The sequence below is a fragment of the Nomascus leucogenys genome, chromosome 14 (assembly GCF_006542625.1).
Source record: "Nomascus leucogenys isolate Asia chromosome 14, Asia_NLE_v1, whole genome shotgun sequence".
Taxonomy (NCBI): domain Eukaryota; kingdom Metazoa; phylum Chordata; class Mammalia; order Primates; family Hylobatidae; genus Nomascus; species Nomascus leucogenys.
In genome coordinates this window covers 38,317,078-38,438,973 of record NC_044394.1, presented here as the reverse complement: position 1 = coordinate 38,438,973, position 121,896 = coordinate 38,317,078, and the positions used below count along the sequence as shown (strand labels likewise).

Here is a 121,896-nt window from a genome sequence, read left to right as displayed (position 1 = left end):
GGGTCATTATAGAAAAAAAACAGAAAGCAAGTTTTGGTGAGAATGTGGAGAAATTGGAACTATTGTACATTGCTGATGGGAACGTAAAATGGTACAACCACTATAGAAAATAGTATATGAGATCTTTAACAAATATAGAATTATGATATGCTGCAGGGACTCAAACAGATATTTGTACGCCAGTGTTCATAGCAGCATTATTCACAATAGTCAAAAGGTAGAATCAACCCAAATGTCCATTTTGTAAATGGATAAACAAAATGTGGTATACTTACAATGGAATATTACTCAACCTTAAAAAGAAATGAAATTCTGATATATGCTATAGCATGGATGAACCTTAAAAACATCGTGCTAGGGCTGGTGGTGCTGTGGTTCTTGCCTATAATCTCAGCACTTTGGGAGATGGAGGCAGGAGGATCCCTTGAGCTCAGGAGTCTGAGCCAGCCTGGGCAAAATGGCGAGACCCTGTCTCTACAAAAAATTTTAAAATTAGCCAGGTATGGTGGCACATGCTTGTGGTCCCAGCTACTCAGGAGGCTGAGGTGGGAAGATCACTTGTGCCTGGGAGATTGAGGCTGCAGTAAGCCATGTTTGTGCCACTGCGCTCCAGCCAGGGTAACAGAGCAAGACCCTGTTTTCCCCTAAAAAGAAAACATTGTGCTAAGGAAAATAAGCCATATGCAGGCCTATTATACAAGGATACTTGTACAAGTATGCAAGGACACATATTGTATGATTACACTTCTGTGAGGTACCCAGAATAGTCAAAATCATAAAGTATAGAGGTTATTAGGGGATTGAAAGAGGGCAAGAGGGGAATTATTGTTTATGGGTACAATTTCTGTTTGGGATGATGAAAACGATCTAAAAGTGAATGATATTGACGGTTGCAGAACATTGTGAATGTACTTAATGTCACTGAATTGTGCACCTTAATGGTTAAAATAGTAAGTTTTATTTATCTATTTTATTTCAATAATAAAAATGCCTCACTTGGATCACAAACATCTACAAAATTCTACAGATAACATATTAGTCAAAAGAAGCTGCATGCCTTCCTGCTAATATTAGGAACAAAGCAAGGATGTCCCCTCTCACCACTCATTTTCAACATCGTAACTGAGGTTTTAGCTAATGTAATAAGACAAATAAAGGAAATGTATACATATTAGGAAGAAAGAAATTAAGCTGCCTTTGTTCACAGATAACATGATTATCAAGGTAGAACATCCCAAATAATCAACAAAAAAGATTTCTGGAACTAATAAGTGATTATAGCATGGTATCTGGATGAAAGTTATTATACAAAGTCGATTATTTTACTATACAATAGCAATGAACACTTTGGATTTGAAATTAAAATTAAAAACACCACTTACATTAGCACCAAAAAGGGGGGGTAATACTTAGATATAAATCTAAATATATACAAGATCTATATGAGGAAAACTACAAAATTCTGATGTAAGAAACCAAAGGAGATGTAAATAAATGAAGAGACAGTCCATGTTCACGGAAATGAAGAGTTGAAATTGAAAAGATGCCAGTTCTTCTCAACTTGATACATGGATTCAACACTCTCAATCAAAATCTAGCAGTTTATTTTGTAGATATTGACAAACTTGATTCTAAAGATGACATGGAAAAGCAAACACCCAGAATAGCCAACACAATGTTGAAGAACAAAGTTGGTAGACTGACACTACCAACTATAGGATTTACCATAAAGGTAGAGTAAACACAATAATGTGGCATTGATGACTGAATAGACAAATCAATAGAACAGAATACAAAACTGAAAATGGATTCACACTAATACAGTCAACTAAGGTTTGACAAAGAAACAAAAGCAATTCAGTGGAGAAAGGACAGCCTATTTGACAAATGGTACTGAAACAACTAGATATCCACATGCCAAAAAACAAAACAAAACCAAAACCTAGAGAAAGATCTTATATCTTTCTTTTCTTCCTGACATGCATCACTATAAAACTCCTAGGATAACATAGGAGAACATCTAGATGGCCTTGGGTTTGGCAATGACTTTTTAGATACAAAACCAAAAGCACAATTCATGAAAGAAAAAATTCATAAAATGGACTTCATTAAAACTTAAAACTTGCTCTGTAAAAAAACACTGTTAATAGAATGAAAAGACAAGCCAAGGATTATGAGAAAATCTTTGTAAAAACATATCTTATATATAAAAGACTATTTATCTAAAATATACAAATAACTCTTTAAACTCAACAATAAAAAGCAACCCAATTAAAAATGGTCTAAACAGACACCTCACCGAAGAATCTGTACAGATGGCAAATAAAGATGTGTAAAGATACTCAACACTATGTGTCATCAGGGAATTGGCAATAAAACAATGAGATACCACCACACACCTATGAGAATGGCTAAAATCCAAAGCACTTATGCCACCAAATGCTGGCAAGGATGTGGCACAGCAGGAACTCTCATATATTGGTAGGAATGCATGATGAATGGTACAGCCACTTTGGAAGAGTTTTGCAGTTTCTTACAAAGCTAAGCATAGGTCTCCAATAAGCACATACCAGCTATTTACCCAAATGAGTTGAAAACTTACATCCACATGTTTTATGTATTTTTTGTATCTTTTATGTATATTTTACCATTTTAATCATTTTAAGTGAACAATTCAGTGGCATTAAGTACATTCACAATGTTGTGCAATCATCGCCACTATTTACCTCCAGAACTTTTTCATCATTCCAAATTGAAATTCTGTCCCCATCAAGCGGTAGCTCTGTTACCACAACCGCTTCCCTTGTCCCCTGCTCCAGCCCTTAGTAACCACTGTTCTACTTTCTGTTTCTATGAATTTGACTATTCTATCATGTAAATGGAATCATTTGTCTCCTTTTCATTTTATGTAATTTTGTCAAACTTCTCTTTTTGTATCTCTTACCTTTTGTTCTCATGCAACTTTAATCTTTATTAAGGTGTGCTTTTCTCTTCTCTTTCTTTCCTGAGTTTCAATCCGAGTTTGCCCTCTCCTGTTTTCTTATAATCTATTCTTTAATCCCTCACAGACTTCCTTTGGGCTAACGCCTCCGCCCCCACCCCCAAAGATCATGTGTCACTGTCTTAAGAGATTGTGAGAACTACACATCAGAATGCTTCATCTTTTGTAAAAGTCTGTATCTCCTTTTTCCTTAGAGTTATATGCATGTGTGCATGTGTGTAGTGTCTATGGTCCCATGTTTGTTCTTTTCGATTACTGATCTGTGGACACAAACATTTATATTGGCATTTGCTGAAGAAGAGTGTGTTGAAAGTTAGGAAAGGTGTCCAAGGCAGTCTGAGGCTTCAATTCAGGTCTGTTGTCTTAAACACCTTTCATAAAATCTGCTATTCCCAGCTGTGGAAATACGTGCAAATAGTCAATACACATGAAAAGATACCCACCATGATTAGTCACTAGGGAAATGCAAGTTAACATCACAAGGAGATATCACTACATGCTGGGTGCAGTGGCTCACACCTGTAACCCCAGCACTTTGGGAGGCCAAGGTGGGCGGATCACCTGAGCTCAGGAGTTCGAGACCAGCCTGGGCAACATGGCAAAACCCTGTCTCTACTAAAAATTAAAAATTAGCCAGGCATGGGGACACGCACCTGTAATGCGAGCAACTAGGGAGGCTAAAGTGAGAGGATCACTTGAGCCCAGGAAGCAGAGGTTGCTGTGAGCTGAGATCATACCACTGCACTCGTTTTTTTTTTGAGACAGTCTCAAAAAAAAAAAAAAAAAAAAAAGAGAGAGAGAGACAGATCACTACGCATCCACCAGAATGGGTAATTTTTTTTTTAAATCAAGTTTTAGAAAGGAGCTGCTAGACTGTGGTGGGGGATATAAATTGGTATAAAAACAATGAAAAATTATTTGGCCTCTAAAGTTAAACATGTATTTACTTTCACCCAGAAATTCTATAGTGGTGATTGGGTAGGGGCCTAAGAGGAATGCTGGTAATGTTCTGGGTCATAGATACAGGTAGATAAACTCTGTCATAATTTACTGTAGGCACTGTTTTGTATTTATGTAGTATCCAACGAAAATGTAATGAAATTTGGGCCAGAAGGCAGAAAGAACTCCTGGGTACACACTCACTACCTTAGTCCCCCTGAGGTTTAAATGATTAAAAGTGTCTGTTTCATCCTTGCCTTTAAGAAAACTCTCTCTGCTGACAACTGAGCAGATCAAAGATCTAAAGGTTGTGGTGGAGAAGGGTCATGGAGTAGATAACCCACAATAAAAACAAAAACAAAAACTTGTTTTTTTTTTTTTAGCTGAAAAAGGAGGATGGAAAAGTATAGTGGGCAGGTATAGTAAAATCACTACAGTCTACTGCATTTCTGAAAGGAGTAGCTTGTGAGGACTCACCCCTTACCCCTATATCCTGCTGTGGTGATTTCATTACCCATAGCTACTTAAATCAATGAGTATATCATATTCAAAAGCTGAAGGGAGAATGTTTCAGCTTGGGAGTGTAGTAAAAGAATTCCCAGTCCTCTGTTTGGTTCCATAAATATATCACCTTGTTCTATTAAAGCACTTGGATGTGATTTTTAAATATGCCCAACAAAATGCCATCAGTTGATTTCTCTAACTAATAAAGAAAATGTTCAAGAGTTGGTAGTAAACTCTTGGTGATTATGCCATTAGAATCAGAGTACATCGTTTGTAAGAAATCCTCAGCCGGGCACGGTGGCTCATGCCTGTAATCCCAGCACTTTGGGAGGCTGAGGCGGCGGATCATGAGGTCAGGAGTTTGAGACCAGCCTGACCAACATGGTGAAACCCTGTCTCTACTGAAAATACAAAAATTAGCTGGGCATGGTGGCACGTGCCTGTAATCCACCTACTCAGGAGGCTGAGACAGAAGAATTGCTTGAACCTGGGAGGTGGAGGTTGCAGTGAGCTAAGATTGCACCACTGCACTTCAGCCTGGGCGACAGAGCAAGACTCTGCCTCAAAAAAAAAAAAGAAAGAAAGAAATCCTCACATCTTATCCTCAGCAAAAGCAGCAACTCTTTGCTACTCAGCAATTAATCTGCCCTAGGTGAAACTGATTCCTGTTCTAATTCCACACTGGAATTCTGTTCATGGCGGAAGCATGATTCATATCTCAATTTACCTAGTTCCTTACACAATATTTATTAGCTCAGCATGTAGAACTGGTTACTCTTTCGGATCAGATAAACAAAGATTATTGGGTACACTCTGTGGCGGCCTTTGAACTGATTTAAATATTGTCACTACATGGTTCTAGATACTGATATTAGTGGGTTGGCTTCCTATGCACAAGCACTTCTCAGTTACTTACATAATTGAATTAAACATTTTGTGTATGTTGGAGATACCTGCTTTTCTTTGTTATATAAGCCTGCTTGCCTTCTCACCCACTGTCTCCCAACTTTAACTATGGTATTTCCACATGGGCTGGATTTTTTTGTTTTTGTCCAAAGCAGGCAAGCAAGAAGTAGAAGTGAAGAAGAGTTTGATGGTCTTGCCAATTTCCTTGCTTCATCATGAATCTCCTTAAGCTTCAAATTACAGGCTGTTGAGAAAGCCACAAAAGTAGACAGTGCCAAGACACTAAGATTAGAGTATGTGAGAGTGTACCATTCATTCATTCATTCAATAAATACTTACTGAGCACCTACTATGGGCCACATTCTATTCAAGGTACTAACACTACAGTGAACATGAATGACAAAGACCCTGACTTTACAAGACATTCCAGTGAGGAAAACACATTGAAAACAACAAACAAACAGATACATTTATATTAAGAAAAATAAAACACGGTCAGGGACAGAAAGTAGCAGAGACTGGTATTTTAGACATGGTGGTCAGGGAAGGCTTCTTTAGGGAGGTAATATTGAAGCAGCAATTGAATTAAGTGAGAATGACAGCTGGACACTACAGGCAAAGGAAACAGAATGAATGCAAAAGCCCTGGGCTGGGAACGTGTTTAGAGTGCTCAGTAGTGTACAGCAAGGGAGCCACTCTGGCTGGAACTCACTAAGTGGGAGAATCCTACAAAAAGAGGTTGAAGATGTAGTCAGGGGCCAAGGGCATTTAAGGCTTGTAGAATAAGTGTAGAAAAATTCACATTTTGAATTTTATTCTAAACGTGAGGGGAGGCTGTTGGAAAGTTTTAAGCAGTGAATTAACATGATCAGGGTACCTTCAGACACCAACAGCTAGGTGGAGAACAGGCTACAGCAAAGTGTTATCAGAGTCCAGTCATGAAAGATAAACTATCTAGTTATTTCATGCAGAGGGAATTTTAAGAGTAATAGATGTCAAAAAGAATAATGGGGTGACATCATAGATAAAAAAAACTGCTAAAAACAGCCTTAGCTGGAACCAATGGAACTGCACCAACTTCTGTGCCATTTGGAGACACTATCACTTTTATCCTCTGTCTACTAGACAGATGCCACCTTGACCATGGAAGGAATTCGTAGAGTAAAGCATAATCCCTCCTCCACTTTCACTATAGAAATGGCCAGCAACTGCCACACGATTGAATTCAGAAGCAGTAAGTTACTCTCCACCTCCTGCCTTCTGATTTCCTTGTAGTGCCCCCTACTGGCAGAAGCCAGCTGGCATGAGAGCCTGGGAAATGTGGTTCACACACTCTAGGCCCCTGCAGTACACTATAAAAGGGCAAGTGTAGAACAGAGAAATAACAATCTCTAGAGTCAAGAGTAGAAGCAGGGTGCCGGTGAGGTGGCTCACATCTGTAATCCCAGCACTTCGGGAGGCCGAGAGAGGCGGATCACTTGAGCCCAGGAGTCGGAGACCAGTCTGGGCAACATAGCAAGCCCCCATCTCTACAAAAAATACAAAAAAATGTAGCCAGGCATGGTGACACATACCTGTAGTCGCAGCTACTTGGGAGGTGGAGGTGGGAGGATCACTTGAGCCTGGGAGCTGGAGGCTGCAGTGAGCCATGATCATGGACACTGCACTCCAGCCTGGGTGACAAGAGTGACACCTTGTCTCAAAAAAAAAAAAAAAAAAAAAACCCAAAAGAAGCAGGGAAACCATCAGGATGCTCGGCCTGTTTTTTCTTTTTCCTTTTTTCCGCTCAGCTGTGGTAATTTAGCCAATTCAAAGGCCTTGTTCTCCATAATTTCAACTTTCCTTCAGATTTGACCAAGTCAGGTAGAGCTGGTCAAACCCAATGGGAAAAAGACCAAAACAACAACAACAGAAACAAACAAACAGTTAAGCAAAAGAAACGATCGCACAATTTGTATTATTGAGCGCTCTGATGGTAAGGAGAAATTAAGTCCAGCTGGTTGTTAATCTTAACTTTAGTCACTAAGGAGAGTTTCCAAGACAAAACTCCAATTCAGTTGCTTATCTAGGAATAGGGTCGAGGCTCAAGACTGCTCTTTACCATTTTAGAAGGAGGAAAAAAACTCAGACCTACCTTCCCTGCTGGAAGCCAGATGAAATTCCAGAAAGGAGTTGCCTCCTCTCTATCTTCATGGAAGCAGGAAAACTCGCCTTCTTTGTTGGGAGTACGAAAAACTGCAGAATAAGAGGTGTACAGCAAAATAAACTTTAGAGCTCAACCAAATTTTGGGAGATCAGGGATTCTCTGGAGTGGGGAGCTCCCAGGCCTCAGCAAATTGTCCTGTTTGAGCAATAAAAATAGCCCAAGCTGGGACCAAGCACTGATAGATTTGTCAAAGGTCAGGTCCACCTCCACTCAGAGTCACTTCCTTTGGCTGCCAGTTTGTAAACCAAAACCAGCTCTCAATTTGGAAGTTTATTTTGCCAAGGTTAAGGACATGCTTGGGAGGGAGGTCTGTGCCTTTATCTAAAGATAATTTTGAGGGCTGCAATATTTAAAAGGGAGGAGAGGGCTGGAGGGGAAAGAGGGAGAATATGATCATTACTGAATCCACACATTGCACAAATAGAAAAAGGAACAGGCAAGGGAATAGTCAATTATGTATTTGCCTCCTGCTCTGTAAATCAGTACTTAAGTAAGATAATGAGAGGTGACAGCGTGCGCCCTCGCTCGCTCTGGGCGCCTCCTTGGCCTTGGCGCCCACTCTGGCCGCGCTTGAGGAAGCCCTTCAGCCCACCGCTGCACTGTGGGAGCCCCTTTCTGGGCTGGCCAAGGCCAGAGCCGGCTCCTTCAGCTTGCAGGGGGGTGTGGAGGGAGAAGCGCGAGCAGGAACCGGGGCTGCGCGCGGCCCTTGCCGGCCAGCTGGAGTTCCGCGTGGGCGTGGGCTTGGCGGGCCCTGCACTCGCAGCCGCCGGCCGGCCCTGCCGGCATCGGGCAATGAGGGGCTTAGCACCCGGGCCAGCGGCTGCAGAGGGTGTGCTGGGTCCCCCAGCAGTGCCGGCCCACTGGCGCGGCACTTGATTTCTCACCGGGCCTTAGCTGCCTCCCCGCGGGGCAGGGCTCGCGATCCGCAGCCCGCCATGCCTGAGCCTCCCCCTCCTCCGTGGGCTCCTGTGCGGCAGGAGCCTCCCGGACGAGCGCCGCCGCCTGCTCCACGGTGCCCAGTCCCATCGACCATCCAAGGGCTGAGGAGTGCAGGCACACGGCATGGGACTGGCAGGCAGCTCCACCTGTGGCCCCCGTGCGGGATCCACTGGGTGAAGCTAGCTGGGCTCCTGACTCTGGTGCTCCTGACTCTGGTGCTCCTGACTCTGGTGCTCCTGACTCTGGTGGGGACTTTATGTCTACCTAAGGGATTGTAAATACACCAATCAGCACTCTGTATCTAGCTCAAGGTTTGTAAACACACCAATCAGCACCCTGTGTCTAGCTCACAGTTTGTGAATGCACCAATCGACACTCTGTATCTAGCTACTCTGGTGGGGACGTGGAGAACCTTTGTGTCTAGCTCAGGGATTGTAAACTCACCAATCAGCGCCCTGTCAAAACAGACCATTCCTATCTCTGTAAAATGGACCAATCAGCAGGATGCGGGTGGGGCCAGATAAGGGAATAAAAGCAGGCTGCCGAGCCAGCAGTGGCAACCCGCTCGGGTCCCCTTCCACACTGTGGAAGCTTTGTTCTTTCACTCTTCGCAATAAATCTTACTGTTGCTCAGCTCACTCTTTGGGTTCCCACTGCCTTTATGAGCTGCAACACTCACCGCGAAGGTCTGCAGCTTCACTCCTGAAGCCAGCGAGACCACGAGACCACGAACCCACCGGGAGGAACTAACAACTCCAGACGCGCCGCCTTAAGAGCTGTAACACTCACCGCAAAGGTCTGTAGCTTCACTCCTGAGGCAGCGAGACCGCGAACCCGCCAGCGAGACCGTGAACCCACCAGAAGGAAGAAACTCTGAACACATCCGAACATCAGAAGGAACAAACTCCGGACACGCCGCCTTTAAGAACGGTAACACTCACCGCGAGGGTCCGCGGCTTCATTCTCGAAGTCAGTGAGACCAAGAACCCACCAATTCCGGACACCATAAGGTGAGGACAGAGCAGCTACCTGTGGGGACATTTAACCTTTTATCTGTAGCTATCTGCTTAGGAACATAGAGAAAGGCAATTTCTTGCATAATTCAGCTTTCTGCTTGATTTTTTCCTTTTGGCATAGTGAATTGGGCTGCCATGGTTTTTGTTGTTTTGTATATAAGTGGAGAGTTCATTTGGGCCAGGGTCTTGAGTTGTTTTCTTTTCACAAATATACCCTTTGGAGTTCAGAGGACAGGGTAGGATTAGAGCCTGCTGTGAGCACCATTCATGGGATTACATGAGGGAGTGGCGGTGAAAACAGGACTCCGGACTAAGCCCTGGACATCTGAACACCTAAGACGTCAGGAAGGGGAGAAAAATCCAGCAAAGGAAAACCCAGAGGACTCGGCCAGCGATCCAAGAAGAAAAGTGCAGAAGAGTGCAGGGAAGTGGTAAAGAAAAGAAAGCTTTCCACAAGACAGGACAGATCAGCTGAGCCAACTGCTGCTGAGTAGAGAGAGCTGAAGTCTCTCCCCCGAAAAGGCAATAAGGTGGGAGGGGGTAAACCTGAGGGCAGCGGGTTCTCTCTTCGGAGCGGGAACACGGAACGATGGGCAGCGAGGCAAGTGCAGCCTGGGGAGAAGCTTTGAGTAACGGACGTGCAAGGATGATGCTTGTGCAAGAAGGAAATGACCACTGTCCCGGCTTCGCGAGAGACTAACCCTGGCTTCCCGCCCTCAGGGACTAGCTCTCCAGGGAACTGGGACGGTCAGTGCTGGTCAAGTCGAGGCAGCTCCTCGCTGAAGGAAGGAGCAGGGGACAGGGAAGCGGAATGGGGAGCGCTAGGCCTCCAACTCCGTCCATCTGGCCATGTTTGAAGAGCCACAAAATGGAGGAGGGAACTCCTCAGAGCGTGCCAGAGCGGAGACAGCTCTCCGTGGCAGTCGGGGCGCTTCCGGCCAGGCGCTCACTCCCAGCTGAGCTCCCTCCCCCTGCTCCTCCAGGATTCCTCTTCGCCTTTTCTGGGGCCGCCCCGGGGTGCTCTCAGCAGGATGGCCAACACCTTCCCTCCATCCCTACACCCCGCCGCCCCCGGCCCGTGGCCGCGCTCCGCTCCGGCACTGCTCACTCCACCGCCTACATCCCAGCCCGCTGCCAGATCCCGGGAGGGGGCGGGGGGCGCGTGGGCGAGGCCGTGGATGGCGGCTGTCACCTGGGCCGCCCGGGCCAATAGGCGTGAGGGTTTGGGTCGAGCTCAGTCCTCCCCCGGCGACTCGGACTGGCAGTGGGACTAGGCGGGCGTGGAGGTCGCAGCTGAGCGAGCGAGCCCTGGGCGAGTGAGTTGTGGCTGTGGGTTGACGGTGGGGGACACACCCCAGAGGGAGGCGGAGGGAAGGGAGGGAGGCCTGCACCTGCATGCTTCCCGCCTCCCACGCCCCAGCGTCCCCCGACTGTGCAGTTCTCTGCAGGACCGGGCCATGGAGCGCGAAGTCCGGCGGGTCCGACAGGCATTCCTGTCCAGCCGGTCGCGACCTCTGCGGTTTCGGCTGCAGCAGCTGGAGGCGCTGCGGAGGATGGTGCAGGAGCGCGAGAAGGATATCCTGGCGGCCATCGCCGCCGACCTGTGCAAGGTACGCACGCGTGCGGCGGGGTGTGGGGAAGCTGGCCCCCGCCGCGCACTTGTGGACTGGAGCTTCCGCTGGGTTTTGTTTTCGCTTTTACATTTCGGATTACTCCAGCACTGGGAGTATGATCTCCAGCAATACAGATAAAGCCAAAGTTCCCGCAGACTTTCCCGGTCCTCTAGCACTCAGAAGGGCATATGTTACCTAGCCTCTGTGGTTCCCTTTCGGCCTTTTCTATTCTTGTCCATTTTTCTGTTACATTTGTAGTTCTTTTCCTTATGATGTGTAGGAACTCTTTGTATATTCTGGATTTCAGTAATTTGTCAGTTTACCGTATTGTGGATACTTTCTTTGGGTTTCTTTCTTTTTTTTTTTTAAAGCCAAATTTAGCAGTGGGAGAGTTGCATATCAACTTGAGTAACAGTAATATTAATAAGTTCTGAATAACCCATTACCATCAGACTAGCCTCTGGGTCTATTTCTTGTCTTTTAGCTTTGTTTATGGTTTCTTTGTTAGACAGAGTTTTGTTTTTAAGTTATAGTTGCATTCAAATTTTTCTTCATAACTTTGTGTATTATTAGGCCAGTTCTCCTCAAATTTTAATGCACTAACAGTTACCTGGGGATCTTGTTAAAATGCAGATTATGGTTCAGTACGTCGGGGGCGGGATCTGAGATTCCAAGTTTCTAACAAGGTCCCCAGTGGTATCATATGCCTCTTTTGGAAGCACGCTTTGTGTAGCAAAGTTTTTATTGTTTTGATTTGTGTGTGTGGTTTTTTTTGTTTGTTTGCTTGTTGTTTTGTTTTGCTTTTAAGATGGAGTCTCACCGTGTCTCCCAGGCCCGAGTGCAGTGGTGTGATCTCGGCTCACTGCAACCTCCACCTCTTGGGTTCAAGCGATTCTCTTGCCTCAGCCTCCTCAGTAGCTGGGATTACAGGCGTGCACCACCATGCCCAGCTAATTTTTGTATTTTTAGTAGAGATGGAGTTTCACCATGTTGACCAAGCTGGTCCTGAACTCCTGGCCTCAAGTGATCGGCCTGCCTGGGCCTCCCAAAGTGCTGGGATTACAGGTGTGAGCCACCACCCCTGGCCTGTGGTAGCAAAGTTTTAAGTAGTGTTTTAGGGTCTAAGTATATTCTTCTATGTTTTCTGATAATATTGTTACTTTTTTTTTTTTTTTAAAGAGACAGGGTCTCCTTTTGTTACCCAGGCTGAAGTGCAGTGACTGAATCATAACTCACTGCAGCCTCCAAATCCTAGGCTCAAGCAGTCCTCGTGCCCCAACCTCCCAGATACTAGGACTACAGGCATGAGGCTATCATCTTGTTTTTTTTTTTTTTTTTTGAGGCGGAGTCTTGCTCTTTCGCCCAGGCCGGACTGCAGTGGCGCTCTCTTGGCTCACTGCAAGCTCCGCCTCCCGGGTTCACACCATTCACCTGCTTCAGCCTCCCAAGTAGCTGGGACTACAGGCGCCCGCCACTGCGCCCAGCTAATTTTTTGTATTTTTAGTAGAGACGGGTTTCACCGTGTTAGCCAGGATGGTCTCCATCTCCTGATCTCGTGATTTGCCCGCGTCAGCCTCCCAAAGTGCTGGGATTATAGGCATGAGCCACCGTGCCTGGGCTATCATCTTGTTTTTACTTTTTATCTGCATTACATGTGTAGCAAGGCTTTGCTCTGGGTTTGTGATTTTTCCCTTCCCCACAATCTCCTCAATCAAAGATTATTTTAATAAGTCGTAATAGTGGTAGTACTAGTAGCAACTATAAAATTTCTTTTAGAGTACTTTTGGTGGAAAGGGGCTGTGATATTAAATAAACAAGATGGAGTAATTAAGATTCCAAAAAGTCTGTGTCATTTAATCATACTTGAAGAACTAAATGTTTGTGTGAGTATGTGTGTATATAGGATGACTCAAGAAATACAATAAGTTCCCTGTCCTTAAGAGTTTTAAACTTGGTTGGGAAACAGAACATACACAGATGAAATGTGAGTGATAGTTATAAACCAGTGTGTTAAGGATGAATATTAAGATGCAGGTCAAAAGCATGATTGCTGTAATATAGAAAGTGTGATCAGAGCAGACCTTTATTACTCAAGGAAATCTTCCTGTAAGAGGTAATATTTAAGCCTGGCTTTTAAAGGGTGTGGATTACTAAAGAAGGATTAACTAGTGGTGTTCTACTAGTGTTACTACTGCCTGAAATAATCTTTGACTTTTTTAAAAGAAATATATTAAAGAATTAGCAAGCCCTTATCAGGGGCGTGAAGGGTGCAAAAGGAGTCTGAATGGCAAACAGCTAGTCTGATAATGCCAGTTGTTGTCACCGCAGGTGTACCTGGCTTGAGTGTTTTGACATTCAGGGCCAAGTGTATCATACTTACTCTGCAAGATTAACTGTGATTCTCTTATAACAGAGTGAATTCAATGTGTACAGTCAGGAAGTCATTACTGTCCTTGGGGAAATTGATTTTATGCTTGAGAATCTTCCTGAATGGGTTACTGCTAAACCAGTTAAGAAGAACGTGCTCACCATGCTGGATGAGGCCTATATTCAGCCACAGCCTCTGGGAGTGGTGCTGATAATCGGAGCTTGGAATTACCCCTTTGTTCTCACCATTCAGCCACTGATAGGAGCCATCGCTGCAGGTCTGGTGCCAGCTTGTGTCTATATACCTTTTTAGGGAGGCTTATTTTCTCATATTAATTGGAAATTAAGGATAGTGGCTAATTAAATACATTTACTTTGGTGATTTGCCTTTGTTTACACCACCAGTGTACTGAGAATTCATACATACCATACATATTTTTAAATGGGCTGCTGAGGAGATTTGTGTGGCTATGTTTTGAAGCACCTGGGGAATGAACCTATGGGAGTGTAAAGGTGTCTGAGTCAACAGGCCCAGGAGTTTGGAGTCAGGCATCCACGTTCTAATATGGTTTCAGTTGCTGGCTCTGGCTTCGGATGAACCATTTGATTCTGTCTGACCAGTTTCTTCATTCAAATAAAGACTATGAGAGTAATGCTAGCTTGGGTATATAGCAAATGCCTGGAGATTAATTTCTCACTTTGCAGGATCCAGATAGAGAGATGTATGTTGAAATGGCTCACTTGCCCAATAATTCCAGGGCAGAGAGGACAATCTAAGGACAGAAGTGGGAGAAAAGCGATAGAAAGCTGGAGGAGTGGGAAAGGCTGATGGAACCCATTGTCAGTGACCTGAAGATGATGACAGCTAAGGAGTTAGCCTTAGAAGAGAAAGTGAGATGAGCTCTTATGCTAATTATGAGGATATGCAGCATTGAGAGCTGCAGAAATAATTGGGAGTACCTAGCCTGTACTTCCCACTGAACATCATTTTGGTAGCTATTAAAGTTAAATATAAGATGATACTGTTCTACTTTTTACTTTGTTTAGGAAATGCTGTGATTATCAAGCCTTCTGAACTGAGTGAAAATACAGCCAAGATCTTGGCGAAGCTTCTCCCTCAGTATTTAGACCAGGTAAGAATTTCTTGACCCATCTCCAATATACGTGTTTGCTGTGGAAAACACACATTTGATTTTCTTGCTATTACATGTTATTGCTGGCCAGGGACCCAATTGCAGTCTCTTTAAGCCTTCAACAGTTGGTTTAGCAAAAGAAGTTTGGTGGCAAAATACACGGAGTGTATTTTGTGTGGAGTCACCCAGCTCTTAGGGTTACACAATATATGTAGGCCCATGGCTTCATGCCAAACAGATTCTGTCTGTTTGGGATTTTGGGTTAATTTTTGAGCTAAGATGATTTTAGGTGTTTTCATTTAATGGATTATTTAATGAGGGACTGGTACTGTGCTGGGTGCTGACATATTTCTGTTACTAACAATCTCTTTTGTTCTAACAAAATGTACTTTTCTGTGATTATATAAGAGTACTTTTTTTTTTGAGATGGAATCTTGCTCTGTCACCCAGGCTGTAGTGCTGTGGTGTGAGCTCGGCTCACTTCAAACTTTGCCTCCTGGGTGCAAGCGATTCTTCTGCCTCAGCCTCCCAAGTAGCTGGGATTACAGATGTGTGCCACCACGCCCAGCTAGTTTTTGTATTTTTGGTAGCAATGGGGTTTCACCATGTTGGCCAGGCTGGTCTCGAGCTCCTGACCTCAGGTGATCCATCCACCTTGGCCTCCCAAAGTGCTGGGATTACAGGTGTGAGCCACTATGCCCATGTGTCTGGAATTGGTGGGTTCTTAGTCTCACTGACTTCAAGAATGAAGCCGCGGACCCTCACGGTGAGTGTTACAGTTCTTAAAGATGGTATGTCCGGAGTTTGTTCCTTCTGATGTTCGGATGTGTTTGGAGTTTCTTCCTTCTGGTGGGTTCATGGTCTCACTGGCTTCAGGAGTGAAGCTGCAGACCTTCGTGGTGAGTGTTACAGCTCTTAAGGCTGCACGTCTGGAGTTGTTCGTTCCTCCTGTCTGGAGTTGTTCATTCCTCCCAGTGGGTTCGTGGTCTCGCTGGCCTCAGGAGTGAAGCTGCAGACCTTCGCAGTGAGTGTTACAGCTCATAAAGGCAGTGTGGACCCAGAGTGAGCAGCAGCAGCAAGATTTATTGCAAAGAGTGAAAGAACAAAGCTTCTACAGTGTGGAAGGGGACCCGAGCGGGTTGCCACTGCTGGCTCGGCAGCCTGCTTTTATTCCGTTATCTGGCCCTACCCTCATCCTGTTGATTGGTCCATTTTACAGAGAGCTGATTGGTCCATTTTGACAGGGTGCTGATTGGTGTGTTTACAATCCCTGAGTTAGACATAGAGTGCTGATTGGTGCATTTACAATCTTCTAGCTAGACATTAAAGTTCTCCAAGTTCCCACTAGATTAGCTAGACACAGAGCACTGATTGGTGCATTTACAAACCTTGAGCTAGACACACAGTGCTGATTGGCGCTTTTACAATCCTCTAGCTAGACATAAAAGTTCTCTGAGTCCCCACCAGATTAGCTAGATACAGAGTGCTGATTGGTGCATCCACAAACTCTGAGCTAGACACAGAGTGCTGATTGGTGCATATACATAAAAGTTCTCCAAGTCCCTACCCGACTCAGAAGCCCAGCTGGCTTTGCCTAGTGGATCCCGTGCCAGGGCTGCGGGTGGAGCTGCCCATCGGTCCCGCGCTGCATGCCTGCACTCCTCAGCCCTTGGGTGGTCAATGGGACTGGGCGCTGTGGAGCGGGGGGCGGTGCCCATCGGGGAGCTCGGGCAGCATAGGAGCCCACCAGGAGCGGGGTGGGGGGCTTGGGCATGGTGGGCTGCAGGTCCTGGGGATGGCGGGCTGCAAGTCCTGAGCCCTGCCCCACAGGGAGGCAGCTGAGGCCAGGCAAGAATTCGAGTGTGGCGTTGGTGGGCCAACACTGCTGGGGGACCCGGGACGCCCTCCGCAGCAGCCGGCCCAGGTGCTAAGCCCCTTATTGCCCAGGGCTGGTGGTGGCAGACGGCTGCTCCGAGTGTGGGGCCCGCTGAGCCCGCGCCCACCCGGAACTCGCTCTGGCCTGAGCGCCACGCGCAGCCCCGGTTCCCACCCGCGCCTCTCCCTCCACACCTTCCCACAAGCAGAAGGAGGCAGCTCTGGCCTCGGCCAGCCCAGAGAGGGGCTCCCACAGTGCAGCCGTGGGCTGAAGGGCTCCTCAAGCGCGGCCAGAGTGGGTGCCAAGGCCGAGGAGGTGCTGAGAGCGAGTGAGGGTTGCCAGCACGCTGTCACCTCTCACCCAGCCTATAAGAGTACTTCTGCTTTCAAAAAAGACATGTCTGTGGCATGAAAACATGCCACACATACACAAAATGCCCTCCTGAACTAGAGGGCGGATCCTCACACTGACTTAACACACTGGCATTTAAGAATATCAAGAACTGAATAAAGAAAACGATCTGCTCAACTGCGGGGTAGTTCATCTGTCTGAGTCAGAGGTTCTTATGCCTTCCTGGGGAGGGTTATGATGCCACGAAGAAATTGGCACTGCTGGGTTCTACATGCAGTTGCTACAGGGAGGAGTCTTCATTTAGCTTTAAGCTAAATACAGCTTAAAAATATCTTACCTGTATTCTGTACATCAACTTGTAATGGCTTGAGGCCAGTTCTGGTTCTTGGAATGATATTGTTCTCTTTGTTAGAACCATTTTGTTCTAATAGCTGTGATGATCCAATCAAGAAAGATGAAATGGAAGACAGTGAGATGTCAAGGATTGAATAGGACATAGAACCAGAAGATAGAGGTTGAAGGTACTGCTTTGCCCCTGACCAGGGGTAAATTCTTCAATAACTGACTCTGTCCAGATAAGGAGGATAATAATGCCCTACCAGCTTCAGTTACTGTGTTAGGGGATCAATAATATATGCTATGGAGATTAAGCCATGGAAAAGTTAAAGCTTGAAACATTTGTTGGGCAGCTGAACCATGAAGTGAATGAAACTAATTCGCCTTCAAGTGGAAACATGAGATCCACAAGCCAGCTTTTACTTCACACTTCCACCTTGGAGTCTTGAATACTTCTCTGTCTTCCTTGCTTGCCATCTGCCCTCTTACTTTTCATGCTGTTATTGTCCAAGATGTTCTCTCTTACAATAGCTGGTAATGATAGCACAATGCTTAGATGGACTCAGTCCACAGAAGCTACATGAATTCTCCCAGTAACAGATGAGGAAATTGAGGCTCAGAGATGTTCAGTAGTTTGCCTAAGGTTGCATAAGCTAGTGAGTGGAAAAGCCCAGATTCAAACCAAATACACTTCAAAAGCAAGCGCTCTCAGCTACTGTGCTGGGTATACCATTCATTCAGAATAGCGTGGGCTAAGACCACTCTGTGTTGTGAGACAGAGAACATTCAGACTAAGACATGCGTGACCTGTCCTGTGGGAGCCACTCTTCACCAGAGGCACTTCTGTACACACCCGCATCTCATGCATTTTCCCTGGTCAAATTCAACCATTTGTTCTCCTTAGTGTCTTTCTTGCTGAGCTCATGTAAAAAAACACTGGAGTCTCCAGGTTGGTTCTATGTGGGTTCATGCTTCCCAGATGCCAGCAGACTGTGTATTCTCCTCTTGTCCTTGGTCAGCTCCCTCTCCCATCCCTCACAGGGACTGGTCTTGACACTCTCTGGATTTTACTGAATGTTACATGTATATGTTGAAGAGATTGCTGATGTTAGATGTTAGGATTAATTTGGCAGTGCAAGAGTTTGTGTTTCTCTTTCTTTGAGGATCTCTATATTGTTATTAATGGTGGTGTTGAGGAAACCACGGAGCTCCTGAAGCAGCGATTTGACCACATTTTTTATACGGGAAACACTGCGGTTGGCAAAATTGTCATGGAAGCTGCTGCCAAGCATCTGACCCCTGTGACTCTTGAACTGGGAGGGAAAAGTCCATGTTATATTGATAAAGATAGTGACCTGGACATTGTTTGCAGGTGAGTCTGGCTCTCTGATTTTCTGAGGTTTTCCCAGCACAATGGAGACTTTTCCTGACAATGTTACTCTTTGTACTTGAACCCCATACCTTATGGCTCCAAGATACATTATTAAGTTTGGTGGTTGATGTCCTCAAGAGTAACAGGAGTCTTTAACTGTCTCTTGGTGCCACTGTCAAAAATGGTGAGCTGTAAGTCCTGACATCATGTGGTTGTCCTTAGGAATTTTAAAAAAGTTATATCTGTTCTCAAGATTACAGCTAGATCTAGCAAGAAATTTTAACGTTCTTCTGGCCAGTGATCTGTGAAGTACATAATCCAAAGTATTGTGTGTGCCTAATAAAATCTTTAAATGCCCATTTGAGAGGGTATTATGCTGATCTCTTAACTGAGAGCCTTTGTGGACAAAACAAGTGTTCCTCATTTTTTAACTGCGAATAACATCTTGCATCTGAAAGTTAGAAAATAAGAGGTTTCAGGTTCTCTCTGCTAAATCTGGTTTAGCTACTAAGAAGTGCCAAATCATAGAACTGACTGCTCTGGGTGGCATGGCTTTCTCTCCCCTTCATGACTCTGTGCTCTGGGTGGCATGGTTTTCTCTCCCCTTCATGACTCTGTGCTCTGGGTGGCATGGCTTTCTCTCCCCTTCAGAGATTCCAGGTCAGGGTTCCAGGTTGGCTTCCTAAGTAGAAATCCAGTTGTCAAAACCAGACACCCTCGGTTAGTGAATGTTTATGGCATGGGTTTCTGCCCATGCATAGGAAAGGTCTTCCCAAGTGGGGCAGGGCTCCATAAGGAGGAGGGTGGCCTTGGAGGCTGGCTGACCTCCTGCTTTATACCTGAACATCTTGCCGGCAGAGCCAAAAGCCACAACCAGGAGAGGCTGTACTGAACTCCTGTTGTCCAGGACTTTCCTTTGGCTGGACTGGGAGAGGGTAAAGGACATTGGGAGCCTGTTTCTCCTCTTTTCCTGCAGCAGGCAATGACTTCACTGTTTACCAAGTACTGTTTCCCATGAGCTGGCCTGAGAACTTCCCTGCTATGTAAAATATTCCACCTCATTTGGAAAATACTTTCTAAGTTCCAACCAACTGATTTAGAAATGAGTTTTTAACTTTTTAATAAAAATTGCCAGATAAATATATGAATCTATTTTAGTTGCAAGACATTCAAACAACACAATGTAACAAATTAATATTTGACTGAATTATATAGCTGTTCTGGATGTTTTCCCCTCAGACGCATAACCTGGGGAAAATACATGAATTGTGGCCAAACCTGCATTGCACCCGACTATATTCTCTGTGAAGCATCCCTCCAAAATCAAATCGTATGGAAGATTAAGGAAACAGTGAAGGTTTGTATTAAAAACATCTGATTCCACTGATTTTAATAAGATAAGGAGTCAAATTAACTATTCGCAGGCAGCATCCCCATTTGTTTCTCCCTTCAGGAAAATTTCAAAAGCATATGTGACTCAGTGAACTTATTGACTAATATGAAAATGCTATGTGTACCTTTCATAGAATGTATGCTGGGAGCAAGGTTGCATTGGTGTTAAATCTACTTAAGCTGTCTAGTTGATTTGTTGATGATTAGCTGTGGCATATACTTTTTTAAAAAAGGTTAAATAATCGTGTGTCCGTGGTTTTGAGGGAATGTTGCCAACCCTTTAGGTATAATCAGAGAGACCTTTTAGCATATTGGCCATTGCTGCTGAAGGTTATCAGTTTTTGTGTATGTAGAGGGCCTAGGGTGGCCAGTAGTTTGGAGGAGTCGCTTAATTAAATAACTACTTACAATGTACCCTTTATATAGTTAACAATCTTTCAGGGTGTTTAAAGTAATTATCTGCAGTGAGGGAACCAAGGAAAACTGCACAGTAGAGTCCTAAGCCAAGACTTGAAGAAATACAGGATTTAAGTTGGTAGAAAGGAATGGGGGCTGGGCACGGTGGCTCATGCCTGTAATCTCAGTACTTTGGGGGGCCTAGGGAGCAGATCACTTGAGGTCAGAAGTTCAAGACCAGCCTGGCCAATATGGTGAAACCCCATCTCTACTAAAAATACAAAAAAAATTAGCCGGGGGTGGTGGTGCATGTCTGTAATTCCAGCTACTCGGGAGGCTAAGGCACGAGATTTACTTGAAGCCTGGCAAGAATTGCTTGAATCCGGGAGGCAAAGGTTGCAGTGAGCCAAGATCATGCCACTGCACTCCAGCCTGGGCAACAGAGCAAGTATGTGTCTTAAAAAAAAAAAAAAAAAAAAGAAGAAGAATGGGATGACCAGATGACCAGTGTGACTGAGTTCAGCAGTGGGTGAGGATCATTAACCCCTCAGATGAAAGAAATTATTGGAGCAGTCACTGTTTACTCTACAGATGTTAATTGAGCACTAAAAGGAAGGATCAAAAACACCAAAGAGTAATGCATGTGATCTGAAAATGAAAATTGTTGGCCGGACATGGTGGCTCATGCCTGTAATCCCAGCACTTTGGGAGGCCAAGGCAGGTTGATCACTTGAGGTGAGGAGTTAGAGACCAGTTTGGCCAACATGGCAAAACCTATCTCCACTAAAAATACAAAAATTAGCCAGGCATGGTGGCACGCACCTATAATTCTAGCTACTTGGGAGGCTGAGGCACAAGAATTGCTTGAACCCGGGAGGTGGAGGTTGCAGTGAGCCAAGATCATGCTACCGCACTCCAGCCTGGGTAACGGAATGAGATTTTATCTCAAAAGAAAAAAAGAAATGAAAATTGTTGCCGGTTGTGGTGGCTCACTCCTGTAATCCGAGCACTTTGGGAGGCTAAGGCGGGAAGATTGCTTGAGCCCAGGAGTTCAAAACCAGCCTGGTCAACATAATGAGACCCTGTCTCTACAAAAGAAAGAAAGGTTAGCTGGGCATGGTGGCACATGTCTGTAGTCCCAGCTACTCAGGAGGCTGAAGCCAGAAGGATCACTTGAGCCCAGGAGTTCAAGGCTGCAATGAGCCATTATTGCATCACTGTGCTCCAGCCCGAGTGACAGCGTAAGACTCTGTCTCAAAAAAAAAAAAAAAAAGAGACAATTGGCTGGACACAGTGGCTCACTCCTGTAATCCCAGCAATTTGGAAGGCTGAGGCAAATAGATCACTTGAGGCCAGGAATTCAAGACCAGCTGAGCAACATAGCAAAATCTTGTCGCTATAATAAATACAAAAATTAGCCGGGTGTAGTGGCATGTACGTGTGGTCCCAGCTACTTGGCAGGCTGAGGTAGGAGGATCGCTTGATCCTCCTGGGAGGCGGAGGCTGCAGTGAGCCAAGAATGTGCCACTGGACTCCAGCCTGGGTGACAGAGTGAGACCCTGCCTCAAAAAAAAAAAAAAAAAGAGAAAATTATGTACCAGGAAGTTCAGGACAATAGTTCACTATGTGTTCCAGGCAGAGTAACTTGGGGGATGAGGTGCTAGGGTCTTGACATGGGAATTGGACTATCATTTTTAGTCATAGGACTAAAAATGGATCCAGATGAGCACATGAAGGGAGAGTTGCCCAGATTCGGGGTACATGGGAAGAGAGAGTGGTTAAAGATACTTGTGAGATTGAAAATATTTGGGAATTGGAGAATGCTTAGTTGAGTGTGGTGATGAATTTAATTTCAAAGGAATAAGGGCCTCTGCCTCCCTTTGAGGCATTTATACTCTTAACACAGTGGTTCTCAAGCTACATGTTACACTAGGGAGCCATTTAAAAACAAGTTTGCAAGCCTTACCCTCCAAAGATTCAGCTTGTCTGAGGCCTCCAGGTGATTCTGTGATGCACTCAGCATTGAAAACTACTGTTGGTGACTCTGGAGTCAGAGCCCAGGCACATGCATTTTAGCAAGCTGCACCAGTGATTCCAACCACCCAGACTTGAGAATTGCTCTTGGTAGAGGTTGGATGAACAATGTTCATTTTGATTTGAGATGAAATTGAGAACTCTCACAAGTCTTTGAAGTGATGCAGCAATTCCGTAATTTTGTTTGTTTTACAAAGTAAATATTGATTGTATGATTATTGACGTTCTTTTACCTTGGTAATTTACCAAAGCTGTATTTTGATCCTTCGGGTGGTTTCACCATCATGTGTAAGTGGTGGAAATACCAGTTCAAAGAAGACCAAAACAACAAGTGGAGCAAAGATTGGCAAATGTTTTCTGTAAAGGGCTAGATGGTAAATATTTCAGGCTTTGCAGATGTTAGGGTCTCTGCTGTAACTACCGAACTTACTGTAGGGGGAAAGCAGGCACAGCCAATTTGCGAACAAATAGGCAACTCTGATGCAGAACAAGACTTCTTTCCCTAGCCTGCTCCCACTGTCAGCCCCAGGAGGTGAAGGCCCGTGGGTGGACTTTAAGAGATCCATAAGAAACTTTGGAACTGTGGACAGTGACAGATCTCTGTGTGTGTGCACGCTTTATTTTCTGGTCCTTGACCTGCCAAAAAGCTGAAAATTGCTACTGTCATATTACTGTTAAATTACTTGAGGGGTGGGGTGTTAGATTCTGTGAGGATATAAAACCAGATTGATTTTGGGGCATGGCTGGATTTTATACTTACTGAAATTGAATTGTGGGTCTTTGTGACATTTGTATACTCCTGTTGTTTTACATAGGAATTTTATGGAGAAAATATAAAAGAGTCTCCTGATTATGAAAGGATCATCAATCTTCGTCATTTTAAGAGGATACTAAGTTTGCTTGAAGGACAAAAGATAGCTTTTGGTGGGGAGACTGATGAGGCCACACGCTACATAGGTAACGGAAGTTCTCCTTTTCCTATGGGAAGATGGCAATTTGGCAGTTTTTGCTGACATTACTTATTAACACTAAATAAACTATTAAATATATAGCATTTAATTGTTAAAGTACTAAATCCTGCTTTCTGGTATACTGTACCTGTAGCTTTTGTTATAAACTATTTAAAATGTCTATGTTTCTGTGTATTGAATGACACCACCAGCGTTGCTCCAGTTGTTCATATTTACACATAACTACTTTTTTCCTCCTAACAATCCTGAGAAGCAGAATAGAATTTGATGTAATTATCTGTAGTTTGTGGATGGGAAAACAGCACAAAGAAGCAAATAGCTTGGCCACTATTCCACAATTAACCAGTGACGGTACCATTCCAGAAATAATGTTTTGGTCCATCATGCTTGACCTTATTATTTGTGTACCTTCTTTGTGCTTTTTCTTCTTTGCCTTGAGTATGTATTAGTTTGAATGTTATGCACATTTTTCTAAAGTAACATATAAGTTGACAGAAAAATTAGACACATTTTGCTGGCAAAGAAGCTGCACCACCTAGCTTTACTTATCCCCTTTATCAGATAAGATGCTATAAGTTACCAAAAAAAAAATCAACTTTAAAAAAACAAAACTTAAAAATGAAATAATAAGCAGAAATTGATTCTCTTATAATTAGCAGTCCCAAGGTTCTCCTGAGGTAGATAATTCAATGGCCCTGTGGTATCATCAAAAAACCCTGATTCTTTGTACTAGGATGCAAAAGAAAACAATCCTTGTGCCTTCTGTCTCTCTTGGTGGCAGCCCAGATCGAATTGGGGAATACATCTGTAGAAGAAAGAGAAAACAGACTCTACTTGTTTCACCTCTCTGTTCTCCCATCCTTAGCATGTCCACATTGTCCATTTCTAGGCTAATGAATGGTAAGAGGAAGGGGCTATCCTGATTAGCTTATAGACTAATTAGGACTTTCCCCTGACTTCGAGCTGGGATCATCTTACCTGAGCATGGCTATGCAGAGGAAGTAGACACTCAGCCCAAATTGGTTCTCTGACCTGAGGAAGATGTGGGCAATGGATTTGGGGTGGCAGTTTATATACCTCTGGAAGTGGTGCTGCAAGAAGCTGTCCCCAGCCACATTGCCAAGATAACCTATTAGAAACTGGGGGTAAAGGAAAAGTGCCAACTTGTTATTGTCAGATGACTTCTCTTTTGGTTGACGAGCCAGTTTCTTATTTACAGAGTGTCTTTTGGAGTACTGCTAGTTGGTGACTTACATTGGCAGCAGATGCTGGGACACTTTGTCTAGCCTCCCCAGCATCTGTTTCACCCTCCTTTCTTGTGCCTCTTCCCCGTGGTAGATGGAACAGTGAACTAAGGCTTAGGGAATTTTGACCATTTAAGTCTGTTTTCTTAATCTGTCTAACATAGTTACAATAAAGGTTAATGAGATCATATATATGAAAGCACTCGAGTTAAGAAAAATAGTATTGATTTGATTCACAGAGGAGCTGTCTTTGCTCCTAGAAAGACCTGTCCATTCGAGACCAGCCTGATCCAACATGGAGAAACCTCATCTCTACTAAAAATACAAAATTAGCTGGGCGCGGTGGTGCATGCCTGTAATCCCAGCTACTCGGGAGGCTGAGACAGGAGAATCACTTGAACTCGAGAGGCGGAGGTTGCGGTGAGCCGAGATGGCACCATTGCACTCCAGCCTGGGCAACAAGGGGGAAACTCTGTCTCAAAAGAAAAAAAAACCTGTCCACAGAAAAATGTTAAGTATAATATATAGTTAAATATATGCATGGCTGTGAACAGGGTTCAATGTGAAAAAGATATATTTGAGTGTGTATCGTTCCCTTGGTTTGCACAAGTATCACAGGGTTGTGATTCACAGGCTTGGGAGACACTGAGTATTTGCACAGTTCATCCACGTGCTCAGGATTTTTCAATAGATATGACTTGGGTGGGAGAGGGAAAGGCATGGATAGGTGACCCAATGAAAGAGATGTAAGATGAGAGTTGTGCATTTTTGTCTAATAAGCATTTTCATTTTGTTTATTTTCTTTTTAGCCCCAACAGTACTTACTGATGTTGATCCTAAAACCAAGGTGATGCAAGAAGAAATTTTTGGACCAATTCTTCCAATAGTGCCTGTGAAAAATGTAGATGAGGCCATAAATTTCATAAATGAACGTGAAAAGCCTCTGGCTCTCTATGTATTTTCGCATAACCATAAGGTAAGCTTTAGAGAGAACAGCTCGTTAGCATAAGCGATATCAAAAGTCATGTTCCTTCTTTGCTGTAAAACAATGCAAAAAAACAATGTGAAACAATGATGGTTTATTCTGTGTCATATCAGAGTCCACTAAGTGAAGTTGTGTTCTGAGGTTGCTGTCTTGGTTAATGAGACTCTGGGGTTATCACAGCATCCATTCCCCTCCTCCCTTTGATCTGAGTCTGCAGGGTTGAGTGTCACAAGGTTTTTGATTCACAAACATCTCCTGTATAATTGGAAGACTTATATGTGCCAGCATTAAATGCTTTTCTGATGATAATCCACAGGGCATTGCTGAATAACAGCCTGCACAAAATGGCATTCACACCCACTGTGTGGGACGAAGACCCCGACACTGTCACATAAATGGTTGTGATATAATGGATTTTAGTTTCTCACATGATGCTAGCTTCTTGTTAGAGTGGTGGAACTGCATCACCTGGTTGAGCAGTTCTGCCACTTTCTGCATGGCTCATTCATTCATGTCACTAGGTGACCAGCCGCTACTGAGACAGTGGCCCAAATGTTTTCTGGAGAGCTTCTGATGGCAATGTATAGATAGTCATGTGACAGCTTTTGGAGCTTGTGAGGCTATTGAGATACAGATAGCTACAGGTATTTGAAGTGAGACCAAATGTGTGGGGCTCAGTAAAGACTGGGTTATTAACAAAACAATGGTTTGACATTTAAATCCATGGATAATGTGGGCAGGAAGGAACGTTGAAGCCGAAAGTCGGCTGGCCAGGGTATAAGTCAGGTGTGGAGCACTTCCCAGCAGTGGGTCGCCCAAGGTCACTACAGTCCAGACTTGACATTTGCCATGAAGAACTGTCAAGGGCTTGCTGGCATCCAAGGGAAATGACATTTACTAGTCAAGTGTTGTTGTGCTTTTCTGAGCCTTAGGCCAAACAACCATTTATTTCTTAAAAAATAGGATGCTAAATCTAAAGTCTTAAATATTTTTACATTTCATAAAGACTAAATAATAACTATTAATCATGTGTTATAATTTAGAGCAGAGATAAGAAAGAAATAATAACAGTTTTTAAAGCTGGAATATAGTCTAAGCTGTCCCCTTATAAAGAGCCTTTTGCTGCTGTGTTGGGGAGTACAACTCCAGGTTGTGGCTGAGCAGGCCCAGAGGTTTGGAGCTGCCTCCTTTTGTGCACTAGATGTGTGTCTGAGAAGTTGGGTATTAGTCACTTTGCTAAATTAACCACAGTTGAGATTGTTTGTCTATCTGGCATGGTGTCCCCAAACTCGAGAATTTTCACTGACACAAAGCCAGAATGGGCATGCTTTGAGCACATAACTGAGCACACAGCCCTCTGTGTGGTGGGGCCATGAGTGTTCCCTAAGGGGCAACTTCACTGACCTGGACACCTTTGGTCTGTCCTCAGCTCATCAAACGGATGATTGATGAGACATCCAGTGGAGGTGTCACAGGCAATGATGTCATTATGCACTTCACGCTCAACTCTTTCCCCTTTGGAGGAGTGGGTGAGTCTTATTTTCTCCTGCTTATAGTACATATTTCAAAAGCACTACCATTTCATGAGTGGATTGTGCGGGGCTGCTGAAATAGCCAGCTGTTGCGTACCCTGATTGTCCTCTCCTGAGGGATGCCTTTCCTGGTCACCCAGTTGACTGATTTTCCTGCTTCCCCACCCACCCCTCCAGCATAGGGCAAATGTCTTGTCACTCTCTTTCTGTCAGCAGCACTGACTGACCACAGCTGTAATCATTATTTTGTTCACTTCATTGATTTTGTTGTCCTGCGACATTTAGGAGATTTGGGAACCAAGAATCAGGTCTCAAATTAATTAAGAAGATCTCTCTTTGTGTGTGTGTGTGTGTGTGTGTGTGTGTGTGTGTGTGTGTTTTAATGAGGTAGCAAATGAAAGGTTCGGAATACCAGGAACAGACAGAAGGTAGAGGGATTTTCTAATGTGCCTTTGTTTTCTGCTCAGTTCTTACCTGCATTGTTCCCCAGCCCTTTGTTGGGAGGAGCAGCCTCTCCTTGAATTGTTTTGTGATTTGAGTAAAATGAGACTCCCCCTGTTTTAGAGAGGACGGGAAGAAAGAAATTCATTCCAAGTGAAGCTTTGTGGACATAGCCTGATCCTTGCTGTTCCCTTTAGAACATGACCTGCTTGCCTCTCCCACATGTGAGATGACTGACTCAGCTTTTTATTTCTCCTTTGGGACCTAGGCTAGGTGGGCTTTTCTACTATCTACTAGAGCTATTACAAAATAGCTGATATGTAAACATTCTCATAACAAAAACCCAACCAGAAAAGCCACTGTCTTAAAGCCCTGTTCTATCCTCTCCCTTTGTAATACCATAAGTCAGTTGCTCCATGGGATGCAATGGCCCAGGACCATCTGTTCCTGGTTAAGGAAACCTTGTCCTATGACCAAGGAGCCTTGACCTATATAGCCACAGGTCCTTGTCTAGGAGGTAAACATATTGCCAGCACCCAGCACAGTGACTGACACGAGTGAGGGACAGGCGGGAAGAGGCCAAATAGGTAGGTATTGCCAGGTCCAAATTGGAAATGGTGGTTGTAGAGGGTGGTAGCAGGGAAGATAGTGGAAAGGGAAGTGGGTATTTTTGGGATCAAGCAGCAAGATTGGCTGATGGAGTGAATGTTGGAGGAGGGGGTGGTCAATGAAAGAAGATGACTCCTGGGATTTTGGCTGGAGTAAGTAATAGTTTTGTAGCCCAAATGCTTAAAAGATTGGACTCCGTTGTTTCTAGTTCATCAGCTCACCGCATAGGATCCTGGCATCCACTGTGCTAGTGTAGTAATCAACTTGGTAATTGTTCCATATGGTGTCTCCACTGTCCTCTAATTGCAAATCTAAGTGACTTGGGTTCAGTCCCTGTCCAACTTGACAAGGTAGCCTGTGGCATCATTGACTATACCATCTTATTTAAAACAAAACAAGGCTGGGCGCAATGGCTCATGCCTGTAATCCCAGCAGTTTGGGAGGCCGAGGTGGGCGGATCACTTGAGGTCAGGAGTTCCAGACCAGCCAGGCCAACATGGTGAAACCCTGTCTCTACTAAAAATACAAAAGTTAGCTAGGCATGGTGGTGCGTGCCTGTAGTCCCAGCCACTAGGGAGGTTGAGGCAGGACAATTGCTTGAACCAGGGAGATGGAGGTTGCAGTGAGCTGAGATTGCGCCACTGCACTCAAACCTGGTGACAGAGCGAGACTCCGTCTCAAAATAAATAAATAAATAAATAAAAATAAATAATAAAACAAAACAAGCAACCTATTATATACCCACAAAAATTAAAAATACAAAAAGAAGATGCAAAAGAAAAAAATGGGTTTACTCTCTTAGCAAATTTCAGGCATATAATACATTATTATAGTGGCCATGCTGTAAAAAAAAAAAAACATAAAAATAAAACAAGCCTTGACCCCCAAATGTAAAAGGAATACAGCCTTTTTAAGAAAACTTGGAAAAGATAGAAGAGCCCAAAGAATAAACATTTATATTACCCATAACCCCACTATGTAAAGATAACTGGTGTATGTCTTGCACATATATGCACACACATATACACAGACATCTGAATATTCTATTCAAAAAGGTATCATACTATATATTGTTCTCTACCCTGTATGTGACAGGATAGTGTGACACTTTTCCATGTCAATATTCTTGCATGTCATAATTTTAGTAACTGCATACTTTTCCATCATATGAATGTGGCATATTTATGTAACCAATTCCCAGTATTAGATTTTTATAATTTCAATTTTTTTGGTATTACGATTCTTATATAATATATCTTTATGCAATCTCCGATTATTTCTTTAGGAAAAATGTCTACAAGTATAATTACTCTGTTAAAAGGGCTTATACAATTTTCCAAATTGAAAAAAAATGCTTTTTTCTTCTAATTCTCAAAGTAATATAGACACAGTGGCAAAAAGTCTAAACAGTTAAACTTTTGAATATTTTGGCATATAGTTTAGATTTTTCTTTTTTTTTTTTTTCTTTTTATTGAGACTGAGACTCCCTCTCTGTCACCTAAGCTGGAGTGCAGTGGTGTGATCTCAGCTCATTGCAACCTCCAACTCCTGGGTTCAAGCAATTCTCCTGGCTCAGCCTCCCAAGTAGCTGGAACTACAGGTGCATGCCACCAGGCCCAGCTAATTTTTATATTTTTAGTAGAGACAGGGTTTTGCCATGTTAGCCAGCCTAGTCTCAAACTCCTGGGCTCAAGAGATCCACTTGCCTTGGCCTCCCAAACTGCTGGGATTACAGGTGTGAGCCATCGCACCCAGCTTAGGTTTTTCTTTAGAAATGCTTATCTTTAAGACTTTTGATACATATTTCAAGTGTCTTTGCAGATTTCTGCCAATTTATATTCCCATGAACAGTATGTGAGTGTTTACTTCCTTATATCCCCAATTCTGGATTATTCCATTATTAAATTTCTAGACAAAAAGAAAAGGGTCTCATTTCAATTTGTACTCCTTTAATTATTAGTGAGTTTGAATTTTTTTTTTTTAGCATTCTCATGAATTTTCTATTTATGTTCTTTGATATTTTTGCTGTGTTCACGTCTTCCTTATTGGTATATAAATAGCCTTTTTTATAAGTAAGGAAATCTTCAGTCCTATCTGTAACACATATCCCTTTCCAGATTTTAATTTTTCTTTTAATTTTATCTATGATTTGAAGTGTTTATTTAGAGACAGAGTCTCACTCTGTCACCCAGGCTGGAGTGCAATGGCATGACCTCGGTTCAGTGCAACCTCTGCCTCCTGGCTTCAAGCGATTCTCCTGCCCCAACCTCCCAAGTAGCTGGGATTACAGGCACCCGAACCACTCCTACCTAATTTTTGTATTTTTAGTAGAGATGGGGTCTCACCATGTTGGCCAGGCTGGTCCCCAACTCCTGATCTCAGGTGATCCACCTGCCTTAGCCTCCCAAAGTGCTGGGATTACAGGCATGAGCCACCACATCTGGCCTAAGCCTGTGTGGCTTTTTGTTTTTTGGTTTCTGATTTGGAAAGTAGGCTTAGAAAAGCTTTCCCTATTTCATTATTATATAAATATCATCTGTAGGCTGGGTGCAGTGGCACACGCCTGTAATCCCAGCACTTTGGGAGGCCAAGGCATCTGGCTAACATGGTGAAACCCCGTCTCTACTAAAAATACAAAAATTTAGCAGGGTGTGGTGGCACCGCCTATAATCCCAGCTACTTAGGAGGCTGAGGCAGTAGAATCACTTGAACCCTGGAGGCGGAGGTTGCAGTGAGCAGAAATCGCACCACTGCACTCCAGCTTGGGCAACAGAGCGAGACTCTCTCAAAAAAATAAGAATAAAATAAATAAATAAATAATAAAATAAATATTATCTGTAGTTTCCCTCCCTCCCTCCCTCCTTTCCTTCTTTTCTTTTCTTTTCTTTCCATTTAACCATGGAGTTGGCCAAGCATGGTGGCTCACACCTGTAATCCCAGCACTTTGGGAGGCCAAGGCAGGTAGATCACCTGAGGTCAGAATCTTGAGACCAGCCTGGCCAACATGGTGAAAACCCATCTCCACAAAAAATACAAAAAAAAATTAGCTGGGCATTGTGGCATGCACATGTAGTCCCAGATACTTGGGAGGCTGAGGCAGGAGAATCGCTTGAACCTGGGAGGCGGAGGCTGCAGTGAGCCAAGATCATGCCATTGCACTCCAGCCTGGGCAACAGAGTGAGACCCCATTTCAAACAAACAAACAAACAAAAAAAACACCCTGGAGTTCACTTTAGAATGCCATATGCTGCATGATGTAATAATTTGCCTTTTTTTTTTCAAAGAGTAAACTATGCTGGCACCATTTTTTGAAATAATCATCATAACATCAGTACTCAATAAAAACACATTTGGGTCATTCTTAGGGTTTTCTCATTGGTTGCATTATCTTTCTGGTTTGTTTTTTCCGTGTGCCAGTACCAAAGTTTCAATTACGGTAGTTGTACAGTTAGCTTTATAAGTGACATTTAGTAAGTGCTTATATGCCAGGTACTGCGGTTGAATCCATGCCTTTTCTTTTCTTTTTTTTCTTGTTTGAGATAGGGTCTCACTCTGTCACCCAGGGCAGAGCACAGTGGTGCAATCACGGCTCACTGCAGCCTCAACCTCTTAGGCTCAAACAATCTTCCCACCTCAGCCTCCTGAGTAGCTGGGATTACAAGGGTGCACCACCATGCCTGGCTAATTAAAAAAATGTTTTTGTATAGAGGCAGGGTCTCACTATGTTGCCCAGGCTGGGTTGAATTCCTGGGCTCAAGCAATCCTCCCACCTCAGCTTCCCAACGTGCTGGGATTACAGGTGTGAGCCACCATGCCCAGCCAAATGCACGCATTTTAGAGACAGACAACTAATAAGCAATAAAGCCAAGAAATGAGCCAAAGTTGTCTAGCTCCAAAACCCACATATTCAACCAATCCAGTAGTTTGCTCTTTAGGACACAGTACTATTTCAATATCTAAAAGTAAAAGCTCCTCATTATTACTGTTTTTCCGTGTTTTCTTGCTTGTTCTTATCTAAATTTATTTTTCCAGATGATCTTTGGAATCACTACCTCCTCCTACTTAAAACAAACAAACAAAACCTTCTGAAATCCCCTCGGATTTTGATTAAAATTGATTTAAACAAATTATTTTGGGAAGAATTTATATCTTTAAAATGTGGAGCCTTAATGGGAATATGTTATATCATCTCTTCATTTATATAGCCCTTTTATATCTTTCAACAAAACTTTGTAATTTCCTTCATGTCGTCTTTTTGCTTTTTATTTTTTTATTTTTTGAGACAGGGTCTCACTCTGTTGACCAGGCTGGAATGCAGTGTGGCACAATCATAGCTCACTGCAACTTTGAACTCCTAGGCTCAAACAATCCTCCTGCATCAGCATCCCAAATTTTTCCCAGTTTCTTATTACCTTGGTTATGTCTTTGGCTCGCCCCTCCCTCATTCCTTTTTTTTTTTTTTTTTTTTTTTTTTGGGACAGAGTCTCGCTCTGTCGCCTAGGCTGGAGTGCAGTGGCGCGATCTCAGCTCACTGCAACATCCGCCTCCAGGTTCAAGCAATTCTCCTGCCTCAGCCTCCCAGGTAGCTGGGACTATAGGTGTGCACCACCATGTCCAACTAATTTTTGTATTTTTAGTAGTGACGGGATTTCACGATGTTGGCCAGGATGGTCTCAATCTCTTGACCTCGTGATCCACCCACCTTGGCCTCCCAATGTACTGGGATTACAGGCGTGAGCCACGGAGCCCGGCCCCCTCCCTCATTCTTTACCCTCCCTCAGTGTCAGGGTTTCCCATGGTCTTGTCATTGGGTCTCTTCTCACACCAGGCCTGCTTCATGAATGATTCCTTCCTGCAGCCTGGCCTTGGTAAACTGCTCCCTGGCCTCTGGTCACCTGTGTCTTACATACACATACCATTCCCTCTGCCCAGCTCACACTGCTCCCCTTTGTGCCTGTCAGTCTGTTGTACACACAATGAATTAGAGAAATGAAACTGTCACAGAGCATGGCTTTGTGGAGGGCAGAGATTTACACTTGCTTATTATCACCCAGCTGTGCAACCCTGTCGCCCTGTCTTACTTTCCACAGGCTTAGAGAAAGCAAGTGGGTGAGTGAGGCCATGGATGAATGAAGCCACATGGGATGGTGGGAAGAGAGCACATGTAGCATTTAGAGTCTGATCCAGGTTCGGGTTCTGGCTTTGCCGCTTACCAGCCGTGTGACCCTGGGCAGGTTAACTGACCCTGTAAGCTCCCTTTCCCTCTCTGGAAATGAGGCTGCCGATAATTCACCAAGTGGGATTGTGGTGAGAATTATCTTAAGAGAATGATTTAAACTCTTAGCACAGTCCCTGGCATAAATGAGAGCCACAGCTCTAGAAGAGGTACAAGTCCTTGTCTTGCTCATGGAAAGCATCCTGTTTGACAAGGACATTGACTATTCCAGGGAAGTTGGTAAGGACTTCCTGAAAAGAGATACTTCGGCTGGCAGAGAAGTTCAGTGGGGTTCCCAGGCAGCAGGGAGTGCATGTGAGCTTTCCTGGTTGTTGTTAGACAGAAGTAGCTTGCATCATCTACAGTGAAGCTTGTTTTGTCTGTTCCCTTTATTTCAGGTTCCAGTGGGATGGGAGCTTATCACGGAAAACATAGTTTTGATACTTTTTCTCATCAGCGTCCCTGTTTATTAAAAAGTTTAAAGAGAGAAGGTGCTAACAAACTCAGATATCCTCCCAACAGCCAGTCAAAAGTGGACTGGGGAAAATTTTTTCTCTTGAAACGGTTCAACAAAGAAAAACTTGGTCTCCTGTTGCTCACTTTCCTGGGTATTGTAGCCGCTGTGCTTGTCAAGGTGAGTCCCTATTACCCATGAGTGCCATTCTGTCTGGTCCTGGCCCGATGGCTGCCAGATGCATATTCTAGCAGGACTCTACATTAACTTGTAAAGTCTAAGACAGGGTCAGTGAACCACAGCCTGCTGGCCAGCTACCCGTTTTTGTCACTGAAGTTATTGGAACATAGCCACACCCACTTGTTTAATCATCCACAGCTGCTTTCATGGGATGGTGACAGAGCTGAGTAGTTGCAACAGAGGCTGAATGGCCCTCAAAGCCTAAATCATTACAGAAAAGTTTGCTGATCTCTGGTCTAAGAAGTTAAAACAGTGTAGAACTTGATTGCAGAATTCTGAGCTGTCTGATCAAAGGGTTAGCCCTTTGATCCTTTTGGTATTGGACTTTCCTTGTCACTTACAGCTTTGTTCTTGAATGTGCATAAAATCAGCTTGCCATGAAGAGGGGGGCAAGAACTCTGGTGCAACAGCTTTGGTGAGGGATATTTTATTAGACTTGAGTTTTTTTCCTCCAAAGTTCACTACCTGATAAAGTTTATCTTCGGTAATTAGTCATTATAGAGATAGGCTTTCAAAGAGGCCCTCATGATAGCTGCCTTCTCAAAGCAGTTTGCGTATTTTGAGATGAAAGAGGAAATCCGTAATTAAAGTTAAGATGGAATGAGGAAGGCAATTGTGTCTGTGGTGCCCTCAGCCGTTCAGCTGAGGATATAACATTGAAAATATTGACCATATCAGTGAAGAATGGGCTTGGAAAAGGCAGTGGTAATAGTTGTTTTTATATTTTGTTTAAAATTTGAAAGGGGTCTGGCACAGTGGCTCATGCCTGTAATCCTAGCACTTCAGGAGGCTGAGGCGGGTGAATCACGAGGTCAGGAGTTCAAGACCAGCCTAACCAATATGGTGAAACTCTGTCTCTACTAAAAATACAAAAAATTAGCCAGGCATGGTGGCGCGCACCTGCAGTCCCAGCTACTCGGGAGGCTGAGGGAGGAGAATCACTTGAACCCGGGAGGTGGAGGTTGCAGTGAGCCAAGATCGCGCCACTGCACTCCAGCCTGGGCAACAGTGCGAGACTCCATCTCAAAAAAAAAAAATTGAAAGGGGATTGGCTAATCTTAGAGTATCCCAGCCTTAGTGGAATTGGAGATACCAGTTGCATTTGAAATCATTTGGGTTTTCTCAGAAATACCAAGCTGTGCTGAGGAGAAAGGCCCTGTTGATTTTTCTGGTAGTTCACAGACTGCGTTGGTCCAGTAAGCAGAGATGAACACCAGATTTCAAAACCCAGCCCTGTCTGTTAAGAGTGAGGTAGGAACTTTTTGTTTCTTTCTATATGTAAGGTGGGCCAAGTTGGGGTATGTTTTCTAGGGTTTTTTGTTTGTTTGTTTTTGTTTTTTGTTTGTTTTGTTGCTACAGTTGGAGGCTTAAGGGTTATTGAAAAAAGAATGGGCCGGGCGCAGTGGCTCACACCTGTAATCCTAGCACTTTGGGAGGCAAAGGCAGGCGGATTGCCTGAGTTCAGGAGTTCGAGAACAGCCTGGCCAACATGGTGAAACCCCATCTCTATTAAAAATACAAACGTTAGCTGGGTGTGGTGGTACATGCCTGTAGTCCCAGCTACTAGGGAGGCTGAGGCAGGAGAATTGCTTTAACCTGGGAGGCGGAGGTTGCAGTGAGCCGAGATTGTGCCACTGCACTCCACCCTGGGCGACAGAGCGAGACTCTGTCTCCAAAAAAAAAGAAAGAAAAAAGAATGTTTAACTTACTTATCTCTAGACGTTTTAGACCTGGGCCCAGAGTATCAGGGTGTTAAAACTCCACATATCCACAATTTTAAAACGGTGAAGTGACTTGCTAGGAATCTAAGAGAAATGTGCAGAGGCAATGGCTTAGCTGCGTCCAGGTGAAGCATACATCATTTCTTGGAAAAGGGCAGCTGAGTGTGAGCCTCATTTCTCTTCCCCTTCTACTCAGCTCTCCTGGGGGAAGTGCCAGCTGACTAATTCAGACTTGTCACCATCTAGTCACTGAACTCTTTATGTCATAATTCAAGAATAATGTTTTTTAAATCACTAAGTAGTTTTGATTTGTTTTCATTTTTAAAAAAAGGTTTGACTTTGGAATTCATGGCAGCAAATGTCGTGAAATCAAGGTGTAGCATACAATTTAGGGGCTACTTTCTTCTCTGCCTTCCTGAGGCTGGAGGTGTGGTCGGAAGCTTACTTGGGTCTCTGGTCAATATCTGTCTCTTGTTCTTTTCCCAAGACCTCGGTTCTTCAGTTTGATGATGCGTCTTGTTTGGAATAGAATATTTTAGCCTCATGGAAAATATGGAGGCCCAGGCTGAGTCTGCATTCTCCAATCTTACCAAACCCTCAAGAAGCCTCCCTCAGGTGCAGTGCAGTGTGCCAAGCAGGTTCGAGTTCCCAAAGGGTTTGGCAGGCATGTTTCTCTGTGAGGGTCTAGAGAAGCAGCAATATATAAAACCTTTAGCAGAAACAAAAAAATGTGGTTTGATTCCTGGCTCAATGACCTTGGGCAAGGCCTTTTCTGAGCTCTTCCTTGGGCCTCAGCTTGCTCATCTACAGGATAAGGGAGTAGGTGTCAGTGATTCCCCAGGCCACTTTCAACCCTCCCGCTCAATTCTCATTACTAATAGTTGTTAATATTTCTTTGGATTCAATTTGGAACTAGGTAGAGATTTGGTTTTCTTTTCCACTTTGCTGCTTTTCTGCTCCTTTCTGAGCTTTTAATCCTCTTTTTATCAAATTACCTTTTATTTTAAATAAATGACTTTGAATCTGTACTGTATATTTACCTGAAGAGTCTATTTATTGTAATTACATTTTTCTGAAATGGCTTTTATGTACTTCATAGTTTCCTTATTTTGTTACACTCTTGGATTTTATTTTATTAATTACCTTACTAGAATTAGAAGGGATTTAGAGCATAAGTACTGCACACGAAGTAAAGTTCCAATAAAGCTTATAAGCTACAGAAGGCGTTGTGGGAGATGTGGGTTTTAAAAGGTTGAGAAACATAAGAGGTTAATGTTGATAAATTTCATTAGGCCTTTGACAACTAAATATGACATTTGAACCTTGAGATTGCAGCAGCCCTTCCTCAGTCTTCAATACGAAGGATTAAATTCAGTACTACTTTTGAATTTTAGAAACAAAATTGTTTACCAGTTTTTGAATTCCATGTAGAGACTTCAGCTTCCTACTGAAAATGCTAGGATAATAAGTTAGTACTCTCATCTTCTGTCTCTACTCTGACATTAGCTAATTGACAGTGGACAGAATATAGCCTCCATTATCACGTTGTCTCGCTCTTATTGTTATTGTTGTTTTTTGAGGAAGGGCATAATCCTTTAGCCTAAACTGTGCTTCCTAGGCTTCCTAGGGATATGTAGTCCTTTTTTGTACAATACATATAGAGTCTCTTCAGACAGGAGGTGTCTGAGTCCCAGTGCTGAGCTTGTGTTGCAAGGCTGGTTGTGGGTAGGTTTTTAAAGCAGCTGAGTAAACTGAATCCCTTTTTCCTCTCTCCAGGCTGAATATTACTGAAGAATGATCCCGTTCAACCTCCTAGTGCCTCTACTGAATTATTCCTCTTTTAAATGGTTAATGAACCAATAAATTTTAAATCATACCAAAAATAGTAAGAAAATATGTAAACACTCTGTGATCAAACCTAAAAGTCATTGCCATTTATCATTAATAAAACTTGCCATTTCAACCACATCCCAACATTCCTTAATAGGGTATTCAGGGAACCTATCTTAAATTGTGCTTATCTAAATCTTGGAGCTTTGAGCTAGGGGAGGAGAATGTATTAGACTAAATACAGACTTTGAGGGGTTGTAAGGGAGTCTCAGAACCTCAGTGAATCCTTCACTCCGGTTAATGGCACTGCCCGCCTCCTGTCCCTGCTGCCACCATCACTCTGTGGAGCTTTCAAGAGCTTGGTACTTCCCAGGGCTACCCGCAGTCCTCTGTAGTCCAGAGAGGTGAGGTTAGATCTTCTTGATTCCCTGTGAGGTTTCAGGCACTAAAACTCTATGTGGGGGAGGGAAGGGTTACTTCTCCAATGGGACTCAAGGACTTGACCTCCAGGAGTAGGCCCCTGGTCAGAAGTGCCATCTCACCAGTGGTCTTCATTCTTCCTCATTCATTCTCTATCATCCTGTGTTCTGTTTAGTTGCAACAATCTTTTGTGACTAATGTCACTCAAAGCATCTTGTAAATCCTAGGGCTTCCTGGAAGTTAGTTGCCAAAGTCATGCAAGCATCACCTGTCATTCTTGTGTTGGAGTTATAGAGTTCTACATCTTATAAAACCTAACTGGCATTTAAAAAATACATAGCTGGTCATGGTGGCTCATGCCTGTAATCCCAGCACTTTGGGAGGCCAAGGCAGGAGGATTGCTTGAGTCCAGGAATTTGAGACCAGCCTGGACAACATAGTGAGACCTCATCTCTATCAAAAAATAAAAATTAGCTAGATGTGGTGGCATGAGCCTGTGTTCCCAGCTGCTCAGGAGGCTGAAGTAGGAGGATCAATTGAGCCTGCGAGGCCAAGGCTGCAGCAGGCTGTGATTGCACCACTGCACTTCAGCGTGGGCAACAGAGCAAGACCCTGTCTCTGAAACAAAACATACTGTAATAAAAGTACTTATAAACATACTAATCCTCTCTCAGGACCCTAAAGTTGCAGGTTAGTAGGTCTTCAAGGACAAATCTGTAAGTTTCTTATTTCTGTAGTGCAAGTAAAATTTCACTTTTTGAAACTATAGAGAAATCCCTTTCTGATTAGCCTACAGAACTTAAAGTGAGGGAACCATTTCCTCTCACAGACAAAGAGGCCTTGGATATTAGGACTTTGGGGTTTGAGAGTGTCATGGAGCAGACAGATGGTGGACGGTCTGGACAAGAAGCGAGTAAGCCACTGCAGTTGGTCATACTGAAGGGAATGGATGGCAAGAGGATCCCCTGAGCAAGTCAGAAGTTACTCTCATCAGTCGTTCATGGTCACAACCTGAGGTACTCTGCTGAGTGGGCAAGGCTGAAGAAGAGGCCTGTGGAATGCAGCGTTACCTGCTGGACAGGGCAGGGCAGGGCAGGCAGTTCTATGCCTTGGAGCTCCTGACTGCAGGGACTCCATCCCCACACTCAAAAAGACTCAGCTCACTTAATGAGAGAATGTAATTTACTTTATAGAATGTATAATCAACTTTGTTGAATAATTTGTTCTATTAAGGCTGTCTAAAGTATGTGATGTCTTCATAGTATAAAGTGTTGAGAATTAATAACTAGCCTAGTTTAGGAAAAAGCTGCTTAAAACTGTTTCTCTAAGAGAGTAATCATAAAATACCTTAGATAAAATTGCACTATGGAATTTTCGTTGAGTATGTTTAAATTATTGGCTTGTCTACTAATACATATCTACTTCAAAATGAACATATTTCATAAAATTGGCATCAATTTTAATGACGCTCCTGGTGTGGAACCTCAGATATGCCCTATTGGAGGCAATCCTTTGATCATAAATTCTCCCCAACTATAAATCCTTTTATGTCTTTATCATAGATGGTATTTGTCAGCTTTTTTTTTTCTCATTTTAAAATTCTTAGCTGAGAAGATTTTCTCAAACTTTATGTTCTGCTGTGTGTGTTGGGGGTGGTGGTTAGTAGCTATAGTAAGTAGGTTTTTCCAGTGGCATCCTCCTACCCCCAGTTGCTGATCTAGAACAAGTGTTTCTGTAAGCATATTCGTAGAACACTAATCCCACAAGATTTTACACAAAAAAATGGTCCTGCCACCAGTCCTGTATACCACTGGCTTGTAAAGCATATCAGCAAACTAAAGGACCTAGGTTCTTTGGAACCTCTGAAGTGCTAGTGTGTGCAGCTCCCAGACTTCCTTGACCATGGAGCCGTTTACCTTAATACCTGTTAACCGTGGACCACACTTGGGCAAACAGTGGCATAGAGTCTGGAATTGCTTCCGTGATGACTTTGCTGTGCTGTGTTCCTACTTGTTTTGTGCCCTTATTTATATTGTGTCACTACTAGAAGAAAAAGTACAGTAAGAACAAGTATTTCTCAAAGTCTGTGATAAGTGAAAATGCTGATGGAATGAAAGAACTGGAGAAAAGGGGAAGAAGGGTATATGGACAGCCACCGCCCTGGTCAGGGTCTCACAGCACTTGTATCTGCCGGGAGCACACAGGGGTTGCCTGGACAGGGCCTACTGGTCCCCTTCTCAGAGCTTCACAGAGGGTTTATGACAGACTTTAGCAGCAGGCTGTGCCTAGGAAATGTGTAATCTTTAATGTAGCAGTGGTTTTTGTGATTTTATCTGCAGTCTCCCATTTGAAGCCATTTACATTAATAATAATAGTGGCAATCCCTGGACGCTGACTCATGCAGTTGGCTGATGTCTTCCGTAGAGCAGTCCAGGTCACAGAAGAAAACTCCAGCTTGACCAGAACAGAATTGTCAAGTCTGCTCTGTTCAGACCCCTCTGAGTGTCACCACAAGGAATCAGACAAAGTTCTTTTTTTGAGGAATGGTTCAAAGTGTCCACCTGCACTGGACCCCATTGGTGCTTTTGCAGGGCAGACCATGGTGTGTTTGTGTACAGGGGACAGCCACTCCTGGCTTTCTGTTTCCAAGCTTCTTTGCTAGTGCCTTGTGGCTAGGATCCTGACCGTGAGCCCCACCATCAGTGTGGCTGATGCCACCCCCAGAGCAGCCCCACGGCGGATGACCAGCTGTTTCACTGACAGTCTGCTGGTAGGAGCTGAAAGGGCATGGGCCTCCTCTGGAGTCCCGAAGAGGTCCACGTGGCACTCAGACCTTGAATACGTTGTCAAGGTAATGCCAGGGGAACTCCCTGTAGCCACTGAGGAAGCAAACAGGAGCAAACTCAGCAGGTCAGGGGTCAGAGGGAAAGTTTTGGCCTTGGAATCGGGAAACCTAGGTTAACCACCTGGCTGTGTTTATTACACCTCATAAGGGACGATCCCTATACAATAGAAAAATACCTGCTTTATCTACTTTACAAGCAAGATCAGAGGAGGAGATACGCAGGAAAGCGTCTTAAACTGAATTTCACATGCAGATAACGCTTACTACTAGGATCTAATGAGGAGTGTTCTTGTCAGTGCTTGGCCCTGTGACGATCTGTGGCTTCAAAAGCACATGGGAAACACAATCATGTCTTACCGTATTCTCTCATGACAACTTACGCTCCCAGAGTTTTAGCTGGCTCACTACTGTCCTGATCAAGGATTAGCCCAGGATGGATGAAGTCATGGAGACATCATCTGTATGAGCTTTGGGCCATTTGCACACATGCCTGGCACTCAGGACCAGCCCTGGGGCAGAGCTGGGGCCATCACTTCATGACATGGACATTTGCACAAACCAGAGAGATGTTTGTCTGCCTGATGGGGTGGAGAGAGGTAGATAGCAGGTACCCCCCAAAGCCAGAGTCAAGCCAGGTTGGCTGACTAACCAGGCTCCCCATAGGTTAAAAGTTGGCCTTCCGTCTTGAGCAGAGTTCAGTGGGGGAGATCGTGAGCTCTTGAATCTGACGGGTTGATGCTCAGATCTTATGTCTGGCCTTTACAAGTTGTGGGATGAGGGAGGAAATACTTAAGTTCTTTCAGCCTCACTTCCTCATCTGAAAATGGGCATACATCTAGTTGCCTCTCAAGGCCAAAGACTTGGTGTGGGGCCTGGTACTTGCGTGCCTGCTAGACAATAGATGTTGTTGTCTTCCTGGTGCTTAGGACATCGTTTTCATAATGGAAGAAAAATAGCTTGGGCTTGTACAATTTCCAATTGTATGAGGCACAGAGGGCAGATAGGAGCAACATGCTACTGACATTTATATGTGTACCAAAGTAGAAGCAGCCGTGACAGCATTACCTGAAGACAGGACTGCTTTCTCAGGCCCAGGTCTGGTTGCAGTGCTCTCTGCTCTCTGCCACTGCTGCTGGCCTGAGTGTTTCTTAGCCTAAAGGAGAAAGAACTCACTTGGGTCAACCTGCCAGCTCAACAGTTCACCCCTTCACTGCTAGCCTCGCATTCTGTTTTTAAAACATTGCAAGCTGAAGCAGCATATATGCATGTATTCATAGTCGTGGGGTTTTTAGAAAGTATCATTTTAAGGCTGGGCATGGTGGCTCACACCTGTAATCCCAGCACTTTGGGAGGCCGAGGCGGGTGGATCGCTTGAGCTCAGGAATTCAAGGCCAGTCTGGGCAATATAGTGAAACCGTCTCTACCAAAAATACTAAAAAATTAGCTGGGCATGGTGGCGCATGTCTGTAGTCCCAGCTACTCAGGAGGCTGAGGCAGGAGAACCTCTTGACCCCAGGAAGCAGAGGTTGCATTGAGCTGAGATTGCACCACTGCATTCCATCCTGGGCAACAGAGCGATACTCCATCTCAGATAAATAAATGTATCATTTTAAATATCTGTTTATCCAGCATCTTAAGTGTCAGGATGACTTTTTCTGTGTACAAAGGCAAAACCACACCCTGATAGGATTCAGGGTCTTTGAGAGAACACTGCTTCTGTGCTCTGCTTGCAGACTGAGTTGTGCCTTTGCTGTGTCTGAGATGCAAAGGGCTGCCCTGCCCTGTTTAAAAAGGACACCAAAGAGGATGGTGGGCAGGGTGATTTTATGACCCCTTCCAAAGTCAAGGCACACGCTCGGGGGTTCATCTGGGTTCAGACTAGTTTGAGTTCTTTGTGTGCGTTTGGTTTTTCACAGATGGGGCTGTCTAAGAAAGGTTTTTGGTTTTGTTTCTGTTTATAACTGCAGAGCATGCTTCTTATACTGGCCAATTACAGTGACAGGAACCACTGTTGAGGCTCAAGTGGCCCCTCTGTAATCCCCCACAAAACACCTGCAGCACGCCTGTAATCCCAGCACTTTGGGAGGCCGAGGTGGGCGGATCACGAGGTCAGAAGATCGAGACCATCCTGGCTAACACGGTGAAACCCCATCTCTACTAAAAATACAAAAAATTAGCCGGGCGTGGTGGCGGGTGCCTGTAGTCCCAGCTACTGGGGAGGCTGAGGCAGGAGAATGGCATGAACCCAGGAGGTGGAGCTTGCAGTGAGCTGAGATTGCGCCACTGCACTCCAGCCTGGGTGACAGAGCGAGACTCTGTCTCAAAAAAAAAACAAACAAAAAAAACCTGGAGCTTATACTACACTGCTGCCAAGTTCTCATGTGCTCTGGGTATTTCTGGCTGAGTAGTCACTCCACCTGCTGGGGTCAGGTGCAGGGTGTGTCTTGTGGCCAGGGTCAGCTGACCCATTTACCTCCTCTGCAGCAAGCTTCCAGTCCAGCCGGGCAGTATAAGCAACAAAGGCAGCAGTTGCCAGGAAGACACAGGCCAGCATGCCCAGCCAGAGGCCTGGAGGAGACAAGTGATGATGGGAACAATGTCCGACGACCACCCAGGCCTCTCCCGACTTCCTCACACCACATACCCATGATTCTCATTCTGACCACAAAGGTCAGAAGGATGCCCAGTGGTAGGCCGATGACGTAATATGTGATGGCATTCACAGCGGCACCAAAGGCCTGCTTCCCAGTTCCTCTCAGAACTCCACCGTAGACACACTAGGAGGGGAGACAGAAATGGGCAAGAGGGTCATGATGATGAGACTAAGAGCAGGTGTCATGCAGGAGGCACTGTGCTAAGCCATTCACATGGCATTACTTCACTGAGTTCTCACAGCACTGGATGGGTGCCCTTATCTCCCTTTCTTCCCTGAGGGTGGCTGTCCAAGACAGGTCAGATCACTTGTCCATGTTACACAGAAGTAACTGTGTTTTGAACACAACCCTACAGCACCCAGGCTTCACCGCCACACCATATGGCCTCCCTAGAAAGTAAAGGTAGAATTGGTGGCCAGCAACCAGTTGGTCTGGGAGATTGGACTAACTTCACATGATACAGAGGTGGTGTGTTGGTTTCCTGTGGCTACTGTAGCAAATTACTACAGTAATTTGGGTCGGGCATGGTGGCTCATGCCTGTAATCCCAGCACTTTAGGAGGCTGAGGAGGGCAGATCACTTGAGGTCAGGAGTTCAAATCAACCTGGCTAAAATGGTGAAACCCCATCTCTAAAAATACAAAAATTAGCCGGGCAAGGTGGCACTGTAATCCCAGCTACTTGGGAGGCTGAGGCACGAGAATTGCTTGAACCTAGGATGCACCACTGCACTCTAGCCTGGGCGACAGAGCGAGACTTGGTCACACACACACACACACACACACACACAAATTTATTATTTTATTTTATAGTTCTGGAGGTTAGAAGTTTGAATTGGGTCTCACTGTGCCAAAATCAAGAGCTTGTTCCTTCTGAAAGCCCTAGCTGAGAATATTCCTCTGCTTTTTCTAGCTTCTAGAATTCCTTCTGTATTCATTGGCTGGTGGCCCCACATCACTCCAACCTCTGCTTCCAGCCTCACATGTCCTCTGACTCTCCTGCCTCCCTCTTCTAAGGACCCTTGTATTTACACTGGGCCCGCTTGGGTGACCCAGGATAATCCCCCTATCTCCAGATTCTTAATCACACCTGCAAAGTCCCATTTGCCTTGAAACACTCACAGGTTCTGGGGATTATGATGTGGACGTTGAAACTTGGGGGCCATTATTTTGCCTACCATGCATGGCAAACAGTGGTTGTTAGCTTATTCCATATGAGACAAGCAGCCCTCACCCACTGCTGTCTGTGATTGTGTCTCACCTCAAAGATGAGAATTGCTCTGGAAAAAGTACTGTTTATTTCATTAGTCTCATTTTCCCAACATGATTCCAGATCTTCTGAACTATAGGCACAGCTCATCCTTGGTCAGGATTATTGGCCAATAGATATTTGGTTATTTTTATTTTGTTCCTGTGAGAGGTGGGGAGTATTTTGTGGTTTGTACACATTTGAACAAAGAGGTAATGCACTGGGGTTAGGAGATGTATGCCTCTTGAACTTTGTAATATGGTATGTATATTTCTGGTTATTATATGTCATGGCATGATTTTTTTTGGCTAAAAAAAGACTTCTCCCAAATTATGATTGATGTACCCTGGACCAGTGTTTCTCAAATGGAGATGACAAATTCTGGGATGTTTTTGTTGTGACAACTGCGGGGGTATGGTGGGGGAAAGTGTTATAGCATCTAGTGGGTATAGACCAAGGATGCTGCTAAACATCCAACAATCCTCAGGGGACCACCCTCCCCCCACCAAACAAAGAGTTATCTGGTCTAAAGTGCCAGTAGTTCTGAGGTTGAGGAACTCTGATTTAGAGTATTGTGAATTAAAGTGGCAATTTCAGTGGCAGGAAGGGCCAGTGGCTTTGCTAGCCTGAGGTTGTGGGCCTGTTTGGGAGAAGCCATCGACCAGTGGACTAGGTGGGGATTTAAGAGGGAGTTTGATGAGGTAAAACAGCCAAGGGATTGGGGAGGTACTGGTAAGTTCTCTACATATCCCATGCTGACCAGAGGCTGTGCATATGATGTAGCAGAGACCAAGCCTCCCACATGTTCCTGGACAATGGAGCCTGTCCACATGGGCTGAAGAGACCAGTAGTACCCAGAAGAAAGTAAAAGCCAGGACTCACTTGAAAACAGATGGAACTCTGAATATGTCTCTAGCCCACACATGGATCTGTCAGCAGAGAATGGAAGCCTTGCTAGCTATCAGAGGTGTTGAACACAGTCTCTGACCAGTAATTGGCTGAACACTAAGCTCTGCAGACATTTTTAAGCCTAGAAAGAACATTTTAAACTAGAAAGCTAGACTTAAAAATAAGAACAAGGGGGAAAAATACTGAGCAAGAGAGATCAGCAGCTGTACATTGTAGAGGAGACAGGAGTCACAGAATCAATCTAAGCAAGTTACTTAGCCAACACAATGACATTCCTTGGGTCTTACATGCAATATTCTCCAGGATAGACCTGCGTTAGGCCACAAAACAAATCTCAATAAACTAAACTTTAAAAAAAATTTTAAGAGATGGAGTCTTGCTATGTTACCCTGGCTGGTCTTGAACTCCTAGGCTCAAGCAGTGCTCTCATCTCAGTCTCCTGAGTACCTGGGACTACAGGCACATTCCATCATGCCTGGCAAATTTTGAAAGACTGAATTCATACAAGTATGTTCTCTGGCCACAACAGAATTAAATTAGAGATGCCTACCAGAAATAAAACCCCAAATATTTGGAAATTAAATGCACTTCTAAACCATAAGTCAAAGAATAAATCACAAGAGAAATTTAAAAATATTTCGAACTTGAAAATTTTGATGAACATCAAAATTTATTAGATGCAACTAAGGCAATGCTTAGAGAGAAATGTACAGCTTCAAATGCCTATATCAGAAAGAGAGAAAGGTCTCGAATCAATGACCTAATATTCTACCCTAAGAAGCTAGTAAAGAAGAACAAACTATACCTAAATAAAGTCAAAGGATAAGAATGTAAAAGATTAGTGTGGAGGCTGGGTGCGGTGGCTCACGCTTGTAATCCCAGCACTTTGGGAGGCTGAGGCAGGAGGATTGCTTGAGGCCAGGAGTTAGAGACCAGCTTGGGCAATACAGCAAGACACTGTCTCTACCAAAAAAAAAAAAAAAAAAAAAAAAAAAATTAAAAAAATATAAAAAGATAAAAGATTAGTGTGAAATCATTGAAATAAACAGCAGAAGACTAAAAGATGCATCTATTAAAAAAACTACTTTTCAAGACATAGTGTAAGATATAAATAGAAACAACAAAGTTAAGAAACAGCAGGGGATGAAGTTAAAGTTTTTCTTAATTTTCTCTGCTTGTTTTCTCAATCAGTATTTAGTTGTCATTAGTTTAAAAGTAATGGATTATTGGCCAGGCATGGTGGCTGATGTCTGTAATCCCAGCACTTTGGGAGGCAAAAGCAGGTGGCTCACCTGAGGTCAGGAGTTCAAGACCAGCCTGGCCAACATGGTGAAACCCTGTCTCTACTAATAATACAAAAATTAGCCGGGCGTGGAGGTGAGCATCTGTAATCCCAGCTACTCAGGAGGCTGAGGCAGGAGAATTGCTTGAACCCAGGAGGCGGAGGTTGCAGTGAGCCGAGATCATACCATTGCACTCCAGCCTGGGCTACAAGAGTGAGACCCTGTCTCAAATAAATAAATAACATTGCAAGCCTCATGGTAGCCTCAAATCAAAAACCTACGAAAGATACACAAAAAATAAAAAGTATACTACCAGAGAAAATCACCTTCACAAAAAGGAAGACAAGAAGGAAAGAAGATACCATCAAACCATAAAATAAATAACAAAATGGCAGGACTAGTCCTAACTTATCAATAATAACATTGAATGTAAATGAACTAAACTCTCTAGTCAAAAGACATAGAGTGGCTCAATGGATTAAAAAACAAAACTCAATTATCTGTTGCCTACAAGATGCACACTTCACCTACAAAGACACACATAGATTGAAAATAAAGAGATGGAAGAGGATATTGCATGCAAATTGAAACCAAAAGTGATCAGGAGTAGTTTATACTTAGACAAAACAGATTTCAAGACAAAAACTATAAAAAGAGACATGGTCATTGTATAACGATAAAGGGGGTCAATTCAGCAAGAGAATATAACATTTATAAATATATATATACCCAACACCAGAGCACCCAGATATATAAAGCAGATGTTATTAGAACTAAAGAGAGATATATTTCAATACAATAATAGCTAGAGATTTCAACATCCCACTTGCAGCACTGGACAGATTATCCAGGCAGAAAGTCAACAAAGAAACATTGGACTTAATCTGCCCTATAGACCAAATAGACCTAATAGATATTTACAAAAGATTTCATTCAGCGGCTGCAGAATTACACATTCTTCTCCTCAGCATATGGATGATTCTCAAGGACAGACCATATTTGAGTCAGAAAACAAGTCTTAAAAATTTCAGAAAAAATTGAAATCATATCAGGTATTTTCTCTGACCACAGTGAAATAAAACTGGAAATCAATAACAAGAGGAACTTTGGAAACTATACAAACACATGGAAATTAATATGCTCCTGAATGACCAGTGGGTCAATGAAGAAATTTAGGAAATTTTTAAAATTTCTTGAAACAAATGATAATGGAAACAACATATCAAAACCTATGTCATACAATGAAAGCAGTACTAAGAGAGTTTATAGGAATAAGCACCTACGTCAAAAAGTGGAAAAACATCTAATAAATAACCTAACGATGCATCTTAAAGAACTAGAAATGCAAGAGCAAATCAGACCCAAAATTAGTAGAAGAAAAGAAAGAACAAAGGTCAGAGCAGAAATAAGTTAAATGGAAACAGACCAAAAAAATACAAAAGATCAATGAAATGAAAAGTTGCTTTTTTGAAAAAATAAAATAGACAAACCTTTAGCCAGATGAAGAAAAAAAAAAAGAGAAAAGATCCAGATAAAATCAGAAGTGAAAGAGGTGACATGACTAATACCAAGAAATGCAAAGGATCATTAAACACTACTATGAGCAACTATATACCAGTAAATTGGAAAACCTAGAAGAACTGGATAAATTCCTAGACACATACAACCTACCAAAATGCAGCCATGAACAAATCTGAAACCTGAACAGACTAATAACAAATAATGAGATTGAAGCTGTAATAATAAGTCTCCTATCACTTCTTGGCCTTTAGGCTAAGATCAAGTGTAATCATAAGTCTCCTAGCAAACAAAAGCCCAGGACCCAAAGACTTCACTGCTGCATTTTACAAAACATTTAAACAACAAATACCAGTCCTATTCAGTCTGTTCAAAAAAATAAAGGAGGGAGGAATATTTCCAAACTCATTCTATAATGAGGCCAGTATTATCTTGATACCAAAACCAGACAAAGACACATAAAAAAAAAAAACAAACTACAGACCAGTATCCCTGGTAAACATTGATACAAAAATTCTCAACAAAAATACTAGCATACCAAATTTATCCTGACCAAGTAGGATTTATCTCTGGGATATAAGGATAGTTCATCATATGCAAACCAATCAGTATGATACATCATATCAAAAGAATGAAGGACAAAAACCATATGATTTCAATTGATGCTGAAAAGCATTTGATGAAATTCAACATCCCTTCATGATTAAAAAAAAAAAAACTCAAAAAAACTGGGTATAGGAGGAACATTAACGCAATAAAAGCCTTATACAAGAGACCCACAGCTAGTATCATACCAGACAGGGGAGAATTGGAAGCCTTCCCTCTAAGATCTAGAACAGGACAAGGATACCCACTTTCACCACTATTATTCAAAATAGTACTGGAAGTCCTAGCTAGAGCAGACAAGAGAAAGACAGTGCATCCAGATTGAAAAGGAAATCAAATTATCCTTGTTTGCAGTTGATATCATCTTTTTTGTTTGTTTTGTTTTGTTTTTGGAGATGGATTCTCGCTCTGTTGCCCAGGCTGGAGGGTTCAGGGACTTCTCCTCTGCCTCATCTTCCCAAGTAGCTGGGATTACACTACACTGCCTGCACTACAAAGCCTGGCTGATTTTTGTATTTTTTTTAGTAGAAACGGGGTTTCACCATGTTGGCCAGGCTAGTCTTGAACTCCTGACTTCAAATGATCTGCTCACCTCGGCCTCCCAAAATACTGGGATTAGAGGCGTGAGTCACTGTGTCCCGCTGGTGATATCTTTTTTTTTTTTTTTTTTTTTTAAAGAGAGAGGGTCTCGCTCTGTCATCCAGGCTGCAATGGTGCATTCAGAGCTTACTGCAGCCTTGACCTCTTGAGCTCAAGCAGTCCTCCCACCTCAGCCTCTCAAGCAGTTAGGACTACAGGCATGCACCACCATACCTGGTTACTTTTTTATTTTAGTAGAGATGTACCACCATACCTGGCTAACTTAAAAATCTTTTTGAAGAGATAGGGTCTCACCGTGTTGCCCAGGCTGGTCTCAAACTCCTGGCCTCAAGCAATCCTCCTGCCTCAGCCTCCCAAAATGCTGGGATTACAGTTGTGAGCCACCATGTCTGGCCCAGATGATAGGATCTTATATTTGGAAAAACCTAAAGACTCCCACCAAACAACTATTTGAACTGATAAATCCAATAAAGTTACAGTATACCAAATCAACATACAAAAATCAGTAGCATTTCTGTATGCCAACAGCGAACAATCTGAAAAATCAAGAGAGTATTCCCATTTACAATAGCTACAAGTAAAATACTTAGGAATAAACTTAATCAAAGAAATGAAAGATGGCCAGGCACGCTGGCTTATGCCTGTAATCCTAGCATTTTGGGAGTCCAAGGTGAGTGGGTCTTTTGAGACCAGGAGTTCAAGACCAGCCTGGGCAACATGGTGAAACCCTGTCTCTACAAAAAATACAAAAATTATCTGGGTGTGGTGGCATGCACCCATGGTCCCAGCTACTCAGGAGGCTGAAGTGAGAGGATCACCTGAGCTCAGGAGGTCAAGGCTGCAGTAAGCCATGATCATGCCACTGCACTCCAGCCTGAGTGACAGAGTGGGACCTTGTCTCAGAAAAAAAAAAGACAAAGGAATGATCCCTACAATGAAAACTCGAAAACATTGATGCAATAAATTGAAGAGGACACACAAAAAAATGGATATTCTATGTTCATGGATTGGAAGAATTAATATTGTTAAAATGTTCATACTACCCAAAGCATTCTACAGATTCAATGTAATCCCTATTAAGATACCATGACATTCCTCACAGAAATAGAAAAAAAATACTAAAATTTATACGGAACCACAAAAGACCCAGAATGGCTAAAGCCATCCTGAGCAAAAAGAACAAAACTGGAGGAACGACATTACCTAACTTCAAATTATACTACAGAGCTGTAGTAACCAAAACAGCATAGTACTGGCATAAAAACAGACACACAGACTAATGGAACGGAATAGAGAACCCAGAAGTAAATCCATGCATCTACAGTGAACTGATTTTTGACAAAGGTGCCAAGAACATACATGGGGGAAAGGACAGTCTCTTCAATAAATAATGCCAGGAAAACTGGATATTCATATGTAGAAGAATGAAGCTAGACCCCTATCTCTCACCATATACAAAAATCAATTCAAAATGGACTAAAGACTTGAACTGAAGACCTCAAACCATGAAACTACTAGAAGAAGAACTTTGGGAAAACTCTCCAGGAAATTGATCTGGGCAAAGATTTCTTGAATAATACCCCCAAAGCACAGGCAGCCAAGGCAAAAATGGATAAATGAGATCACATCAAATTAAAAAGCTTCTGTACAGCAAAGGAAACAATCAACAAAGTGAAGAGACCACCCACAGAATGGGAGAAGATATTTGCAAACTATCAATCTGATGAGAGATTAATAACCAGAATATATAAGGAGCTCAAACAACTCTATAGAAAAAAATCTAATCCAATTTAAAAATGGACAGAAATAGAAAAAAAATCCTAAAATATATAAGATCTGAATAGGCATTTCTCAAAAGAAGACATACAAATGGCAAACAGATATATGAAAATGTGCCCAACATCACTGATCGTTAGAGAAATGCACATCAAAACTACAATGAGATATCATCTCACCCCAGTTAAAATGGCTTCTATTCAAAAGGCAGGCACTAATGGATGCTAGGGAGGACATGAAGAAAAGGGAACCCCCCTTGGCCGGGCGCGGTGGCTCACGGCCTGTAATCCCAGCACTTTGGGAGGTCGAGGTGGGTGGATCACCTGAGGTTGGGAGTTCTAAACCAGCCTGACCAACATGGAGAAACCCCTTCTCTACTAAAAAAAATACAAAATTAGCTGGGCATGGTGGTGCATGCCTGTAATCCTAGCTACTCAGGAAGGCTGAGGCAGGAAAATTGCTTGAACCTGTGAGGCAGAGGTTGCAGTGAGCTGAGATTGCGCCATTGTACTCCAGCCTGGGCAACAAGAGCGAAACTCCGTCTAAAAAAAAAAGGGGGGGAACCCTTGTACACTGTTGGTGGGAATGTAAATTAGTACAGTCACTGTGGAGAACAGTATGGAAGTTCCTCACAAAACTACAAACTACCACGTGACCCAGCAATCCTGCTAGGTATATACTCAAAAGAAAGGAAATTAGTATAGCGAAGAGATACCTGCACTCCCATGTTTATTGCACTATTCACAATAGCCGAGATTTGCAAGCAACCTAAGTATCCATGAACAGATGAAAGGATGAAGAAAATGTGGCACGTATATACAATGGAGTACTAGTCAGCCATAAAAAGGAATAGGATCCTGTCACTTGCAACAACATGCATGGACCTGGAGGAAATTATGTTAGGTGAAATAAGCCAGGCACAGAAAGCCAGACTTTGTACATTCTCACTCGTTTGTAGGAGACATAAATTAAAACAATTGAACTCATGGAGATAGTGAATAGAATGATGGTTACTGGAGGCTGAGATGGATAGTGGGAGAGGGAATGGGGATGGTTAATGGGTACAAAAATATAGTTAGATAGAATGAATAAGATCTAGTATTTGACAGCACAACAGGGTAATTATAGGCAACAATAATTTATTATACATTTTTAAATAAAAGTATAATTGGATTGATTGTAGCACAAAGAAATGATTAATGCTTGAGGTGATGAAAACCCCATTTATCCTGATTATTAGGCATTGCATGCCTTATCAAAATATCTCATGTACCCCATAAATATATACATCTAATATGTACCTATTAAGATAAAGAAATAAACCACAGAAAATTAATAAAAACAAAAGTTAGTTCTTAAGATCCATAAAATCGGCCGGGCGCAGTGGTTCACGCCTGTAATCCCAGCACTTTGGGAGGCCTAGGCGGGCAGATCATAAGGTCAGGAGTTCGAGACCAGCCTGGCCAACATGGTGAAACCCCGTCTCTACCACAAATATAAAAATTAGCCAGGCGTGATGGTGGGCACCTGAAGTCCGAGCTACTCAGGAGGCTGACACAGGAGAATCGCTTGAACTCGGGAGGCGGAGTTTGCAGTGAGCCGAGATCGCGCCACTGCACTCCAGCCTGGGCAACAGAGCGAGACTCCATCTCAAAAAAAAAAAAAAAAGAAAAGAAAAAGAAAAGATCCATAAAATTGACCCACGCTTACCAAGGATCTGAGCTTGGTAAAATAAAACCAAAAAATAAAGAGAGTTAGACATAGATTACCAAAATCAGAAATGAAAATGAGAGCATCACTGCTGACCATAAAGAAGAAAATTAAAGGAAATATGGAGCAACTTCATGCAAAAGAATTAAACAAGGTGAAGTGAATAAATTCCTAGAAAGGCACAAATTACTGAAACTAACTTAACAAGAAATAGGAAATCTGAATAGACCTATATCAAGTAAATAGATTGAATTTATAATTTAAACTCTTCTGACAAAAGCCAAAGCCCGCATGACTTTACCGATGAATTGTATTCAATATTTAAACAAGAAATAATGCCAATTCTTCGCAAACTCTTTTAGAAAGTACTGGAGGAGAGAATACTTCCAAACTCATTCTGTAAAGCCAATGTTACCCTTACACAAAAGCCAGATCAAGATAACAAAAAATAAGAATTACAAATATTCCTCATGAACACAGACTCAGAATTTTTAACAAAATATTAGCAAACCAAATTTAGGAATATACAGAAAATATATACACCATGATCAAGAGAGGTTTATCTGGGCTGGGCGCGGTGGCTCACGCTTCTAATCCCAGCACTTTGGGAGGCTGAGGCAGGCGGATCACGAGGTCGGGAGATCAAGACCATCCTGGCCAACATGGTAAAATCCCGTCTCTACTAAAAGTACAAAAATTAGCCAGGTGTGGTGGTGCATGCCTGTAATCCCAGCTACTCGGGAGGCTGAGGCAGGAGAATTGCTTGAACCCAGGAGGCAGAGATTGCAGTGAGCTGAGATTATGCCACTGCACTCCAGCCTGGCGACGGAGTGAGACTCTATCTCAAAAAAAAAACAAAAAGGTTTATCCCAGAAATGCAAGGTATAACACCTGAAAATCAATTAATGCAAAACACCATATTAATAAAGAACAATTAATGCAAAACACCATATTAATAAAGAACAAAACCACATGATTATCTCAATAGAAGCAGAAAAAGCATTCCACAAAATCTAGCACCCAATCATGAGATGTCTCAATAAACTAGGATTAGAAGGGATCTTTCTCAACTTGAAAAAGGGCATTTAGGAAAATCCTACAGATAAAATTTAACACAGAAAGACTGAATACTTTGAATACTTTCCCCTTAATAGCGGAATCAAGGCTCAGATGTATGCTCTTTACACTTGGATTCAACATTGTACTGGAGAGCTGGGCACAGTGGCTTACACCTGTAAACCCAGCACTTTGGGAGGCCGAGGAGGGTGGATCACCTTAGGTCAGGAGTTGGAGACCACCCTGGCCAATGGTGAAACCCCGTCTCTACTAAAAAAAAAAAAATAATAAACAAATAAAAATTAGCCAGGCACAGAGTTGCGTGCCTGTAGTCCCAGCTACTTGGGAGGCTGAGGCAGGAGACTCGCTTGAACTTGGGAGGCAGAGGTTGCAGTGAGCCAAGATCGTACCATTGCTCTCTAGCCTGGGTGACAGAGCGAGACTCCTTCTCAGAACAAAACAAAACAACATTGTACTAGAGGTCCTCCCCAGTTTGGAAAGCAGAAGTAAAACTGTCTATTCACAGATGACATGTAGAAAATCTTAAGGAGCTCAGACACACAAACTATTAGAACAAGGTCACAGGATAAAGGATCAATAATCAAAAAATCAATTGATTTTTTATAAACATGAACAATCTAAAATGAAATTAAGCAAACATTTTCATTCACAGTAGCATCCAAAGAATAAAATTCTTTGGGGTAAATTTAACAAAAGAAGTATAAGATTTGTCCATTGAAGACTATAAAACATTGCTGAGATAAAAAAGTTCTAAATAACTAGAGACATTCTGTGCCCATGGATTGGAGGCCTCAATATTGTTAAGATGACACTTCTTTCCAAACTGATCTATAGATTCAACACAATTCTTTTCAAAATCCCAGCATGCTTTTTAGTAGGAATTGATAAGCTGATTCTAAAATACATACAAAAATGCAAAGGACCTAAAAGAGTCAAAGGAGTTTGGGGACAGAAAAGAACAGTTGGTATATTAATAGTACCTGATTACAAAACTCCCTGTAAAGCTACAGTAATTAAGACTGTCACAATGGCATAGCATAGACATAAATCAATGGAATGGAATTGTGAATTCAGAAGTAAACCACTACATTTATGGTCAGTTGATTTTCAACTGTGTTTCCAAGAAAATTTACTGGAGAAATGAGTCTTTCATGTGCTAACAAATGGTGCCAGGACAATTGTATATCCATATGTAAAAAGTGAATTTAAACCCTTACCTCATTATACACAAAAATGAACTAAAAATGGATCAGAGGCCAGGCACAGTGGCTCACACCTGTAATCCCAGCACTTTGGGAAGCCAAGGTGGGTGGATCACGAGGTCAGGAATTCGAAACCAGCCTGGCCAACATGGTGAAACCCCATCTCTACTAAAAATACAAAAATTAGCCGGGCGAGGTGGCGCACACCTGTAGTCCCAGCTACTCAGGAGGCTGAGGCAGAAGAATCGCTTGAACCCTGGAGGCAGAGGTTGCAGTGAGCCCAGATTGTGCCACTGCACTCCAGCCTGGGCAAAAGAGCAAGACTCCATCTCAAAACAAACAAAAAAAAGGGATCATAAACCTAAATGTAAGAAAGACTTAAAATTAAAACTTTTTAAAGAAAACAGAGGAGAAAATCTTTGTGACCTTGGGTTAGGCAGAGTTCTTAAATATAAAATAGCAAAAGCATGAGCCATAAAAAAAATTAAGAAATTGGACTACATTGAAAGTGAAAACTTTTGCAGCTCAAAAGATACCATTAAAAAAATGATTCAGTTAGACAGGAAGAAAAAGTTTAAGAGACCTATTGTACAACATGATAACTATTGTATACTTGAAAATTGCTAGGAGTATATTTTAAATGTTCTCACCACAAGAAAATTAGAATTATGTAAGGTAATGCATACGTTAATTAGCTTGATTTAGCCATTTCACAATGTCTAAACATAGTGAAATGTTTACATATATACAAACATAGTGGCTGGGTGCATTGGCTCACGCCTGTAATCCCAGCACTTTGGGAGGCCGAGGTGGGAGAATGGCCTAAGCCCAGGAGTTCTGTAGTGAGCTATGATAGTGCCACTGCACTCCAGCCTGGGCAACAGAGTGAGACCTGTCTTAAAAAAAAAAACAAAGAACAAAAAAACCAAAACAGCAAAAAAAAACAAAAGAAAAAAATGTATACCATAAATATATTTATCTGTGAATTTAAAAAGTAAAATTTAATTTAAAAAGACAAGCCACAGCCTGGGTTTGCAAATCATAAAGCTTGATAAAGGAATTGTATCTAGAATATATAAAGAACTCTTATAACTAATAATAAATCTTATGGGTTGAATCGTGTCTCCCATAAAAGATATTCCTTTTTTTTTTTGAGGATATGAAATTCCTTTTTTTTTTTTTTTTTTTGAGGTGGAGTTTTGCTCTTGTCGTCTAGGCTGGTGTGTAATGGCACAACCTTGGCTCACTACAACCTCCACCTCCTGGGTTCAAGCAATTCTCCTGCCTCAGCCTCCTGAGTAGCTGGGATTACAGGTGTGTGCCATCACGCCCGGCTAATTTTTGTATTATTAGTAGAGATGGGGTTTCACCATGTTGGCCAGGCTGGTCTTGAACTCCTGACCTCAGGTGATCTGCCCACCTCAGCCTCCCTAAGTGCTGCGATTACAGGTGTGAGCCACTGTGTCCAGCCAAAAGATGTTGAAATTCTCTCAGTACCTGTGAATGTTACCTTATTTGGAAATAAGGCCTTTGCTGACTATCAAGTTAAGATGAAGTCATTAAGGTAGGCCCTAATCCAATATGACTGGTGTCCTTATTAAAAGAGGGAATTTTTGCCTGGTGTGGTGGCTCACACCTGTAATCCCAGCACTTTGGGAGGCCGAGGTGGGCAGATCACGAGGTCAGGAGATCAAGACCATCCTGGCCAACATGGTGAAACCCCGTCTCTACTAAAATACAAAAAAAAAAAAAATAATTAGCCAGGCACAGTGGTGCGCACCTGTAGTCCCAGCTATTTGGGAGGCTGAGGTAGGAGAATTGCTTCAACCCAGGAGGTAGGTGGTTGCAATGAGGCTAGAGCGCAATATTGCACTCCAGCCTGGCAACACAGCAAGACTCCATCTCAAAAAAAAAAAAAAAAAAAAGAGGGAATTTGGACAGAGACAGACATGGAAGGAAGACTTGAAGAGACAGGGAAAGGATGACCATCTACAATCCAAGAAACCCCTGAGGCTACCAGAGCTAGAAGAGAGGCCCAGAACAGATCCTTCTTTAGTGCTTCAAAGGAAGTATAAGTATGGCCCTGCTGACACCTTGATTTAGGATATCTGGTCTCCAGAACTGTAAGACAGTAAATTTCTGTTATGTAAGCCATCCAATTTTTGGTACTTTGTTATGGCAGTGCTAGTGTCTTAGTCCATTTTGTGTTGCTATAACATAATACCATAGACTGAGTAATTTATAATGAACAGAAATTTATTTGGCTTACGGTTCTGGAGCCTGGGAAGTCCCAGATCAAGTGACAACATCTGTTGAGGGCCTTCTTGCTGTATCATCCCAACGCCTGAAGGGCAAAAGAGCACACAAGAAAGAGGGGAAGGGGGCCAGACTCATCCTTTTGTCAGGAACCAACTCTTGAAATAACTAACCCACTCTTAAGATAATGACATTAAGGCCAGGTGTGGTGGCTCACACCTGTAATCCCAGCACTCTGGGAGGCCGAGGCGGGCAGATCACAAGGTCAGGAGTTCGAGACCATCCTGGCTAACATGGCAAAACCCCGTCTCTACTAAAAATACAACAACAACAAAAAATTAGCTAGGTGTAGGTGGTGCATGCCTGTAGTCCCAACTACTCGGGAGGCTGAGGCAGGAGAATGGCATGAACCTGGGAGGTGGAGCTTGCAGTGAGCCGAGATCGTGCTACTGCACTCCAGTCTGGGAGACAGAGCGAGACTCCATCTCAAAAGAAAAAGATAATGACATTAATCCATCTCTTAAAGGTCCCACCTCGACAGGGCACACTTTGGGAGACTGAGGCAGGAGGGTTGCTTGAGGCCAGGAGTTCAAGACCAGCCTGGGCAACATCGTGAGACTTTGTCTCAAAAAAACAAAAAGACAACCAAAAAAAAGTTCTATCTCTCAACACTGTTACATGAACATATGAACTTCGGGGGACACAATTAAAACCAAAGCACTTAGCAAGCAAATACAACCAGCTACCAAACATTATATTTTCATATTTTTAAAATTTGTTTTATTTATTTTGTAGATTGAGACAGGGTCTTGCTCTGTCACCCAGCCCAGAGTGCAGTGGTGCAGTCATAGCTCACTGCAGCCTTGAACTTCTGGGTACAAGCCATCCTCCCACCTCAGCCTCCCTAGTAGCTGGGACGGCAGATATGCACCACTATGCCCAGGCTTTTTTTTTTTTTTTTTTTTTTTTTTAATGTTTTGTAGAGATGGTATCTTGCCATGTCACCAAGGCTGGTCTTGATCTCCTGGGCTCAAGCCAACCTCTTTCTTTAGCCTCCCAAAGTGATGGTTTTATAGACTTGAGTCATCACACCTAGCCTACTTAATTTTTAAAATAGGCAAAAGACTAAAATGGAAATTTCACTGAAGGCTACATATGAATGAATAATAAGCACACAAAAAGGGGCTCATCATTAGAGAAATGCACACTGAGACCACAGTGACATAGTAGCATATCCCCACTGGGATGGCTGCAACAAGAAAGGAAAAGCCATCCAGCAGCTTTTGTAGATATTGACAAACTGATTCTAAAGCTTACGTGGAAAGGGAAAAGACTCAAAACACAACATTTACAAAGAAAAGCAATGTTGGAGGAGTGATACTACCCAATTTCAAGAATTACTATAAAGCTACAGTAATCAAGACAGCATGGTAAAGTTGTCCACAAGGTCTTGTCTGTTGCATTATAGCAACCCTAATGTCTATTAAGTGGCTACTGTGTTTCAGACACTTTCATACGTGTTAGCTCAGTTACTTCTCCTATCAATACTTTTTTTATTATTTATTTTTTTGAGACAGAGTCTTGCTCTGTCATCCAAGCTGGAATACAGTGGCGCAGTCTTGGCTCACTGCAACCTCCACCTCCCGGGTTCAAGCAATTCTCATGCTCAGCCACTGGAGTAGCTGGGATTACAGACATGTGCCACCATGCTTGGCTAATTTTTGTATTTTTTGTAGAGACAGGGTTTCGCCATGTTGGCCAGGCTGGTCTCGAACTCCTGACCTCAAGTGAGGACCTCCTTTGCCTCAGCCTCCCAAAGTCCTGCCATTACAGGCATGAGCCACTGCACTCAGCCTTGTATCAATACTTTAAGTCAGGGTTGATTTAAAAAAATTTAAAAAAAATTCTTTTAATTTTGATAAAATACACATAAAATATGCTGTCTTAGCTGTTTTTAAGTGTACAGGTCACCAGTGTTAATTATATAGCCAGCCCTCCATACCCACAGGTTCTGCATCCATGGATTCAACCAGCCATGGATCAAAAATATTTGAAAAACAATAATACAACAATAAAAAAATACACAGCATAGCAACTATTTACATGGCTTTTACATTGTATTAGGTATTATAAGTAATCTAGAGATGACTTAAACTCATAGGAGGATGGGCATAGGTTATATGCAAATTCCCTGCCGTTTTATATCAGGAACTTGAGCATCTGTGGATTTTGGTACCTTGCGGGGTCCTGGAACCAATTGCCCAAGGATACCTAGTAATGATTCTATTGGTGAAAGAATAGACAAAAAAGATCACTGGAATGGAAGAGAGAGCCCAGAAATAGACCCATACAAATACAGTCAACTGATTTTGACAAAGGAGCAAAGGCAACTGGAGAAAGCCTAGTTTTTTTTTTTCAAGAAATGGTACCGGAACAACTGGACATCCACATACAAAATAATGAATTTAGATATCCTGTTTTACAAAAGTTAAAACCACAGACCTAAAAGCAACATGCAAAACTCCTACAAAATAATAGAAAGTTTAGGTGAATTTGGGTTACATCGTGACTTTTTAAAATTTTTTATTTTACTTTATTTTTAGAGATGGGGGTCTCACTCTGTTGCCCAGGCTGGAGTGCAGTAGTACAATCACGGCTGACTATAACCTTGAACTGTTGGGCTCAAGCAATCCTCCTGCCTCAGCCTCCCAAGTAGCAAAGACTATAGGTGTGCGCCAATGCCCCCACACCCCCAGCTAATTTTTAAAAACTTTTGTAGAGATAGGGTCTCCCTGTGTTGTCCAGGCTGGTCTCAAACTCCTTGGTTGAAGTGATCCTCCCACCTCAGCCTCCCAAAGTGCTGGGATTACCAGCACTGGTATGCTGGCATGAGCTCTACTGCATCTGACTGGCAGTTTCTTAAAAAGCTAAAAATAAAATTATCATTTGACCCAACAGTTCAACTCCCAGGACTCTACTAAAAGAAATGAAAACAAATCCACACACAGACTTCCACATGAACATTCTAAACAGCATTATTGATGATAGCAAAAACTAGAAACAACCCAAATGTCCATCCACTGATGAATGGATAGACAAAGGCGGTATTTCCATACAATGGAACTACTCAGTAATAAAAGGAATGAAGCAGTGACGCATGCTGCAACATTGGTGAACCTCAAAAACAGTATGCTAAGGAGAAGCAGCCAGACACAGGACTGCATATCATATGACCCTACTTATATGAAATTTTTCATACAGACAGAAAGCAATGCAGTGGATTGCCCAGGGCAGGAGATGGGAACAGGGATTAACTACAAAACAGTCTCCAGGAAATTCTGGGGGGTGATGTAAAACTAGATGGTGGTGATGGTTACATAACTCTAAATTCATTTAAAATCACTGAGTTGTATATTTATATATGAATTTTATCATATGTAAATTATAACTCACTAAAAGTTTACAAAATATAAAAATAAGGCTCATGGAAAATGTAAATTAAGAAAAAACTGACTAGCCAGGAGGAAAAATGTTGGGCTGCACATACACAAGCCCTCAGGCCCTGGTAACTGTTCTCTGTAAACCTGACTCGGAGTTTCTTGGTAGCCAAGTGACTAGAGAAGTACTGCCCGCTGGAAGGGGAGGCATACTTAATTTCTTAAGAAATGCTGGGCCAGGTGCCATGGCTCATGCCTGCAATCCCAGCACTTTGGGAGGCCAAGGCAGGAGGGCTGCTTGAGCCCAGGAGCTCAAGACTAGCCTGGACAACATGGCAACATGCCATCTCTACAAAACTTTAAAAAGAAAATTAGCCAGGCATGGTAGTGCACACCTGCAGTCCCAGCTACTCAGGAGGCTGAGGTAGGAGGATTGCTTGGGCCCAGGAGGTCGAGGCTGCAGTGAGCTGAGATGGCACCACTGCACTCCAGCCTGGGTGACAGAGTGAGACCTGTCTCAAAAAAAAAAAAAAAAAAAAAAAGCAAAGCTATTCCTAGCTTTCAATTTCAAGAATGATTTCTCAGGTGTGGTCTCGCCCAGACACTAGAGAAAAAGTATGGATAGTGAATAGTGTCTTTTAACAGTATCCAGGCCGGGTGTGGTGGCTCACGCCTGTAATCCCAGTGCTTTTTGGGAAGCCGAGGCGGGTGGGTCACCTGAGGTCAGGAGTTTGAGACTAGCCTGGCCAACATGGTGAAACCCCATCTCTACTAAAAATACAAAAATTAGCCAGGCGTGGGGGTGCATGCCTGTAATCCCAGCTACTCGGGAGGCTGAGGCATGAGAATCACTTGAACCCAGGAGGTGGAGGTTGCAGTGAACCAAGATCACACCACTGCACTCCAGCCTGGGCGACAGAATGAGACTCTGTCTCAACAACAACAACAACAACAAAATAGTCTCCTATGACAAAAGCAATAATGGGCTCCATAAAGTAGTTTCGTTGAATGTTCCTTGATAAAGACCACAAATATGATGCCAGAACAAAGCCCAGGGAAGGCATTTCTGCTGAGGCTAAGAACATGTGGCCCGAGCTTGTCGCTTTCTGAATGCCCATCTGTATTCAAAAATAAATCCTAGAATAGTTAGCAAACTGGCTGGAGTACACAGAGGCCTTTGGAAAAATCCTCCGTAAATATGATTTCTTTCAGTAGATTTGTAATGAGTTGGTAATTATTATGCAAGTGTTTTTTCCCCAGCTAGGGAAAGGGCTGGAGTGTGCCAGTGTTGCTAATTAAGGGCATATCCTTCTGCAGAGCTATGGGAATGTATGCAAGGGGTGTGTTCCTGAAGAATTCACATAACTCCAGACGCAAAGTAGGAGAGCTATGAGTTCAAATTCTGCTTATTAAGCAAGAGTTTAGTGTTTTGGGTTTCGTTGTTTTCTCGTGTTTTTAAAAAATCATAGCTGGGCACAGTAGTTCATGCCTGTAGTCCCAGCATTGGGACTGATATGGGAGGATCACTTGAGCCCAGGAGTTCGAGGCCAGCCAGGGCTTGGAAGATAAACCTGGCAGCTCCCGAGGCCAGCCCCACCTCCACCGTGCCAGCCTTCCTCTGGCCCAGGCTGGTGACTCAGGCCAACGTTGTAAGGCCCACCAGGAGAGGATTCCACCTACCATAGTGTGACCCTGTCTCTACAAAAAATACAAAAATTAAAAAATTAGCTGGATGTGGTGGCATGCACCTGTAGTCCCAGCTACTTGGGAGGCTGAGGTGAGAGGATCACTTGAGCTCAGGAGGTTGAGGCTGCAGTGAGCCATGATCGCACTGCTGCACTCCAGCCTGGGTGACAAAGCGAGACCCTGTCTCAAAAAAAAAAAGAAATCACATAATTCAAATCTGTGTTAAATGACACCTGTCCTTTAGTGATCAAAGGAGCAGAAAGTCCAGTTCCTTCTGTGTTCTGGGTGGGCTCGTTCCCTTGTAGAAATGTCCCTTTGTGCTGGCAACAGGATATGGTTGCCATTCAGCTCCTGGCCAGCCTGGGGCATAGGTAAATGTCATGGTCCCAGCTCATGAGGAATCCGGAAGAAAAAGATTTGTGGCTTTACACTGCTGCAATTTTTCAGTTCTTTGCTAATCTGCATTCACTTTTGAGCTCGTGTAAATTGCAGAAGAAGAGGGAAGTCACTGCTTGAAATAAGAATGGAACTATTATCAGCAAATATTTTGGGCACTTTCTATATAGTTAGCCCTTCACGTGTATTAACAAGTGATCTTGTTAACTAATTAACCACGAGGTCTTGGGGAGGGCACAAGTACATAAATCATGTCCCAGGGAGTCAGGCTTTGGATCAAAGTGGTACTTACACAGATGGCCTCAAAGACATGAAAGACACTATAAACCGGCAAGACCTGGCTCACCAGGGCAATGACATCTCTGCAGAAGAAATGAGAAAGCATTAAGACACAGATGTATCCTTTGAGACCCATTTATGTCCCTTCTATTCCACACCCCACCCCTGCAAGAAAAAGCTTTGGAATAGAGGTAGTTGCCCCACACAAATGTAACTGGCACTGCTAGCCCAGAGTTTTCTGTGTCTGTGGGTCACACCTAAAACTTCAGAAGAGCCCCCACAATTTTGGACTGCCCTTCAATTAGCCTCTTGTCTATGGACAGGCACTAAAGGCCTAGGGTGGACAGACAGAGGTTGGCTTCCTGTCAGTGAGAGCCAAGCCTGGGCTCTTCCTGCTTCCTTTGGGCCCAGCACTGAGCCAGGCATGTGATAAATCTGAGGATACACTGGAAACCACTTTGACATTTTCCAAAAGTCAGCATAGAAAACTGATTACCTACTCATCATTGGTAAAAATATGCCCCAGCTGATTTTTCAGGATGCTTATCAGGGTGCCCAGGACCAGGGAAATGCCAACTGGAAGAGACGAAAGGTGCAGCAATGACAGACCCCAAGCCAGGAAGCACCCTTGCTCAGATCAGCAAAGGGCTGGCCCCTGCGTCAGTGCAAGTCAGCCCAGCCCTCTGCAACCAGGTGCCTTTTGTCACGGGCCCTGATGTCCCCCACATCTGAGGCATTCATTTGGGCTAGACAGTCTTGTAGGAAGGGCAGTGTGGAAAATGCTTCCACTCCAGTGGTTCTCAGAGTGGGCGGCACGCTGGCACAGCAACATCAGCATCACGTGGGAACTTGTTAGATTCTCAGACCCTGCCTCCGACCTACTGAACCAAAGTCTGCTGGTGAGGCCCAGCAATCTGTGACCAGCCCTCCAGGGGATTCCGGCGCAGGCTACAGCCTGAGAACCACTGCTTTCTACAGGGAAGCCGGTCTGAGCCTTCCAGTCTCAGAAAGCACAGCCATGATGTCAGAGGACACGAGTGGCTCCTTCTCCAGAGTGGGTTGGCAGCTGCCAAGCTCATGGCAGTGCTGGGAGGGCCAGGCTTGCAGAAGGACTCTGGACAGCTGGAAGGAGAGTGCTGGGCAAGAAGGGCCTTCAAAGAGTCAGGCTTCGCTCTGAGGTAAGTGGTAGAAGCCAGCTGTCTCCAGAAGAGTCCCAGAATCACAGCAGCAGGGAGGAGTGAGTGGGGATGGGGAGAAAGTGGTGGGAGGGACGATTGCTGCTCAGGGAGGGGCAGCTGTTAGCTTATCAGCAGAGGCTGACCTGGGCCAAATGGCAGGTCCAGCAGGCTTGGAAGATAAACCTGGCAGCCCCCAAGGCCAGCCCTGCCTCCACCGTGCCAGCCTTCCTGTGGCCCAGGCTGGTGACTCAGGCCAACGTTTGAAGGCCCACCAGGAAAGGACTCCACCTACCTATGCTGAGCACGCCTGAGACGGCCGAGCGCTTGGCCTGCACAGTATCCGCAGCCCCCAGAGCCATCCCCACTCGGACACAGACCCCGATGCTGAGCCCCAAGGGAATCTGGGATCAAAGATAAGAAAGCACTGTCGGTGGGCCCACCCTCCAACCCCTGGAGTCCTGAGCCAGCCTGGGCCAAGAGGGATGGGAGCGGGAAGGCAGAGCAGATCTCAGGCATGCAGCATAAGAGGCATGTCACATTCTTGCTGCTGACAATGAGGCAGGGAGGGCTGGGGCTGGGAGAAGGGTGGGGGTACCCCCAGTGAGCCAACCAGTCCCACCACCACCTGCGCCATCAGAGGCAGCACAGGCAGGCGGGCCTTGCAACCAAAATCATTGTGTTGTCAAAATCAAATGAGTAAACAGATTTTAAAGAGGTGAATGTGGTCTTAGTCCCAGAAAAGCTTCCTGTAAGAAAAAAGAGATTTCAGCAGAAACCATTTGTAAAAGTAAGAATCTCCAAACTGATTTTGTAATGTAGATTTTTGTGACTCCTTTGCTTAAAGCTGGGGTCAGGGATAACATGCAGATGTGTACCCGAGTGACATGGGCCGCGTAAGCAAGATGATGCCTGTGTCTCTGTGGGGAGTAGAGGGGAGGTGGGGGCTATGGTGGAGGAGAGCCCATGGCCCTGCTGGGGACGCTGTCACCCAGCTCTGGCCGACTGCAGTGTGCAGGAATGTGGGCCTGCTGCTCAATGGAATGTGCTTTTTTTTTTTTTTTTTTTTTTTGAGACAGAGTCTTACTCTGTTGTCTAGGCTTGAGTGCAGTGGCACGATCTCGGTTCACTGCAACCTCCGCCTCCTGGGTTCAAGTGATTCTCCTGCCTCAGCCTCCCAAGTGGCTGGGACTACAGGCTTGTGCCACCATACCTGGCTAACTTTTTATATTTTTAGTAGAGACGGGGTTTCACCATATTGGCCAGGTTGGTCTTGAACTACTGGCCTCGTGATCCGCCCACTTCAGCCTCCCAAAGTACTGGGATTACATGCGTGAGCCATCGTGCCCAGCCTGGAATGTGCATTTTTAAAGAAAATCCAAAAATAAGATTGTGATGTGAAATCTCCCAATTTTAAAATAATACTAATTAATTTTTAAAATTCCAGCATCTGTGAGTGAAATATCACCCTTGGTGGTCAGGTTGTGGGCACCTGTGTGTGAGCCCTGGCGTAAGCTGAGCTGGGTCTGGACCTGGTGGGCACGAGAGGCCCAGGGGGCGTCCCTCGGGAGACAGAGACAGCTTCAGGTGACAGCCTGCCCCCCTCCTATGACACCTCCAGCCATCAGGTGGGGATGTGGGGAAGGCACCCCTGCAGGAGCCTTACCATGTAGGTCACGGTGGCCACCTCGTAGATGACAGCCTGGGCGGAGAGATCCACCACGCTGAGCAGCCCTGGAGGAGAGGCCTGCCGTGAGCCCGGCCCGCAGCCCCAGACACCCAGACCCTGCGCCTTCAGGATGCTGCTTTGCTTTGGGGACTCGGGCTTTTTTTTTTTTTTTTTCCTTGAGACAGGGTCTCACTCTGTCGCCTGAGCTGGAGTGCAGTGGCGCAATTATAGCTCAGTGCAGCCTCCACCTCCTGGGTTAGGTGATCCTCCCACCTCAGGCCCCCAAGTAGCTGGGACTACAGGTGGTGCCACCACACCCAGCTAATTTTTGTATTTTTTTGTAGAAACAGAGTTTCGCCATGTTGGCCAGGCTGGTCTCGAACTCCTGGCCTCAAGTGATCCACCCACCTCAGCCTTTCAAAGTGCTGGGATTACAGGCATGAGCCACCAAGCGTGGCTGATTTTGAAGGGCAGATTGGTAGCAATGACAACAAAAAGACATTCCTGCCTGGACTTCAGCCTGTTAGGAAAATTCTGCCCAGTGCCCCGGAGGCCCCTGCAGGCTTCCCTGTGCGGTCTGTCGTTCCAGATGAACTCAGGGTGGCAGTTTGAGGGAGGGGACAGAGAACGGGACCAGGGTCTGGCAACTCGAGTTCGGTTCTTGGCCCTCCCACTGATTTTCTATTTGTGGAGTTCCTCTGTTCTTGGGACCCCGTTTTCTCATCTGCAAATGCGGGGCAGGGCAGGGGTTCTCACATTCAGGCTGCCTGGAGTCCTCACTTTACCAAGTGCTCTAATGAGCACACACAAGGCAGCAGGTGGGAGCCTCACACTGGCAAGCCCGGACCTCTGCTCATACCCGCAAACCAGCTCAATCTCTCACTCCTCCGTGCCTCAGCCACCTCCCACGGGCACCTGCTCCACCTGGCCCGTGCTGGGATTCAGGCACGAAAGGCCCAAGCCTGCCTCCTGGATGCTCACAGCCTAGCGGGGAGGCAGACCAGCAACAGACGGATCAGCCCCGCTGGGCAGTGGTGCTCTCTGGGTCCAAGCCTGGGGGCCTGGCCAGTGAAGCTGGAAGGGGGCTGGTGAGCTGCCATCCTGGGGAGGGGGCTTCTGGGCTGGGTGAGCCGCCCACACGCCATTGCACCCCCCATGTTCTTCCACGTACCCATGAGGAAGCTCCCGATCTCGTAGGCCCACCACTCAACGCAGATCATGAGCATGCTGGGGACAGCCAGGGAGAAGAAGGGGCCCCAGTCTTGCAGGCACTGGCTGGACCAACCTGGAAACAGAGGCCCCATGAGCTGACAGCCTGCCCTGCTTGCCCACCCCATTCCTGCTCCCCAACTGCCAGGAGGCCCCTAAACCCCTTCGGCTCTTCCTGCTCTGGGGCTTAGCAGGCCCAGGCACTGGGCATTTTGCAGAGGGAATGCGGCTGGTCTAGAGCTGGTGTTGGGGCCCACGGAGGAGGAGGATGCAGGAACAGGGCACCAGGCTCACCTGGCCAGTCCACACGGTGTGGACCCAGGGCCCAGGGCATGGGTGTTGGTCCCCACTCCACCCTCAACAGTGTAGGATCTTGAGCAACTACCCACCACTCTGCAGGCTCCATTTCCATCTGAAAACCCCAGGCCTTATAGCTGACCTGCCTCCCTGGGGAGTTTTTAGAGGCGGCATGAGATCAAGGATGCTGAAGGGAAACACACCACAGGTGTGCTGGGCAAGCTTGGAAGGGGCTCAGCCAGGGCCCTGCCCCACGTGAGGCCCCAGGGGCTTGCAGAGCTGTTCCTGAAATGCCTGGCAAAAGAAGGTCCTTGTATGGGATTGGCTCTCAAGAGGCAGAAAAGGACAGGCAGGCCCCTACACGCCTGGTGTTTCAGCAAATTACTTAATCTCCGTCTGTCATAATCTCTTTGTAAAATGGGGCGGGGTGAGGCTTAAATGAATTCAGGAATGTCAGGCACCCCACGCACTGCTGACGCCTGGTATTCCACGGGTGTCACTGCTCTCACCGCCATCCTGAGAGCAGAGGCTGGGCAAGAAAGCTCCCTGGGCCAGGCTTCTGTGATGGACCCAGCAGGGCTCTGCATCTTGACACCTTGGATGGAGGGACTCTGGGCCCTTGGGGCTGGGGAAGCAAAGGGGAAGGAGGGGGCCATGCAGGGTCCTGCACCTCCTCCAACAGGCTCCACTGCACCCTCTGCCTGCTGACCACCCTGCCCCAAGGCTGGGGCAGCACGGCCGCTGGCCTGCTCAGCCTCCCAGAGCAGGCCAGGCCTCCCACCTGCCCACGTCTCCAGGTGCAGCTTTTTCAGCACAATGTAGAGAAGGAGGAAGATGGTCTGTGCAAACTGGGAGATGATGTTGGCATAGGCGGAGCCCCTGGGTAAGGAGGGAGAACAGGGCTGGGACTGATGCCAACTCTCTGCCACCGCCCTGCCTGAGAGGGAGGTGGCTCTGGCGGCCAGTCTGTGTGGGGCAGGCATGGCTCTGCTCTTCCCCCATCCTGGGATCAGACTCAACCAGGGCCCACAGGCACCTCTGGCCACGGTGGCTCTACCAAGGCAGCCGTGACTACAGTGTCCTGGGGGCCACCCTGCCAGTGCCCACTTCACCTCTCCTGGTGGGCTTGGGCAGGAGTGGGGAGTGGCTGTCCTCTCACCCAATCAAGCCTCAAACTGAGGTCCCCAAGGGACCATCAGGCCCCTCCAACTCCCCATAACCCTCCACTTCAGGACGGCACAGGCAGGGCCAGGATGGTGACTGACCTGTCTCCACCAGGGGTGGGGAGCTCAGTGGGCAGTGTCCCCTGACCAGGCCCCACCAGCCCCCGGGCTCACCTGACCCCCAGGTTCAGCACAGAAACCAGGACATAGTTGGCCACACCGTTGACACAGTTGCCCACCACACCACTGAGGACTTGGGGCCAGGTGATCTTCTGAAATAAATGAAAACTGGCCCTGCTAAGGTGTGAGTGAGATGGATGGAGGGTGGACAAACCCAGGCTTTGGAATGGGGACTCCTCCTCCTGCCCCTTCAGCCATTCCTGTTCAGGAGTTGGAAGAGGCTGGGATGCACAGGCTCTCACCTGCCTCTGTGCGGGAGGTCAGGACGTGGCAGGTGGGTTGGAAGTGACCCCTTTCAAGAGCTGGTTCACAGATGGTGGAGAGAAGGGGAAAGCCCCAGGCCCCCCTCCCACTGGAATAGGGCAGTGTGCTGGGAGAAGGGCCTCCCCCCACACCAAAGACCTGTACCTGATTTTGCAAATATTTTGCCAGCAGATTGTAAAGAAAAATCACCTGTATGAACAGCAAACCCAAACAAATCAACAATAATGACCAAAACCCACCAAATGAGTATTAACAGACATTCCTTTCCAGGACATAGTACCCCAGATTGGGGCAATTACTTCATCAAAGTATGTCTGGGACCTCTCAGGTGCGGCCAAATCCTACCCAGCCACTGGGACTTATGCTCAGGCCCGGCCTATGGAAGAGGCCCCCTCAGGGCTCCCTTCTGCCACAGGGGAGACGAGCAGGCACGCTTTGGCTCTGAGAGAGTACCCTTTGCACACATGCTCATGGTGCACAGTGCCAGTAGGCCTTCTGGCTGCTAAGCCAGGCTTCCCTCAGCTTAGGAAGGTGAGAAGTGACCCAAGGGCCTGTTCACAGAAAGGCCCACTTTGGCTCTGGCCTCAGAGACAGGATTTGAAGGCGTGACCTCGGGCGAGGGAATGGCAGGTACTGAGACATGCTGGCCATGAGCAGCCTATGCTGAGCAGGTTCAAGACCCTACGGGGGTGGCAGGCCTTTCCCTGGCCGGGGAGGACCACAGGGGAGTGTGCGTGGCAGTGTGTGTGTTGGGGGCACTGTACCTACACTTTCTCTCCTCTCTTAAGGGGAATAGAATAGGCATCAACTGAAACCTAGCCCAGGGCCCTTGTCCCATTCCTTCCTGTAGCTCTCCACTTCTTTACAGCATAGTGTACTGATTAAGAGTACAGAACTGGAATAGACTGGCTCTGTCTCTTCTGAGATGTGTGATCTTGGGCAAGTTACTTAATCTCTCTGAGTTTGTCTCCTCATCTGTAATGGGGATAATAATTGTGTGTGTGTGTGTGTGTGTGTGTGTGTGTGTACTTAATATATATTTAATATTTTACATACATAAATACTGCAAAGTTAATATTGCAAAGTGCTTACAAAATGATATATGGGACATTTAAGCATTCCAAGTGTTAGCCACTAACATAACTATGTTAGTGTTATTAGTCACTATTATTGGCAATTAACTTTTGCAGCTGCATTTTATGGAAAGACCTTGGCTTATTTGACGAAGAAGACACCACAGTGACATCTTTGTAGGGCATTTCCCCCCGACCCAGCCCCAATAGTCCTGGTTGACAAGATGCCATCACCTTGGTCCGAAAAGCCAAAGTATGGATTATATGGAAGACTCAGAGGAGAAGAGCAGCCCTATAAGGGGGTTTCCGTAAACCAGAAGAAATCCGTAACCAGCTAGGCCCCAAAAAGGTCATGGCACTGGCCTGGCAGAGAGGTGGGTGTGGCTGGGTCTGCTGGGACTGCATGCTGTTGGGGCACCCCACCTTCACCTTGACCTCTTCCCTGCCCAGCTCCATTGCCCACAACTTTCCCCCTGGTGCCACGGAGGCTACACTGTCAGAAAGTGAGCTCAGCCTGGTAGGGCCATCCAGCACACAGAACTGCCAGTCGTAACAGGTATCACTAAGCTGCAAGTCAAACAGTGAAGCACTGGGCTGCGGAAGAGACATACAGATCCCCGGGTCACTGGACATACAGTCACTGACCTAGATAGATGCACTGTTGATTAATTAACAAATTAATGCAGAAAGGAGAGAATATGCAATAAATGGTGTTCAAAAAAATTTTAGTTGGATTAATATCTTAAATGTAAAAATAGAAACCCTGGAAGGGTCCAAAAAAGTATAAGCAAATGTGTATATAATCTTGCAGTGGGTTAAGTCTTTTTTTTTTTCTTTTTTTTGAGACAGAGTTTCACTGTTGCGAGGCTGGAGAGCAATGATGGGATCTCAGCTCACTGCAACCTCCGCCTCCTGGGTTCAAGCCATTCTCCTGCCTCAGCCTCCCGAGTAGCTGGGATTACAGGCATGCACCACCACGCCCAGCTAATTTTGTATTTTTAGTAGAGAAGGGGTTTCTCCATGTTGGTCAGGCTGATCTCTAACTCCCAACCTCAGGTGATCTGCCCGCCTCAGCCTCCCAAAGTGCTGGGATTACAGGAGTGAGCCACTGCGCCCGGCTCAAAATTCTTTAAGTCAGAAACATAAGCAGAATAAAAGGCAAATGACAAATTGGAAAATATTTGAGAAAAAAGGATTAAGATATTATTTAATAAGAAGTACAATACCTATTAACCCACTAAAATAAGCAAAGAGCTATTCACATAATAAATACATGAGAAAATGTTCAACTTCATTATCAGTAAAAGAAATGCAGGCCAGGTGTGGTGGCTCACACCTGTAATCCCAGCACTTTGGGAGGTGGAGGCGAGTGGATCACCTGAGGTCAGGAGTTCAAGACCAGCCTGACCAATATGGTGAAACCCTGTCTCTACTAAAAATACAAAAATTAGCTGGGCATGGTGGCGCATGCCTGTAATCCCAGCTACTCGGGAGGGTGAGGCAGGAGAATTGCTTGAACCTGGGAAGCAGAGGTTGCAGTGAGCTGAGATCACACCACTGCACTCCAGCCTGGATGACAGAGAAAAACTCCGTCTCAAAAACAAAGAAAGGAAAAAAGAAATGCATGTTAGTACTATTTCTAATTGGAAGAAATCTTTTAATAATAATAGTCTATGCTAATGGAAGTTTTTGCTGGTGGGAGTAGAAATTGGTAGTTTGGCAATATGTCTCAAGAGCCGTTCACTGAGCCATCCACTTCCAGTAATGCATTTCTGTAATTAATAGTTTCCTTGAAAATCATCTGTAAAATGATTCACAAAGATTTTTCTTTAAGCATATTTACCACAAATCTTATTTATAATAGTTTGTATTATAAATAGAGATTGGTTAATAAGTTATGGCCTAACTATGGGTACCAGATAACCTTTGGAATTAATATTATGGAAGGCTATTTAGTCCTATAAAGAGACTAATGACATATTTTAAAGGGAAAAGGCATATTATAACCCAATATACACATACTGATCCCATTTCAATTTGTGTTTATGTGTGTGTTTGAATACACACGCCCATGGATAGAAATAATCCTGGAGGGCCAGGCGCGGTGGCTCACGCCTGTAATCCCAGCACTTTGGGAGGCCGAGGTGGCAGATCACTTGAGGTCAGGAGTTCAAGACCAGCCTGGCCAACATGGTGAAACCCCATCTCTACTAAAAATACAAAAATTAGCCAGGCATGGTGGTGCATGCCTGTAATCCCAGCTACTCGGGAGGCTGAGGCAGGAGAATGGCTTGAACCCAGGAGGCGGAGGTTGCAGTGAGCCAAGGTTGTGCCACTGCACTTCAGCCTGGGGGACAGAGCAAGACTCCATCTCAAAAAAAAAAAAAATCAAATCCTGGAGAGAGATAGTAACATATGTTCTCTCTGGGTGGTAGAATTAAAGGTGATTTGAATTTTCTCTGCCTCATGCTTTTCATATTTTCTTCAATAAACATTTTCAAATCAGAAAAACATGTTATACTATTTTTTTTAATTCAATTTGCACCAACTGCAACGGGAACTTCTGTCAGTCATCCTCATGGCCCAGCAGGAAGTCACAGCAGGATAGGGATCTTCCGCAGCAGACAGAGTGGGAAGGCAAAAAAGCCAGAATTTAGGGGAATGTGATTCCACGCTCAGCAAACAGGGGCACCTACCGGAAGTCCTGGAATGAAAATCATTACATAGTCCTGGGTCAACCTGAAAGAGAGGGAGAAGCTCCAGAGCTGACCAGGCTGTGGCCCGGGGAGGCAGGGCCCTCTCCCCTGTGTCCTCCAGGACTGGGTGCTTGGCCGCTGTCCCAGGGTCTCAGCCAGGACTGTGAAACCTCAGCATCAGGGGCTGCTGCTTCCAGATGCTAAGCAGGTGCCAGGAGGGGCAGCCGAAGCACCCAAACACCCAGGCCTCAGGATGAGGGAACTTAAATTCAGAGTAACGTGTTTTGTAAGAAAAAAAGGTTATATCTTAAAAAGGAATAACCAAATGAAATGTACATAATATAAATGAACAAGGCATCCCTATGAGAGGGCATCTCTAAATTTAATAATAAACTATAGGCTGGGCACGGTGGCTCACGCCTGTCATCCCAGCACTTTGGGAGGCCGAGAAGGGTGGATCACGAGGTCAGGAGATCAAGACCATCCTGGCCAACATGGTGGAACCCCGTTTCTACTAAAAATACAAAAATTAGCCGGGTGTGGTGGCACGTGCCTGTAGTCCCAGCTACTCAGGAGGCTGAGGTAGGAGAATCACTTGAACCTGGGAGGCGGAGGTTGCAGTGAGTCAAGATCACACCACTGCACTCCAGCCTGGGTGACAGAGCGAGACTCTGTCTCAAGTAATAATAATAATAATAATAATAATAATCTATAATTCATCAAAAAGTGGTTGTCATCTTTCTCCTTTTGGGAATATGGGAAAATGCACAAACTTCATTTCTTCGAAAGCATCTGTAAAGCTCCAACTGTGTCCGGGCACACAAATGCAAATAAAATGCAAATCCCAAATTGTTTCTTGCCTTGCCTCCTAAATTAAAACTGGGCGTTTGTCCACCTCTCTCCCTGCTGGTCACTGCTGGAGCCGCAGCCATGGGGAGAATCCCCAAACCAAAGCCTGGAAGGTACCCACAGGCACCGTGCACTGTGAGCACTCATGGCCTAGAGAAGCATGGGGTCTGAGGGCTGGGCGTCTTCAGGGTTTCCGTCGGCGGCCCGGGTTTCCCAGGAGCCTCTGGGTCTCTAGCAAGCCCCACCTCCCCAGCCAGAGCCCAGCGCACCTGGACACGTCCGGGTCCTGCCGGAAGAGCAGCAGGATGTGCTGGGTGTTGAGGAAGAGCGCCCAGCAAGGGAGGCAGCAGAGGAGCAGGACCAGCGCGCCCCGCTGCAGGATCACGCCCACGTGCTTCTTGTTGGGGCTGCCGAAGCTCTGCAAAATAGCCCGCCCCGCGTCAGCCCTTTCCACTGCCCGGGACATTCCTAAACCCAGCGCGGGGAGCGGGCTGTCAGCGGCGCCAGAGGTGTGTGGCGGACCGTGCGGCCTCTGGTGACCACAGCCCGGCGCCCGCAGCCTGTAATGGCACAGCGGCCTTCCTGAGCCTGGGCCCACCACTGTCTCCATTGTTCTTCCAAAGCTCCAAGGAGGATGAAGGCACATGGGGCTTCATCACATGTCAGCGGCGGGTAAGTGGAGCCGGGACCAAGCCCAGGTCCACCGTGAAGCTAGAACCCCCAGGGAGAGGTGAGGCCTTGCTGCTTTGTGACCCCATGGCCACCTGGGCAGCCCCTGCTGGACTGCAGGCCCCTGCAAGCAGGGAGGTTCCTTCTGTGTCCCCTTGGCCTTTGACACATGCCTGCATGTAGGCAGCCGAACTTAGGAGTAAGGCTGGGGAACCGGTTGTCTTTCTCTACTTGGTGACCTCCTCTGGGGGCAAGAGGTCAGAGAACTGTCTCCACCATCTCCACCCCTTTCTCCTGGCCCAGACTCTTTCAAAGGGGAGGGTCTGTTTCCCTGACAGCCTGTGGTCCTTGGAGGTGGGGCAGGGGCAGCTGACCCCAGGGCCCATCACTCCCAGATCACCTGGCTGCGCCCCTCCCACCTGCCATCTCCATGGCACCTGTGGGATTGACTCTGCCCTTGCCTGGCTTCCTGCCCAGCTCCGGGAGGCCACCCACCTGAGACATCAAGGTGTCACATGCCGAAGACAAACCAACTCCTACAGAAACTCCGCAGACATTGACAAACTGGCGCCGCACACAGGAGGAAACAAGAGCTTGTCGGGCGAGGCCTGAAGAGAGGCCCCTGCATCTGGGCTGAGCCAGGGTCAGGAAATGCTGCCCAGCAGGCAGCGGTGGCAGACGTGGCTCTGCTCAGCAGCCTCATGTGCTGTGTGCCCCAGGGCCAGACCACCTCCATCTCTGGCCCTCAGGTTCCACCTGTGACAGCAGCTGTCCAGCCATGTGGGCTGTGTCTTCCCATCCCTGACCAGCCACCCAAGACGGGCCCACCTGGGAACCCGGTGGAGAAGCCTGGGGAGAGAACATCCCTGCTCTGGGCCAAGCTGGGTACTCACGGCCACCGCGAGGGTCACCGATGCCAGCTCCACCTTGCCCAGGTGCCCGCAGAACACAGTGCTCACGATGTAGATCATAAAAGTCAGCACCTGGAACAGGAACTGGAGGACAGCGGCCAGGTCAGACTCGGGGCCACAGGTGTCTGCACAGCCGAGCCCTGCAAGACAGGCCTCTCCAGCTTTGAGGGCCCTGCACCAGTGCCCTGAGAGGTCACCTACGCCTGGGGAAGCCAGAGCTGGAGGTCGGATGGCCTGAGCCCAGCTCCCATTCTGCGTTCTGCAGCTGCAGTCACGCCTGGCCTCCACGTCCCTACCCAGAAGGGTCAGTGCCTGGCGCAGTGCAGTGCCTGGCGCCCTGAGCTTGACCCAAGTGTCTGTTACTGCTATCGCAGTTCCTATTATAACAATAATTTGGTCAGGCCGCACACCCCCAAAAAAGGAGGGGAATTAAATACACCAAAATCTTAGTAATGGCTGTTTCCAAGCACTAGGATTTGAGTTAAATTTCATTCTTTATAACTTTCATTTTTTTCTAAAAGTTTTACAGGAAGTGCAATTCCATTACTCCTTTTGGGTTTTTTTTTTTTTTTTTGAGACGGAGTTTCGCCTTTGTTGCCCAGGCTGGAGTGCAGTGGAGCGATCTTGGCTCACTGCAACCTACCCTTTCCGGGTTCAAGTGATTCTCTGCCTCTCTCTCCCAAGTAGCTGGAATTACAGGCGCCCGCCACCATGCCTGGTTTATTTTTGTATTTTTAGTAGAGTCGGGGGTTTCTCCATGTTGGCCAGGCTGGTCTCCAACTCCTGACCTCAGATGATCCTCCCTTCTCGGCTTCCCAAAGTGCTGAGATAACAGGCGTGAGGCACTGCGCCCAGCCCATTACTCTTCATGATCAGAAAAAATAAATGTGTATGAAACAATTTCCCCTTTGGAAATGAAATGGGTAGCCGGCCCCTTCTTCCCCCTGCGAAGGTGATGCAGGCTTCATGCATCTCCGGGTCCCATCTGTCCTGGAGCCATCTTCCAACTCAGGCTTTTGTGGGTTTCCATCTGAGGCACACCCACCCCTTCTGTGTGGGGGCTGCCTGCTGCTGAGCAGTCAGGCCCCACTGCCACTGGGGATTGTCTAGGGACAGCCTCTAGGAGCTGTCCTGCTGTCCCCAGACTCTGGACCTGGCAGTCAAGATGGGCAGTTTCTGGGGAAAATGTGAGCACATTTCTGGATCCTGCCTGCAAGGCGGACACCCTCAGCCTCTCAGCTTCCTCCACTTCCTACCTGCCCCCCAGCTCCTCCTCCTTACCAGGGGTCCAGAAAGGGCAAAGAGAGTCCATATCTCAGTCCCAAAGCCTCTGGGAACCAGCCTGCTGAGGGCAGGGCAGCAGCCCCCATGGTCCAAGGGCACTGTGTCCTGGAGGCTGTCCATTCCTGGCCGGGACACTGGCTACTCTGCACGCCTGAGCGCCTGCACGGCCAGCTTTGTCCAGCGAGCCACCCCCTGCCTGGGCAGCCCGTGTCAGTACAGCCTGGCTAATGAGTAAGGGGCAGGAGGAGGGGCTACCATGGCAACTTGTGGGATGAGCCCTGCCTCCCAGGGCACTGAGTCCCTGCTGCCCAGCCCACTGCCTCAGCCACTAGGGAGGACAGGATAGAGGCCTGGGCTCCTGGGAGTCACCCAGACCGCTGCCTGTTGTGTCTGGTCTCCCAGAGGGATTGGCAGTAAGGCCTCAGCAGGAGAAGGTCCAGGGCTGCCTGCAGTGGCTGTGGGAGGTGTGCTGAGGCCAGGACAGGGCAGCCTGGCTGGGGCAGCTGAGCCACTGGGCGTCCCGTACCCGGGTGTGATGGTGCCCACAATGACTCCCATTTTTCAGAGGAATTGGTGGCCTGCCCAAAGTCACAGAGCAGGTGGTGGCAGAGCCTGAACAGCCCCCAGCCCTGCCTTTCCCTGGGAGGGGCGGCTTCCCAAGAGACAAGGGCCTGGCAAACCCCATGGCAGTGTGGTCCCTAGCCTTTCCTGCTGGAGGGGCCTGGGCCTGGGGATGGGGATGGGAGCTAGGACACCTCAGCGGAGTCCCAAGCCCCTCACTGCCTGTCACCCCTTTCAGCAGCATATCTGAGAGCCAGGGGTGGCAGTGCTGGGGAAAGCAGCTCACTATGCACGCCAGTCATTGTGCCCAGCAAGGCTGTGACTCGGCATCCCACAGGGTCCTCTGTCACCTTCCCAAATTGCCCTCTCTGCTTTTCCTTGCGGGCATGGCCTGTGACTCTCCCCTCAATCTGCCCCAAGACCAGAGGGCAGTAGGAACCAAGAGAGGCATCTAAGGATTGCACCAGTCACCTAGCCCAGTCCTGGATCAGGCTTTTGGGTGTGGGTTCAGCCCAGGAGAAGGAGGAGTGAGCGAGGGGGGCCGGAAGACGGCAGGCAGGCTGGCCAGCGGCTGTGGGAGGGCTGAAGACAGCCCAAAGGCCCCACTTGGTTCCCGTGTCCACCCCTGCAGCGGAGGAGTGGCCAGCGGGATTCCGAGATGCAGCCCCCAGAGCCATGAGGAGAAAGGAGCAGACCCTGAAGGAGAGGAGGCAGGACAAATACAAAAAAGAAATCGGTGCACTACACCCATGGGCGGCCCCAAACACAGGCACAGCCCCACCCCAGTCAACATGCAGCCTTCTTTTTTGACACAGAATTCTGAAACGCTCCACTGGTAGCACCTGTATCAGGATCACCTGGGAGGTCACATTCCTGCCCTTGTTCTGATGGTTCCTATCACGGCACTCTCCAACCTGTGCACCAAATAGTACCTTTACCACCTGCCTAGAGGAAAGAAGACACTTTATCACTGTCGTGATTGTGATGATGACACCAAACAGGAGGAAGTGCAGGTGAAAGCTACAGCCCCACAGGCCAGGCTATTGCTAGTATGTCTGACTTCCCTCCTCCAACACCTTCTCCATGTCCTTCTCACCTTTGGCCAGTTCTCATGGTCAGCCTACCTCTTCCAAAAGGGCAGCCGCAAATCCTCCTGCATCCAGGGGACCTGGGCCTGGGGTCTCTGTTATGTGAAACCAGCTGCTTCCAGCTGACAGGGCCTCTGGGGAGAGCAGTCACCTGCTGGCCTTGGCCTGTCACCTCCTGTCGCAGCATTGCAGTGAGCCCTGCAGCCAGAAGCAATACTTCCTGGGAGCCCATGGTGATGGGGGTGTTCAGGGAGCCCACGCATGGAGGTGTAGGCAGAAGAATCCATCTCACTCCAGGTCACATTTAATGAGGACAGCTGGCTCCCCTGCCCCCACCAAGCTGGAAGGTGTTCAGTGCAGATGCTGCACCATCAGCTCGGTGACATCAGGCTTTATCCGGAGCTGACCGGCGTTCAGCACTCAGCTGCACAGGACAAAGGTCGGGTCATCTTCCCGAGGGCCAGTCCTAGGCCGAGCATCTCCAAAATCCCTTCTCAGGAACATTCCCAGGATTTTTGTGATAGAAGCCAATGAATTCCTACATTTTCTTCGGGAAGACGCTCCCCTCCTACACTCCTCTCAGAATTTCAATCCCCAGGCCCCAGTGGGTTTGACCCTGGGGAGGAGCAAGGGCGATTACTGGCTCCACTGCCATGCATTGGCCGCCCCAGGCAAAGGTGGTGCAGGCAGGGTGTGGGGTAGGGGGAAGCCACCTCCTCCAGGTGAGGGGTGTCAGAGCTCCGTGAGTCCTCCATAGTCTCCCAGCAATGCCTTCAGGCCCTCCTTTTGTGGTGGTAACTGCAGACTCAGCAGCACCGCCCTGTAGCCACCTGCAGACTCAGCTCCGAGTTGGGTTTTCCAGGATTCTGCCCTGGAACCTGAGATATTTTGAGTGGAGTTGCAGATGGCCCCTGCGCACCACCCTGTGGCTGGGGCGGGGAGAACCTCCAAGACTTCAGCCTCTGCCCTCTCTCCAGAGCTTCCAGTGCTGTCAGGAGAAACACGCCACCCTTCAGTCCTGCATCTTCTGTCGTCCCAGATACTGCACACAACAGACGGATCAGCAGCTCATTCTTGGGAACAGGGCTGCCAATCCCCTAGAATATACAAGCAAGTCCCAGCGATGCTGGACCCTTTCCCTTCTCAGCTAATCACTTGTTTCCAAGGCCCTTATTTCCTGGGGCACATGGCCTATGACATCCTCCTGATGCCAGTTGCCGTGTCAGCCACGTTCTCTGACGGAAACAGTAGAAACGAACTGGGATTATGTCAGCAGATGGAGGAAGGGAGGAAGGGGGAGAGGGGATCATTATTGCCAGGTGATACAGAAGAGGGCTGAGCCGCCAGCCTTGAGAAGGGAGAATCATGCAGCCCTGGACTCTCGGGGTGTTTCAGGGAAAGCTGACTCAGCCCAAACACCTTCGGTCCCAGAGAAATTCCTGGAAGACTGGGGCAAAAGCCAACCTGAACAAGAATGGAGGTGGGAAGGGTGGGAAGGAGGGAAGCTGTGAGCTACCTGAAGTGGGGCAGGGGGCCCCCCAGAGAGGGGATGCTATGAAAGTGAAAACATGGCTACACACCCTGCCTCATTTATCTATTACTGCGTGACCCAGGTCCCCCAAAATTGGTGTCTTAAAACCATTATCCTCTGTGTCATGAGTCTGTGGGGCGAGTTGGGTGGTCCTTCTGCCTCCCCTAGTCTAGCTGTGTCTGCAGTCACCGGGGACTGGCCCGGGCTGGCCCATCCTCCACGCTCATGTCCAGGCCGTGGTGGGTGCCTGCTATCAGCTGAGACTGTCAGTCGGAGCATCTCCACCTCCCCTCATAGGACCTCCCCACGCACCACAGACATTTCAGCATGGAGCTGGAGCAGAAGACAGGACATTCAATGGTGCAAGTGGAAGCTGTATACAGGTCAAGAGCCAGCCTGGCAGGTCTCCATGCCCCTCTGTCTCATCCTGTTGACCACAGCTAATCATGGACTCGCCCAAATTTCACAGGAGAGGGAACAGCCTCCACTTCTAGGTGGGAGTGGCTGAGAGGCCATGCCTTCTTTAACCAGCACCCTCCTCTTCCTCCTTTCTATTCCTCCCTCTCCATTCTCTCTTCTGCTCTCTCCTGTGCCACCCGCTGTCCACACTTGGCCCCGAGCAAGGGCAAGCAGATAAAGACCCCTGAGATCAGTGGTGAGAGGACTCATGCATATCCAGGACCTCTTTGGGGAAGGAGGACCCAAAGCTACAAAATCCTAGGAATGGCAGGAGGCTCGGGGAGAGGCAAGGGAGAGTCCTGGCAAGCCCCCAGCACACACCCTGGGGTTAGGGAGGCTCCCAGCCAGCAAGAGGAAGCTTGACCCAGGGGCAGCTGCCCCCGCAGCCCCAGCAGTCTTGCTGAGGCAGAGCCACGAGGCATGTGGGCGTGCCAGGAAGTCCCCCTCACTTGAGGGCTCAGCTCCTGCAGGCTGGGAGCCTGCTGGGGGCAAGGGCCAGGTCCTTGGGCCCTGCCTTCACGTGACTAATTTCCTGGAGTCCTGCCAAGTACAGTCTGGGTCCAGGGCCTCTGTTAACCTTTTCTCACTCGGTTACACCTCACTGAGCCCAAAGGTGTTGCATTTGCCCTTTGGCTCCCAGAGACATGCACCGCAAGGGCTGTGGACCAATGTCCTTTCCTCTAACCCCTCTCCACTGCCTCGTGACTGCAAAACACCCATTCCTCCCTTGGGAGGGTGGGGACTCTGGCTGATGGCTCAGCCCCACATTCAGGGCCAAGGACAGTTGGGGAGGACTCAGCTGTCCTCCCCGAGGTCTCCCACCAGACACTGACCAACACCTGCTAAATCCCTGAGGCTGCCCTCCTCCACTCCTCCTCAACTGTCTCATAGATTTTGGCAGCTGCCTCTCTCTCTCTGCCTCCACCTAGTTCCCTCTCCCTCCATCCCTCACCGCTTCCTATCTTCCTTTCTCCCTCCTCCCACAAGGTCTCCCTGGGCACCTTCCAGGCCCAGGTGCTGCACCCCTGGAAATGACCAGGGCTCAGTCCCTGAGCTGACATCACCCCTTCCAATCCTGCAGGCCAGGGGAGAGACAGAGCCAGCTGGCAAAGCCCTCAGCAAGTGGCAGCAAGACCCCCAGAAGACACTGCCAAGTGCTGGAAGATGGTGGGTCTTTCCATCTGGAGAAAAGTTACGATAAATAAAAATAAATATTACTCATCAATAAAAAGAAATGAGCTATCAAGCCACAAAAAGACATGGAGCAACCTCAAATGCATATTGCTAATCTAATTGGAAGAAGCCAGTCTGAAAAGGCCGGATAGTGTACAATTCCACTCTATGACATTCTGCAAAAGGCAAAACTATAGAAACAGTAAGATCAGTGGTTGCTGTGGGGGTTTGGGATGAATAGGTGGAGCACAGAGGAGTTTTAGGGCAGAGACACTATTCTGTAGGATCCTGTAATGGTGGATACCTCGCATTATTTCTGCAAACCCATAGGATGTACAACACCACTAGTGAACTCTAATGTAAATTATGGACTTTAGTTCATAATAGTGTGTCAATATTGGTTAATCAGTGGTAGCAAACGTACTATCCTCATGCAAGATGTCAATAGGGGAAACTGGTGGGGAGGTGGGGGTGGAGGTAGCGAGGTCACTGCAAACTCTGTTCTTTCTGTGCAATTCTGTAAATATAAACCTGCTCTAAAACAGAAAGTCTATTTTTTAAAATGGTACACAAAATAATAACAACGGGGCATTTCTTGAGGTCTCTAGGGAACATGTCCCCCTCTTGCCCATGCATTTCATGTTGGCTCCAGAATGCAGCAGCAGCACTTTTCACAATTGCCAAAAACTGTGGCAAGCTCAAATGTCCATGCACTGATGAAAGGAATACCAAGATGTGGAATATCCAATAATGGAATATTATTCAGCCATAAAAAGCAATGGAGTATTGATCCACTAAAAACACGGATGAACTTTGAAAACATGATGCTATGTGAAAGCAGCCAATCACAAAAGGTCAGAAAATGTGTGATTCCATTTCTATGAAATGTCCAGGATAGGCAAATCCACAGAGACAGAGAGTAGATGAGTGATTTCCAGAGGCTGGCAGGGAGCAGGCGGCGGGGGGTGTGGGGCACATAGGGTGACAGCTAAGTGGATATGGGGTTTCTCTGGGGGGTCATGAAAATGTTCTGAAATTGATTGTGATGCTGGTTGCACATCTCTGTGAATCTACTAAAAGTCATTGAATTGTATACTTTAAAAAGGTTCATATGGCGGCTGGGCGCAGTGGCTCACACCTGTAATCCCAGCACTTTGGGAGGCAGAGGCGGGCAGATCACAAGGTCAGGAGATCCAGACCATCCTGGCTAACACCGTGAAACCCCATCTGTACTAAAAATACAAAAAAAAAAAAAAAAAAAAAAATTAGCCAGGCGTGGTGGTGGGCACCTGTAGTCCCAGCTACTTGGGAGGCTGAGGCAGGCGAATGGCGTGAACCTGGGAGGCAGAGCTTGCAGTGAGCCGAGATGGTGCTACTGCACTCCAGCCTGGGCGACAGAGTGAGACTCTGTCTCAAAAAAAAAAAAAAAAAAAGAAGTGCATATGGCATGTGACTTTTATCTGAATGAAGCTATTTATAGGCGTGGGGGGAGGGATGCTGTAAGCTCTTTACACACCAAGGTTATATATATGTTAGGATGGTGAATAATTGCATATGCAAAGATAGATTTTTACATTTTGGGAAAATGTATAAAAGAGGCTGGAGGCTCACCTGCAAGGTGGCCAGGATGGCGGCAAGAGAGGTTGTCCATTCAGCCTTGTCATATTTGTGGGGAGCTGCCACCCCAAGCCCTGGGCGCTGGCAAATTTCCAGCAGGTGTCCCAGAGCCTGAACATTGTGCTGAAAGAAACTCCATCGCCTCATCCAAATCAGAGCCTGAGAGCTTTGGCAGCAACCCTGGGTGGCAAATTTGGTTTTAATCCAGCTGCACTTTATCATCACTTAGGAAGCTTTGACCCCTCCTCAAAAAAAAAAAGAAAAAAAAAAAGAAAAAGAAAAAGAAAAAGAAAAAACTGCTATCCAGGGCCCGCCCCAGACATTCTGATCTGAAATTGGCTCAGACAGCTGGGGTTTTTTTGCCTGATTTCTTTAACTTCTTATTGAAGTATATCATTCATACAGAAAACTGTGTACGTGTACAGCTCCTTGGATTTTCATAAAATAAATGCACTTGAGTAACCAGCAGACAGATCAAGAAACAGAACTTTGGTGGCTTCCAAGCCCCCTGGTTTCCCCTTCCAGTCACTGTCCCTTACCAAGGGTAGCCACTGCCTTGACTTTGGGCACCAGAGAATCATTTGCCAGGCATTCTTCTAAACCTCCCTCTCTGATGTGCAGCTGGCGCTGAGAGCCACAGGTCTGGACACATTCACCCCGGGGCTGGGGCAGGGCCCAGCTTCTCAGCATGTTGCTGCCAGATTTGATCCCAATTAGTGTCCTTGGCAAAGATGGAGGGGTGCACTGCCATTGTGCTCAATGGTTACTTCTCAAATTAACAGGTGCATGTCCTGACTCTCCTAGGACTGCCTGATATGGGTGGGCTACTGAGCCTGGCTACTGTTGGCTCTATGCCTATTTGTCCCTGAGGTTATCCTTCCAGGCATTGGCAGGGCTGTCAGGTCTCAGTGACTTGATACTGCTTATCCCCGCCGTCCCCTCCCAACTTGGTCAGCCCTCGCCAAGTTGAGGATTCGGGGTCTGTGAAGCCAGCCCGGGTGCGGTCCAAGGAGCAGGCGCTGGGGACTTGGGCGCCCATCCGCAGGGATCCCTCTTAACTCCACTGTCCTCATTGGGCGGAGACTGGCTGGCATGAAACACCGGGCATTTTGAGGTCAAAATGAGGCTTCGCCCACGCACGTGACACCGCCAGGGCGCGCAAACAGGAAGCCCAAGCCCGGGCTGCAGGCGTTGGCACCGCAGCACTCAACTGGCCTCTCTCTAACCGCAGGCCCTAACTCAGAGCAGCCTCCGGCGCGGGTGGCCCGGATACCGAGGCCTGCGGGGGACATCCGCCGCCTGGAAAGCCTCGCCCGGTCAGCCAGCCCCACAGGGGCGGCGAGCGCGCCCACCCACTCCCCGTGGACCCTGCCCTCGGGGGCTGCACAGGGCTGCCCAGGACGGGTGGTTCCCACACTGGACCCGCGGACAGGCCCTGCCCACGGCCTGGAAGGCGTGGTCCTGTGTGCCACTTGACAGCCTCCGCGCGGGCCGCAGGGGGTTGGACACCTCTCCCAAGATGGACCAATCTTTTTTTTTTTTTTTAAGTTGAGACGGTTTGAATGGCATCTGTTCCTCTTAACCCGTGACGCCTGATGACTGTGTGAGGCCTGTCGGGAGGTCTGCACTTCAGCTATCTCCCCATCCACAACCTCAGTGTCTTCATACTGACCCCACTGAACAAAGCCTGGCTTTACTGTCCTTCCTCATGGGACTTGCTAGGAGGCAGACCCCTAGCCCGTGGGCCAGGGAAGCTTCCAGACCACCCAGCAGGCCATTTCTTGACCCATCAGACCTATGTCAGCCTGTGGGGAAACAGGACCTCCCCACCTGCTCCTCATACCTGCACGCCCTTCGTGAGGTTGTTTGTTTAACCCAACTGGAATGAGAGAAAGGAAATACATAATTTAAGCTCACTTCAGATAGACTTGGATTACATTCTGATTCTGCCACTTTTTCGTTGTGTTGACCTTGGGCGAGTCATTTACTCTCTTTAGTTTGTTCCTTCCTTGTAATAAAATTACATATGATCCAGCAACTCCATTTCCATAAATACCCAAAAGAACTGAAAGCAGGGACTCAAAAATGTATTTGTGCACCCATGTTCACAGCAGCATTATTCGCTAGAGCCAGTGGTGGAAAGAGCCCTAGCGTCCATCGGCAGATGCGTGAGTCACCAAAATGCGGTACATGCATATGATGGACTACTACTCAACCATAAAAGGAAGGAAATTCTGACAGATGGCACATATAACGTGGATGAACTTTGAGGACATTTTGCTGAATGAAATAAGCCAGACACAAAGGGACAAACACTGTGTGATTCCACTTACATGAGGGACTTAGAGTCGTCAAATTCCAAGAGACAGAAAGTAGAATGGTGGTTGTCAGGGGCTGGAGAGAAGGTGGGAGGAGGTGGGAGTTGTTTAAAGTGTAAATTATTTCAGTTTTGCAAGATGAAAAGAGTTCTGCAGACTGCTTGCACAGCAATGTGAAGGTATTTAACACTATTGAACTGCACACTTAAATCGGATAAGATGGTAATTTCTTTTTTTTTTTTTGAGACGGAGTCTGGCTCTGTCGCCCAGGCTGGAGTGCAATGGCATGATCTCCGCTCACTGCAAACTCTGCCTCCCAGGTTCAATCGATCCTCCTGCCTCAGCCTCCCAAGTAGCTGGGATTACAGGCGTGCACCACCACACCCAGCTAATTTTGGTATTTTTAATAGAGACAGGATTTCACCATGTTGGCCAGGCTGGTCTCCAACTCCTGACTTCAAATGATCCACCCCCACCCCCTGGGCTCCCAAAGTGCTGGGATTATAGGCGTGAGCCACCTCGCCCAGCCAAGATGGTAAATTTTATGTTGTGTGTATTTTATCACAATTAAAATAAAAATGAAAACAAACCTGACATAGAGTATTGGTACAAGAAGGAGATAGGCTAACACAGATGTAAGTGTCTGGAACCAAGTAGACATTTATCCAACGTTATGGTCCTTTTTTCTTTCTTCCTAAAATTCTGGGTCCTTGGCTCCTGATGTTTTAAAGACAGACTAGATGAAACTCATTTGTAAGTAGCCCAAACATTACTTATATATCAATGAACACTGTAAAAGTTCTCAGGTTTCTTTTCTTAAGTAGGTTAAATAATCTGCATAACACATTTTGTTACATAACACATCTTTTTGAAGAAGGAGTAAGAGGAGGAGAACGAGAAGGAGGAGGGGGGAGAAGGAGAAGATGACTCCTTTGGCTTGGCGCTTAACATTTTCGTTTCTGCAAATTCCCCACAGAATACATCTGTGTGTGTAGAATACGTCTGGTGTGTAGGAGTGTATGTGATGATGATATGTAGGAATATGATATGATAATGATATATGTAGGAATCGGAGTCTCCATTATGTGCTAATTGTGCAGCACAAGACACATCTCATTTAATCTCATTTAATGCCAACCTTTTCAGGCAGATAGGCTTATTCCCATTTTACAAATGACAGGATTGAAGCTCAGAGAAAGAAAGTACTTGCCCAAGGTCACACTGCTAGAAAGTGGCAGAGTCAGAATATGAGGCTGGATCTGTCTCCTGTCCAAGTGCACATCCTTTCTACTTCATCTGGGATGACAGATAGCTTTTCTCCAGCCTGCCAGTTCTACTCTATTGTACTGCATTGCTATATTGTGAACTTCAGATGATTCAGCAAAGCAAACAAGAGTGCGGTGATCAACTTGTAATGTCTGCCATGGACGCTGGATAGAGGATTAACAATATGTGTGCTTATGGAAGGACCTCTCCAACTTACATCACAGTGAGCACAGGTTTAGGAGCAGACCTAGAAAGAAAATATTTTTTTCTGTCTGTCTAGCAACTGTTGGCCTGAAAAAGAACTCACTGTCAGAATGTTCAGGAAGGCCCAGCCTTCCTACTGTCAGGGCATCTAGCTGGGGCTAGGTCTTCTCTGTCCTCACCCCTTTGCCTTCCCAAGGTAGGGAAGGTGTAGAAACTCCAGCTGGGAATTTCTGGTAGAAACTTCTACTCCTGGTGCCAATTTCTACCAGTCACCAACCCTGTAAACTTCTATCAGGCATACAAGCCTTGGGAAACAGAGAGCTGTTGTCTTGCTCAAGCACAAGTCACCAGCAACAAACATTTGTTTCCCAGCAGGTCACATGAGGACTTGTGAGATCATTTCTGGCCCTGGCTCAAATGGAAGATGTTCCATTAAAGCAGTTCCCGGGGAACAGGCCTGGGCCACATTCCTAGGATGGGCAAGGCAGTTGTTTGGGAAGCTTGGCGCCTGCACAGCCCCATTGTCATGTGAGGAAATGAAGGGTGTGAGCTTTCCCCCACCTGTCCACTTAGAAGCGTGGGTCAAAGCAGAGAAGAGGGGACATCTCCTTCCCACCTGCCCTTGTCCTCCCTCCCCACCCAGGCTGAGGTGCCTCCTATGCCCCCTGCTCTGCTAAGAGGCTGAGTTCTGTCCGAGCTGTTGGCAGAACCCTAGAAGGTGCTCCCAGGTCATCCCAGGCCTCCCAGAGGCAGGGTCTGGCAGGGTGGAGAGCTGCCATCATGGCAGAGAACTTCAGCACCAGGCAGGGAAACCAAGGCAGGGCCCAATGGGTGTGGGTGAAAGCTGCACATCCAAAAGTACACGGCATTCCCCAGGCACCGCAGATCCTGGCCCTGAGCGACGAGAGTGCCTGAACTGACGATTGCCAGCAGCTGCCTGTCCTGCAAGGCCTGGCCCTGCGCCAGGGCAGCTGCTTTGCGTGTGGATGCCTCTCCTGCCCAAACAATTTCTGTTGCCTTTAGGAATGAAGGAGCTCAGGCCAAGCCCAGTTGGTGTTTTCAAAATTTCCTGTAAACAAAGGAAAAGATGAAGCTTATGTAACACCCTTGGCTGGAGAATCAGCGGCTGCTTGGCATAGCTGAGAGAGAGGCCTGGGCGCAGACAGTGGTGTGTCCAGGCAGGCAGGGGCCTGGGTCATCCCTCTCAGGACTATTCTTTCTGAACCTTCTGCAAACTCTCCAGTGACCTCCGGGGCCCATTTCAGAGGTCTGAGCAGCTCAGGCTTGGAGAATCACAGAGCTAGAAGGAGGAAGTATCGGAAATAATAAGAACTAATATTCATTAGCCCCTGATTAGGCACAAGCACTTTACCTGCACGATCTCATTTAATCCACACCAACCCTAGGAGGCAAACACTGATGTAACCAATTAGTAGCTGAAAGATAGGCCCGGGGGTGGGCCAGCCACCCACGTTCACATGTTTGGGTATGATCGATCACTTGGCCCTCAGCTTCCCTTCCACCTCCTGCTCGCAGCTCTCTATGCAGCAGCAGCTAAAACCCACATTTCCCAGACTCCCCTGGGGCAGGGTTTCAGGGAAGAATGAAGTTCTGCGCTTTAGATGCACTTGTGTGAGAGTTGGCTGCTTTGGGCTGGGTGCAGTGGCTCATACCTGTAATCCCAGCCACTTTGGGAGGCTGAGGAGGGTAGATCACAAGGTCAGGAGTTCGAGACGAGCCTGACCAACATGCTGAAACCCTGTCTCTACTAAAAATGCAAAAAATAAATAAATAAAAAATTAGCCAGGCGTGGTGGCAGGCGCCTGTAATCCCAGCTACTGGGGAGGCTGAGGCAGGAGAATCACTTTAACCCGGGAGGTGGAGGTTGCGGTGAGCTGAGATCGAGCCACTGTACTCCAGCCTGGGCAACAGCGGGAGACTCTGTCTCAAAAAAAAAAAAAAAAAAAAAAAAAAAAGAGTTGGCTGCTTTGGTTGCTGGGTTTCCTGCACTAGTGATCTCGTATCCAGCAGCCACTTCTCTGGGTGTCAAGAAGCAGTTACAGTGGTGATGGTGGTGCCAGCTTCCCAGACTCAGCTTCCCTTGGATTGAGCCCATGACGGGAAGGTTTTGTTTGTTTTTTTGAGATGGAGTTTTGCTCTTGTTGCCCAGGCTGGAGTGCAATGGCGAGATCTCGGCTCATTGCAACCTCCAGCTCCCGGGTTCAAGTGATACTCCTGCCTCAGCCTCCCAAATATCTGGGACTACAGGTGCGCACCACCACACCCAGCTAATTTTGTATTTTTAGTAGAGATGGGGTTTCACCATGTTGGCCAGGCTGGACTCAGACTCCTGACCTCAAGTGATCCGCCCGCCTCAGCCTCCCAAAGTGCTGGCATTACAGGCATGAGCCACCACACCCGGCCGACAGGGAGTTCTTGACCTTCACAGTTGCAGGGTGGCCTCAGGTGGGTGGTGTGGATGTGCGCAGGGGTCTGCGCAAGGACTGGCGTGCGCGGGTATCTACAGTCTGGAGGCCCTGCTGACACCCTGCAGGCCTGGGGAGGAAGAGACTTGGAGGGCGGAGGTGCTGGGAGGTCTAAGCAGAAGTCTCAGGGGAACAAGCCAGCCCTGTTCAGGAGACACTGGAACAAGGAGTGGACCAAGCAGTAAGAGGAGGAGAGATAAGATGCTCTCAGATGTAAGTAATGGGAAACGCTTCAAAATGGCAAAATGCCTTGAGGAAAGGACAATTTGTTAAAGGGAAGGCAGCTCCAGCACCTCCCTCACATCCCAGAGCAGCCCAGGGGCATCATCTCCCTACTAAGCCGGTCTCAGCCCGCTGGCCTCGCCTCAGGGCTGTCCTCATGGCCACAAGATGGCTGTGCATTCCAAGTTCACAACCAGACATGCCACCCTCTGGTGGGAGAGGAGTCACCCTTTCTTGTGCTTCTGTTTTTATTGGTGCTATGATCTGAATGTTTGTGTCCCCCTAAACATTCGGGTGTTGAAATCCTTGTCCCAGGGTGATGGTATTAGGAGTTTGGGGCCTTTGGGAGGTGATAAGTGCCCTTACAAAAAAGGCCTGAGTGGCCGGGCAGGTGCCTGTAATCCCAGCACTCTGAGAAGCTGAGGTGGGCAGATCACTTGAGGTCAGGACTTTGAGACCAGCCTGGCCAACATGGTGAAACCCCGTCTCTACTAAAAATACAAAAATTAGCTGGGTGTGGTGGTGCACGCCTGTAATCTCAGCACTTTGGGAGGCCAAGGTGAGTGGATCACTTAAGGCCAAGAGTTTGAGACCAGCCTGACCAACATGGTGAAACCCCATCTCTACTAAAAATACAAAAATTAGCTGGGCGTGGTGATACACACCTGTAATTCTAGCTACTTGGGAGGCTGAGGCAGGAGAATCACTTGAACCCGGGAGGTGAAGGTTGCAGTGAGCTGAGATCATGCCACTGCACTAGGCAACAGAGTGAGACTGTCTAAAAATTAAATAAAATAACAAATAACCCGAACATAGTGATGCCCTGGCTCCATCCCAGAACATAGAATGAAAATCTCAGGATCCTAGGCATCATCATTTTTAAAGAAATTTTCAAAATTGAATTCTGTTAACAATGAGGGAGGAGGAACGGATTTGCACAGGCAACAGCAGTGTTTGCCACGCTTGCTCAGTCCAGGCAGTCAGTCCAGCCACTCAAGGTGACTCCAGAGAAATTTTGGGAAAGAAGAGGATTCAGAGAAGAAGCCACCCTGCTGTCCCCCGGGCAGGGCTGGCCCACAGCAGAGGCGGAGCTGAGTCCAAGCCTGGCACCAGCCCTCCCTGCAGCCTTCTGGAGTGTGAGCTGGTAAAGTTCCTTTTTTAAACTCTTTGAGTCTTAGTTTGCTGCTATTTCGACATCATCCTGACAGATTGGGATCCGGGAAATGTCACCCGCTCAGCCTTGAGCACCCCAAAGTGGGATGAGCAGAGAGGTGGCCAGGGAGCGGAGGGGAGTCCTAGCAGAGCAGTGAGGGCTCTGGAGCCAGGGGCCCCACATTCAAGGCAGATGGTGTGGGGACTGCCTGGATGGCAGCAGTTGGGGGAGAGGGGACAAGAGTCATTGCAAGTCAGGGTTGGAGCTCAGAGGCCCGTGCCCTACCTTTCCCTCAAGCAAGTCCTCAACCAATGGTCTCTAAACACCAGCACATCCCTCATGACCTGCATGGCGTGGCCTGGCTTTGTAGGGTAGTTCTCGTGTCACTTTATTCTTGTGTTTATTGTCTTTCTCTGTCAGTGCAGCAGGGACATTTGCTGCTCAACAAATAACGACTGCTCCTCCACAGTTCCCAGAACCCTTTCAGCTCTGGGCTGTGGTCCTGGCCAATGGGCTATGAGTGGAGGTAATCTGGGGTGGCCTCTCCAGTTCTTCCTTCCCTGCTTGGGTGAACCCTTAGCCCTGCACTGAGATGGTGAAGCCTCTGTCAGCTCCTCTCTGATTGACCTTGTGGAGCAGAGCTCCCCCAACCTCCTCTGTAGCTGCCGCCATTCTGAGGTTAACTTGTTCCTGCCACATAACCCTGCAGGTCCTGCCTAAGACGCTCCCATCAAGGTGAGCTCCTCGAGCGCAGTCCACGCCACGACTGCCTGCTGGAGGAACCCATAGGTGGGCGCAATCTTCCCTTCTGCTCTAGAACATCAGGAGACAGAGGGCATCAGCAATGCAACAGAGACGGAAGCCTTTTATGGCTTGAGACTTTGCCTTTTAGTTTCTCATTTGGGAGAGACTCTGATTACATTTTCTTTTGTTTTGCTTTGTTTTTTGTTTGTTTGTTATGAGACAGAGTCTCACTCTGTCACCCAGGCTGGAGTGCAGAGATGCGATCTCGGCTCACTGCAACCTCTACCTCCTAGGTTCAAGCGATTCTCCTGCCTCAACCTCCCGAGTAGCTGGATTACAGGCACCTGCCACCACACCCAGCTAACTTTTGTATTTTAGTAGAGATGGGGTTTCACCATGTTGTTTAGGCTGGTCTCAAACTCCTGACCTCAAATAATCTGCCCGCCTCAGCCCCCCAAAGTGCTGGGATTACATCCATTATTTTTTTTTAAATCTGAGAATCTAAACACCGGGAGCAACCAACAGACTCAACAATGGCATGCTATGGCTGTGGCTCCTGGGCAGAATTAGGCCCCCTTCTGTGCACCATGCACAGCGTGGCGTGGATTGCAATGTGCAACCCGGAAATGTCACCTGCTCTCCTTGGTGACACAAGAGTTGTGATTAGCCTTGGCCTTTATGTTTTGGACAATAGCAATTATGTGGAAAGGTTGAATCATAATTGGGCAAATTTTATTTTCCCAGCCCATTCCTTAATCCATGTCATAGAAAGAAAAAACAGTAGATTAAATCATGGTGTTGGGACTAGACCAATTTTGTTTAATTGCTGTTTTATTTTAAATTGAGATCTAATTTGGAACTAGAATTAGTTCAGAAAAGGTCAGACTTGGGGCATTATGAATAAAGTAGGTAATATTGTAAATTGTAAGTGTCATACTAACAACACATAGAAAAAGGAGATGGAAGAGGATGAAAAGAAGAGGAAGAGGAGAAAGAGGTGATTATGATTCTCACCCATCCATCTGCTCTAATTCTTCAGTTTGGAAAGTGCGGATAATGTCCTTGGGAATCCTCAGCTTTCCCTCCTCCGTTCTGAATGTTTCCAACTGCGTCAATAGTTCCTGATGCAAAGATTTTGAGGAGCCTCTGTGATGTCAGAGAAGACCAGATGCCCCAGAGCTGTGGCACCTGTGGCTGGCACCTGGCGACCTTGGCTAGTGACACTGCTTCCTAAACCTCAGGTTCCTAATCTATAAATAGAGTCAGCGTGGTGGCTTACGCCTGTAATCCCAGTACTTTGGGAGGCTTAGGCAGGAGGATCAGTTGAGGCCAGGAGTTCAAGACCAGCCTGGGCAACACAGTGAAACCCTGTCTCTACAAAAAATTAAAAATTAGGCGTGGTGGTGCACACCTGTAGTCCCAGCTACTGGGGAGGTTGAGGGTGGAGAATCGCTTAAGTCCAGGAGTTCAAGGCTACAGTGAGCCGTGTTTTCGCCACTGCACTCCAGCAACAGAGAGAGATCCTGTCTGTAAAATAAAAAATAAAAATAAATAAATTTTAATGAATGAGCTCACACCCTCACTGCACAGGGCCATTGTGGGGTGAAAGTGAGGTGAGAAGGCAGCGTGTGCCAGCCAAGGCCTCCTCTTCCTCCCACCTTTGGCTGGGGGCAACTGTCATTTATCAGAGCATTGCCTGTGGGGCCCTTACCTGGGATGCGTGAGGACAACAGGACATACTGTCTTTGATTAGGATGTTGTCTTTGTGGTTAATATGGTTTAAAACTTCTGGGCTGTTTTATCCCACAGTGGGATCCTATGAAGCTTGTTGTCATCTACGATCAGATAATTTCAGGCTGGGCACAGTGGCTCATGCCTATAATCCCAGCATTTTAGGAGGCCGAGGTGAATGGATCATTTGAGGTCAGGAGTTCGAGACCAGCCTAGCCAACATGGTGAAACCCTGCCTCTACTAAAAATACAAAAATTAGCCTGACATGGTGGTGGGCACTTGTAGTCCCAGCTACTCGGGAGGCTGAGGCAGGAGAATTGCTTGAAGTCAGGAGGTGGAGGTTGCAGTGAGCCAAGATCGCACCACTGCACTCCAGCCTGGGCGACAGAGCAAGCGAGACTCTGTATCAATATAAATAAATAAATACATAAATACATAATAAAATCAGGTAATTTCTGATGAGATGATGATGCGGGGTTGGGGGGCATTTAGAGCAACAAAACAGCAATGATCTTTGAAACTCACTAATTTTTTCATTTACTCAACAAATATTTACATAGCACCTTCTATATATAGGCCAGTGTTCTAGCATCTAGAGCTCTAGAGGGAATACAATGGAAAAGGTCAGCGCTTGCCTTGAGTGGGGAGAGACAGGCAATAAACAGATACACAGACAAGACAAAGACTAAGGCAGGCGAGTGAGAGTGAATAGGGAAAGGAGGTGAGATTTGAGCTGGAGGAGGCTTGATGAGAGGGATCCAGGAGAAGAAGGAAGAGTCCTGAGGAAGGGAAAGGCTTGCAGGAGGCCATGGGTGTTGATCCAGTAAATTCGTGGCAGAAGTCAGAGAGTAAGGCAGGGCCCAGAGCACATAGCACTTTGCAAGGCAATTTACGGATCCTCAAGTGCAACAGGAAGCCATCATAACATTTTATTTATTTACTTATTTGTTTTTAGAGCTGGAGTCTCACTCTGTCGCCCATGCTGCAGTGCAGTGGCATGATCATAGCTCACTGCAGCCTTGACCTCCTGGGCTTAAGTGATCCTCTTGCCTCAGCCTCCTAAGCTGGGACTACAGGTGTCCACCAGCATGCCTGGCTAATTTTCTCATATTTTGTAGAGCTGGGGTTTCACCATGTTGCCTGGGCTGATCTTGAACTCCTGGCTTCAAATGATCCTACCACCTTGGCTTCCTAAGGTGCTAGGATTGCAGGTGTCAACCACTGTGCCTGACCTGCTAATTGGCTCTATCCAGAAAACAAACCTCTTATATTTTTATGACAGGAGGTAATTTTGCAACTTGGACAGATATGCCCACTGGAAATTAGGCTTCTTCCCTCTCACAGGAACTAGAAGATGGGGGTGCATTTCAAAGAGATGACACCCCAGCCCTTGAGAAAGACATCTGGCTCGTAAAGCTGACAAGAGTCTTATTTATTATAGCTTCTGAAAAGACTTACACACATTTCAAAGAGACAGAATTTACAATGACATGTTTTCCAAAGCAGGTGCTCTAAGACAAGGGAGGGGAGAGAAATCTCATTTTCAACAGAGAGAATTAAGTCTCTTTTTTCTATTTTTTTGGGACAGAGTCTTGTTCTGTTGCCCAGGCTGGAGTGCAGTGGTGTCAAAACAGCTCACTGCAGCCTCAAACTCCTGGGCTTAAGCGATCCTTTCCACCTCAGCCTCCAAAGTAGCTGGGACCACAGGCATGTACCACCATGACCACCTAATTTTCTTATATTTATAAAATATAAGATGGCATCTCGCTCTGTTGCCCAGGCTGGTCTTGAACTCCTAGATTCAAGTGATCCTCCTGCCTTGGCCTCCCAAAGCACTGAGATTAGAGGCATGTGCCACTGTGCCTGGCGTGCCTCTTATTTTTGCATTTCAACTTTGCCCTAATGGAGATTTTTGTATTGGGAATATCATCTGAGTGCACAGTGAAGAATAAACCACAGGGAAGCAAGAGTGGAGGAAAGAAGGCCACTTAGGAAGCATTTGCTGGTGCTCAGGCCAGGGACGTGAGGGTGAAAATGCAGAGTTGGACATGTTTTTATGATAGTTGAAGGTGCTCCCCTGGGGGCTTGCGGAAGTCTTGAACTTGAAGGAAAGCTGGGAATAAAGGCTGACTCCTGGGTTTTGGCCTCAGCCACTCTGCAGGGTGACATGCATTGGGAAATAATGGCTTAGGCCAGGCCCGGTGGCTCACACCTATAATCCCAACACTTTGAGAGGCCGAGGGGGTCAGATTACGAGGTCAGGAGTTTGAGTCCAGCCTGGCCAATATGGTGAAACCCAGTCTCTACTAAAAATATAAAAATTAGCTGCACGTGGTGGCGTGCTCCTGTAGTCCCAGCTACTCGGGAGGCTGAGGCAGAAGAATCGCTTGAACCCGGGAGGCAGAGGTTGCAGTGAGCCGAGATCGTGCCACTGCACTCCAGCCTGGGCAACAGAGAGAGACTCTGCCTCAAAACAAACAAACAAACAAAAACAACAACAAAAACAACAAAAACAACAACAAAAAACGAGTGGCTTAGAGGGGAAAATCGAGTTCTCCTTTGGGCACGGAAGTGTTAATTTCCTGTTGAGACTCCAAGTTCACAGGTCAAGTCAGTTGTTGGGTATATGAGTCAGGAGCTCAAGGTCAGGAGGGCTGGAGACTAACTTGGGAACACAAGCTGGTGAGGGAGGAGAACTAGAGCACGTGGGGTCCAGGAATCTGGAGAACAGAGTGTTCGAGGGAGGTTGGGGTCAGATGGAAGGAGGTGGCAGGGCAGTAGAGATGCCCAAGGTGGCTGCGAGACCCTGCGGATCTGCCCGCAAGAGATTGTGCCTGCCTGGTCAAGAACCAGGGGTTCCCTGTAGGACAGAGGTGAGGGAGGGTCACCTGGGCAAGCGGAAGTGAGTGGGGGCAGGAAGCGCTGTTTGAGAACAACCATTCAGATGAGTCTTGCTGGGAAGAAGCGTAGAGACAGGAGGCAGCTGCCGCAGGGGGAGCCAGTTAGGAGAAAATATTATTTTGTTTTGTTCTTGGTTTTGGTTTTTAAAATTTTTTTAGAAACAGGGTCTCACTCTGGCGCCCAGGCTGGAGTGCAGTGGCACCATCACAGCTCACTACAGCCTCGAACTCCTGTGCTCAAGTGATCCTCCTGCCTCAGCCTCTCTAGTAGCTGAGACTACAAGCACACACCATCGCACCCAGCTAATTTTTTATTTTTAGTAGAGACAGGGTCTCCATTGCCTAGGCTGGTATTGAACTCCTGGGCTCAAGGGATCCTCCCACCTTGACCTCCCAAAGTACTGGGATTATAGGCATGGGCCACCACTCCCAGCCAAGATTTAGTTTGGCTCAATTCTCTGGGTATACAGTAAGTCACAGGTGCACTAGGAAACATCCAAACAAAACAAAACAAAACACAAAACAAAACAAAACAGTTTCCTCTCTGCTCCTGCTCCCACCCCCTCACTGGAGGGAAGGAAGCACAGGTAACATTTAATGGCTTTTCTGGTTGCATTTGGAGCCTGGGGGACTTGGAATAAGGTGCAAGACGCTAGAGAATAGCAATGGTCCAGGACAGAAGGGGAGACTGAAGACGCAGGAGAGAGAGGAAGGTCAGGAGTGGGAAGGGGGTAGTGGTGGCGGGGCACGGGCCAGGTGGAGGGTGGGCTTTTGTTGGGAGTAGGCAAGGCGAGGGTCCCAGGCGGGGCCAGGCACACCTGTTGGTGGCGGCACAAAACTCTATGTTTTCACAGGGAAATCTCAGCAAAAGCCGGGAGGGCTTTGCTGCATGATACCAGGAGAGTCTGTGTAGAGGACCCTGAAGGACAGGCCCAGCCTCAGCAAGTCTCCCCCAGCAGCCTCCCCTTACCTGCCAGGCCCAGGCTGGGAGGCTTCCTGGCTCTGAGTCTAACCAGCCCCCAGAACACCCAGCTTCAGACTCCCCTAGCCAGACCCTGTCCTGGCTCCTCAGGCCTCGGGGGTGGGACTCTGGGCCAGCTGCTGCCCAACGCCATGCAGTTGAGGCACCGTGGGTGCTGGTGCTGCCTGGCCTCGGGTCCTTTGCCCCCACGAGCAGCACTATGACATAACCAAGGCGTTTTGTGTTGACTACTGCATCGTCTCACAAAGTGGCCCCTGCCCAAGATAGTGAAGCTAGTCTGGGAAGAGCGAGCATCAGCTCCCCGTATCCGAGCCACTGTGCCGACAAGGCCCAGCCTCCTCAGGCTCTCCTTGGCTGGACACACCAGAGGTGGGGTTGACCTCCCCAAGTCTAAAAGGAAGACAAGTGTCACCCTGACACCGTGCATGGCCTCCTGGCACAAGGCCCCACCAGCTGATGAGGGGCCTTTGCTGGTGCATCAGTGACCACACTGCGTGGGGCAGTGGGATCAGGCAGGACAGGTCGGTGGGTGCAGGGCTGCAAAAGAAGTGCTATATGCCTGCATTTGCTGAGTTAGAAAATTGTATTCGTCTCTTTATTGGTCTAGAAAGGGGTGGGGACTTGGAATGGTGAGGCCTGGGCCCATGTGGGAGTGGGATGTGCACAGGTCAGCAGGTCAGCAGAGGAGCGGGGCTGGGCTGGGGCTGCAGGAGCGATTCTCCCAGGGCCAGGAGAGCCAGCGAGGGTGGTCCGCACTCCGATGGGACACAGTATGGCCAGGCCAGGTGGAGCAACCCCTCCTCAGTGCCGGGTCATCTGTGAAAGGGACACGGAGTGAGCAGTGATCCCCAGGCCCTGGTCCTGCACAGCCCGGTCTCCCCCACAGCCCCTTCCCCCTCTCACCTTGGCCGGGCTCGGGGGGTATCTGACTTTCAGGGCTTCATCATTCATCAGAGGCCTCACCAGGCAAGAGCGGCGGTGAGAGAAGGTCTCAAAGCTCTTCTTGCCATGGTAGGATCCCATGCCGCTGTTCCCTGCGGAGGAGAAGTCAGCACAGGGCTCAGCATCCTGCCCCCAGGACGCCCCAGGTTTCCCTCTCCACCTTGTTGGGTGTATCCCAGAACCACAGGGACAGGGAGGCAGAGCCCCAGCCACCATCACCCATCCTTCCGTCAAATCCTGTGGCCCTCAGCACCCAGCTCCAGGTTGTGGCCCTTTTCTGGGCCTCCTGAGGGTGGCCAATGTCTAGGGTGTCCCCAGGGCATCCACACTGTGGGAGTGCCCAGCAAGGGTCTAATCCCAGCTCTGCCACTAAATGGCTATGTGACCTCTGGCCTGGGTCACCTTTCTCAGGCCTCCATGAAACAGGCCGGTGCACCAGGTGACCTCTAGGAACCTCTAGGCTCCCAGGTTAAGTGTGTCTGACGGCACGCAGAGGCCAAGGTCCAAATGGAGGAGGTTAATGGGAGGCTGCGGCCCAGGCTGCAGGAGGTGGTCCCTCCTGAATTTGCTGGGTGAGTGTGCCCAGCCCTGGGGGCCCAGAGGGAGGCAGGGAGGCAGCAAGCTAAGCCCCAGACTCACCCACGCCCCCGAAGGGCAGAGAGTGCAAGGTGATGTGGACGATGACATCGTTGGCTGCCACCCCACCACTGGATGTCTCTGCAATCATCTTCTTAATCACCTGCACCAGGACCCAGCCACTGACCTCAGTCTCCTGCCCACAGGATGCCCCAGCCCCCCACCCCACCCTGCCTGGGCACAGCCTGGAGTCACAAGGACAAGAGCAGGTGGAGGCAGAGCCTTAGCCTCCGTCTCCTGCTCTTTCTGCAGATCGCGTGGCCCTCAGCACCACATGAGCAAAGAGTGACAGCAGCCGCCCCCACGCCTGTATGCAGGGCCCTGGGCAAGGATCGCTCATTCAGTGCCCTCAGGTGATGCTGCTGTCCTGATCTTACAGATGAGGTGAAAAGAGCTCAGAAAGATCCAGTGACTTGCCCAAGGTCACACAGCCAGAGAGCAGTGAAGCTGCAGTTTGAACCCAGGTCTGTGGGCCCCAGGACCCTGGAGGAGGGCACCGCAGGCCCACCACCCACCTTGTCGTTGCTGGAGAACACGTAGAGGGCCAGGGGCTTCTCACGCTGGTTGATGAACTGGATGGCCTCCTCCAGGCTGCGCACGCACACGATGGGCAGCACAGGCCCGAAGATCTCCTCCTGCATCACCGGGGACTGGGGGTCCACGTCCGTGAGGATGGTGGGGGCTGAGGCAGGAAACGAGCCAGAGTTGGACGGCGCAGAGACCCCCACGCGGATGGAAAGTGCAAGCACCTAGACCCCTGCTCCAACCCTTTTCCAGGCAAAGCTGCCCAGGCTTGGAAAAGGGCAGGGATGAGGCCCCAGAGAGGTGCCCCAGGCACCTGCATCCTGGATGCCATCTGAGCAGATCACTGGGGACAACTATAGGTTAACCTGTATGGAAGGACCCGAGATCTGTCTCCAGGAGCAGGCACTGCACCCGCCAGCCACCTGATGCCCTGCTAGAATTCTCTTGTCTCCTTGACAAACTCGGGGCCAAGAGGTCCCATCTGGTGACCCACAACCTGGGCACTGGGGGCCCCTCACGGCTTGGCACACCTGGGGCTCCTGTGGCTTCTGCTGTCCCTGCTCCTGCTGCTGCAGAGGGGCAGGGAGATGGGGCCCCTCTTTCTGGGCCTTTGTTGGGAGAGGGGATTCTGAGGCTGGAGCAGGGGCTGTCCTCAGCCCCTGCCTGCTAGAGTCTACCCCAGGCTCCCTGGTAAAAGCAATTTATACCCATCCCGAGGTCATGTCTGCTTATCAAGTATCTGTGCCCACTTGCTGTGAACTTGCTGGGGACCCCTACAGCCTGGGCAGATGGGCTGTGCTCTTCAGGGGTCACGTACCTATGTAGCGAGTGGCCGCATCCCCGGTGCCCCCATAAGCCACTTTCTGGCCCTCAATCAGGCCCATCACCCTCTGGAAGTGCCGGGCACTAATGATTCTTCCATAGTCCCAGGATTTCTTGGCATCTTCCCCGTAGAACTCCTACGGAGAAGAGGTGGGGGCTTCGGGTAAGGATGCAGAGCCTCGTCCTGCCCAAAGGCTGCACAGACACAGGCCAGCAGTGTCTGTCTCTGGGTGGTGGGATTCTGGGTGGAGCTTTTTTCTTCTTCTTTATGCTTTTAAATCTTTTCCAAATAATCTATAGTGAGTGTGCATTACCTTTTTTTTTCTCTTAGAGACAGGGTCTTGTTCTGTTGCCCAGGCTCGAGTGCAGTGGTGCAATCATGGCTCACTGCAGCCTCAAACTCCTGGGCCCAAGCAATCCTCCAGCCTCACTGTAGCCTTCTAAGTAGCTGAGACAACAGTCATGCACCACCATGCCACCATGCTTGGCTAATTTAAAAACATATTTTGTAAAGATGGGATCTTGCTATGTTACCCAGGCTGGTCTCAAACTTCTGGCTTCAAGTGATCCTCCAGCCTCTACCTCCCAAAGTGCTGGGATTACAGGTGTGAGCCACCATGCCTAGCTTGCATTATGTTTATATTAGAAGAAAATAAACCCAGTGTTTCCAAATCTGTAGAAGTCGGTTAAGGGGCCAGGCCCACCTTGTGCCTTACAGCCTCTCATCCCACCCCGCCAAGGGGCCAACACTCACTTTCAGTGACTTCTTGAGCTTCTCCACAATTTGGTTCTGGATCGAGGGGTCACAGAGGATGTAGTCAGGGGCCACGCAGGTCTGGCCACTGTTCATGAATTTCCCCCAGGCGATGCGTCTGTGAAAATCCCAGACTGGACTAAATCCAAAAGGTTCCTCAGGAGCTGCATCTCATTTTGCAGACCCTTGAGCTCTCTGGTCAGCAGAAGCCGTCAGCTGTGACCTTGCCACCAGTGAGTCCTCCCAAGTGGTCTGCTCACTTCTAGACACTGGACTGAGCCGACCCAATGCTCCTGATCATGTTCACTGGCGACTGGTTGGGAATTTCTAGAGGACATCTGTTGAGGGCAACCTCCGTGCTCCCTGATCACACCCTTGCCCTGCACAGTCAGGTGTCACTGCTACTTGGGCCCCCCTACATCTCTGGGGGCCACAGATGTGGGATATGGAGGTGGTCAGAGCCCTGGCTAGGGTCGGGAGGTGCAGATACGGGTTCTGCCCCAGACCCCGAGCGGCGGTGGCCCTTCTGCCCTCTGGGCCTGCTCTCCAGAGCTCAGATTGCCCTGCCCCATCAGAGGGCTGGACCCAGTACAGTTCCTTGTGTCCTGAACGTCCCACAGTTGCTTTTTCTGCAGCCTCTGCTTGGAGTACCACTTCCCCAGTGATGCGCACTCAGCGAACAGAGCTCAGCCTAGACCTCTCCCCCTCCAGGAAGCCTTCTGGGACTCCTCATACGTCTTCTGTGCATACGGTCCCCACCCCTACCCCCATGTAAGTTTCTGCAAGGACCACTGCTGTGTAAGGCAGGGGGTGTCTGTGTTACTCAGAGTGGACCCACAGCATGAGGTGCAGTCACGTGTGCTTGGAAGGCAGAGTAAGGACTGCTGCAGCCAGCAGGCCCGTGCCTCTCACCGGCAGGCCACGTCCAGGTCACAGTTCTTGTCCACGTAGCAGGGACTCTTCCCTCCCAGCTCCAGCGTGACAGGGGTCAGGTGCTTGGCAGCAGCCGTCATGATGATCTTCCCCACCCCCGTGCTGCCCGTGTACAGGATATGGTCGAACCTCTCCTTGAGCAGCTCCGTGGTCTCAGGGACACCCCCATTGATTACTGGGTACAGATCCTTCCATGCAAGGAGAGAGGGGAGGCTCAGCAAAGACCAAGCCCCTCCTCGCTCTTACAAGCGTGGGTGAGTTGCAGTGGCCGAGACCAGCAGCCCCGAAGCCCAGCACCCCACCTTGGGAGAGGGTGGTGGCAGTAACTGGCAGTAGACCGCCTTTCCTGGCCCAGGGGCTCTGTTCACCCTAATGAGAGAGGGCAGCTGCTAAGAACAATCCTCAGCCCCACCAGTAGCTTGGCCCCTTGCTGCAAGAATTCACTATTTCTCACCCCCTAAAGACCTGGCCCTAGCTCAGTTATGAGGCCATGGAGTTACAAGGCCCTGGAGGGCACCTCACCTTGTCCAGGTACTGGGGGATGATGGTAGCCAGCAGGCTCGCCATGTTCTCACTCAGCTCCGAGGGCTTGAGGACCACCGCGTTCCCTGGAGAGCACACCGAGCCAGGCCTATGCCCAGGGTACCTCACCCAGAGGCTCTGCCCTCCCAAGGACCACACCCGAAGCCTCCCCTCCATCGTGTGTCCTCGGGAAAGTGGATGGAAGAGTTGTTAGCAAACAAGCACATGTCATGGGGCACACCCAGGAGCACGCACGGGCACATGACAGAGGGACACGCACGGACACACGCTGGCCAGAGCTGCACCATCTGGCCCTCTGAGTTGCTGAGATGTTGGAGGAAAAGCAGAAAGGGGAGAGAGGCTCTGGGGGCCTGGTTGGTAGAACGGCGCTGGCCCATTCTAGGAAGGAAGCCCTGATGCATATTAGGTGACAGAAGCTCCAGCCCCCCAACAGGGGTAGGGGAAGGCAGGCCCTCTCTCTATCATTGGGTGTGGACACCTGAGCCTGACTGGACCTCAGGCACCTAGAGGCCTGGCTAAATAGCTTGGTCCCCACAGCCTCCTGTGACAGACCCAGCAAACCCTTATCTGACCCCAGGACTCTTAACACAGGCCTGAGCCCATCCTGGCTCGGCTCCGCGCTGGGGGACGGTGCTCCCCCAGCTTCCCTTCCCACAGGGCCATGCACCTGCAGCGATGGCGCCCACCATAGGCTGGATGGTGAGGTTGAAGGGGTAGTTCCAGGTGCCGATGACGAGGACCACGCCCAGTGGCTCCGAGTGGATGTAGAGCTCATCCTGCTGAGTCTGGGGCGTCTTCTCCACAGGCTCGTCCGCGGCCCACTCGGGAAGCTTCTGGATCATGTACTCGATCTCCTCTAGGACGTACACCACCTCCTCATAGTAGGCGTTCCATTCGTTCTGTAGTGACAGAGCCCGAGTGAGCTTCCAGGGCCAGGGCCTGCCTTCAGCTGGGGCGAGTGGGGAGCCCCACTGCTCAGCTGCCAGGGTGATGGGGGTCGCTCACCCAGCCCAGGGTGGGGGCAGCCGCAGAAGGCCCCCGGGGGAAGCAGAGCCAGGATTAGCCATTGGACCTGTGGGTCTGAGAGGACCCCTTTCTGCCAGAGGGGGGCCCAGGTAGGTTTGGGGCCCCAGGGGAGAGAGCCGGTGAAGGGACCAGGCATGGGCAACGGGATGGATCCAGGTAGGTGGAATAGAGCCAGGCAGGGGAGAGTAGATCCAGGCAGTGGGAATGGATCCGGGGAGGGGGGGATGGCTCCGGGCGGGGGGGATAGATTCGGGCACTGGGAGCTGGATCCGGGCAGGGTGGAGGGAGCCAGGCCCTTTAGTTGTCTGGAGGGGGATGCAGGACGAAGGGCTGCTGGGCGCTCAAGGCCTCCTGTGGGGAGCAGGGGTGAGAAGAGGAGATGCAGATGGCGGAAAACGCGTCTCTTTTATAAACTTGGGCTGTGAAGAGCAACAAAGAAGCTGTAAAGTCAACGGAATGGGTTTCCTTGTTGTTTCTGGTTTAAGATGAGAAGTCCTGAGCGATTTCTTGAAAATTGCAGCAGCAGGCCCGGTGCTATGGCTCATGCCTGTAATCCCAGCACTTTGAGAGGCCGAGAACTCCTCCTGAGGAACTCCTGAGGGCAGGAGTTCAAGATCAGCCTGTCCAACATGGCGAAACCCCGTCTCTACTAAAAATACAAAATTAGCCGGGCATGGTGGTACACGCCTGTTGTCCCACCTACTAGGGAGGCTGAGGCAGGAGAATTGCCTGAACCCGGGAGGCGGAGGTTGCAGTGAGCCGAGATCGCGCCATTACACTCCAGCCTGGGCGACAGAGCGGGACTCCGTCTCAAATAAATAAATAAAATAAAATAAAAATAAAAGTGCAGGAGCAAAGAGGGTAGTCGGTGGGATGATGGGCTCCGGAGCGCCGGACCCCAGGCAGGATGTGGGGACAGCAGGGGTCTGCGAATGCAGAGGTGTCTGGTCTTGCTCAGGGGGAGGGACGGAACAGCCCCTGTGAGGACTGGGAGGGAGGGAAGAGCCCCGCCATGCCCTCCGGGGTGCCAAGCTGCTCTGGTTCCTGGTGTGGAGAACCAGGTGGTCCTGCGTGGGGCTGAGGAATGAGGAGGACCAGAAGTTCAGGGTGTCGGGGCAGCAGGAGAGTTGAAATGGGGGACGCTGCGGGCGGGACGTGAAGGCCGGGCCAGGAGGAAAAGGCCAGAGGGCGGAAGAGGCGGCAGGGGGGCGCGAGGCGCGGCAGAGGGGAGGGCGGTGCGCCCAGGCTCCGCGACCGAGGGGCCAGGTAGCCCCAAGTCCTTCCTGAACCTCTCCGGGCCGCACTCTCCCCAGCCCCCCGCCCCATCGCGCGGCTCCGACACTAGCAGAGGGCAGCTGCCCACCCCGAGCACCTTGTGCAGGTCTGCGGCCAGCGCGCCCGCCAGCTCCTGCTCCTGCTCCTGGATCAGGCGCCGCAGCGCCTCCAGCTGCTGGATCCGGAACTGCAGCGGGCGGGTCCTGCCCGAGCAGAAGGCGGCGCGGGCGCGCTTCACGGCCTCGCTGATCTTGCTCATGGCGCCTGGGGACAGAGAGCACCTGCAGCTGGCTGAGGGGCAGGAGAGCGCCCCGCCTCCCACCCCGCCAGAATTCTATAGGAAGGGACTTCCCTGGGCTCGGCCTTGGGGAAAATGGCCTTCCCGCTGGAAGGTCCACTTTCTGCCTCGCCTCCTCCCCCGCCCCTCACTCAGACGCCTGGGCCCCGGCTGCCTTGCTAGCCCCTGAGAAGGTGACACCCGCCGCAACACGCGTCCTAAGCCGAACTGCTGCTGGGGGCTCTTGGCAGCGTGCTCGCGGCAGGGCCTTTCCCGGCTTTTTCCGCTCCCTTACTTGCTTGCAAAGCTGATGGCACAATCCCAGACCAACACCCCCAGAGCTCTGCACACGCAGTCAGCCACTCTCCAGATCAGATTGGAGGGGCGCAGTCCGCGATTCCACACCCAAGCCAATAAAGAAAAACCCAGCACCACCCTCCTGGCTAAGCCATTGTTCTAAAAAGCGCTGGTTTCTTGGCAGAGCTGAACCAGGCTTGGTGTGTAAACTCACGCGTGCCACACCCAGGAGACGCACGCCCATGCCCGCCAAGGATTCACAGAGCTTCAGATTTCCACAAAGAGGTGTGGAGGCGATTCCTGCTACCAATACACGAAACTATAGTGGCAAATTGGGATGGCCCTGCTGGGGGCAATTTGGCAATATGTGGCAAAAGTTTTTCAAACATATTTCTCTGTGACGAAAAGGTCCTACAGCCTTTCCTAAACATTCACGAATAAGAAAGTCATCACTGTTTTCTATAACAGGGAAGTACTGGAAACATCCCAAAGGTCCGAAAGAGGAGACAGTTTAAATGACTCCTGTCACACCCACGTAAGGGTTTACTGGGCAGTATTTAGGGATTAGGTCAAGCAGGCTATTCAGCATGTCTGTAGGGGCTCTCTCTGCACCAGGAGTGTCTCAGGCACTGGGGATAAGAAAGAAAACAGGTTACAGGCCGGGCGCGGTGGCTCATGCCTGTAATCCTAGCAAACACTTTGGGAGGCTGAGGTGGGCGGGTCAGCTGAGGTCAGAAGTTCAAAACCAGCCTGGTCAACATGGTGAAACCCTGTCTCTACTAAAAACACAAAAATTATCTGGGAGTGGTGGCAGGCGCCTGTAGTCCCAGCTACTTGGGAGGCTGAGGCAGGAGAATTGCTTGCACCAAGCTGGGAGGAGGAGGTTGCAGTGGGCCGAGACTGGGCCATTGCACTCCAGCACTTTGACCAGGAGAATGGAGCCATAATCACAGAGTTCTCCTATTAGATTAGTGGTAGGAGGTAAGGCAAGGTTAGTGAGATGTGCTAGAAGTCAAGAGGCTAACAGTGGAAGCGGTATTTGAAGGCCTCGGGTAAGTAATATAATTAGTTTTAGCGAGACTTCATCTAAAAAAAAAGAAAGAAAAACAGAAAACAGGTTGCAGAACAACAGATGTACCAGGCGTGTGTGTGTGTGCGTGTGTGTGTGTGCGCGCGTGTGTGCACGTGCGCACTCTAACATGCAAGAAAGGACTAAAACGGTAGCCCCCGACGTGATGGGACAACTGATGGGGGTGGAATTATTGATGATCTGTTTTCCTCTTATGCAATGCTTGACTTTTTGCAATGAGCTTGTATTTTTTTAATTTTGGTGTGTTTTAAGATAGGCAATACATGCTCATGAAACAAAATGTAAAATATAGCAAAGGGGCACAGAAAAAAGTCTGCCTCCCTCCTCCCTGCTCCATCAGCTGTCAGGTGCTGCCCCACAGAGGGGCCACTGTTACCAGTTCCTTACTCCCCTTCCCGAGATACTCAGCCCACTTGCAGACCCCGCATAACTTTTAACATCGGCAGAAATAGGGTATTTCCATTTAAAAAAAACCCTATATATCGTATGTAGTATATAATTATATTGTATATAGATATATGGTCCTGCCTACATTCCAGTGAGTGGCTTCCGATCCTTCCTCTGTCTCCCCTCCCCATAGGCTGACCCCTAGCCCCAGGTTTTCTGCACAGGGAGGAGGGACCTGCTGGCATTGAGGGTGCTCTAAGCCTGGCCCTTCCATGGCCCCTCCCTATGATCTGATAGGAGGCTGGGAAAGCCCCCTCACTGGGACCTCCTCAGTCCCGTGGGCCAGGCCCCTCCTGCTGACCACAACCCAGGAGAGAAGGTCCTGCTTCTCTCCCGAGCCTTGTACGGTCAAACCAGGGCAGCAGCCTTAGGCACCAGCCACCAAGGCAGGCAGCCCAGGTGGGAAGAGCCTGGTGAGCGTGGGACGGGACTGGCCTTGCACCCCAGCGTCGCCACTTGGAACTGTGGTCTCTGGGCTGGACGGCCTTCCCAGGCCTTCCCCAAGAGACAGGTTAAAAAAGGTGCCACTTCACAGAGATGAGTGGACACCATCACGTCGCAGCTGCACCAGAATGGGAGCTGCTGCAGCATGCAGTGGGGGCCTCCCCAGACCCCGTCGCCTCACACCCCACATTCCTGCACCCCACTCCTCTCACCTGTGCCAGTGTTGACTTTGCCCCCCAGTGACACCCCCTCCCCTCCTCATTGCCTTCCATCCTCACAAAAGCTCTGTAGTATGCCCACGAAGAAGGAACGGTTATGAGTGCATCTTACAGATGAGGAAAGGGAGACTGAGAAATGCTCAATGCTGTGTCTGGTCTCACAGTTAGCAGGTGGCACATCAGGGTTTGAACCCACATCCATCTCTGTCAGCAGCTCATGCCTTTAGCACTCAGCTCTGCTGTCTTCCCTCCAGTCATGGAGTCTGACAGCCCATCAAGGCCTCTCACCCCACGGCCACCTTGGTGTCCCTGCTCCGCGGATCCCTGGGACCTCTGCCTCCTGGTTTGGGGGATGGCAGAGATGCCAGAGGTCCAGGAGGATGCTCCAGAGATGATGGTCCCAGAGGCAGGGACCAGCCCCCTGGGAGATGATGTAGGACTCTTGACACTTAGGGCCCCTGCTCTGAATGCAGACTCCACCTAGACAAGAGAAAAAATAAGGAATGCAGGGAAGAGGATTACCTTTGACACAGCCTCTCCTGGTAACTGGGGCTCCTGGAACAGCAAGAGCCAAAGGGGACGTATTTAAGGACCCTCCTTCCCGCCCACTGAGCCCTTGGAGTTCCTGCCCAGGAAGTTTTCGTGACAAGAAAAAAAAATATTCAAATGTGGGGTGTGGCGTCCTCTGGACCTCTGCTCCCTGCAGCCCAGGTTTTGGGGATTAGGTCCCAGGCTGTCTGCTTTTGTTCGCTTCTGAAATGCGAGAATGTTTCTGAAGGCTTGGGCAGGGCACATCTCCAATCTTCAAAACAGCCTGTGTTTGCCCTGGGCGTGGGGGCTGCTGATTGATTCAGCCTGGCATGGAGCTCTTCCAGCTTTCCAGACTTGCCGCTGCCAGATGGCGGTTCTCTGAGTTCTCTGGTTACGTAAGATCGGCAGGGGTCAGCCAGGAGCCACAGTGAGAGCGTGCAGCTCCCCCGAAACGCACCCCCAGCCACGGGTACCCCGGGCCCTTCACATCCCCCAGTGTGCACAGGGCCCCATTGAGTCAGAGATCCTAACCCTGGGGAGCCACAGGCTGGGGACTTTTGATGGGGGCCTCCAATCTATAAATCTGCTCTCTTGTTGAATAGCTGAGAAGAGGGCCAAGGGTCTGTGTGGTCACCGAAAACCAGAGACGCTTGGGAAGGAAGGAGTCTGGAAAAGCCCTTCCCACGCTGTCTGATCAATGTTCGCTGGGCTCCTGCTCTACACCACGCTGTGGGGAGGAGGCAGGTGTGGAACAGACTCTCGGCCCCTCTCACCAGGCGCTTCCCGCCACCCTCACCCGCCTGCAGGCAGGCTGCTTACCAGCATGGGGTCCCTGCTTCCCATTTCATTTGAGGAAAACACAAGGTCCTGGTCGTGGCCTACGAGTCCTGAGGATGTGCTCTGGCCCTCCTGCTTCTCTCCACCTGGAGCCCCCTTCCCCTACATCCACCCACACGGCTACGCTCCAATGTGCTGTGGAAAATAGCACAACGCTGTCCTCTTCCTCCATTATTTTTTCTCTGGAGCATTTATATCTTGTTTGCTACCTGTCCCTTAACTCCTGACAGCTAGAATTTGATTTGTTCACTGCTGTAATCTCCATACAGCATTTATAGTAGATGCTCAATAAATACTTATTGACTGACAGAATAAACAGGAAATTTCAAAATAATGTGAACACTGTAGTAACCAGATAGGCAGAGGATGCTAGAGGGGCTGGGGTGAGAGTCCGTGGGAGGGAACACCATCTGAGCTGAGTGAGAAGCATTTGGGCAAGGAACAGCAAGGGGGTGGAAGAGCAGAAGCAAAGGCACAACAGAGGCTGGGAACATTATGTCACGGAAAGGTGCGATGTATCCACTGTTGCCAGCAGGAGGTGTGGAGGTGAATGACGCTCCTGGGGCAGGGGCTCACGGAGGCCCGTGGGCCAGGCCGGCTGTGGGGGTGCAGGGCGCTGAGGAGATTATCAGACAGACAAATGTCTGCTATTTTTTGTTTTAGAGAACCCCCTGGACAGGGCACAGTGTGAGAAAGGTCTAGCCCAAAGGCTGCAGTTTCCAGCAATGCAGGCAAGAAATGACGAGACCCCCAAATAAGACTAACAGAATGGGAAACATTCCAGAAACAGCAGAAAGAAGCATCTGCAGGACCTCGCACCTGTGCAGGGGCTGGACTGGGTGGTAGGTGCAAAGTGGGGTGCCTCCTGAGAGGAGGAAGACCGTGCCTGTGCCAGCCTCTCCCCTTTTCTGGTGGCAACAGCTGATTATCTTTGCAGGCAACCCCTTCCTATTTGGTGAGATGGTCAACCAGGTGCCTGCTCCAGGCCAGCCATGGGTTGGGGTGGGCTCCCCACGAGGCCTCCCCGACTCTCCTGGGACTTTGGATCTTGAGTAGAGGGCAGAATGCAAGGCCGAAGGCAATTCAGAGCTGACTCATCGTGGCAGCGGCCCTCCCCTGGGAGAACCAGGGAAGCAACTAGCAAAAGCCAGCAATGCAGCAGTGAGTACACGAAGTGACCAGAACAGTGCCTGGCGGGCCGAGGGCATCCTGGAAAGATTAGGTGGCATGGGTGTCATCAAAAGTGGCAGCAGTAGTGGTGGAAGCGTCAGAGCAAGGAGCCTAGAAGCAGTTCAAATCTACGAAGAACAAAATCCTTGTTTGCGTGTTTGGGTTTTGGTTATAGTTTCAGTAGTGGCAAAAGTGTGGGAGTGTGGCTTGTGATAGAAACTTGCAGATATTGCTTTTCAGATTTTCTTTTTTTCTTTTTTTTTTTTTTTTTTTGTTGAGACAGGGTGTTGCTCTGTTGCCCAGGCTGGAGTGCATATGTGCCATCACGGCTCACTGCAGCTTTGAATTCTAGTGCTCAAGCGATCCTCCTACCTTGTGACTACAGGAACACACCACCATGCCTGGCTAATTTTTAAATTTTTTGTAGAGATGGGTCTCATTATGTTGCCCAAGCTGGTCTCAAACTCCTGGGCTCAATTCATCTTCCTGCCTCAGCCTCCCAAAGTGCTGGGATTGCAAGCATGAGTTAATCTTTGCAAGTCCTAATACTCCATCCCCAATGCCTCATCCTCACCTGGACTGTCACTCTCTCTCTCTCTCCCAGGCCACTGTTCTTGCCCTCTGCCTACTCTCCTTGAGTCAGGCTCAGCTGCCTTCTCCAAGTGGCTGCCAGAGAGACGTGCGGAGGATGAGGACCTGAGCATGTCTCTCCCCAGATTCACATCCTTGGGTGGCACCCCCTTGCTGTCGAGAATCTTCCTCCCATGGCCTGTGAGCCCCTGCCTGGCCTGGCTCCTGGCTGCCTCGCCGGCCTCACTTAGCACCACTCCCCACCATTCTCACTGCACTCCAGTCTGCTGGCATTCCTTGACTGAACCAGGCAATTTCCTACCACAGGGCCTTTGCACATGCTGTTCTTGCTCCCTGGGACACTTTCTCTTCCGCTCTGCACCAGACTAACTCTTATCCATGTTCAGATCTCAGCTTCCCTGACCTCTCCCACCCCTCAAATAAAACCTTCCTTACTTCCAGGAACCTGTCACAACCTGCAATCATATCTTTGTTTGTGTGACTAAGTGTTGATTGTTTTTCTTCTCTCCTTGTCCCCCCCATGGACTGGAATGTCCACAAAGGCAGAGATCTCAACTTTTGTTCAGCACCATATCCTGGCACAAGGGAGACCTCTGAAGATATGGAAGCAGCCCACTATACCAAACCATCCCTCCGATAGAAAGGCAATCATTTCGCAAGACGATTTTCAGCAAATTCACCCAAATCTAGCAAAAAAAGTGTTGAATGAATGAATGAATGAAAAGCAAGTTTGCTTAAATTTCAAGGAACGTTTAGATTAGAAATAGTTGTTGGGATGGGAAATCACTTTCTTTATACGAGTAGAAGGAGCCTGGGCAACATAGAGAGACCCATCTCTACAAAAAATAAAAAATTAGCCAGGTGGCTGGGCACGGTGGCTCACGCCTGTAATCCCAGCACTTTGGGAGGTTGAGGTGGGCAGATCACTTGAGCTCAGGAGTTGGAGACCAGCCTGGCCAACATGGTAAAACCCATCTCTACTAAAATACAAAAATCAGCTGGCTGTGGTGGCGCATGCCTGTAATCCCAGCTACTTGGGAGGCTGAGGCAGGAGAATCGCTTGAACCTGAGAGGCGGAGGTTGCAGTGAGCCAAGATCGCACCACTGCACTCCAACTTGGATGAGGGCAGAGCAAGACTCCATCTCAAAAACAAACAAAAAAAAATTAGCTGGGTGTGGTGGCATGTACCCAGCTACTTGAGAGGCTGAGGCAGGAGGATCGCTTGAGCCCAGGAGGTCGAGGCTTCAGTGAGCTGTAATCATGCCAGTGCACTCCAGCCTGGGGGACAGAGTGACCAGGTAGACCCTGTCTCAAAAAAAACAAAAAAACAAAAAAACAAAAAAAAAAACAGAGAGTAGAAAGGAGAAAATTAGGCAGTGGGTCTCAGGGACCTCCCCATTGGTTAAAAGTGTTACGACTCAGGAAGACAAATGCTGCATGTTCTCCCTCATGTGTGGGAGCCAAACAAGTGGATCTCATGAACATAGAGAATAGATTGGTGGTTACCAGGGCTGGGAAGGGTGGGGAGGTGGGGGAATGAAGAGAGCTTGCTTAGTGCGTACAAACACATATTTCGATAGAAGGAATATGGCTTAGTGTTCAGCCAGGCACGGTGGCTCACACCTGTAATCCCAGCACTTTGGGAGGAAGAGGCGGGCAGATCACCTGAGGTCAGGAGTTCAAGACCAGCCTAGGTGACCAAGCAAGACCCTATCTCTACAAAAAATGTAAAAATCTGCTGGACGTGGTGGCATGCACCTGTAGTCCCAGCTACTCGGGGAAGCTGAGGTGGGAGGATCGCTTGAGCCCAGGAGTTGAAGGCCACAGAGAGCTGTAATCCAGTCACCATGCCCAGCCAAGAGCAGTCAGTCAGCTACTGTTACAAAGCCCCTCTTTGGAGAGGCATGAAGTCAGCAGAACTGGCTGTGCCCAGGGCACTTTCCCCACTGTGTCCGCACCTTCTGGGGACTTGCAGGAAAGGACTTCTGGGGTTTCTTCATCTCTTTATCTGCCGCCAGTCATAGTGCCTTGGGTCAGAAAAGCTGCAGGTTTGCAGCCTGGGGAGGTGAGTGCGAGCAAGGGGGAGCCTCCCCTAAGATGCTGCAGAGGCCCCGATCCTCACCCCATCTCCCTTGGACTTTCCTGCTCCCAGGAAGCTGTGGCTCCCAGGCTCAGGCCCTGGCTCCCAGGAAGCCTCTGCGGAGTCAGGACAAATGGCGTCTTAGTGGGGCAGAAGGCATGAGTGCTGGCTGGAGGGGAAGTGGGTACTAGGGCCATCCTGGCTAAGTCAGCCTGCCAGGCAGGATGGCAGCAAAGTGCAAGTCATGGTGAATTAGGCACAGGCAGCCTCACAGGAGGAATGCCCGGCCCTCCCAGCCCAGGCGGAACCTGCCTGAGTCACTGCCTGGCTGCAGCCCCAGCTGCAGAGCCTCTGCAGACCAGCCCACGCCCGGGCCATCCTGGAAGGGACACAGCGGGCATGCCTGGAGGACACGCCAGGGCACGCTTGAGTTGGTACTGCCAGTCTCTTGGGGCCTGGGAAGCCCCATCCTGGATCTTAACAGACATTGAATACACCCTCATCACACATGAAATATAATGTTTACTCAAAAAATGCAAAGAAAATTTAAGTTTTATTTCTTCACAATAATCACACAAATGTAATTTTACAAACATAATACACATTGTTTAGCTCAGACTTTTTCTTTTGTACGTACTTGGTTTGCCCCTTTCTCAATGTGGGTGTCTCATCTGTAATCCACAATATTTTCCCTAAGTTTTTCTCAGTGCTTATTTAACATACACAAAAATGTACATGACACATTGGAAGCTGTCAGCTTTTTAAAAGCAGAGCCTCATCATGCACCCTCTTCTGCATCTTCTGACCCCACTCCCTCCGGGGTGGCCGGGAGCTGGAGTCCATTCCTCCTCATGACCGTGTGAAAGCAGTGGTAAGCATGTAGAATGTGCGAGTAATCACAACGTTCCCTGTGGATGGGAGACCACTTTGCCTTCCACTTTGGATCAATGCTCCATGGGCCGCTTTGCATGCCCTGGCATGTGTATTTCTGCGTGTTAGATCCCAGGGATGCTGGCTTTGTCAGTCTTCACAGGTGTTGCCGGTGGCTATCCACCAAGGTGGCCGTACGTAAGGGGCTGTTGTAGTTCCAGCTGGCCTGGCAGTGTGTGGCACTCTGCCGTTTCCCTGCCACCTAGTGGCTGGTGCATTCCTCACTGTGCGATGGCCTTTGGCATTTGCCCATTTCTTGGAAGGGTTTGTGTTTCCCTTGTCAGTGTCTAGGAGTTCTTTGTATATTACAGCCATCTGTATCACTAGTATTTTCCTGAGTCTATCATTTATCCATGGACTTTATTTACGGTATATTTTGTTATATAAAAGTTTTTATAAAGCTAAATAGAACTCTCTTGTTTTAGTTTAGATTAGGAGATCCCTCCTTGCCCCAGGATTAATTCCTAATTTTCTGTTAAGATTTTTATTGTTTTATTATTTCCTCTGAATCCATCAAGAGTTGATTTTACAAATGCAAATGGAAATGCACATTGATTTTCTTTTTCTTTTTCTTTCTTTCTTTTTTTTTTTTTTGAGACAGAGTCTCACTCTGTTGCCCAGGCTGGAGTGCAGTGGCGTGATCTTGGCTCACTGCAACTTCTGCCTCCCGGATTCAAGCAATTCTGTGCCTCAGTGTCCTGAGTAGCTGGGACTACAGGCACCTGCCACCACACCCAGCCAATTTTTGTATTTTTAGTTGAGATGGGGTTTCACCATCTTGGCCAGGCCAATCTTGAACTCCTGACCTTGTGATCCACCTGCCTCGGCCTACCAAAGTGTTGGGATTACAGGCGTGAGCCACCACACCCAGCCCACACATTGTATTTTCTTGCAGATGCACAGCCTGTGTGCCAACACCGTTTAATGACAACTCCACCCCTTCCTGACCCTTTGCTGTGTGCCAGGTCTGAGCACTTCCATTTAGTCCTCACAAGTACCCAAGAGGCAGAAACTATCATTATTTCCATGATAGATGAGGAACTGAAGAACACAGAGGCTAAGTGATTTGCGTAAGGTCACACAGTGAGTGATGGAGCCAGGTTTCACCCGAGAATCTGACCTGGCGTCCTCTTGAGGAGACTCATATCCTGGGGAGTCCTTCCCCCCAAGTTTGCAAACATATGGCCAGAGTGTGGAATACAGTTTTCTCCAAATTCTGTTCTCATTCCTAGTCTTGAACGTGTCTGCTGCCCCCATCCCCCTTACCAGGAAAACTGCAAATCACCATGTGCCCAGGTCTGTTTCATCAGCGCTTGCAGAGACCAGTCCACGCGTGGGGTCGCTCATCCATTCTAAAAGAAGTATGAATGGGATGTGTGTTGGTTTCCTAGCTCATTGATTTCTGTTTCTATCAATCCCTAGTTTCTTTCGGTGCTTAAACTATATAGGTCCTTTATTTTTGTTTTCCTGTTATAACACAGAAGGAATGAAAGTGTTTGCTTTTCCTCTGAATTTGCTGCTGGAGCTCAAGCGAGAGTTCGCTTTCAAAGATGCCCTCTGCATGTGTGAGGTCACCTGAAGTTCGCTGTCCCCTGATCCTCCTGAACATGAGGGAGAACTGGTTGGATCCCCCAGCTAAGTGGCAGACACTGGTTTTGGTGGCCACAGGGGGCGGCCCATGTGACAGGCACATGCTAAGGCCTGCCAGTGGAGGAGGTAGTACCTTTGAAGATGCCATTGACCACCTGGCCACAGCCAGCCAGGGGCCTGGTAGCAGGGGGTGTCACCTGAGACAAGCCGTCCTGGATGGCCTCCAGCAACTCAGGGATAACATGGGCTTCAGGAGGGACCCTCTGGTCCAGCTGCCCCACCCAACCGCCCTTATTAGCTCCAAGTCCCTCTCCAAACCTTTGCCAAACTCCCCAGACCCACTGCTCTCCTCCTTTTCCCACCCTGATTCCCCATCTTCCTCATCTCCACCATCCACCCAGGAGGGGTCTGCCACTGCTAACATGGCTGGAAGCTCCCCCTTGGTGCAAGAGGTGGGCTCCCCGAAAAACCCTGGAAAGTCCCTGCCACCCACACCACCAGTGGGACTGCCCCCACCCCAGGAGTCTGGCCGGGGGAACCCATTTGTGCTGTTCCTCTGCCTGGCCCTCCTGCTGGAGCACCGCAACCACATCATGCGCAATGGGCTGGATGGCAACGAGCTGGCCATGTGCTTTGACCGCCTCGTGCGAAAACGCCACTTGGGGCGGGCATGTCCTGTGCTGGGCTAGGGCTCCTTTGCTGATTACCTGCAGTCAGAGGTGTGGGACTTGGAGGAGGGGGCTGAGGCCACAGCTGCATCTTGATCAGGCTTTCTCCAGCCCACCATCAGCCCCACCAGATCTCCATTCTTTGCCATGAGGGCCAACACATGAGAACCCACCTCCCTGCCTGCCAGCCCTAGACCTGCTGGAGCATGGAGCCCTTCCTCCCCAGGTCTAAGTATGCAGGGCCCTGCTCCAGCACTGCCCACCCACCGCATAGAGCCCTTTCTCTACAGGTCCAAGTATGCAGGGCTCTGCTCCGGCACTGCCCCCCACCGCCCCCCCACCCCCCACATAGAGCCCTTTCTCTCCAGGTCCAAGTATGCAGGGCCCTGCTCCGGCACTGCCCCCCACCCCCCCCCCACCCCCCACATAGAGCCCTTTCTCTCCAGGTCCAAGTATGCAGGGCCCTGCTCCGGCACTGCCCCCCGGGAGCCATGGCCTCTTTACTCTGTTTCTGTTAACAACTATACTTTACACACATGATAAAAAAGAATCTCCACTTATTAAATCAAATGTATTGGTTATTCTTTTATATCATTCCTTTTTATTGATTGGCCTGAGAGCTGTGTATTGAAATCTCCCACTGTAACTGTATTTGGATCAAGCTCTCCTTACAATTCTAGTAACTTTGGCTTTGTGTATTTAACCATCATTTTGCTTAGTCCATCCGGGTCTGTGACTTTTTTCCTTTATAAGATTTGCTTTCCATCATCACGTGTTCTAAGCTGAAAGTCCGCCTGTCTGTGGCTCACACTGCTGGCGCGCCACATTTGTGTCTTATCTGTCCACACATGGACCGCCCCCAGCCCTTCTCGACCTTGCTGTTCTGCATGATTCCCATCAATCCTGCATAGCTAGGGCTTGTTTTCAGACAATATCCTGACAGCCTCTCTTTGTGTACTGGCTGAAATACTTGGGCTTATCCTCTCCATCTCCCCCTGTGTGGAGCGGTTTCCTTCCTCTGGTTATTTCCTCTTGCCTCCAGTGCTGTTCCTTCCACCTCCCCTGGCTTGTCTGTGAGTTCTTCCTACCTTTCCACTGTGCCGATGGGTCCTCCCGTCTCCGCTCTGTAATCACAGGCGCATTTCTCTACCCACTGTTTCCCACTCTGGGCTGCCCTCCTTTGCCAGGACACGAGCTTCAGACTCACCTCTGCTCCACTGCCACCCCAGGCCTTGGCTGTAGCATTTGGGCTGGGCACCCCTACCCCTCCCCACCTCTGTGCCCCAAGGTTTTTGCCCCCAACTTAAAACTAAAAGTACAGGAGTTTTACACTATTATTTGGCCAAGTGAGGTATGAATACAAAATGACTTTTTTCCCAATTACTGCCTCCCACTGTCCCTTGTCCAACCTTTATTATCCATCCCTAAACACCCCGACAGCTCCCATCCCTTCCTGGCTGGTGTCCCATATCAAAACGCCAAGACCAGGAGAATTTATTAAGCGGACCCTAGTGAATGCACTTCTGCCCAGCCTGGGTTGGGCCTGTGGCCCCTAGAAAGGGGACAAGGCCTCACTACCCCGCCCAGCCTGGGTCTCCCTTTCCCTCTGGAATATCGGCTGGTAGGAGAAAAATGGGCAAGAGCGAAGGACTTCAGACTTAACTGGTGCTCCTGGGAGGTGCCGCTCTTCACAGCCCCTGCCTGCAGTGCTTACCCACCACTGGGTTCCTGGAGAGGGAGGGAGATTCCTGCTGCCCCCCATACCTTCAGCCAAGTACCTTCCATGGGGCCCCTCACCTCGCCAGCGGATCCCTGGCCATGGCATCAGCAAGGTGGCCCACCCAGCAAGCCTCCTGGGGTGCAGCTGGCCCAGAGGGAGCAAATGCATCGTCCCCATGCAAGACGCATGTGCAGGCACCACGCTCAGCCCCTCTCTGCCCAGCGATCTCTGTCTCATTCTTTTTTCTTGCTCAACCAGCTCAAATGACACAAAGGGTGGCTCAGCTAGTCCTTTGTATGAGAAGGCATCCCAACGGGCAATGAAACGCCACCCCTTTCCTTGCAGGTACCCCCATCTCCATCAGGGAGTCCCTTGGAGCCCCATGGTTGGCACAGAGTGGTGGGGAGCCCATCTGTATGTGAGGGAGGTTCCAGGGAAGGAAAGAAAAAGGTCCCGTTTCTCTCCTGTTAGGTTCATGATTCCTTCAACTCTCACCAGCTCTCCAATGTCTAGTTTTCTGTTTACATGGCAGAGATGCTGGAAGATATGGAAGGGCCGGCTCTGCTCCCTCATCCTTGGGAGAGGTCTCCACAGGGCAAAGGCCCAGAGCACACGAAGGACGTACAGAGCCCAAGATGATGGCATTTCAGGCCTTGGGACCCTTGGTGATGGGTGGAGAGTGGGTGAGTCTCCCAGTGCCTCCCAAACTGGAGCACGCTCCATTCCAGCTGTGTCCATCCACCCCATAATCACTGAGACAACCACAGAGCCCCCCAGACCCATTCAAAACCATCCACAAAATTCACATACAATGGAATATTATTCACCCTTAAAAAGGAAGGAGGGCCAGGCACCACGGCTCATGCCTGTCATCCCAGCGACCCAAGAGACTGAGGTGGAGGGTCACTTAAGACCGGGAGCTCAAGACCAACCTGGGCAACATAGTGAGACACCCATCTCTACAAAAAGAAAATTAGCCAGGCATAGTGGCACATGCCACCAGGGTTGCTTGAGCCCGGGAGTTTGAGGCTGCAGTGAGCTATGATCGAACCACTGCACTCCAGTGGTGGGCAACAGAGCAAGACTCTGTCTCTAAAAAAAAAGTAAGGAGGCTGGGCATGGTGGCTCACACCTGTAATCCCAGCACTTTGGGAGGCCAAGGTGGGCAGATCACTTGAGGTCAGGAGTTTGAGACCAGCCTGGCCAACATGGTGAAACCCCATCTCTACTAAAAATAAAAAATCAACCAGGCATGGTGGCAGGTGCCTGTAATCCCAGCTACTCGGGAGACTGAGGCAGGAGAATCACTTGATCCCGGGAGGCAGAGGTTGCAATGAGCCGAGATTGTGCCACTGCACTCCAGCCTGAATGACAGAGCAAGACTCCATCTCAAAAAAAAAAAAAAAAAAAAAAAAAAAAAAAAGGAAGGAAATCCTGACATGTGCTACAACGTGGACGAACCTTGAGTGAAATAATAAGCTGGTCACCAAAGGACAAATCCTGTATGATTCCACTTACGCGAGGTACTTGAGTAGTGAAATGTATAGAGACAGAAAACAGAATGGTTAGAATGATGGTTGTTGGGGGCTGAGGGGAGGGGAATGGGGAGTGAGTGTTGAATGGGGACAGAGTTTCAGTGTGGGGAAGATAAAAGAGCATAGGCCGAGTGCCGTAGCTCACGCCTGTAATCCCAGCACTTTGGGAGGCTGAGGCAGGCGGATCACCTGAGGTCGGGAGTTCGAGACCAGTCTTGACGAATAAGCACAAACACATTGCCTGACCAGGTCTGTTCATGGAGGCCTGAGAGAGTGCGATGGGTGGGGTGGAGCTGGGTCACCCTGAATGCAGGGCGGAGGTGCTTGGACTCTGTTCTGGGGGCAGTAGGGAGCACAGAGTAAACTTCAGGTGGACGTGTATTAGTTGGCCTCTCCTGCAAATGACAAGCACCAAGAGAAGACGCTGCTTCGGCCCTCTAGGAGGAGCCCTGGCTCCTGTGGTGATGCAGGTGTAGGAGCAAGCTCGGGGCCTGGGGCCTGCTGCATGAGGGTATGGTCTGTCTCCCTTCCTCTCCCTCTGCCCTTCCTGCCCTCTGCTTGTCTCTGCACGTCTGCCTCATTCCTCCTGCCTGCTGGAGGAGAAGCGGGAAGGAGACAGGGAGTGTCCATGGACTCCCATGCCTGTGCTCAGTGAGGCCCCACACTCACACGCACAGCCCTAGCCCCGAGGCCTGCTTGCCACCAAAAGCAAGCATCTCAACATGTGGCCTAATGCCTTCCTCCTGCACGAATCCGTGGGGCCTCACTCCCCACTCACCTGTCATTTTGAGATTTCCGTGCTCCCTGCTCCTTGGCTGCCCGGCCCCACACTCCAGCCCTCCTTCCTGCCACCCTCTTGTCCATCCATCCACCCAAACCCTGCCTCTGGGCCCTCTGGGAAGCACAGTCCTCCCCCTCCCTTCCTGAACCCGAAATCTGTTTGCCCAAAGGACCAGGGCGGCTTCCCTGCGGCCCTCCTTCCCACAGGTGCTGCCTTTCTCCAGGCCCCTCACGCCTCAGGACCTGGGGTGGAGAGGGCTCCTTCAACCCCTGTGGTGCATCCAGGCCTCAGGACAGTGCTTGTCTCCACAAATTCCAGCTCCTTGGAAGCTCACACCATGGCCCGAGGTCCCTCCTCTCTCCCTCTCCCTCAGGGAGGCCCACCGGGTCCTCCTCACTGAGATGCTCAGCCCCAGGGCCCTTGGCTTCTGATCTCATCTTCACAGACCTTTTCTTCCATGCGCCTTCAGCTCACGCTGCCGAGGTCCCACTGTGAGCGATGAGATTTACACAGTGACAGCCCTGGTCAGGAGGAAAGTGCTCTCTCATAACTGATGATGCCTGTCTGGGACCAGCAGGATCACAGCTGGAACTAAGGAACAAACACTGGCAAACAAGTGCCTTATTTTTCCATGTAGACCTATTTTTTCATATTTCTTTTGTAGTAAAAATACATAAAACAAATTCCCCATTGTAACTGTTTTCAAGTGTAGAGCTCAGCAGCATTAAGCACATTCACACTGTGTGCAGTCATCAGCTCTATCCATCTCCAGGACTTTTTCATCCTCCCCAAACTGAAACTCTGTGTCCATTAAAAAAAAACTCCCCAGAGCCACTGGAAACCACCAGTCGCCTCTGTCTCTATGAACCTGATGACTCAGTGCGTCATGGAAATGGAATCATACAAAATTTGTCCTTCTGTGTCTGGCTTCTTTCACTCAGCGTGATGTCCTCAAGGTGCATCAAGGTGCATCCCGTGTTGCAGCACGTCAGGCTTTCCTTCCTTTTTCGGGCTGAATAACATCCCACCGTCTGTCTACGCCTCATTTTGCTCCTCCACTCACCAGCCTGTGGACACTTGGGCTGCTTCCACCTTTTGGCTATTGCAAATCACGCTGCAATGAATATGGGGGTGTGAGGATTTCCTCGAGACCCTCTTTCACTTCTCTTGGGTATATAATCAGAAGCAGAATTGCTGGATCACGTGGTAATCCTATGTTTAACTTTCTGAGGAACTGCCAGACTGTTCTCCACAGCAGCTGCACCATTTTAACATTCCCAACCACCACGCACAAGGGTTCCAATTTCTCCACATCCTCACAACACTTATTTTCATGGAGGTAACTTAATCGCTACAGTGAACCGGCAGGTCTCAGACTTTGCCGTCAGAAAAACAACTCTCTTCTTTTCTCTCCTCTGACCTCTGGAGCTAGTTCTTCCTGGACCTTGGGACGAGAACTGGGGCAAGTCCATGATGTTGCCAGTCCCTCTCTGGTCATGAAAAACAACTTGATTTCAGTCAGTTAAAAAAAATGCCTGCTGGGGCCGGGTGAGGTTGTTCACACCTGTAATCCCAGCATTTTGGGAGGCCGAGGCAGGCAGATCACCTGAGGTCAGGAGTTCGAGACCAGCCTGGCCAACATGGCAAAAACCCATTTCTACTAAAAATACAAGAAAATTAGCTCGGCGTGGTGGCACACGCCTGTAGTCCCAGCTACTCGGGAGGCTGAGGCAGGAGAATCGCTTGAACATTGGCGGCGGGGGTTGCAACGAGCCGAGATCATGCCACTGCACTCCAGCCTGGGCAACAGAGCGAGACTCTGTCTCAAAAAAAA

The 121,896-nt window shown here is 48.0% G+C and overlaps 4 protein-coding genes and 1 pseudogene across 16 annotated transcripts; 3 read left to right on the top strand and 2 right to left on the bottom strand.

The window, feature by feature from the left end:
* The first annotated feature begins 9,950 nt into the window (after nucleotides 1-9,950).
* Nucleotides 9,951-71,343, top strand: ALDH3A2 (aldehyde dehydrogenase 3 family member A2). 10 transcript variants are annotated; one of them, XM_030828218.1, is made up of 12 exons: nucleotides 10,736-10,827; nucleotides 10,950-11,121; nucleotides 13,538-13,769; nucleotides 14,539-14,624; nucleotides 18,351-18,559; nucleotides 19,799-19,916; nucleotides 23,197-23,338; nucleotides 25,406-25,572; nucleotides 27,011-27,110; nucleotides 33,777-34,012; nucleotides 35,199-35,323; nucleotides 37,570-39,419. In XM_030828218.1, the coding sequence occupies exons 2-11, from the start codon at nucleotides 10,969-10,971 to the stop codon at nucleotides 35,280-35,282; spliced, it is 1,527 nt and encodes a 508-aa protein (XP_030684078.1). In that variant the 5' UTR covers nucleotides 10,736-10,827; nucleotides 10,950-10,968; the 3' UTR covers nucleotides 35,283-35,323; nucleotides 37,570-39,419. The 10 variants fall into 10 exon arrangements, with proteins under 10 accessions (XP_030684079.1, XP_030684077.1, XP_030684075.1 ...); XM_030828217.1 differs by lacking the exons at nucleotides 10,736-10,827; nucleotides 35,199-35,323 and adding an exon at nucleotides 10,167-10,258 and having other exon boundaries at nucleotides 10,960-11,121; nucleotides 38,833-39,604; XM_030828215.1 differs by lacking the exons at nucleotides 10,736-10,827; nucleotides 35,199-35,323 and adding an exon at nucleotides 10,182-10,258 and having other exon boundaries at nucleotides 38,833-39,604.
* LOC115838456 lies at nucleotides 24,051-24,159 on the top strand (annotated as a pseudogene).
* On the bottom strand, nucleotides 40,303-77,258 carry SLC47A2 (solute carrier family 47 member 2). 3 transcript variants are annotated; one of them, XM_030828211.1, is made up of 18 exons: nucleotides 76,961-77,145; nucleotides 75,662-75,763; nucleotides 75,264-75,332; nucleotides 74,369-74,517; nucleotides 73,251-73,293; nucleotides 69,626-69,670; nucleotides 69,212-69,309; nucleotides 68,656-68,753; nucleotides 67,540-67,653; nucleotides 66,366-66,433; nucleotides 65,578-65,619; nucleotides 64,995-65,103; nucleotides 64,025-64,100; nucleotides 63,538-63,607; nucleotides 43,533-43,665; nucleotides 43,362-43,456; nucleotides 41,954-42,041; nucleotides 40,303-40,922 (listed from the first exon to the last, which is right to left on the bottom strand). In XM_030828211.1, exons 1-18 carry the CDS (start codon nucleotides 77,081-77,083, stop codon nucleotides 40,702-40,704), a joined length of 1,743 nt encoding a protein of 580 aa, XP_030684071.1. In that variant the 5' UTR covers nucleotides 77,084-77,145; the 3' UTR covers nucleotides 40,303-40,701. The 3 variants fall into 3 exon arrangements, with proteins under 3 accessions (XP_030684071.1, XP_030684073.1, XP_030684070.1); XM_030828213.1 differs by lacking the exon at nucleotides 65,578-65,619 and having other exon boundaries at nucleotides 76,961-77,258; XM_030828210.1 differs by lacking the exon at nucleotides 65,578-65,619 and having other exon boundaries at nucleotides 69,212-69,417.
* A 20,705-nt stretch (nucleotides 77,259-97,963) lies between these two features.
* ALDH3A1 (aldehyde dehydrogenase 3 family member A1) lies at nucleotides 97,964-116,069 on the bottom strand. 2 transcript variants are annotated; one of them, XM_030827400.1, is made up of 11 exons: nucleotides 115,035-115,770; nucleotides 104,953-105,119; nucleotides 103,222-103,453; nucleotides 102,534-102,619; nucleotides 101,991-102,199; nucleotides 101,079-101,196; nucleotides 100,320-100,461; nucleotides 99,493-99,659; nucleotides 98,981-99,080; nucleotides 98,303-98,433; nucleotides 97,964-98,215 (listed from the first exon to the last, which is right to left on the bottom strand). In XM_030827400.1, exons 1-11 carry the CDS (start codon nucleotides 115,054-115,056, stop codon nucleotides 98,201-98,203), a joined length of 1,389 nt encoding a protein of 462 aa, XP_030683260.1. In that variant the 5' UTR covers nucleotides 115,057-115,770; the 3' UTR covers nucleotides 97,964-98,200. The 2 variants fall into 2 exon arrangements, 1 of the variants encoding a protein (XP_030683260.1); XR_004033286.1 differs by lacking the exon at nucleotides 98,981-99,080 and having other exon boundaries at nucleotides 115,035-116,069.
* On the top strand, nucleotides 115,297-116,065 carry LOC115838284 (TBC1 domain family member 25-like). Its single transcript, XM_030827401.1, has one exon. The coding sequence runs from the start codon at nucleotides 115,319-115,321 to the stop codon at nucleotides 116,045-116,047; it is 729 nt and encodes a 242-aa protein (XP_030683261.1). The 5' UTR covers nucleotides 115,297-115,318; the 3' UTR covers nucleotides 116,048-116,065.
* Nucleotides 116,070-121,896: the final 5,827 nt, after the last annotated feature.

What these genes read in the sequence shown, in the direction of transcription:
- ALDH3A2 (XM_030828217.1), top strand. Translation starts at nt 10,969, where the DNA reads ATGGAGCGCGAAGTCCGGCGGGTCCGACAGGCATTCCTGTCCAGCCGG. An exon ending in GACCTGGACATTGTTTGCAG is followed by an intron (nt 18,560 to 19,798) that starts GTGAGTCTGGCT and finishes TTTTCCCCTCAG; the next exon opens with ACGCATAACCTGGGGAAAAT. An exon ending in TGAGGCCACACGCTACATAG is followed by an intron (nt 23,339 to 25,405) that starts GTAACGGAAGTT and finishes TTTTCTTTTTAG; the next exon opens with CCCCAACAGTACTTACTGAT.
- SLC47A2 (XM_030828210.1), bottom strand. Translation starts at nt 77,083, where the DNA reads ATGGACAGCCTCCAGGACACAGTGCCCTTGGACCATGGGGGCTGCTGC. An exon ending in CAAAATATTTGCAAAATCAG is followed by an intron (nt 69,418 to 69,625) that starts GTACAGGTCTTT and finishes ACTCCTGAACAG; the next exon opens with GAATGGCTGAAGGGGCAGGA. An exon ending in GAAAGCAGTCCTGTCTTCAG is followed by an intron (nt 40,923 to 41,953) that starts GTAATGCTGTCA and finishes TTGCTTCCTCAG; the next exon opens with TGGCTACAGGGAGTTCCCCT.
- ALDH3A1 (XM_030827400.1), bottom strand. Translation starts at nt 115,056, where the DNA reads ATGGTGATTTGCAGTTTTCCTG. An exon ending in TGGCCGCAGACCTGCACAAG is followed by an intron (nt 103,454 to 104,952) that starts GTGCTCGGGGTG and finishes CTGTCACTACAG; the next exon opens with AACGAATGGAACGCCTACTA. An exon ending in GACCTGGACGTGGCCTGCCG is followed by an intron (nt 101,197 to 101,990) that starts GTGAGAGGCACG and finishes GGATTTTCACAG; the next exon opens with ACGCATCGCCTGGGGGAAAT.
- LOC115838284 (XM_030827401.1), top strand. Translation starts at nt 115,319, where the DNA reads ATGCCCTCTGCATGTGTGAGGTCACCTGAAGTTCGCTGTCCCCTGATC.